The sequence below is a fragment of the Rousettus aegyptiacus genome, unplaced genomic scaffold (genome assembly GCF_014176215.1).
Source record: "Rousettus aegyptiacus isolate mRouAeg1 unplaced genomic scaffold, mRouAeg1.p scaffold_m13_p_13, whole genome shotgun sequence".
Classification (NCBI taxonomy): Eukaryota; Metazoa; Chordata; class Mammalia; order Chiroptera; family Pteropodidae; genus Rousettus; species Rousettus aegyptiacus.
Window position 1 is genome coordinate 7,567,185 of NW_023416288.1, and position 140,414 is coordinate 7,707,598.

The following is a 140,414-nucleotide window of genomic DNA, read 5'->3' on the forward strand; positions in this document are numbered from 1 at the left end:
CCAAGTTTAGCTGCAGCCTATGCCCTGCCCAGTGCCACCTGGCATGAAGCACCAAGCAATCTGCAGATGGTCACCACCCACGCTGGGCTTGGAAATGCCTCAAGAGGCCAAGCCACAACCTGAGATCAGCTGCTGCTAGCACCAAGCTTGAGGCTGCTCAGCAAGAAGTAGGGCACACCAACACTAGATGCTGCTTATTTAGATTTTGTGAACCTTTGAGAGATTTTAGGAAAGATCACAACATGAGCCAAGACAGGCCATTTATATGGAAAATCCAGTGGCAGAGGCTTGGGTGGGCCTGCAAGTTGGGAGGGGTAGGGTCTGGAGGAATAACCAAGGCAGGGCGACCACCGTTAGCTACATTGATGGAGACTCAGATATGGCAGCTAGGTAGGGGAGGCTCAATAAAGGAACAATGCCCTCTGCTAGAACTTCTGTTTGGAGGAAAGCTGTCCCTCCAGCCCTTGCCCTGAAGCTGGACAACTCAGTTCCTCCCTGTATTTCCCTGGCACCTTTTGAGCTGTTGCCTCAGAACTAAAGCTCAGAGCAAGTGAGTCCATCACCAAGTAAGTCCGCGTGTGGGCGCCTTAAGAGGAAAGTCTGCGACTCCCTCAGTCCTTCATCTCACTCAGTCACAATTCCACTGGTTTTTACAGCCAGATCTTATGCAGACTTCTTTTCTCAGTACTGGAATCCTTGGCTGGAAAGACTGTTGTAGGGCTGAGACCCCTTGTTCTTGGCAAGGATGGCTTTGTAGCCGAGATATCCCTCCCGATTTTCAACCACTGCATGCAAATGTGGGACCAGCCCATTTCTTGTTTGTTCCTCTTATCAGTGTCAAGGTGATCTCTTCTGTGTGTTCCCAGTTGAACTTCTGTTTATCTAGACTTCAAGTGACTCCCAATGATGTCTATTCTGTAGTTTAGTTGTAATTTTGATAAGGTCGTGAGAGGAGGCAAACACAGTGTTTACCAAATTTGCCATCTTGAATGAAAGTCTATGCATACTTTTAACTATTATAGTGGGTAGTCATAGAACTATTTGAATTTTGATAATACAAGTTTCTGGATATTGGAAGAATCTTTTTATATTTACTTAAAACTTTTGTTGTTGCTGTTGTTTTTGCTGTTTTATATTTATGATCCTAGTGTGAAAATTGAAAAACAGAGAAAACTCTTCATGTGTTTTGTGTTAGGCCAATCTGCATATATTCACATTACAGGCATATCGCTTCTTATTGCATTTTATTATTCGTCACAAGTACAGCATATTTTAAATGGAAAGCAAGACCCTCTACCAGCACAGAGATTATGACTCACTTTATTTCGATACTTTATTGTGGTGGTCTGGAACCAAACTTTCAATATCTCCAAGGCCATTAGTATCATTCAATGCTTTTAACCGCTTTGTTTTTATTTCTCTCTTTTTAATTTTTTCTGTTTAATTTTAAGTAGTATTTACAAATGTTTAAAAGATTAGACAATATAGAATCTCTAAAAAAGGGTACAATCTATGTCCTATTTCTGTTTACCCCCAGACCCATTTCTCTAAAATAAATAATTTTAACTGTCTCTAGTTTTATTACTTGTTATAGTTATATCCACAATTCCATATATAGTTAGCATAATGTGGTGGTTAAAGTATGGAGTCTGGTACTAGACTGGTGGGTTCAAATCCTCCCTTTCCCACTTACTAGTTGTATGACCTTGGGCTGAACCTTCTGTGTCTCCATTTTCTTATCTGTTAAAAAAAATGAAAGTATCAACTTTATAAATTGTAATACATTATAGTATTTTAAAACAGTATTTCGCAGGTAGAGTATTAGCTATTCTTAATTCCTCAAAATTTCTAAATACTATAATTATACCACTATTTTTTGAATCATTGATTTTAAATATTTTCTGTTGATCAGCTGAGATATAACTCGCATAAACTGTTTGTCTGGCTACTGTATTGCAGCCATTTTAGTATGTATTTTAGGCCATGATTTTCTTCTTATTATTTCATCTTTGAGTAATTTCTTATTCCTTTACTCTTTTCCAAATGTATTAGAATCTCCTGTAGACTGCAGGTTCTCCTTCCATTCATTTTATTAGGTTATACATTTATTATTATTTGCATGGAATTTGGAGGAAGATAATAAATAATATGAGCTTAGTTTGTCATATCGAAAAATTACACAGCTTCTTGAGTTTAAAAACTATATGTATTTTTTAAAGAAATCAAGAGTGACGTAGGAGAAAGCAAAATGACATGTACTTTTATGTGAATAGGGAAAATAGAAACTTCTGAAAAATTACTTTGAGTTACTTAATATTTCTGATGCTTAATTGCCTATCTGTAAAATAAAGTGGTCAAACAAGGTGACTTTTAAGTTTATTCCAATTTGAACATTTTATAATTATATCAGTTTTATTTTCCTTACAAATGTCTACTTTCTTTTGCACTGAAATATGCTGGCCTAATAAGTTTTGATAAATCATAATTTACACCTACTGCCTTTCCCTTTATATCCTCACTGTGTTCGTGCTGCACAGGAAATTGAAAGACAATATAGAAATATTCTGTCACCCTTCATTAATAAGCAAATTCTTTCAAAGTTAGTAATTAAAAAGAATGACTTTATAAGCTTTTATCTTAACTGTTATGGAAAACAACAATTTCACCAATACTACCATCTGTTGAGTCACTTCTATACCTCTCTAGCCTCCTATACTAGTCTCCTAACTGGTCCTGTTGCTTCCACTCTTTCTCCTACATTCTGCTGTTTTGAAATGTCTTCTTACAACACACATTAAAATAAAAACTCCTTCCATGAGCTATTAACCTTTCCTAATATCATCTGGCCTCCTCCAACTTCATTTTCTATCAATCTCTCTCCCTCTCTTACTCTAGTCGCACAATACTGGCTTTGGCATTTCAATCTCTGTTATCATACTTTTTGTTAAGTTCATGAAAAATTGTTGGAGGTTTAAGCTGTGATAAAGCCCCTAGAAGCTACTCTTGTCTCCTATTCACTGATTGTCATTGAAATGTCCACTGACAAAGTTTTCATGGTGCTCTAAGTTTTGGGACTCTGTTGCTTCTGGGTACAAAATACTTCCCTAGGATAAGCATGCAGCCATTGAGAGTCCACTACTTCCTCCAGTGTGTTGTAACAAAGCTGGAGGAAATCCTCTACTTGGACTTTTTCGGAGTCCTGCTCTTCCACCCTCTAACAAAATTACTACTTTTCCTTCTTCTCCATGGTGTCAAGCATAATCTTTTCAATGGGTGTGAACACTTAAAAAGTCCTAATGTGGAAATAACTTCAAGTGACTTCTATTTTCTACTCTATACAAATCTTTGTGGTAAAAACATTCAAATGGCATAACAATCTACTTAGAAACAAGGGAAGGATAAATGGAGATCAATCACAAGGATATAACTCAATAGTAGATAGTTACTTTCCCCTACTAGTAAATCTTTCTGTCCTGCAAAAAACATTTGTTTCCTATTCCTATGACCACACACCATCACCACAGTCACCATCTGTACCACCACCTGAAAGCTGAAACATGCACCTGTTATCCTGTATGGAGACGTTCCCCCCACATAGTTGTGACATGTGCACAACGTGCTTTTTGATAGCTCAGTAATTAGAAAGGTGAGCTTCAATGCCAGAATAATGTTTGACAACCCTTTTCACAAGTTCATTTTTCTTAATCTTTCTTTTCCCAGCACTAGCTCCATCTCACTCAGGGTTTCAGTCTTAGGTTGTAGGGCCCTGATTTTCCTCAATGGTATTTGTCCTAAATAAGAACAAGGCTGACCTAAAGGCAGTTATATAAAGTTTCTTAGCATTGATAATTAGTAGACTACTGAATCTTCTAGCAATACCATGTCATCTTCCTGATAATCTCTATTCCTTCTACCACGTCTACATTAAGATCTTTTGTTGATATTTTCCTAGATTAAACAAGTTTGGCATCTTTATGAGATAAAGACTTTTAAAGTTGAGAGAAGAATGGAAATTTATAGAGCGTAATCCTTTACAAGACTAAAGTGGTCTTATTTTGTAGTTTACATAAAAATTTCAGCTGCTCAGATTGACATGGCTTTAAGCATATTGTCTACATGTTACGTTTTTAGGTGGGTTATGGTTATTTCCCATAAGTAGTATTGCTATGCTTGAGAAAACTCTAGCAGTTGTTCTACAGGTGTTTCCTTTTTGAGCAGAGCAGTGCTCTCTTTCATTGCGGCCTTTCTCAACCAGCTTCCTCTTCTTAATCACACAACAAATTTCCAAAGGATAGTTCACCAGTGCCATTCTAGATGCATAGGAGAGAAATTCCTTTATTGCATACAATGGATAACTAAGGGCCTTATGACTTGATTCTCTAGCAGAACTCCTAGTGAGAAACACTGGAAGGGATCTGGTTTTCTCCTTTAAACCACAATATCTGTACATGTGCTCAGGGCCTCACATCAATACTGGATTCAGGGCCATGCCTTTGGGTTCTGAGTAAGGTCCCCCTACTTTGGCAGCCTGCTCTTAGGGAGCTTGAAGTATCCTATTCTTGTCTGACTTTCCATAAGCCTCCCGTGGCATTTAGAGATTTTTAACTGCCAAAGTGATAGGACCTAAGGATGGGATTATAGAGTCAGTTCCATCTGTGCTAACTCCCACTGCACAACTCCATGAGCTATCACTACCTGCTCCTATGCCTCTTTCGTCTTCTATTCCTTTTGCGGTGTGTCTTGCAATCTTAGTGAAAACCCTCGATTTCTGTTACCTTTCTTATCCTCTGTTTCTCCTTCTTAGAATCTAGAAATCTCCCCCATGATTATCACCCTTGAAATACTCCACGTTGTCCATATTTTCTCCAGGTCTTTATCACTATTTCGTCAATGAGCATTAGCTTTTACAAAAAATAATGAAAAGAGTTGGCTTTGAACAGCTTTTGTTTTAACTCATAAAAATAAACATTAGCAACAAAGAAATGTAAAAGACTTAGTACCTACTTGGAAGAGAGACGGGAAGAGATACAGAGAGAACAAACACAAATTAACATCCCAGTAAAACCTTTTGCCACAAAATTGAAACTTCATGTGGGCAAGGAAAGGAGCAAATGTCTTCTTTCCTGACCTGTGCACTTCCTGACCAGGCTGGGCGTGGGCCCAATGTCTCAGCTCCATGGGAACAGTGCAGAGTTGTAAATGTGTGTCTTGTGCCACCATGCCTGATGCCAAAGGGCAGTTATCAGAAAATCAGTCAACGTAATTAATAAGGTCAAGGTATTATATAGTGTGTCCGAGTCTAAAAATTAAAGCTAGTGCTCTTAAGAAAAGATTTTGGAGTTGAGGAACCAAGTTAAACAGAGGTCAGAAAATGGAGAGTGTGGTATAATGGAGGGGTGGGGGGAAAGAAAAATTCCAGAGATATAGGTTGTGGATAAAAAAATACTAAATAAAATAAATAAAATAAATCTAATCACCCTTGTTAATTATCTTGTTAATTATCTTGTAATCCAATCCTTACTTTATTTTTTCCCACTTTCATGTAAACTTTCTAATATTCCCTTCTTAATTCCAAACGTATATAAGAAACTGCAAAATCATCATTTTCCAGAGCATTTGACATCTTGCTTCCTGGCATTGTCATCAGTTTGGCTCAAATAAACTCTTATGAAAATTTCTCCTGTAGGTTTGGATGTTCTTACTTCAACAAGGTTAATTGTAAAAGCTAGTTTATACATATTTCCCAATTTGTCCCACTAACCCTAATAAAGGCAGCAATTCCCATTTTTCATTTTTTATTATAGGAAAATTAAAAAAAAAATCCCAATAAGAAGGGCCACTAAGCACTTGTAAGTTATTTTCATGGATTCAGAAAAGCAAGTGAGTTCATTAGGTTGGATGTTGGCCTTAGGCAGCAGGTGTATTGTATGGTTGTCCTTGAAAGTTAGGGCCCTCTGATAGGCCTCATGCTCATCTGAGATCCACAATCAGGGTGGATGGGTAGGTTGATGGAATAGGGAATTATAGCAGATATACTCAGTGCTGATGACATAATTTAGAGGTGAAATTGAGGATAAAAACCATTTAGATGTCAATGGAGGGATGAATTCCTAGATGGGACATATAAAAGAGTATAAAGGAGGTCTGACAGATAGGTATTTGTCTGTAAGCTTGCTGTCTCACGTGTAGGTCTAACACTAGCCCCTATAACCAAATGCCAGAAGAAACACTCATTAATACTTTACATTGTTTTCATTGCATTAAATCAAATGTTCTAAATGAGGTGGCCTATGTAAACACCTTCATCTCTGACACAAATAATATTCTTATATTAGGCTTAAGAATATATTAGGGGGTATACACAGAAGCTGCCCAAGGTCCAATTCGAAGAAAATAAGTTCGGGGACTTTGGTTCATTCAGTGTTTTTATGGTAAAGGATCTAATCCCTAGAAAGATTTATGAAGGCAAAGTCATGAACTCAATTATTTAAGCACCAGAGTGTCTTGGTAAAAGCAACATAAGTAGCAAGGCCTACTTCAGAGCCAATGTGCTCATGACCTCAAACATGAGACACTCCTGTGACCTGGAGGCATGAACCCAGTCTAGTGTTTTAGAAGAGGCTAGGCCTCTGGTGAGATAAGTGACCCTGCTCACAAATGCCAGAGAAACATGGGGTCTGAGAACCTAGGGGATCAATCTAGCCACAGTTAGTTCAAGGAGGATGGAGAATATCACTTGGAACCAAATAGTGCTGAAATGTCAATTTAAAAATAGGTTTGTCTTACACCAAACACAGCTGAGTTCCAGAGGGATTGTGATTTTACTTCTAATCAGAAAAACTTGACAGCAAAGAGAACACATGCACACACAAACACACACATACAGACAGTGGTAGTTATGCTTCTGATAATAAATTCCTTACAAAGTTGTTATTTTATCTTAATAGAAAGTCGATAACATTACTCTAAAACTAGAAACATCTTACTACAATACACATTTTCAGAGAATTGACAAGCAAAGCTTTTTGTATCTTTCATTTGGTAGGAATTGGTATTTGGAATTTTTAAATAAAGGCTCACCATCATCCTGAAGGAGGAACGGTATTATTCCTGTCATTACGTTCAGGTCAGCTCTTTTATAAAATCGGTTATTGTTTCAAAAGTTATGGTATTTGTATAACTTTTTAGGATATAGTTTATGTTGAGACTGTTCGAAGGGGTATTTCTTTTTGCTTTTATTGTTCTTTTTGTCTAATGTGAGGCATTATAAGAAGGTGTGACTCACACAATTCAGAAGTTTCCTAAAAATATGGATAACAGTGAAAAGTTTGAACAAGACATCTAAATTAATAAGTAGGAGATTGGAGGCTTTTTTAAAGGATATTAAAAAAAAAGAACTATTAATTTTGAAGCCCCAAATAAGTCCAATATACTGACATATGAAAAGTTTAAAAATAGGGTACTACAAAAGGAATGGCTCATATGAGATTTATTAAATAAAGAACCTGAAATTCAGAAGGTGAATTTAAGTTAGTTTGAATGTATTTCATTGCTTCTTCTGTTATATACTTTCAATGTCAAATATTATGTAATTCTATTGTGTGTTTTCTGTAATTACAACTAAGTTTGTTATTCAGTTGAGCTCCTAGAGGCCCTCTCTTTTCCAAGGAGTGACTTATGTATTAATAGCAATTTGAAGCACTGAAAACATTGTCTAATATGGTTTATTGCACATAATGACCACCAATGAATATTTGTTATAGGAAGACAATTGAGTTTAGTAATATTTATATTGAAAAAACAGAATGCAAATATGCTTGCTACTTTGCTATACTCTAATAACAATGCTTTAATGTGGAAAGGAATCTTCAGTTTTCTGGATTTCGTCCTATTTGCCCTTTTGGACTCATGTTGCTTCCTAAAAGAAGCCCTTCTTTGCTTTCTAAAATAGAGCTATTTTGATTTTTAGTATTCCCCGTGCACATATCTGTCCCTGCACTTGTCATGCTACCTTGCATTAGTGTTGTGCTGTTTCTATTCCTGCCTTCCTTATCAGACTGTGAACTTCTTATGGGCTGGGAATATATATTATACCTGTGCATCTTCCATGGCAGAAATACAGAATGTGCTAAATAATTATTTCTGGAATAAATGAATAAATGAAGATATTATCTATCTTTCTAGATGACTATAATTCCACGTCTTCACAAAAGAACAAATGTGCTGTATAGAAGTTAAAATACTCCACAAGATAAGGTCATTATTTCCAAATTTTAAGGTAGTTATTATCTATACAGGCCCTTAAATTTCTATCAAACAGCTTTTATAGAAAATACATTTATTTGTTGTAACTGTCTGAGGAGATAATTCATAAGGATCGAAAATTCTTAGAATGTATTTTTGACAATTTGCAGTTGTATTCACTTACCTCAGTTAACCACCTTTAATTTCAGTTTAAAAGCTAAGAATTGAGATGATGGTACAACATGATCTATAGACTTTGAAAGTGCCTCATAAAATAGTAAAGTTAAAGTCATTTATGATGGATTTAGGCAAGCAAAATAATAAACCTACAGATACAAACAAAATTATTTTCAAATTTTTCCAAATTAATAGCAAAACACTTCTGCCATCTGTGAAGAGCTTTAGATTTCTTAAAATAATCAGTTTCCACTAAAACAAAAAACATTCTGAAATGTGTGGGTCTTTGGATAGTATAGGTTAAAATCATTAAAATACAAGTGTTATTTAAAATCAAATTGTGACTTGGTCTCTTGTTTAACACACATTAAGTAGAATCAAATTTAAACTATACAAAATTAATTTTACCCCCTTCAAATCCAGAAGGCTTCTAGGAACTCAATTGAAATATATTATTGAAAACTGTGAGGCAAATATATAATTTTTACTTAATTTTACTAATGCCTGCTCCTGACTTGTCTCTATTTCCCATTTGCACAAAGCTTTAAAAAGTTGGCTAAATTTGGGCTTAGGTTGCTTAAGGTTTCAGATGTTAGACAATCCAAGAAAACCTGATGGCAGACATAGTGTAGAGTGGCATTTTGTCTTCTGCGTGCCTGTTTTCTTTCTCCAGGCTATAAGCTATAACCCTAGATCTGTAGACTTTTCTGCTTACATATCTTATAATCTCATCTTCTCCCCACACAGTGCTCTCTGACTGCTTTTGTTTGCCATCAATACCTGAGCTGAGTTTACATTCTATAAGTCCCCTTTACTATTTTGTGTTGAATTGAGCAGCATAGATTTTTTTTTTTTTTTTTTTTTTTTTTAGGCAAGGCAACCCTTGGTTGACTCCACAGATCGCAAGGACTTTGTCAGCTTACAATTCCTTATTTTTTTTATTTTCTTATGCCTACAGCACCTGGTCTTCCTAGGTGGTCTGCCATCCAAGTACTAACCAGGCCCGGCCAGATCAGATGGGATCGGGCTTGTTCAGGGTGACATGGCTGTAGATGTATAGTTCTAATTTAAAACATAGCTCTAGCTATGAAATAAAAAGAGCTCATTCTCCAATAAAAAAACAAGCCTTAAAATATTCATATCCTTAAGCCACATGATCAAGTTTTGCTTATCTTAGATATTAAGTAAGTGATATAAGCGTATGTTTTCAAAAGAAAAGACAAGTGAACATGATACAAGGGCTTTTGATCAGGAAGAAGAGAGAGGCAAAATCTAGAGCAGAGGAATTTCACAAGAATGGGAAGGGAGGCCAGGAAGTCAAAATAAAATTCCACTCACTTCAGGTTTTGCCAAGGGCTTTTTTCTTGCAAAGGTTCCCTTCTAGGTGTCACAGCTGACCTGAGCTGTGCTACTTGGCACTGCTTTGTTACAGGTACTAGACCATTCTATACTACACAATAGGGCTACAAGATTGGCAGGGCAAATAATTTTATTTTCATTTAACAGATAAGAAAACTGAGGCCAAGAGAACTTGTCCAAATGACTTTCCTGAGCTTCCTGGAGATGGTCATGACAGAGATGCTTGAAGAATCTTGGTCTCCTCATTATTCTTTGTAGATAATAACTACAATTTAGACTTTAGGGGTATGATTTAAATAAAATATTGTCATGTTTTTTTTTTTTTGTCTTGGATTCATTTCTTTTTCACTTCATCTATTGCAGTATTATCCTACTCCATTTTTCTCTGTCCTTTCTTCTATTTCCCAGGTACCTTTTGTACTTTGGCCTCTGGTATTGTATATGTTGCTTCACCATCTTAAATAAACTCTGATATCCCCAGCATAATTTCTGCAGTAAACATGTAGGCTGAGGTGCTAGGGAGGCAGGAGGCGTGCCAGCACATTACATAAGTGCCTTGGTCATGTAATCAGATACTGTGACAGAGGACAAAGTGAACAGAGGAGCCAAAGAAGTAAGACAGAGTAAAAGAGAAAAGGAGAAAACCACAGAATTACTTCCACAATGCACTAGAAGCAGAACAGGGTCTTAGGTTATTCTGTTACCATATTGTTTACTACCTATAATCATAAAGTTTACAGATAGAAAGAGGTTTAAACAAAATCCAGACTCCAATTATGAGAAAAGTTATTAGGCCACTTGGTTCGTAATCAAAAACAAAAAATAGATGTGTCCTTTGAAGCGCAGGAGCATGTGAGCTCCCTAGTGGACCTGGGATACACAAAGCTGTCGCCAAGGTCTGGTTCACTTATTGATATTGTTTGTACTTCCTTTTTCTCTGAAATTTGTTGCAGGTTTTGTTCCAAAGGATTATTGGAGAATTGGGAAAAGTCTTAGAATACACTTTTATGCAATCTTGTTTTAGACTTGCAATCTTTTAAACAAACACTCTTGTTTATTTTTTTTTAATTTTAAATTATTTTAAAAATTTGAAATGAAAGGAGTTTCACTGCATTTGCATTATTCCCATTTTAGGTACTATCGTTTTCTGCTCATATCAAATAATTGTTTTATAATATTTTTTGCATATTTTGCAAAAATGAGTAATCAATACACTCTAATTTTATATACAGCAAAGGTTAGAAAAATGGTTTTGTTAAGGGATCCTTGGGGAAGGCATTAATGTCTCCTACTATTCCTTATATAAAAGACTCAAGAAGTTATTTTTTCAAATCATCTTATTCATCTCCAGATGTTAGAAACTCAGTTTCATCAGGTACCTCTTCCCAAGATTTTCTAAGTAGCTTTAATATTAAGAGAGAGAGAGAGAGAGAGAGAGAGAGAGAGAGAGAGAGAGAGAGAGAGAGAGAGAGAGAGAGAGAGAAGAGAAAGAAAGAAATAACGAAAAGCCCCGAAGGAAGACGGAATGCCTAAGTCATTACACTTAAGACGGATCCTTACAATCCCTACCTCCTCGACCTCCGCCCCCCGCCCTCCCCTCCCTCCCCCGACCTCCCTCACCCCGCCCTACCGCCCCCTCACCGCCTCCACCCCCCCCGACAAGAAAAAAGAAAGAAATGTTCTGGGAGTGGGTGTATAGAGATTGATGTAGGAGAATTCAGGATATGAGCTCATTCTGTTTACTCACAGCTTGATTTCTCTATGGAGGAAATGTAGTCCCTTTTCATTTACAGGCTCTCCCAGGTGGAAGACAATTGTTATGAAGTCATTCTGCTTGCTCTTTCAGTCAAAGTTATTGGGCTTGACACAGATTTTCTTTAAGGCTGTGCAAATATTGGAGTTAGTAGGATGATTTTGGAGAAGATATAAGATGGAAGAAAGGCAGCACAGCTATGAAGGCAACGATTTGACATGCTATTTCTTGCAAGTCCTTAAAGAATCTTCAGTTGTGTGATCAACTCCCTCCAAACTGAATGGATATTAATTTCAAACTGACTTAATACTCATAAAGTAGTTGTAAAAAACAGAAAAAATATTGTTTATGAGGCAATGATAATTCTACTTCTTATTCTAAGTAAATAAACATTTATATTTTTATTTCTTATGCTCTTATAAACTAAGATATAACTCTGGAAGGCAGTGTAAAATGATACTTTCTTTAAGAATTCAAATCATAACTTTCATATTGTCTTTCTCGTAATAATTTTTATTTAAAAATTAATATTTTTTCTATACTAACATGAGCATGTTTGTTAAATATAATCAGGGAAATACTTAAAATGAAAAACATATATATTTATCATTTATTTCACCAACTAAATGTTACTGCTCTAAAAGTTTTTTGTATTCTTCCAATTAAGCCTGTGTCTTAGAGTTTAAGAGTGGCACTTAATGAAGATCAACTATTGTAAAGCATCAAAAATTAAGAAAATCATTGTTATTAATTAGAATTTGAAAGCAATGCTAGCAATAAAATAGTCATACTTATTAAATTCATCATGATAACTTAGTCCTCATTCATTTAGGCTTTGCCTTTTTGGATTCATTTTGTTTTCCTTTGGAGAGGTATTTTTTCGATGTTCTACATGCCTATTATTATAGCACATTATGACTACTATTCCTAGATATTATGCCAGCAAATATCTATAGAGCATAGTTTAAAAAGCTGAATTTAATATTAGCCTTTTTGTTCACCTCAGTTTCAAATTCGTATAGTGATAAGTCCAATGCCAAGTTTAGAATCCATATAACTCACAAAGGCCCAGGATTCTGATACTTCTTGTTCATAGTTGATAAATGAGGTCCTTGGCCTTTAGAAATATTATTTGAGGGAACTAAGTATTAGGAAATCATCCAGGTGACAGTGTTTGGAAAATATAGATCATAGTTGATTCATTGGGCATTCATTTCCCATTCAGAAATGTAGTTACAAAGGTGAAAACGGAAAGATCTGGTTACGGGGACAAGGAAGTTGTTACAGCGAAACAGAATGTTAACACTTGATGAGTAGCTACTCCAGCAGCAATGGTAAAGAATAATGTCTGGCTGACAAGTAGGATAGCTTCTTCCTCTAGTGGAATACCCACACTGTGGTGATCTTCACATGAGAGAATTAATGAGGCTTAAATGAGATGGTTAGTGTGTCAGTTTTCTGATTGCTAACTGTAAGGTGGGGTATGAACTGTACATTGAGGGAACATAAGCCCTACATTACTCAGAGACATAAACACAGTGTAGTCTGAAGACCAGGAGTTCGCAATGGAGTCATCCACTCATAGCTGTCGAACCTGAAGAGAGTCATTTAACTTTTCTTATCTGCTGTTCATGCAACTTGAGTTAGCACTATTAATTTACATTTACTTAGAATAAATTTCTCTATGCATAGATGTCAGCCAGTCTGGTTTTTACAGTCAAATTCATCAAAATAGTTTTTCTCAAAAGTCAGGCTTAATCCAGACAAGACGAACATAAGAATTCACAAAGAATGGATTGATATTGGAGAGTATTGTGAGATTCGAGAAGAAAGATAGTTTAACTTGATTTTAAAGCTAAACTTTAAAACTGCTTTTTCACTCAATAGTAAATCCTTGAACACGAGGAAGAGTCACTGTTCATGATTTTATTAGTAGAGAATCAGGATTCAATCAAATTACTGATTGATAATTGATTATTCCATTAAAGCATTGATGAATCCATGCACTCAAAAAAAAATTCTAGTTATAGTGATGACTACAAAGCCACAATCACTTGTCCCCAGGGAGAGTCACTGGTCACATACACCTTTTGTTGTTAGAGCTTCTTTGGTGCTCATTGGAATCTGTGAAGATTTGCTAATGTCATTGGGTAAGTAAGCTAAACTAGTTTACTCATAGACTCAGAAGTGACATGGCTCAAAAATGTAAAGTGGGTGGCTTTTGTCCTCAGAGTGTTACCAGCCTTTCTTTTAATTACTTGATCACTTTGGTAGCATCTCACTCTCTCAATTGTCCATTCTGATACCCAGAAACACGTTTCTTTGCACAGCTTGTTAAAATAATTTGTCCTATCATTTTCCCTCTACTTTCACCTGTAATGTTTAATATCTTTTGGTTTCTCTATACTTTAACCAATGATTTATAGAATAGTTTTTAAAATAAAAATATTCATAGTTTAAATTTAAATTGAACTTTAAAAGCACTCCTTATAGCTGGTAGTGTTTAGTTTTAATAAACCGAGTGTGTGACATTTGACAAGTAATATCAAACCTGTTTTTTTTTTATTTTTTATTTTTAAGCAGTTATATTTTGAATGGATTTTTAAAAGAAATCAAAACAGATAAATGTACCACTGCTTACAATAATAGATATGTCACTAGTTATATATTATTTTCTATTATGTATCACTTAACTGGATAAACAAAAATATCAACTATGTTATTCACTATGTTTCTTAGATATAACTTTTGCTCCATATGACCAAATAGAAAACAGGCACCATCAAAAGGCATTCAGGATTGTACTGATTACTATAAAAATCAGATTAATTGGGTACTATTAATTTATCATCCTTCTGTTGCATTTTACAAATGATAAAATTAAAATTTAGAGAGGTTAAGTGGCCCATGATCACTACGAGAATCAACACTCCTACTTAACAATAATCATGGATCTTCCGATTCAGAACTTTTTAAGTACTCCCATTATATGAAAAGCATATTTTTTCTCTGATAATAAAAGAAAAATAGCATTTTAAAATATATTCTGGGCTTTTTTTAGCTTTTTGAAAACAATCTATACAAGTTTTAAGTGAATCTCAACCAGATTGTCATTGAATTTTCAAATATATTGAATTGTTTAGTTCTGCATTTCATCTAAATCTCATTGCAAGTGGTTACATAATATTTTTGCTTGAAAAACTACAATATTTCTCAAGATTTAGAACCAGGATATTTACAGAGAAAAAAATAATAAGGCAGTATCTCTTTTCTTTAAGTAAGTGCTATATTTTAGGGATAAAGGCCAACTTTGAAGTTTCATCAAAATTATGATAAGCAATTATGTGTCACTAGGAAAAAGCACTCACTAAATTTTGTTTATTTTGTATTCATGCCAATTCATAACTCAGAAGAAATTGATTGGGTTTATTTCAATATAAAGTAACAATCTACTGACATACGTGCTACATATAAATAAATTCTAAAAATACTTTTAAATACTCAAATATCATTTTGTAAATACATTTTAACAGGTGATGAATGAATTAAAGAAGCCTGAATAGACTTTATTTTTAAAACCCAAGGTGTTAAACCCAGGCTAGTCAGTCAGGGCTCCATCTGAGTGTCAACTGAGGAAGAAGATTGCTTTTTCCAAGGTCTGAGACCTCACTGAAAACTTCCTGCTAAGAATACTAAGAAGCCCTACTTTTTGATGAAATGAGACTAAGCAAAGACCACAAAATGAAGCTGAGATCCATATCCCAGGTGAAGAACCTATGAACACCCAGTCCAATAATGAGGCTTGAGATGAAAATCAGAGAAATGCACAGAGCTAGCTGAGAGTTGGGAATGTCATCCACACAGACTGGAAATAAGCGAGTCTGAGCTTCATAGGCTGTCTGAGCAGAGCAAACAGAGTTCAGATGCCAGCTCTGCAGACTAATTTCTCACATATTCTGAATGGAAACCTATGTCAATAATTAAATAAAATGATTTAGGAAAATACTTTTTTCTTTCTGCTGGGCTTTTCTTTATCAATAATAATAATAATGCTCTCAATAAGAATCCCCCTTCCCAACCTCCCCATACACTACTCCCAAAAACACCAGGCTATTTAAATTGGAAGTAAAACAATTTCTTGGCATCTGCCTGTTGGCAGGTTCATGGCATAATGCATAACTTTTATACTTTCTGCAGTCCTCCTTCACTGAAAAATAAACATTAGACCCCACACTGGGTACATTGCCACTCCCCATGGCAGCTGTGGAAATATTTGAGGAAACATTAAAAAATATATATTTGCAAGTTCCATAGTCATAAAATATCTTAGAACAAAAAGTCACCCAAGGATAGTTTGCAAGGATCCAGGGTTAAAAATCATACTAGTGACTCACATCAAATCCAGTGCTGAATGAACAGTATAAAAATAATACATTAACAAAACTGGTGGGATGGGGGGAGGGGGAACTTTCATCATTCCTTGGCTAGGGTGGATCCATATAGTTTTCAGACCTTTGACTTTTGCTCAAATGATAACCTAGCTTGTCATGTATGCCTTGGCCTTTATATTTCATCTGACTTTTTTGGATAACAGACATTTAGTAAATCTGCAGCCTTTTCTTAAAATTTCCCATTTAACTTTGTGCACTTACAAATAGGATTTGGCATAGCTTACATTAAGTCAGAGAGATCACTGCTTCATTATGGCATTTTAACCATTAGCATGATAGTAGACAATGTCCTTTGAATACTGTGTATAATTTAGTCAATCTGCTGTATTTTTTTGTGTGTGTGCCTGAAAAAGCAAAAATAAAAAAAAAAAAAACTAAACACATAACTTAAAAAAGGCATATAAAAATGGATGCTAGTGGAGAGTAAGGGATTGGAAAGGTTTAAGACATTTGTAACATCAAGACAAAAGGTAATACAGGTATCTTTGAATATCATTCTAATGTTTTTTCTTACAATCCTGAGACATGTATAATTTTCAAGGAGAATAAGGAGAGTTGAAAATAGAAAAGCAGATGGAAAGTATGAGCCAAGGTAATACTGAGAATAAATTCCACCAACCTCTTTTGTCAATCTTTAATATCTCCCAAATCCCTACTGAATGAATATTTGTACAAGCATTCAGCTATTTGTGCTATATTTCTCCAGTTTTCTTTTATTTTTTCCCCATTCAAGAGTTATTTTCTACTTCTTCAGTTGGCAGAACTTCAGGTAAATTGAATGCCTATTTCAAGACCCTTACATACTGTACACATTTAAGGGTCTACAGGTCTTTTTTCACATTGTTCACTCCACCTAAAAGTCCTTTTCTTTTGTTTTCCACTTCTTCAAATCCTACTCATTTTCAAGGCTTTACATAATATCCTGCAATCTTTGCATTTCCTTATCTTTCTCTGAGGTCTCAAAGCAAATTTTTTGTGTATGACTAGTTTATAATTAGCTACCTTCTATTATAACTAGCAACATATCTATTATTGTAAGCAGTTTTCCCAACCACTAATATAGAATATTCTGGAATTAATGATATAAAGGTGGTACATTTATCTGTTTTGATTTCTTTTAAAAATCCATTCAAAATATAACTGCTTAAAAATAATAAAAAAAAAAACAGGTTCGATATTAGTTGTCAAATAATCACACATTCGGTTTATTAAAACTAAACACTACCAGCTATGAGGAGTGATTTTAAAGCTCAATTTAATTTTAAACTATGAATATTTTTATTTTAAGAACTATTTTATAAATCATTGGTTAAAAGTATAGAGAAACCAAAAGATATTAAAAACCACAGGTGAAAGTAGAGGGAAATAAAACTACATATATCTGCAAATTTGTATCAACATTATCTTTATCTGATTTGAAAATTCATTTAGTTAATTTCCATTCAATAAAGCAGAAAGAATTGTCTCTAGGAATTCAAAATCAATAATCAAAGAGAACATGTAGTCACATATATTTAATTTAATTTAATTTAATTTGTTTTGGGTTAGGTACAAAAACAAGTCACATCTAAATGGTGCTGTTGATCAACAAGTGTTTTCATAAAGTAGCCTGCAACCTTCTTTCTTATTCTATAATTAAAAAATTAAACCATAATATAAAAAAACAATGCGATCTATTTTAAAAGTGAAATATAAAAATTTGAGTATCAGTTAAAGAAGTTTTGTCTATATCTAATAACAGAAAAGATAAATTTCAGCTTACATTTCAACATATATTTGGTACTGTCTGTCAAGTTAGAAAAAAAAATTTTTGTGATGATAACTTTTAAGATTTAATTTCTTAGCAACTTTCAAATTTGCAATATAGTATTATTAACTATAAGCATCATACTGTATATAACATCCCCATGCTTTATTTGTTTTATATTTGGAAGTTTGTACCTCTTGATCCCCTTAACCCATTTTACCCCTTGCCCCAGCTCTCTGCCTCCCTGGCAACCACAGATCTGTTCTCTGTATCTATGAGTTTTGTTTATGTATTTAAGTATTCTACATATTAGTAAAATCATATGGTTATTTTCTTTCTCGGTTTGACTTATTTCATCTAGCATAATGTCCTTAAAGTCCATTCATGTTGTTGCATATAGCAAAATTTCATTTTTTTTATGGTTGAGTAGTATTATATTTTATAAATATACCACATCTTTTAAAAATTTTTCAATTACAGTTGGCATTAAATATTATTTTATGTTAGTATCGGGTGTCCAGGACAGTGGCATAGAGGCTTTTTAAAATACAGACCGCTGTAGAGATCCTCTTGCCCCCAAATCTAGTCCACAGCCTCTATAGGATCACAAATATCAGTAACAAGTACTAGCCCTACGAGTGGGTACGTGATTTTTAGCTAAAGTTTTGGAATAAAAGCTATGGGGTTTCTGTTTGTATCCGTCTGTATGTTTATGTATGTCTGCAAATGTATATTATGTATGTGTGATGTTTTTCTACCTCTAGAGAGTATTGCCAAAATTGATTTGTAAGAGCTAAGGTTTTGTGGGGTTTTTTTTATCATTTAATAAAATTACCGAAAATAATAAATGTGAAAGAAATGACTGTATATGACAAGTAGGTAAAAATAGAATGTGGGTTTTTTTAGATATCAAGGTATCAAGGATATGGTTTGTTTGTTTATTTATTTGTTTTTTGCTTGTTTGTTTTGGTCAAGGAAAAACAAAAGTAATATTTTTCCTAAAATAAAATGATTGTTCAAAAAAAAAAAAAAAAAAGATAGGACAACCCTGAATGGATATAGAAAATTGCAAAAGGTTTGTGAAAAAGAAATATTATGTAGTCAAGCTAAGGTCACAATGGATTTATTTAAGTTAAAAAGGAAAAAAAAGGGAGAATTTTAATATCAAAGGTACACTGGTGAAAATTTGCTTTCTTTCTGTTAAATTGACAGTTTTCCTACATTATCGGTCAGCTCTTAAAAAGAATTTAAAAACAAAGATTTTTCTTTGCCTTTAGTGTAATCTTCATAGAAAACAAAAATTCTATGTTTTGACTTTATCTGGTCTTTGATTACTTAAGATAAATGAGTCTTCTCTACTCATAGAAGTATGTAACTTCTTTACAACTATGTAACTTTTTGTATATGTTAAATTTCATGGGAAGAATTGTCAAATAAAAAGTGATGTTAAACTTTCTTTAGGGTGTATTTGTATGGAATTCCTAAAAATCTTGATATGTCTTGGTATAATGATATCAGTCATAATTTTAAAATGTATGTAACAAATATAACCAAATTTCCTTGTCATTTACATTCTAATGAACTCCCCTTAGCTCTTTAACCATGGTCATTTTTAAATCTGTAGTTATTTGCATGCACTTTTTGTTTTATTCTGAGGCTTTGGCCAGTGTTCCTGCAAAAGTACTTCATCTTCAAGTCATTCGTTTGACATGTACAGGTTTCTAATAATTAGCATCAATTTGCCTTCAGACGGGAGAGACAATAATGAATGAACCTTTCAAGTGCATCCCCAAGACTCCTTGGACAGCTCTACAATATGTCACAGGATTATAACCTATGACCTGTTCCTGTTCTCCTTTACGACATCAGTGAAATGAGCCCATTACACTAATGATATAAAGTTGACATGTGAAGACTTTCCTTGGCTGTAGGGTACTCTGCAGTCTTTGCTGGAACATATGAGAGGGAAACGATGAGCTTTGAACCCACAGAAAATTCAAGACTCAGGCAATACCATAAGGTTTTGAAAGTTGTTTGGTTGAGTAAAACGCATGTTGTCCAGAAACTATGTTTGATAAGTTGTAGTCTTTGTTGGGATTTTGGGATTTTAGAGGACTTTTATTTCCCACCTGACACAGTGCCTCCATCTTTTATGCCACTGGGTGAAAAAGAGCACATGTGAGACTGGGGATCACAGTGGTAAGCCACCTTTGAAAAGGCAAAAATACTAATGATGCCAATTAAAGCTCTGGGCAACTCCCAAGCAGAGCTAACATTTGCGTTAGACGTGTCTGTGAGTATGGGTCAGGCATTGGCAGAGACAACAGAAAGAGAGAGTGCCCCTAAAATTTTTATCCCAGCTCTGGAAGGGGGCAAAAACTTGATATACCCCATGCAGCAACAATTCTTAGAAATATACACAGTGTTCCTCCAAGTGAAGCCTCCCAGGAGGGAATGAACCTCAGCAGCCAGTGGGCTGAACTCAGAGAGGTTTGGTTGGTAATCTCTCAAGAGCCCTGGACATTCACCCTTTGCACTGTAAGTTAGACCGTTCTAAAGAATTAACTCTATGGCTTTCACAATGAGAAACCTAGGAATAGATGATTCATGAGTGGGCTCTATAGGGTCAGGATGTTCAGAGGGACATTTGGATTCACCTGCAAGAGTGAATCAATTCTCACTGTCTCCCACATCTTGGCTCATAAGCCACTGACACCCTGTGGCAATCAGGAAGCTGATGCCCTAGCTCAGGTACAAACTCTAGCAATTGACACCTTAGTAGATATAGCCGATTGGCTGCATAGAAAAAGTGGCCACCATAGTACCCAGGTAGAATGGCATGTTGCCAAGGATGCAGGATTGCCCTTGAAATATAGTGACTTGGTTAATTCAATAACAGCATGTCATGTGTGTTCTACATAATGCCCAGGCAACTGCCAAAGGAGTCTGGGGCCACCCACTGGAGTTCCTAGTTGGTGAGGGATTGGCAAATTGATTATATTGGTACCCTTTCCCTGACTAAATATGTCCTGATTTGTGTGGACACTGCATCTGGCCTAATCCAAGCTTTCTCTTGTTACTGTGAAAACCCTTGTTATGGCTGCCTGTATTAGGGGATTAGAGAAGCTGAGTACCATGTATGAATATCTTATCAACTAGATAGTGATTGGGGGGGGTCTCACTTCAAAGGTCATGATATGTAAGACTGAGCAAAAGAACATGGCATTAAATGGAAGTTTCATCTCCCCTACGACAAACAAACAGCAATTGGTAGAAAGGAAAAATAGAATATTAAAGCAGCATATTAGATTACTAACAAGTAAAACCACCTGGTCAGGTATGCTAAAGTACATACATTTGAATGATCAACCAGCAGGGCCTATTGCCCCATATGCCAGACCAGCGACCCCTGCTGAGGCACCCACTAGAATAACAGTGTGAAAGTCATGTAAAACAGTCATTTTTCCTACTCTCGCCACGGATCAACAGACTATGCTGCTGAGAACATTCCTGGGAAAAAAATTATGTACTGGAAATTACATAACCCATAGAGATGTGTGGGTTACTTTGTAACCCTGGGTGAGAGACAACTGCTTATTCTCCACTGAAATCTTATTGGCCTGTCGCAAACTGTATCTGTTGAAATGTACCATACTTGGAATGGGACATACTCCATTGAAAAAGGTGAGAAATGGGGGATCCTTGTCTGGCATATTCTGCCTCTAGTCCATGTCCTCAGACCTGACTGTTCTGCCTATGGCCAATATGTATGGTATGTATAAGTAGATCAAGTTTCTAAGCTGGCAAAAAAGTTTTCCACTAGTACCATCATGTGGCTACCATCTTTATTCCCTCCATTGACCTGGAAGGCATTATGGCACACATAGAAACCCTTACTAAATTCATGTAGCAAGCCTTGAATAACAGCCAACAAAGACTATCCTCATTAAACACTGAAATGTCTCTAATGAGAAAAGATGTCCACCAAAGTAGAATGGTCTTGGATATTACTACTGCCTCACAAAGAGGCACCTATGCCATTATCCAAGCAGAATGTTGTGTGTTCATATTTGATGAGTCTGTTAATATGTTTTATTAAATCACATGAAGACACAAGCAAATTCCCTGAGTGATCTGATCCCCAGCCTAGGGGACTCGATAAATCAATGGTTTGGATCATGGGGTTCTTGGTAGAAAATAATTGTCACTGATTTGGGGAATTATTGTCTAAACCTGTATTTTCACTCATATGTTCCTCTAATGCAGTCAGAAGCCTCCAAAGAGCTATCTCCATAACTCCATGCTGACTGCTCAGGGCACATTTCAAGAGAGAGGCATGTGAGATTCTAAGAGTTGGACACAAGGGGAGAAATGTTAGAGGAGGTCATTGAGAAGATGTGACCACTGGCTGACCCACAAGATGGACCTGGGCTCCATCCGCTCCTCCCAGTCTATGGAATGTGTATTTTTCTTGCCTTCTCTGCTCCCAGAAGCTGCCCCACAATACAGTCTTGAGATAAAAATGTGTTGATGCTATCTGGTTGCTATATGTGACTGGTAACCAAACCTAGATAAGGTCTTTAAATTACCTTTTAAGAATTGGTGAGTGGGTGCAGAAAACTATTCATCTTTCAACTTTCCAAACTTTGTAAGGAAGTTAGTTTCCTTGATCATTACAGCTACCACCTGCTAACCTGGAGTGATTTGTCTCTTTCTTTGGCCTTTTCCTGCTCTCAGCACATGGGGGCCAATTTCAGATTATACCTGGGAAGCTCCCAAGGAGGTTGCGAAATAAGAGACTTTCGTCTCATCTATCTTTTATTAAAATTGCATAAAATTTTAAAAAAGGAAAAATACATCTTTATAAAATTCTATCTAATGAATAATCAATAAATATATAAGAATTAATTTGATTAATTTGATTATATATTATTACTTAAGTATTTTTTACAAACTCAGAAAGATGTTTTTAATTTTCTCATGCCTAAATCTCAAGGTCACTAGCACCATTCTAGTTTATTATATTTAGTTAGAAAGAATTATGGATTGGACAAGAGATTGTAGAGGTCTTAGTTTTTTGTGTGCTTCCAAACTCTCACAAACATGCCTGAATGCTGTTATAAAAAGAGGAAATGTGCTTTAAGATATTTATTGTTAAATAATAAAATGTATCTATAGTGACAATGAAATTTTAGGATCAGAAGTTTTATCAGAATGAGAACATATGTCTTAAATTTATGCAGATTTCCTGACAAGAAACGTGAATTTGCATTGCATGATTCCTGCTTTAGAAACCCCTGATATAGGAATGTATTTGTTTCAAATAGAAAGCGTAACTCTAAATTGGTTTGTTGGATTAATAAGAAGTTAATTTTCAATATCCATGGCTAGCAGTATTTATATTACTATTTCTAATTCAAATTAAATAATCAGTATAAGATGGAAAAAACAAGCAGAATAATTTTAATACACAATATCTTGGAATTTAAAGAACACTAGTCTCCTGTTTAAAGACTAGGAAGCTGCAATAGTTGTGCCAGTTCCATGGTGGTAAGCAGCTGTTTATCTATCTGCTCTTCTAAATATAAATAGTAACAACTTAGATTGGACTCAATTTGGAATAGAAGCATGTATGTGTGGTAAACAGAATCCCATAATGGCCTCAAACATTCCTGCTCCTAGTATACACACCTCATATAATTCTCTGCTTCTTGAGTGGGACTGTGAATATAATTTTCACTCTAGTAATTAGGGTCAATTATATTGTGAAATTGAAGAAAGTCGATTAGTTAGGAGGCCTTGAAAGGGGACAGAGATTTCAAGTGTGAGATTCTCCTGCCAGTTTTTAAGAAGCTATCATGTTGTGAGAGGGTCACAAACAACTAACACCTAAGTGTAACCTCTAGGGGCTCAGGACAATCCCTTACCAAGAGCAAGCAAGGAAATAGGAAACTTCCTTCTACCACCACAAGGAACCCACCTTGACCAACACATGAGCTTAGAAGAAGACCCCACTCTTCAAATGAGAATGCAACCCAATAGGAACTTTGATTTCAGCCTTCTGAGGCCCTGAAAAGAAAATTCAGCCACTTCGTGCTCAGACTTATGGCATACAGAACTGTGAGTAAATAGGTTTGTATTGTCATTAAGTTTGTGGTAATTTGTTATGAAGCAGTAGAAAACTAGTACATTCATTGTGGCTTTGTTTTTGTTTCACTATTTCTATCAATTCCTGTATAAAGACAAATAATCCAAAAGCTTTTTCATGGACTATAGATGTTCTATTACCCACAGAAATTTTTTTCATGGAATTAAATTTTAACACTTAATCTTAAACATTTTACTTGAGCGCAAGTACAATAAATAAATAGATAAAAAATAGTTTACAACTAGTGAACAAATATTTGTTCAAGTAGTGAACAACTATTTTTGGTGTACAGTCTTTATTCTGGGTACTCTTCTAAGTAGTATGGAATATGGACTGAAGAAGACTGAAAATTCCCTGGCCTTGGGGAACTTACATTTTCATATAAAAGATAGATATCAAAGATTTTAAAAATACTTAACAAACAAATATGTGATCAAATCAGGTAGTATAATAAATGCAATAAAGTGGAGTTAGAAGATACGGTATGATAAGAGATTATTCTTTTAAATGCATTGGTCCATAGGGAGAGAAACTGAATGAAAAGAGGGAGCAGATACACCACAGAAATATCTGGGAGAAGAAGGTTTGAAGAAGAGAGAGTGGCTGGCAAAAGGTCTGGAGGTGGGATGCAGTTTGGCATATTCCAGGAAGGTCGGTATGGTTTGAGCATAATGCATGAAGTAGAACATAGTAAGAGATAATGATAGAGAAGTAGTAAACTGGCTAAACCATATTGGGACTTTCAGATTCTGATGTTTTAAAGATACTTTCAATTTCTGAACCTTTTGTTAGAACTCTTTGAAGACACTCTCCATTATAATATTTATGTCTTATAAAGATCTGCTTAATGAGATTAGCTTAGAGTTTGGTGTATAAAGAAATCAGATGTTCTCTGAATGACAACTACATTTTCTTTTACAATGAAAGCTTTGAAACACATCACGGTTTCTTTGTGGTCCTAGCTGCCAGGAAACACCAAGCTTGGGCTTGAACAAACTAACATTCCTCAGTTAAGGCTTTGGTGTAATCCATCTCTTCTTCTTTGCCATTATTTTCTTTGTTACTTGTTTTATGTCTTCATAATTTTATGCTGTTGTTTAAATACCTTTTGGAAATAGGTATATTTAAAAATATATATATCAATAAAACCACCACCGTTGCCAGAGATCTTTTTTTTAAAACTATGATTCATCTGAAATCCATTTATTAAATAATTGTTTAGTATCTAGGGTCTACTGATTAAATTAAATAAATAAGCCTTCAATTTTAACATAAAAGTTAAATATGCAAAAGATGGTAAAATAAGATTTAAAAGTACATGTAAGTAAGGCTTCATGCATAATACTCTGAGAGGCCAATGCAGAAAAAGTTTTTGCTACCTAAGCTGAATTGAAGAAGAAATTATAGAGAGAAGATTTAATTGAATCTTAAAGTAAGACCACTGTGATCTGTCGAACATGGTAATGCTTATTGTACACTAAACAATATTAAAGGGAGCCATTCACATTGTATATGTGATATTATATATGTAATATATATATTTATACATATATGTATATATATGATGACAATTTTCTTACAGAATGTATCAAAATGTCTTAACAAAGCGGTTTCATTCATTTGCATAAATTCACTAATGTGCTAATAGTAGCCCTATCAATAATTTCTAAACATGGAAGTATCCATTAATTTTGATTCAATTTAATGGGGATGAAGATTGAATATGTTATGATTTTTAAAGCTTTTTTTTTTTTTAAAACATACCATGTTAAGCATCACTGAATTTCCAGAGTAAAGAGTAACATTTAGGTAGATAAATGAAAATTATATTTTTTAAATTTATTTTTAATTATACTTGACATACAATATTATTTTAATTCAGGTGTACAGCATAGTGATTCAACATTTATATACATTAAAAGTGATCATCTAATAAGTCTAGTAACCATCTGTCACTGTACATAGTTTTTACAATATTATTGATTTTATTCTCTATGATGTACATTAGATCCCCATGATTGATTGATTGATGGATAGATTTTGATTTTGATTTTTCAATTAGATTTGACATTCAATATTATTTTATTAGTTTCAGGTGTACAACATAGTGGTAAGACATTTATATAGTTCACAAAGTGATCTCTCCTATTAGTCTAGTACCCACTCAGCACTATACATAGTTATTTTAATATTATTGACTATATTCCCTAACTGTACTTCACATCTCTGTGAATAGTTTGTAACTACCCATTTGTACTTCTTAATCCCTTTACCTTTTCACCCATTCCCCCAACCTGCCCCTAACATCACCAGTTTGTTCTCTGTATCTCTGAGTCTGTTTTTGTTTTGTTTGTTTGTGTATTTTGTTTTTGTATTCCACATACAAGTGAAATCACATGGTACTTTTCTTTCTCTGTCTGATTTTTTTCACTTAGCATAATACCTGCTAGGTTTCATCCATGTTGTTTCAAATGGTAAGATTTTATTATTTTTTATGGCTGAGTAATATTCCACCATATATATGTACCACCACTTCTTTATCAAAATGTCTATTGATGGCACTTAGGTTGCTTCCATATCTTGGCTGTTGTAAATAGCTTTGCAATGAACGTGGAGGAACATATATCTTTTCAAATTACTGTTTTAGTTTCCTTCAGATAAATACCTAGATATATAATTGCTGGGTCATAAGGTAGTTCTATTTTTAACTTTTTGAGGAACCTCTGGACTGTTTTCTATAGTGGCTGTACCAATTTGTAATGTCATCAACAGTGCACGAGAGTTCCTTCTCCACAGCCTTGCCAACACTTCTTTTTTCTTATTTTTCATTTTGGATATATATATATATATTTTCATTTAAAGTCTCATTAGTATCTTTTAATGCTAATGTAGTGATTATCAACTTCGTTAGCTTTTGATTGTTTGAGAAGCTATCTCTCCTTCAATTCTGAGTGATATCATTGCTGGGTAGTATATTCTTTGGTCGTAGATTTTCCCTCTCATCTCTTTGAATTTATCATGCCAGTCCTTCTTGCCTGCAAAATCAGCCTGTAGTCTTACTGAGGACCCCTTGTACATAAGTAGCTTTTTTTCTCTTGCTGTTTTTAGGATTCTCTCTTTATCTTTAGCATTTTAATTATGATACGTCTTGGTGTGGGTTTATCTGCTAGGGCCTCTGCACTTCCTGGATTTGGATGTTTGTTTCCTTTACCAGACTGGAAAAGTTTTCAGTAATTATTTCTGTCCCGTTATGGAAGGGAGGGAAGGGGAAGGGAAGGGAGGGAAGGGAATGGAAGGGAAGGAAGGGAAGGGAAGGGAAGGGAAGGGAAGGGAAGGGAACGGGAAGGGAAGGGAAGGGACGGGAAGGGAGATGAAGAGAATGGTGACAGACAGAGATAGAAGACGAAGAGGAAGCAGCAAGAGAAAAGAAAAAGAAAGAAAGAAAGCAAGACGAAGAGAGAGAGGAGCGGATGAAGCGGAGGGAGGAGGAGAAGAAGAAGAGGCCAACGACCAAAAGTACGACGACCTCCTCTAAGACGAGATCGAAGATAACTCCTCCTCCTCTCCTCCTCTCTCTTCTTCTCTTCTTCTTCTTCTTCTTCTTCTTCTTCTTCTTTCTCTCCGCTCCTTCTCTCTCTCTCTCTCTCTCTCTCTCTCTCTCTCTCTCTTTCTTTCTTAAGTGAAGCAACACTTGGTCGACCTCACAGATTGCAAGAAACTTGTAAGCTTACAATCCCTTATTTTTAAAAAATGTTTTATGCCTACAGCATCTGGTCTTCCTAGGTGGTCTCCCATCCAAGTACTAACCAGGTCTAATTCTGCATATTTCTTTAAGTAGGTTTTCAGTCTCTTTTTCTCTCTCTTCTCCTCCTAGGAATCCTAAGAGTCAAATGTTGATACTCTTGATAGTTTAAGAGGTCCCTTAAACTATCCTCACTTTAAAAATTTTTGTTTTCTGTTTCAATTGGGTGATTTTCACTACCTGTCTTCCAGCTTGCTGACTCCTTCTTTGTCATCTAAATCATTGTTGATTCCCTCTAGCATATTTTTTTTAGTTATTGTATTCTTCATTTCTGATTGATTCTTTTTTATATTTTCTACTTCTCTGTTGACGTTTTCACTGAGTCCATCTACTCTTCTCCTGAGTTCATTGAGCTCCTTTATAATCAGTGTTTTGAACTCTATATCTAGTAGATTGCTTGTCTCCATTTCATTGAGTTCTTTTTCTTGGGTTTTATCCTGTTCTTTCATTTGCAACATTTTCCTCTGTCTCCTCATTTTGGCTGTTTCTCTGTGTTTGTTTCTATAAATTAGGCAAAGCAGCAACCTCTCCTGGTCTTGTAAGGAATAGTCTTGTATAGGAGCTTTCCCTTTGCAGACTGTGTGTGCTATGTGTCTTTAGCAGCCAACTGGAATTGGTGTGAGTCAAAGGAAGTCTTGGAGCCACCTTGGCAGGCCAGTTGGAGCTGGAGCCAAAGTATGTAGGATCTGTCCCAGGGACAAGCTGTACCAGGACCCTGAGCTAAAGCCAAGGCAGGTAGAAGCCTCACTGTATGCCAGGGGCAGACTTTGTTGGAGCTGTGCTGGCAGTCTGCTGGAATAGTAGTTGGAGCTGGCTCAGGCCATGGGACATCCCAGGGTCAAGCCTCATTGGGTCACTTTGGAAGGCTAGATGAAGCTACTGTTGGAGCAGGCTTGGGCTGCAGGGAGTTCTGAGGACAAACTGTACTGAGGCCTAGAGTTGTAGTTGGAGCAGGCAAGGGCTACAGGGAGTCCTGGGGGCACGCTGCACTGGGACCAACTTGACAGGCCAGGTGGAGTGAGTGTGGTCTGCGAAAAGTCCCAGTGATAATCCACACTGAGGCCTGGGGACTAGAGCAGAAGTCAAAGTAGGTGTGAGTCCTGGGGATAAACTGAGCCAGGGACTAGAATGTACTTAGAGTGGGTGTGGGTGGTGGGAAGTCCTGGTGTCAATGCTCCTCCTGTGTAATGAGAAGGTAGGAAGAGGGAAACAGATGGCATTCTCTGGTGCCTCCTATAGTGAAGAATATTTTTGCAATTCTCCTCTCATTTGGCTTTAGAATTAGTAAGTGGATTTCCTTCCTGTATAGTCTTGGCACCCTTTAAACCACTATTTTTTGCCACTGCCCCAGGGTAGATGAGTCAGTACTTAACTTTGTTAAACTTCCATCTAAACTTATAAAATTATAAATATTATTTTTGGTTTCAGAGTTTCTAAAAAATTAAGTGGGATAATGCAGACACTAGTATAGTTTCACTAGGGTATAAATAATTCTCAAAATAGTAACTAAATTTACTATTAGGACAGAATTAGGGATAAAAAATAGTTTGAGAGATTAACTGTACAGAAGTACTAGATTAAATCCATAGAGTATCCACATGGCGATGGAAGAGAAGCTATAGGAAGAAAAGAGAAGGAATAGGAGTAGACTTTCGTAGATACCTACATTTTGAATGCATATATAGCAAGGAGAATCCAAAACTGGACAGAGAGCTAAGAAGGTGAATATCTAATCTTTACATGAAAAAAAATATGCAGAAATAGAAGAATCATATGTAAAGCATGATCTAAGGGTTGAAGGTCTTCATTCTGGAGCTTCATCAGAATCTTTTGCTCTACCTACTCAATCTTCTCATCTCTCTTAAAGAGAAGAACATAGAGCAATGCCTTAAACACCAGTTTGTAAAATTGTTCAACAAGAAAGTACATGAGAACTGTCTGATTATTAGCTGATTATTATATGGTAACATCAAAACAAAATTTATAAACAGAAAGTGCTACAACATGGAAGTAATAATTATAACAAACCAAAGCTCTGTGTTTGATTTAAAAACCAGTGGGACATCTGCTTAGCTGCTATCATAATTGGCTACCGGCCTGTTGTTTTGTTGTGCTGGAAGGACTTTAGGTCCTGTGGATATTATTTGCTCTAGGTCCAGGGGGACCCAAGTTCCCATTAGATTACAAACTCTGTACACATAGCCAGATTTGTGCAAGATTCTTACACAATTTCTCTAAGTCACTTTAAAATTTTTTCTTTTAGCATAGGATTAACTCAGTTTCCCGTAGCCCTTCCTCTGTGAAAATTACCTCTCTCCCTGGACTTCCAGTCTCTAAGGTGTCACTTGATGTGTCATGACTTTCCCTGCCATAGCCTTGTAAAAGCTACCTATGACAACTCAAACAAAAAAAGATATATTGATATTGTTGTGTAACTGTTCACTCCTGTTCACATTGTACTCAGTTCTACTCATTCATTCGTTTATACAATTTTTCATTCAAAAAATGTTGTTTTATCACCAGCTCTTTGCCAGTCTCTGAGCTAGAAGCATTCTCATGTGTTTGTTGAAGAATAAATGTTCATGTTAGGGTGTAGAATGATTTCCAGAATAGCTTCTATTTAAAGACTTCCTCATTTATTCTTCTTCCCTTTTCCTCATACGCCACCACCAACACCATCAAAATGTTTATTTTATCTTCTAAATATTTCTTAAATTCATGGGGTTTTTTTCATCTTTTCTGCATACATTTTAGGCCAAGCTACAATTAAAGTCAATAATAATTGTCTTACTGGTTTCTCTGCAGTTATTCTTACCTCTCTTCAATCCATTAGCCATGCTGCTATCAGAGAGTTTGCTTTATTAAATGTAATTTAGATCTAATCATGTAACTCTCTTGGTTAAAATTTTTCAGTACCTTCCCACTGTTCTTAAGATAAACTCCTACAAATCCCTATGACACTTGGCTCTTCCCAAACCCTTCTGCATCATCTCATCTTACTCAGCCCTGTCCTCTCTCATTCAGCCACATTGGCCTTCTGCTGCCTGTTTTTAATTACTTGAGTCTGCTAGGCTCCTTCCTATCTATGGCAGGCTCCTTACAGTCACTAGTTTTTGTTTTGTTGTGTTGTTGTTGTTGTTGTTGTTGTTGTTGTTTTACCATTGATTGCTTTTCTAATTCTTTACCACTTAAAACCTACTCATTTTTAGATATTCGTGTGTGTATATATATGACATATATATGTGTGTATATAATATGTACATTTGAATTAAATGGTAATTAAATAGCCAAAGTGAGTACTATCAAATATCTTATTGTTTAGTGAAGGATTCAGGCATTATTTAAGAAATCATAATGATTGTCATTAATTAAGACAAATTTGGATAGATTCTGAAGGAATGGTAAACTGTGATGAGGTAAGCCAAGAGGTCAGAGAGGTTTTCCTAATATATAGGTTTTCTTCTATAATATATATGTATGTACACACATAAATATACATAAAATATGTTATAGTACATATATACACACATATGTATATATGTAAATAAATGTATATTCTATATACACTCATATACCTATATGTACACACACATATTACATATACATATGTATGTATATGTATATTAGGGAAACTTCTCTGACCTTTCAGCTTATCTGATCACAATGAAACTTTCCTTCATTATTCATCCAGTTTATGATAATACATTATAATTTGTTAAATAATATTTGTCTCCCTTTGCTAAACAATAAGATATTTGAAAGCATAAACTTTGTGTTTTAGTTAGCATTTTTTTCTACAAGGAGTAGCACAATATCATATATGCAAATAGAATTTCAATGTATCTTGCTGTTGAATTAATAAATAATTAAATAATCACCTATAAATGATTACCATCCAAAAGGATGCTGCTTTACAGTTATAATAGTTTATGTAAATTCTTGATAAAGCTTTTACGACTAATGAAAATGACTTTGGGAGGAAAAAACAAGAATATGAAGTTTAGCAATACTTTCAGGTTCAGAGACTTAAGAGCTCTACTCCATTATGTTACTTTCAATAGTATAAATTTCTATCAATCCTCATTACTTTTGAATAATAAACATATAGCCAACGCTCTCCCCTAAAGCTAGTTTTGAGAGGAAATAGCAATGAAAGCTTTACATTAAGCTAATGATTAGGTTAAAGGCATTTCATACATGTATAGATTTGAGAAGGGCAAGTTAAGCAGAGAAGATAAATATAAAGTCTTTCTCACAGCTGTCCAGCAGGAAAATCTTTGTTATGAAGAATTTTTTTGAGTGAAATTATTTACTCCATGCTAAAATGGTATAGTAAACAGACAAACAAATAAAAATCCTTCATAAGAAGAGTGTGCTAATAGAATAAGTTAAAAATTAGTTCCAAAATGTCTTCGGATAATAATCCAAGCGCATTTTCCAAATATGTTTTTCCTAAAAACAAGTTAGAAGGTTAATGAAATATCTTGATGAATATTTTCATTGTTTTCAAGTGTGCACAGGGGTCTATGCCAAATTCTCCCAACAATGCCACAAACTATTCCTTCCCTTGTTTTGTTATGTTAAAGAGCCAGGAATTTAAAGACAATTTGCTGTTACCTCTTGTACAATGGACAAGATTATAATATAAGGGGCAAATTTTTTATTTAAAATTTGAATTCCTCTAAAGAGACTTTTTAAACCGTCATGTTATTTAAAGTCCTAACCATATTCAACATGACATACTTAAGAATGAAGTCAGTGCTGTTAATACTTGATGAAGTACAGTGGATGATGCTGGCTAAACGGAAAAGGAAGATATCTGAAAGGTATAGTATTCTGAAAGCATCAGAAAAAAACAGGATTTGGGGAGGTGCTGGGAAGGAGAAAAATATGAATACTGCTACTGCCATGATGTTAGTGATGCTTTGCATATATAAATTTAATTGCTTGTTCTGAGAAAACATTTTCACTCAGAAGTGGGAAATTCTGCATTAACAGCTGGCAATGGCTGCTATTAGCAGCAGGATTGTTTGTTCAAGTTAAATGCCTTCAAGTTATGGCACTCTTGTGCAACAAAAAACAAATGAGGTTTTGCTTTTATCTATTTAAAATTTTAGGTTCATAAACATTTAAAAGACAACCAGTTTGGGAGAGGGAAGTCCTGGGTTTAACTGAGATTCTGTGATGAAATGTTTTATTTTGAAGATAAATCCAGAAGAAAATTTCTGATTATTCTCTGGATGAAGGGGGTCAGAGATCTTGTCCTACTTAGCTACTCCAGAGCCAATGTCTTTTTTTAGTTCAATTCATCACTATTCTTCTCTCTCCCTCACCTCCCACAACTCATAAATCGATGCCCAGCAGGGAATGAACAATTTAATGATAATGAATATATAATTTATGGAAAATAAATTCAGAATTTCATATTTTTATTTATAAGACAATCTATATTTGAAGATGATGGTACTTAAAATATTGGAGACATGCTATGATATTTATTGTGATTCATAGAAAGTGTGTGTGGTCCTATGTTCACTGAATTTTTTGTCTTCTCATTACTTTGTTAAGACATTTTATTGAACAAATTTCTAGTTCAAGTAGTAGAAAAGCTTTTTAAATATACAAACTGCACATTTTTTTTTTTACATAATGAAAAGGGGTCACATTCAATCATAGTTGAGAATCTCCTTAACCACCTGATCTCACCTGCTGACTCCTTGCCCCACGGACATTCCTCTCATATGCCACTAATCCAACATCTGACTACTCAGCTTGGTATTATGGCTGATAGGTGGCCATGAGGTCTGGCCCTCCAAGCTCTGCTGTGTGCAACTCTGCTTGACAAACTGACAAAAACAAGTTGAAATATGTAAATATTTCAATAGATGAGAACTATCACTGGCTAGAGTTTTACCTTACAGATCTATCTTTTCCTTATGGTAAGGACATAATTCTTCTGGGGATTTCTTGGTGTCATAGCAATACTCCATAGGGATCATTTCTATGCTTTCCCTAACTTTGTTTAAAAAAAAAAATTAAAGCCTTGGAATTACTCATAGGATAGCTAATCTGATATAGATAAAGCATAGCTGAAACTCATTTTTAACCAGTATCTGCATTGTGAGATATGAAAGAAACATGCTTTCAGTTAATATTTATGGGTTAGACTCATACGAACCATTATTTGCCATGTGTCCATTGTCAACATTTAAACTTTTATTTTCAGTTTTATTTTCTATAAAATGAGACCTAAAAACATTAAATTGATTTGAATGGCTATTTTGGGATTAGAAAAAGAATGAGATTATATGATATCTACTTAGCAAAGTGCCAAGCATATAGATAGTATTCAATATATAGTACCTACTATTAAAATATTAAATGTATGAAATGAAGTTTTGCTAATTAAAAAAAAACAGTTATTCTCTTTTCTGAAATGATAGGTGCTACTGGTTACATATCAGTTTTATTTAGGAAATGGTAACTCCAAAATTGATCCTTCTGTAAAAGATAATATTAACTGCAACTGTTACTAAATTTGACTGCCAGGTTCTTGGGTCTCAGTGGCATGGAAATGAACACTGTGCCCAATTTGAAGTCCAGCAAGCAGAGCTTTATTGAGAGCTAGCTAATGCACTGGGGAACCAACCAAAAAAGGAGGATGGTTCCCCTAATATAAGTACTACTGAGTTTTTATGGCCTTATGGGATAGAGGGATTGAATTAACTATAATTGAGGGGAGGAATATTCATAAGTTTTCCTGGAATGAGGTGGGGTTTTCTGAGAGTTGAGTTGCCACCCTCTTTTTGGTCTTATGTGAGATGCTCCAGATTTGTCATGGCACTGGTTGATGTGTTATTTAGTATGGTAATGAGCTTAGCAATTTCCCATCTGTCAACTTTTCTCCTTCTGTAAATGCTTCTAAGAGTGGTCTGCATGGAACTGGTCTTGTGTCAGCCTTATCCTGTAAGAGGTTCCTATATATTGGTTTAATAAGTTTTGCTCAGTGCTTCGCAAGTCATAATAGCTTAGCAAGGCCTGTCTATGGAGAGTTAAATAAGTGTCCCATTTTTGTAATTTATGCTAGCTCAAAACTATTTAATACCTCAAAATCTCAGGAAGGCAGTATGACTTTTCTAGTTCCTCTGTTCACTGTTTTAATATACAATTAGAGATTCTTAATATATGAATCCCAGAAAGTGACTTATTTTTTGAAATCTTGCCATTATATATGTAGAGTAATAACTTTAATTGTAGGATCTGCTCAGGCTGAAGGTAGACCCTTAGTCATGTGTTTACCAACAGTACTAAGCAAAATTCAGTCTAAACCAAGTACATTATACAACTATATTAAAATATTAACTTAAACTAAGGCATCATGGCAATGCATAATACTTTTTGCCAATATTACTTGAGGCAAACAAAAAAAGGACCACTCAACTGAAACCATATAGCCGAAAAAAAAACACTAGAAAGTTTACCAAATAGATATTTACATTACAAGGACTCACCCACAAATGTTACCAAAAAAAAAAAAAAAAAAAATTGTTGACTAGATAATACTTAGTACTCACTATTATCTTTTATTTATACCTAATTAAGAAGAGAAAATTTGAATCTGTCTCAATATTATCACAACAAATGGTAATCATGGAGAGAAACAAATTGATGATTATTCATTGATTATTTGAATTCCCATGTTTCATAAGCATAGCAGCTATCTGTTAAGAGGCATAATAGGTTTTAACAGAAAAAGAATTCAGGTGTCCATTTTCCTCAACTGAGGCACAAAGAGAGATTTTTAGAGTTAATTTTAATTTCATTTGGCTCAGGTGTCAAGGATCTATATTTATCTTGTGTTAGGCATGTGGCCAAAGTGCTAGAAGTCTCAGGATGTCAATGGCTTTCAGATGTCAGGATAACCTTAAAGACAGATGAATAGTCAAAACCCCATGCCTCATTTCTGAGTTCTTAGCTGCTGTGCTGTGGAAATCATGTGTTTATTTGCTGTGTCTCTTCCTACAACAGTCTCTCTGAAGCCACTCTTAAGATCCTACATCTGGGCAAGCAAGATCTTCTAAAAGTTGGTGAGCTGAGTTATTTTTGTTAAGGCCTATGACTATAAATATCTTTGTAGTTGGTGGACTATTGCCCAGTAAACAATAATAATTATTATTTTTAACTATTTAGAAATATTCTCTCATATAATTATTACATCTTTTAACAGGTTTGTAAGCTTTTAACTGAATGGATGAAGAAATGACATTTAACAATGAAATTTAACATTTCCACTAGTTTCTAAATTCATCCTATGAAATTTCCATTTGCACATTTTCATGCCTTTTATTTAGGAGCATCAGAAAAACTTAATTATTTCAAAAAGTATAATTTTAATAGAAATTTTTATTCCTTCAGGTTCTTTAAATTGGTCTTCATGTACTAATCAAGACTGATTTTATACTTCATTTAAATTTGTTTGCTTTCTTATAAACTTTTAAAAATACTACTCTTTAAAAAAATGGTACTCTAAGAATCTGACCATTTTGACCTCTCTCTTCCAAACTGGAAAAACACTTTTGAAACGAGACTAGAAGTTGAATGACCTTTGTTCATGAGAGTATTAAAATGTTTTTTTGGCATGTTGTCAAGACTGACAAGCATATTTAAGAAATAATTGAAAAGGCCCAGTCCTCTTAACAAATTGACTAGTAGAAAGAAAGAAGAAAACAAAAATATTTCCATACAGAAACTTACTGATCATTAGTGATCATGGAAATTGAATTGACTGTGGGCACCCAGTATTTTAGTTTGAGGAAAGGGGATTTTGTTGCATAACAGAATTTTTATAACATGATGTGTTTCACAATATGCCTATTAAAGACCAGGAAACATTGCAAAGAATGATAGGGTAGTGACTTATGCAGAAAGAAAACTTAAGGATACACTTAGAGACAAAACTAAATGCTATTACAAGAAAAGCAGGTCCTTCCGACTCTGTAGCTATTCTACAAATCCTGGCAATAAATCGGACAGACTTCTTTACCTTTAAAGAAGGTTGCTTCCTTTTATTCTTTGAAAAATGGTTGCTTGGAGCCATGCCGAATTCTGGGGAAAGCATTCTGGGCAGATATTTATAATGTGCTAACTTGTTGTTCAATTCCTGTGAGAAAAATTCAGAACTCAGCTGGGTTCTGGATCAGATGAAGAGAAATAGGCAACCTGTCTTGTTCTCAGATATACCTGACTAATAAAAGTGGGATTTGTTGGGCACTATATGAGATTCCAGTAATCCTGACAAAGGGAAAGAGAAATATTTTCAAATGATGTACAACACAAACACCAATTATTTGGAATCAGAGCCTTTTGTAAAGGACAATGACAACTTTGCAGTGAACTGTTCTGAGAGTTTAAGAAAGCAAACACCTGAGAATAATAAAACAATTTTCACCTGGGAAAAAAGTAAGCTCTTAAACTCACAAGATCATCGTTAGGCAAAAAAAAAAAAAAAAAAAAAAAAAAAAGTTTAGAATGTTAATAAATCAGTAACAAAAAGCATACAAGACTAAAGAGTGGATAAGTTAAATGGAAGAATATATTTTTCTTAGAGCAAAGAAATATGCAATGAAATATTGCTGTTGATGTGACTATAGTGACTATGGCTAATTTTTCTTTAGCCATAAATTGCTGATTCAGATTAGTAATTAAGAAATTTAATATTCTTAGTATTTATAAACCAAGCTTCATTGTTAAAGTCTGTAAAAAAATTCACAAACTTTTTAAATAAAAAAGAAATGCTTTAAAATGAATGAAAAGGGGAAATGTTTTTTAATCTGTCACTTGTTTGTATGTTTTGTTTGCTTTTTTGGGTGGAAATTGTAAAATGTGTCACCACTTTACTACAATCTGAAAAGAATAATCTGGAATGAAGAGCAGGGAAGTACTAGAGGAGGAATGACTGTGTTTCCACATCAGGTTATGGGATTCCTAAAAAATGCCTAATCCAAAGTGATTTGCTCAACTCACAAACAATGAATTGTTCATCAGTAAAAAATAGTCTAAAACTAGCAAAAGTACATAGAGAATATGAAAAGAAATATAGTTTAGTAAATAATTAGACTGTTTTGTGTGTTGTATGTCAAAGTACAGAAATTTGCTAAACCATTGGAAGCTTTTTTCTTTTACAAAGTGTAATTACAGTGCCATTGCTTCGACAATGAGATTTCTAGTTATTTCTTTATGGAGAAGGGTAAAGTGAATTCTGTTTTGTGTCTTCTGACAAATTTAGCCTTGTGAAGAATAAACAGTACTCTTAAATAGGTGCTTGGTGGTACAATGTTAAATAGTTTAAGATGTTTTGAAATATACTCAGAGACCTTTGTCACACAAACCCTATGATCTGAAGAAGGAAATGACAGAATATTGGCAAGCGTTACGGAGGGGACAGAGCAGACAGCTTGGCTGCATTCACCAAGGACTCCAGAGTGTGCTCAAATAGAAAAGCATTGTTTGCCTTTCAGTGCTTGTGAAGTTTAAAAGTGGAATAAGGACACATTTTTTTTTGAGTATTAGTTTCATTTCTTAAGTAATGTTTTTTTCTCATTAAATCTTCCAAATATAAATCTTAAATTTCTCTCATTTTAATTTTTAGAAAATCAGAAAGGAAATTAATAGTCATGTCATAATTTTAAAAATTAAGAACACAAACTAATAGAAATTAATTCAAGGCTCATTTCATTCTATCCTGGGACTTCATTATTTTATTCTATTTGAAATGTAATGGATGCCTTTGTTAGGTGTCCATGAGTCTTATTCGGAAGTTTTAGAACTAAAGTAATAAAAGTTACTTTATTCAGTCTAGTGGTCCCATAGCTTTGAATCTAAACACTGTATATTTTAAGAGCAGGCATAGATTTTTAGTGGGATCTTTTCAACAAATACATTTAACAACGAACTGTAAAACAGCAAAAACCTGTTTTTTGATTGAATACATGATGGAATTACTATCTTTTAGAATTCATTATTCATTGACACATTTGTTAAAAAATATTTATAAGCACTTACTATGTGTCAGGCACTGTCCTATTATTAGAAACAATATTATGCTGAACATTTATAAGGATCCAGGAACTTTTTACAGGTGCTCTAAATTTTATTTATATGGAATGAAACCTTTTGATGAAAGTTTTTAAAAATCTGTTACCTTTGAAAATGATGAAGACATAGGTTGAATTTTGTGAACACTTTCCTCACCACTGTACACAAACAGACCCCTTAATGTATAATCTATCTCCTGAAGAAACTAGGCCAAGCAAGTGACTGTTATATTTATGGAAGGAAGATACTAGACAGATTTACTTTCCTTGCCCACTCTTAGCTTCTTGTCATTGCCCTTCCAAATGCATAATTTACTTTTAAAATGTGAAGTAACTAACATACAGTGTGTGGAACCCCTCCAAAATAAAATGACTTGACAGCAGTATATGCACTAAGCCTTAGGTTTGATAGCTTCCTAAATTTATTTCTTCTTGAACTATTATGTCGATTGGGGAATAAACACTAAATTTTAGCTTGGTTTTTTAAGGGAAACATCTCTGGTTTCTATGAACGCCTCTAGTTTCTATGAACCTCATTCTTTTAAGAGCATCTTGGTCAAGAGTTACATCTAAGCGGATCCATAGATGAGCAATTACCATGCTGGAGGACTCAAGCCGTGATAAGCACTATATGCAGTGAAAAGGACACTGCTTAGAGACTTTTGCTTTTACTTAAAGTTGGCACTTTCCACTGGGCTGATAACTCCATGAAGGCAAGAGTCATTTGCATTTTAGTATGAGCAATACCCAGTGCCTGACACATAGTAAACACTTAATAGGCAGATTTTATTCATTTATCCAAAATATTACATCCAAATCTTTTCTAACCAAAAATGTTCACCTTCCATTAAGAACTATGACTAAAATTTTAAGAAGCTTTGATCATTTAAATAATTTAAAAATCAATTTCTTCCACCTTCTATGCTTAGCCCTCTTTTTTAATACCCAAATTGATATATCTCTACCATAAAATAGTTGAACTTTGAAAAACACAGAGGTTAGGGGTACCCAGCTCCTGTGCAGTGGAAATTCACATGTAATTTTTGACTCCCTGAAATTAAATTTGTCCCTCAGTATTGGAGGGGGGTTGATTCCCAGGATCCTCAGGAATACCCAAATCCACAGATGCTCAAGACCCCTATATAAATTGGTGTAGATCAATGCATTTAGTTAGCCCAGTGGATTTCCAACTGCAGACTGAAAACAGTACAGGTATTCACATATAAGTGGACCTACACAGTTCAAACATGTGTTGCTCAAGAGTAAACTCTACATAGATCTGTGAAGTTTTTTGCATGAGAAATCCTCAGGTCAGCAGTTTTATGGAATGTCATCACCCCCTATACCATCCCTGCCCTTTCCAGCATGTCTTTTATTTTATTTTATTTTTTTTGATTAAATAAGGCAGATCATCTAGTAAATTAATTCTGAAATTTAATAGTGAAATATTCTATAATTCAATTTACATTATGTATGTAAACTCACAGACACTGATAATTTCTCAGTCAGCACATGAAGCTCAACCATTTCACATAATTCCACTGAAGTCTTAATCCTTTTCCCCAATCTGAATGCAAAAAACTTAGATGTGTTTGCTTCTGTGTACAGTCTCTTAGATATCTTCGCTGAATGTACCAAGTTTTGGGTAAATCTAGAGAAAAACTCTTAGCTCGGTCAGTTTCTTGCTGGGTCCAGTGGTCATCTTTGAAATATGCTAACCTTAACTCCAGGTGTGGGGTGTGATTCCTCCACTTCTCACTTCATGGGAAACCATAGCATGTAAAGTAGTCATCCTTTGCTAGCCTAGTCACACATGTCCCCAAGGTCTTCTCTTGGAGGGCAGAGGTGGTGGTTGGTCAGTGGTAGAAGTGCAATTATCATCTATTTTCTGCTTCCACCTCTTGGTCAGAGGCCCTTCTCAGGCTCATTGAGAGACTCTTGAAAGTTTCTTCACCTTTGGTCTTCCAAACTTCTCAGTATTGCATCCTTATACTGTAGGCCTATAATAATAGTTTGATAAAATTATACGTTTTAGCAGATGAAGTCAGGAAAAACAGGATTAGGCAAGGGGAAAAAAGTAAATTTTGTATTGAGAAACTGAAAGGAAGCGTACTATAATTATTCACACTATCTTCCCTACTCCATTAATATTCCTCTAGAGTGTTAAAGATGCCATTTTGTTTGCTTTCTAAACTCTCACATGAAGAACTTCTGTACATAGTAACAGCAAAAGCATTTCTTAAGCTGAAATGCTGTTGATAAATAAAAGGAATTGAAACAATCTGAAAGGTCTTTTGTGAAAAAGAAAACTACTTAATAATTATTTACCATGGCAAAGCAACAACTATGAAGCTTGGCTTTTTTTTTTTTTTTTCCCCTTGAGGTTTAAAGCTGAAGTCTCCTTTCAGCTAGTCTCCAAGGTTTATATTTGTTCACAGCAAAAGCTGTAAACATTAGAAATAGGAATAACTTCTTAAAACCAGGATCCATTAATTTTTACAAGTGAGGGTTCTTAGACCCACAGAAGTTAAGTGAGCTTTTAACTCCTTATCTAGCTGTTGGATAGTTATTCTCATTTCCTTTTCTGAAGTTTTTCTAGGCTTTCCTCCCTATCAAGATTCCACCTAAGGGATTTTATCCATTTTTATGACTTTGTCTATAATCTATATGAACAGATCCAAATCTACATCTCATGGCTAATCTCTTTTCAGAGCTTGAGACTCATATATCTATGTGCCTGCTGGTCAAGTTCTAGATGTGGATGCTCCACATCCTGAGTTGAAACTATCTGAACTCTTTCAACACATAAGCTTATCATTGTGTTCTGATTCATGATGTGTCTTTTATGTTTAAAATTAAATTGAAAACAACCCCAAGATAGGTGTGTCTCTTAGTATGCTTGAATCTATCATAGTGTTCAGTAGAATGTATGCACATACATGTACTCTGTAAAACTTCTTAAATAAATGGATGGGTTAAATAGTTATGATAGCTTTCATCTACAGGGTGCCTGCAAGGTACGCTGATAATAATTATGCAAAGTGCCTAGAATTTAATAAGAGGCATTATAAATTATTCATTGAGCCACACTTTCTATAGCCAGACTAAATAGGTCTGAAACTTGGATCTGACATTTCCCAGATCTGTGACCTTGGGCAAATAAGTTAACCTTTCTATGCCTCTGATTCCTTATCTATAAAAAAGGGATAATAAAATTATCTACTTCATAGAGTAATTGTTCAAAATAAGCAAGTCACTATATGTAAAATACTTAAACAAGTCCCTTCCACGTGCAAAATGCTATCAAAAGGTTAAGTAGTAGTATTTAATTTTCACAATAACTTTTAAATGGGTAGTGTTATTTTATTTATTCATTTATTCATTTATTCATTCATTTATTTATTTATTTATTTATTTATTTAAGAATGAGTGAACAGACTCAGAGAGATTAAGCAGGCCCAGGATCTTGAAGCTAGTTAGTGAAAATGCCAGCTAGAATTAACCCCATCCCACCCTCAAATCTAGCCCTATTGTTTTTCTCTATTTTTTTTTTAAATCTTGTTACTTCAGCCTGAAACAAAGAACTCATTTTTGATTTGTTTTTCCTTCTACCTAGCTAATTACTTAGCAAGGCTTAGCTATCATGCTACCTTCCAAAAATCTCCTCATCTCTACTATATAGTTCTAAAATCTTTCTCAATTTCTTTTACTCTAGTCATTGCCTTAATTCAGCCCATATAATTTCCTGCTTAGATTATTTCAAAAGACTTTCTCTGGCCTTTCCTTCAATCTATTCTCTGCATTGTGCTAGAACATCTTTCTCAACCTGAATTTTATCATGCACTTAAAATTCTTAAAATCCTTAAGTAGTTCTATATTGCTTTTCAAGATGAATTCTCGTAAAGAATTCCCCAGTAATCAGGCACAAACCTCAGTCTGGTATGTTATGCATTATATTAGGGCTTCATTATGTCACTTATGACCACCACTCCAGTGTCTTGTCTTATCTTTTCAAAACCCATAAATTATACCAAAGCCTTACCTATATATATATATATTTCTCCAGGTATATGTTTACTTATGAATCTATATTTCGGAAGAATGCTTTCACTTCCTTTACCCAGACCTGTATTCTATAACTCTCAAGTAACCTATCACTTCCTCCACCAGCTGTCCTCTAACAGCCTTCCCTAACCCAACATTTACTCTCCCCACCTGGATGTAGGTATCACAATGTATTATAATTTTTTTTTTTTAATGACTATCCTCCTGGACATGCTGTGAGCTACTTGAAGGGAAGTATTGGGGTTTTTGTTTTGTTGATTCTCTTATTTTATCTCAATTACAATTCCAGACTAAGAATGCTTCAGGAATTTGACTCTTGCAAGGGTTACAGACTAGTTAAACATTTGACAGTATTACTGAGGGAATAAAAACATAAATGAAAAACAAATTAATAATTTAAACTATAGCTTTAAAAGTAATCTGAAAAGTTCAAAAATGAGAGTTTGATTAGGGAAATGGTCCAGTATTAGACCAGTAAAAAATAATGGCAATAGACTGGAGCAAAAATTTGCATATTTTCCAGATTATGATCTGGTAGGGATGGGAGCCACATGAGAACTTGGATCATGTTGCAGGCATGAGCACTCAGGGATTGCTTGCTATTCAGGCAAAGGGTTGAGGGCAAGATAAGATTAGGGAAGGACATACACTAGGATGGATGAACCAAACTCATTGTCAAATCTAGTTTCAAATCTTTCTTTCTTTTGGAAAACAAGGACTGGCAAATGAATTCTTGAAACTAGGAGGTGAGAAGTATCTCAAAGCATTAAGTTCAGTTTTAACAGCTGTTTAAATCATCAGATTTAGCACACTAGTTCTCAAAAAATTGGTGTGCATGAGAACAACCAAAAATGCTTAACTCAGTTTCATGATGCCTGCTTTTAAGAAACATATTATCATTTTGTTGCTATAATTCCCATCTCCTCCTCCTTCATCATCACCACTCTCTTTTTCCTAATCTACATTCCTATTCCTACCTTGTATTTCTCACCTCACTGATAACCAATATTTTAATCTCTTCTAAATACAGAATTTGTATTAATCTCTTCTAAGAAGTTATTTCAAATTCACCTACTATTATCTTGATAGTCCTTTCCTGGGAGAGTCAGTAGTTTTCTAATTATGTTATTCTTATGTCCTCTTTCATAGTTATAAAAATAGTATATATCTTCAATGGAGTGGTCGAGACTTCTTTCCTTTAGTGAAATTTTGGTGATACAGACTTAAAATTCTCCTATAGCTTCTTCTGAAACAGGATTATAAAGCTCTTCAGTGTTTGATGGCCCTTCAGCTGTTGATGTGCCCTCCCTCCACCCTGGCATGCTCATCTTGGCATGCTCTTTTTTCCATATTTGATACAGCTGCTATGTCCTTAGAATCTTCATCACTACGGCATCTTCTAATTTTCCTTCCATTTAGTCTTTTCCAAAATTCTGAGGATTACACTACCAAATATGTCAGAGACACCTGATAACACTGCAATGAGAAGCCAACCTTTTTAGATGCCTTATCATTATCAATGTTCTTCAACCAAAGACTGCCAGGAACACACTTGTAGTTGAACAAGTTGAGTTATCTACTCATTGTAAAGAGGGGGAGGTATAGCATAGGGAACTAAGGGCGACTCAGTAAGGAGGTTTAGAAAGAATCTCTTACAGAATTTGGACTTTGGTTGTGTGATTTGGGAAGAGGGTTTAAGGAAGCAGAGCTTTACTTTGAACTGGATGTTGTTGGAAAGCAGGGCCGTTTTACAACGGGATGTTTTAATAAATTGTATCAAGGAAGAAGGAAGATGAGACAGGCTTCGGCTGCAATTGAAAAGAAGCAATGGTGACTCATATTAGCTAAGAAAAGGGGATATTTGGTATTTGTAGCTTAGCCAATGTTCATAATTGGTCTCCATTCAGACAGGATTTCAGAGCATCTCATTTTTTCTTGATCCATCATTATCACAAAGCCTTGCCTAAGTTGATGTTCGGTGAATTTGTTTATGTCCAACAAGAGACTGTGAAGGCCTGACAATGGTTGCCAGGCCGGTGTCCAGAAACAACAAGACCTAGCAGATAGCACCAGGCTAGATCCTGAATGTTAAGGAGTGTTTTCTCTTTTTAATCACAAAATTCTTTGTTATTTCAGTAATTAAACCCACAGCCATGAAATCCACTTTACACTGCTTTGGTAGTAAAATTCTAATAGAGTTTCTTTGTAATTTTCTTTATTAGCTCTGTGGTATGCTCAAAACGTTGAGTATTTTAATACAAAAATTTAATACAAAATTTAATTTCTCTTATGCTAGAATTCTATAATAAGAACTGCTAGAGGAGATCAATCTGTGTATAATAACTATTAAGTGCACAAATTATTTAGGGAATTAGCTTTTTTTGCACCTATGCCACAAAAACTAATTTGTTAAATAAATAAAAAATATTTAGAGATACAAAATATATGAAAAATATTTTTAATGTTACTTAGTGAAAGTAGTAAATTAAGAGCTCTTTCTGCTTACTAATAAAGAGTTTAATAATCAGAGATTATCAAGAATCTTAATTGGGAATTATCAAAAATTAATATGTTTCTGGAAATATGCATCTAAGTTGAATTTATATAAATGATTTATATAAATGTGGTTAAAAATATATATGCCAAACTTTCTACTTTGATATTTTATATGCCTCCTAAAATAAATGAGATAATCTTTTTCTTTTATATAATAGACTATCATTATCATAAGTTTTACTTAAAGAAAAGGACATCTAGTAAGTGATTCAAGTTTATGATTGAATAATATTCAATATTTCAGTATTGTATGAATTTAAAATGACTAGAGCTATCAAGAAATATTCCATGCTTATAATTTCCTTTGTAATTTGTTATTATAAATCAATAATGGAGTTGTTATAAAGTGGGAGGGGTGAGTGGAGAAGAAATAAGTTTAAGCTCAATTCCATAGTCACAAATGGAAAAAAATCTTTCTATAAAGTAATTTTCAAGACATTTAAAATATTGTTAAATATATCTCTTTCTTTGAGTTGTACATTTATGCTTCTTAAACATGAGCTGCCTAATAAATTAAAGGTTTCAGGTCAATATGTAAGATTTTCTTCATCTTTGAGTTTCTTTTATTGGCCTTAAAATATCATTAAAGCAACACAAAAGATAGAGTAATTTGTTTTCTACCTCTGCTTTATCATATTATTAATAAAGAGAAGCTATTTTGATTGAATTTCATAGAGTTATCCCTTTAGTTACCCTTGAGGATATAATCTAAATTTAAAAAGATGCCTTTTTTTTTTCATTTCTTAAGGTTTACTCATTTGCATGATCCTATTTTATTTTTCTTGTTTTCTAATAAAACGTGTAGTTCTGTATTATGTGAGCCAGGAACAATAATTTACTGAACAGGGAACTGAAACTGAGAAGTCAAAATTTTAGTTAAACATTTTAACTTTTAATTGAACAACAAGGCTTAAAATTTTTATATTACAGATGCCTGTCCTGGGCCTAGGCGATATGGTTTTATTCAAGTCTTTACAAACAAAAACAGAACTTTGGATCCTGAATTCTGAATGTTTCAATAGTTAAATTAAGACTGGCTTAATTCTTTGTTAACAATAATATAAGAGAAATAATACCAATAGTATCCATTAGTTACTTGGGAAATTCGTGTTTTTTGAAGTTCATTCTTTTCTATTTTATGCAAAGTCAAATTTGCATAATGTACCTTTAGATGTAACATGTATATTTTTTAATATTTCTGTCTGGAAGTTTGTTACAGATGAATATTTATTGCTACATTTTTGTGATGGCCAAAAGGAGCATTTTGTTTGCCCAGTTTAGTAGCAGATATCTATGTGAAATGGAAATAGAGCATTGGGTGCAATCAGTTTTCTTACCTGAAATATTCCTGCACTTGTATGTCTCTGAAAACTTTTACACATCACGAATACTTTTAAAATAGTTGTTGTATGACTTATACCAGAATAAAATGACAGCTTTCTCATTTTTCCTTACATAGAATCCTTGTTTCTCCAGAGCATATCAGCTATGTGGACAAACAGTGACGTCTGTTTTTAATTACGTAACCTCCCAGGTTATTGCTTAGAGAGTCTCCTTGCTTGTCACTGACTTTGGGTTTAGATTTTCTATCTCCTTTTATCCTATACCTCTTTAAACTGTCATAATACATTTATATTTTATACACTCTCTAGCCAAACAAGATAAATTATAAATATGTTCACCAAAAGGCAGGTTCATATAATCATTTTATTTATTGCTTCTTCCTGACAAGGTGCTTCTTTAACTGAACCTAGTTACTGACTCTAGACTAAGTACATCTGATCATCAGTGTCTCTTACTTACTGGTCTGTGGCCATTTGCTCCCACTCCTATCCCCTTCATCTCTCCTCCAACCCCATGACACTAAACTGCTGCCCTGAATCTGCACTACCTTGGGAGGCAAACCGCAGCCTGAACTATGAATTGGGGGAAGTGAAAAATTAGGAGATTAACTACTTCTTATATCACCTGAGTGCCATTGCTATCTGCTCTGCTATTTGTTAGCTTTATACTAGTCATTTCAACAAGGGCCAATAAAAAAGAAGTGCTAAGTCCCCTAGTTCTTTGGCCTCTAGTGTTTTGTCTCTGCTTTTACTGGAACTGTTGCTTCAGTCCTTATCCAGTTTTCTCCTTTATACTTCTCCATATTCGACCCCTGCTGTTATGCTCCAGAGTGTCATCAAAAAAGTTTAGCAAGAGTATTTCTCCCACTCATGACAATGACCCTTAGGGCTTGCTTCTCAATTCTTAATGATTCTATTGTGCTTACAGGATAAAGTTCAAGCTCCTTAGAATATCATGCAAGCAAGGTGTTTCAAAATCTGGCATTGGATATATTTGAATTCAAGTCCTACGCAAGAGTTCTGTGACCTTGAATACATTATGTAACATTTTAACATCTCAGTTTCCCCATCTATAACATGGGTGAAAAATTATCTTTTGGTTAAGATTTTAAAAGCTGTCCATGAAAAAAAAAAAAAAAACATTCAGCCTAAGAAAAAGTTTTGTAAGAGCCAAACTGAGAACAATTGCAAAGAAGAAAAATCTCACTAGATCGAGAAAATGCTCTGAAGAATGATAGTTTTACAGCTCATTTTATACATTAGAATCAAAGGAGGAGATGTAAGGGGGCTTGCATGAAATCCGTTGGTGATAGATTAGGGAGGCAGGTAAAAGCAAAGTGGGGGTGAAATCTCTGAGATTGAATAAAAAGCAAAATGGAGAAATATGTTTCTTTTACAGGTAGATATGGGATAGTCAACATGTATAGCAAATAGGGATGATATGTAGGTAACAAGATAATGTGGTCTCCTGCTCTGGTACCTGCAGTCGCACCTTCAGGGGGTCTGGAAAAGAGTGCTCTGAGACTTCAAAGGTATGTTATCTCAGGTGCACAAACAATAGACAATTTCAAAGTTAAAAATTGACCTTCGTCAGTGAAGCTACAGGCCTAAGATGCAACTACCCCCGTGATCTCTGGGATTGTAAGGCTCACCATAAGGGCCTCTTCTGAGCTTATCAAATTTAATATATGGTCTTTTTTTTTTTTTTTTCATCTGCAAAGCCAAACTGTATATGAACAATTTGGAACTGTATTTCCTCATCTGGAAAAGAAATTATTTCAGAATCAGGAGACATGAACTTGATCCTTGTTCTCTTACTATCTATGACATTAAGAAAGTAACTTTTAATGTTCTCTCCGCTTAACTATTAGAGGGCTAATCTACAGATAATCTACAAAGAATCTTCCAGTCTAAGTTTGCTTGATCATCTGACCGAATCTATGACTCTATTTTCTTTCTTTCTTTTTTTTTGTATATACAAATACATTAAAGTTTCCCACATATATTTTTAAAATTATTGACAAAGATAATTGCAACTTGGAAATGTGTTCTAGATTTACAGGGGAGGTGACTGGGAGCTGGTAAGCAGCTGGCTGTAATATCTTGGTCAAATTCCCAATAAAGATGTATATTTTTGTGTGTTGATTTTCTGATGTACAGAATTATATGGCAACTGTGCATAAAGACTTCCTTAAAAATTTTAGACTAAACAGGAATTATATCATAAAAATGGCAGTTATAGAAATTTCTAGCACCCATCCCCAAAACATCATTTTGAACAACTGTTCATGCATGAAAATACCTTCTAAAGATTTCAGGTGAGGGATTATAGTGCCTGGGTGAAGCAAGTATTATATTTTTGTAGAGATATTGACATTAATACAGTGGATGGCCTCAGTCCTTTCAGTAAAGAAGAAAATAAAGCCCTGTGTTGAGAAGATAGATTTCCAGGGAAATCTTTAAGAAAATGAAGAAGGTTCGGCAGAACCAAGAATAAAGGTAAAATTCAATAGATAGGGATAAAAGGTAAAGAATTCGGAAGCAGTTATTGAGCATAGCTCAATATAAATATAACCTTGTTTAAAAATATATTTGAATAGTAAATGAATGTTTGTTATTTGTAAAAGTCAAATAGTGCCTTTAAGAGAGAAAAAAAAAGCAATTATTCTACTTTCTCCTCTCATTACCATGCCTCTTTCCAGGACAAAATACTTTCACTATTTCTAGATAAGATACAGTTCTATTCCTTGATTTTTAAAAATTGTTTTGTTTCACACATTAGCTTTTCATTTCCTCCTGTGGAAGAAAATTATGTAGCTTTTATAGTGCCATGCACAATACCACTTCACCCATTCCACTCTACATCTGTACACACATACTTTTCCAATCAAATCCATATAGTTCTTTTTTATATGTTATTGACTGTTTACATTATTATTATAGATTTATTGAACAGCAGAGCCAAAAAGTATACAATGAGTGCTTTCTTTCTGGTGTAATTTATTTTTTCCTGGTGGTAATAATCGCCTCCTTAAGTCCTCTGTCCTCTTGATCCAATACCAAATGGTTTGTTTCCTAGATACGTGACATACTGGTTACCCTGAAACTTCCTTTCAACTTCTTCCTGGAAATTCCCTTTGTCTCAGTTGTCAGATCATCTATTTCCTCAATCCTCTGTCTTCTGATTTCTTGGTTTTCTTCCTCATTTTAGTGAAGTTCATATTCTGGGAGTTCCTTGAGCATCCTAAGAAGTATAAACTAGAAGTATAATTTGGAACCTTGCATATAATAAAATGTCTTTATCCTCATTCTTAAAAATAAATTGTTTGTATATAGAATAACAGTTGGAAATCATTTCCTCTCAGATCTTTTAAGAGATTGATCATTTGACTTCTAAATTCCCAGTGCTGCTATCAAAGTCTGCTGTCTTTCTAATCTGTGTGTAACATTACTCCTAAGTACACCAGAACCTTGTAAGATCTTCTGTTTATTCTTGATACTCTAAGACATTTGAAGACAGGTAGGTAGGCCACATCCTCCGGACCTTTTAATCCATTGTGCTATAACCGGGTGGCGGCTTGCACTCAGACTTATATTTTTCAATTCTGGAGAATATTCACATATTCTATTCTTATTTCCCCATTGTGTTTCTGGTTTTGTTTTCTCTGGAAATCCCATCATATGAATGTCAGATCTATTCTACTAATTTAGTGTTGCTCTAATGGCTTCTCTGTACCCCAGTGGTACTACTCTGATATTCCAACTGCTCTGCTAACTGTTATTTCTACTATTATCATTTAAATATGCTAAATGATTTCATAGTTTTCTGTTGCAGTATCTTCTCTTAGCTATTTGAAGACATTAATCACAAAAATATTTACCAATTCTTTAAATTTTGTCTTCCATGTCAGGGGTGTCCCTCAAATGTCCAGTGATTTTCCATTTATATTTAAAATCATGGCCAAATAAATACCATCTCATTCTAGAGCTACATTGTCCAATACAGTAGCCATTGGCCATAGGTGGCTATTGAAAACTTGAAATTGGGTTAGTCCAAATTAAGATGTGCTATAAGAGTAAAATAAAAAGTAGACTCCTAAGACTTTGTACTGAAAAAGTATAATATCTCACTGATAATTTTATATTGGTTGAAATTATAGTATTTATGGTATTGGGCTAAAGAATGTATAATATCAAATCTAATATTACTATGCTTTTAATGTAGCTACTAGATATTTTAAAAGTATATATAACATTAAGCTCGTGTTACACTTCTATTAGACGGCACTGCTCTAGAATGATCAGATAAGGTCCTGAAAAATTTCATTGCCTACCCTCCAACTCACCTCCACATAAAAGTAATAGGAACATGTCTTTTCTCTTGCTCCAGTCAGTTCTCCCAGAAGGAATCTGGTAGTTTCTTCCTGGCTAGAATTCTGAAAGTGGCAATGGAAAAGGAATCTATATGTGTATTTTCAGGTAAACTTATTTCAGCATGTATCTACCTCATGCCCTAGGCCGTTCCTACTTGTGCCAAAAGTTCTCTGGCTCAGTGTTTCCAAAAAGGAAAACTTCCACCTTTCGACAGGTAAGAAAGGAGAGCGGGCAGGCTGTTTAGAGTAGATGAGGGAAAGAGTTAAGGTTTAGGACTTCTAAAGATATTTAACCAAATTAGACCCTGCATTCCATGGCACCCCAAGCTACCAGTTCATGGTCCTATCTGAGATTATATAGCAGATTATTTTTGCTTTTTATTGTCTTTCTGCTCTAGACTTAGATGTTTAGAATCTGACACTTTAGGGTTGCTGAACAATCATCATAAGTGCATGTGCTTTCTAAATATGGACATGTTTCATATCCTCTTTTATTTAAATCTTTGGCCTAAACATCTGTGCTCATGGTCTTATAAATTCTACTACTTTTTTCAATGAGATTTCAGGTGCATGTAAAAATCTATTCAATCTGCTACATTTAAACAGAGGGCTCGAACATGATTTTAAACCTTAAAATTATCTTGTCATTCTCTTTAATGTTTTTGGCCAGATTATGTTCAGGCATTTAGATCTCCTATAAACTGTTCTACTTCCCTCCACCTGTAGATATGACCCTTTATGTCAAAACACACTTAGGTTGCTCACATGCCTCTTTTCAAGTGCACCAATTATAAATGCTTTATGTAATTATCTAATTTTATTTGCCAAGAATTCCACTGCCTTCTATTTATATTCAACCAATCTTCTTGGGAAGATTAAGGATCTAAGAGTTCTGTGTATATATTTTTAGGATTTCAGTACCTATTGACCTCTCTCTTAGCTAAGTTTCTATCATGTGTTTGTTTTCCATAATTAATAGTTTTTGTAATGTGACAAAATAGTAGTGTGAGGTATTAATCCATGTGATTTTGTCCCTCCCGCCCTTTTTACTCTCATTTTGGATTGCAAGACATGAAACTTCAAATTGAGGAAGGACGTTTATTGGAGACTAGGAACTGACATTATGTTACTATTCAGGTTACTAAAGATTTGGAAAATAGTTTCCATCAACTTGAAACAGTTGTTGTCAATACAATCTCAATATAGATAAGCTTGGATAGAAGTGAGAACAAAAGGGCTTAGATGCACATGAATCTCAGAGACTTAACTGTGATCAGCCCTGGCACAGACTCATCTCTGAAAGCAAGCCTTCTCCAGGCAAATGTGAAGATTTCAGAGCAGAGTTGTCACTCAGAGAGAACAAGCCTCAGAAAACATTGCATCAATCTCAGCAGCATAGCCGTGAAGTATCCTGGACTGTGTGTGGTGTTTAGATATTTTTGTTTAGAAGCAGGTTCATGGAATCCCTTGAACCCTAACACTGTGCTCAAAACCCCAGAAGGTTGTGGAAGTAAGTTTAGAAAAAGAGAGCCATCATCTGCAAAGTGATCATGGCCAGGACAAATAAAAGTCATTGTCACGAGTTTATAGAGGGTATGTTCCATGTTCTCATCTCTTTCTCTGAATGTAACACTTGCTCAGAAAAAATGTAATTGAGCTTTAACCTGAAATGACTGAGAAATGTCAAAATGGAAAGTTTCCTAAGAATGACTATATGAAATATGCTGGATCAGACAGAATAAAGGCTTGAAGTAAAAATAAAATTTTGAAAACCAATTTCATTTTTGTATTCCTGAGTTGGTGACTGTGAAACTCATTTTCATTTCAGGAATATTCAGTCATTCCCAAAGTTTCCAACTTTGATAGTTCTTTCTTGTACAAACAAATGAACAACACTTTCCAGGTTATTCTAAATTAGTTAATTTTATATTTCATAGTCCCTTTGTCAGAACAGACAATTCTGTTTCTTCAAGTGATGGAAACTTGCACTTGATTCTTCTTTTGAACATTGATTTGATTTTGAAGCTTTAACATGTAACATTTTCTTTCTTTAAAGAAATATATCCTTCTAGATGATAGGAGGTCCTGTTGCATCTCTATGGTCTCTATTTTGAGTGGACTACATATACATACATAGACGTATGTAATTTGAGCAAATAATTATGTTGTCAAGATGATATGACAGCCCAGTATTTTAAAATGGCTGCTTTGGAGTAAGCTAGGATTTTGGAAGCTAATAATTATGTTCTTCCATGAACTACTTTTATAGCAGTTATTCTGTTACTTGCAGACAAAAGTATTCCAATTGGTTCTTCCATAGTTCAACACTCTTTAACCTTAAGCAAATTATTTAATCTCTCAGTTTTTTTGCTTCTTAGTACTCTGCTAGTTTTGCCATTTAAAATATTGGGAAAATAATAATACTTATCTCAAATGGTTGTTATGAAGATTAATTTAAATAATTCACATAAAGTTCTTAGAATGATGTCTGACTTGTGGTAAGCACCCTCAACATTAGCCATTAGTATAACATGACACAAGTTGGGGTTTTCAAAAATTGTGATTCTGTTAAGATTATCTATTCATAAATTAAATACAAAGTAATATTACAAGGAATAAAAATGGTGACATGATTGTTTTAAAAGTCAATCAACACACAAAAAGACTATGTCCACTGCTCTCCTATCAGATTCTAGAAATAATCACAATGAATTTTAAAAGTACTTACCAGAAATAGTTTTGTTTGTACTTAGCCTGAGGAAGGATGGGTCATAAGATACCATTTAAGTGGTATTTGCAATTAGATTTAAATAATTATTTGCTCAGTCATCTCATTCTAGGGGGTTGTCCACATATCTGAACATTCATTTGCAGGTTTAAATGTTGAAGCTCAGTGAAGCTCAAGGGAAGAGGAATCTAGTCCCTGCCCCTAGGAACTTTGAGCATTACCTATTTGACAGAGGAGAGCGTGACACTGATTCTTATTAACTAATCCAGTTGAGCAATAGAGAAGAGAGAGAGAGACTCCAGGATAAACTGCCTGACAGAGGCAAGAGCCAAGGTTACACACGGAGTCTGCTGTCCTCATGTTGTTTCTGCATTTGGTAAGGTTAGTAGAGCTTGGAAATAAGTATGACCAGAAACTAATATGCTTGGGTGGCACTTGTAGAGTAGATTTTAAAACAAGTGACCTGGGATTATCATAAGACTTTTAAAGTGAAAAGAAAATCAGTACTTCTAAACAGCTAACTTCTATGACATAGTGCTACAGTATAATCTATCCATATTTAAAAAATGTTTTATAGTGAAAATAGAAGAACCGAGGAACTTTTATTTAAAAGTATTTTTCTTCTGGACTTTCTGATGGAAATAAATTCCCCCCCACCCCAGCCCGCCTGCATGTAATTTCTTTGAATAAGAATGCATTACTTAAGCTTCCATTTCATTGTGAATTAGTATTTATACAACCTCAGGTTTAGGTTTCATGTTTCTTTGGGCCTGAGTATGAATGTTTGCTTTCTTTAAACCTTAATATTCTCAGTAAGATGATATACTTTATCCATAGTAAGAAACATACAAACAAACTGTGATCTTTTTAAAATTTATATTATTCAATGCAGCAAAGAAATCTGTAGCTGTTATAAACATTTACCTTTTGATATATTTAGTCTAACTAGTTTTAGATTTAAAAATCATTAAAGTGTTTAAAAAGTTATATATACATATTTACTTTTAGTCCTCATTATTTTAAAATTGGTATGTTTTTATAATAGTCAACATATTTTCCTTCATTTTCTAAATTTAAATAAACTTTTATTTATAACAATACCACATAATGAAACAAAGATACTTGTAAAACATTCAATATTTTTAAAAATCTTTTTCAGTGTTAAGTAAAATTGTTGTGCTTTAAAGCAGAATTTTTAGTTCTTATGTGTGCTTCCTTTTATGAGCAAAGTTATAACTTTTGGCAGTTTAATATGAATTGCTATTCAAAGGTGAAACTACATTTTTTTCAAATAATTTATAATGAATATTTTCTGATCTTGCTGATTTTGACATTGCTCCAACTTTTTGTGTTTTCTTCCTTGAAATCACTGGTCTCTGGTAGAAATTGCTATATCTTTCTAAGGTTGGAGAAATATCCTCTGCCTTTACCCCTTCTCTGTGTTGTTGGCCAATACATGGTAATTGATCTCAGATTTCTGCATGAAGAAGAAGCTGAAATATCAGTTCATTTCTCTGTGAAGTTCGTCATCTCTCCTCCTAAAACATCCTCCCTCTGTAGGTCCTTCACTGCATCATAAATCTTTCATTATACCATCTATTGTACTATTTTATAATAATTTTTCTTTATGTCTCTCTAACCATCACTCTATGAAGCTAGGTTTTTATTTATTTTATTTTCATAATCTCTGGATCCAGAAGTATTTTGTACCAAAGAAGAATAGTTTATTAAATAATTGTGTAAATAAATGTGTTTTAACTGTAATCTGTATATAAAAGTAATGAAAATGATTCTAAAACACCAAACTAGCATAGCAAAATGCATCTAATGAGAGATTTATATTGACAAAAGTTTAAGGATTTAGACGTAAACAAGAAAATGCTTGTAATTCACCATATATCCTCATATCTTCCTATTAATCTTTGATATTACCTGTCAACTTGATGCATAAATTCAAGGTCACTTGTTACATACTAACTCTGGAAATCTTATAATTTATCTAATTTTCCTAATTTTCCTTGTGTCAGTTATGTCCTCTGTACTAAGGTGGTTAATAATAACTAATTCTAGAATTTTTTTCTCACTTAAATAATGACATGGAAGATTTTAGCATGACACCTGACCCATAGCATTATGTTAATAGGTATTTGTTCTCATCCTTATCTTTTCCTAGAATTTTTCAAGTCACACATGAGAGGGAAGCTCTAAAATATGTTAATACAATAGAAATATCTTACTTTTTAATGTAATAATTTAATTTTTTAATGTAATATTTAAAATAAAATAAAATTTGAAAAGTCTGAGCACTGGAACCAGAATAGTTTTTAAAAATTAACTTTAATAACAAGGCACAGTGTATGGGAATCAAAAATGGGTATAAATTATTCCAACTAGGAAATTAATATTAAATTGACTAGTATTGCTGAAGAAGAACAAAGAAATTTAATGACATACATTAAAAAAGTGAAGCAATACTTTAGTTCCCAGAACCTTGGAAAAGAAATGTGAAAAGAGGTAAGAGTTTGAAAAAATAGAAACATAAGGAGAAAAAGAAAGTAATATTCTAGTTGGTTTGTTTCTGTTTTTTAATAACCATTAGGTCAACATAGAACAAGAAGTTCTAGCTCCCTATATCTCTGAACTCTCATCTGTTAAATGATCAGATTTGCTGATTCCTAAGATTCCTTCAATTTCTGCAATATAAAAGTCATGAACAAAAGAGAAACAACGTATCATGCATAGAAGTAGGTGAAAAATCTTTGAACTAAGAGGCACGGCTATGTATATCTGAATAAATGCGGATGTCCTGTGAGCCTAAGAAACTTTGTGGTTTTCTACCTAGGATCTTTACGAGGGCATTGTCCTATGCATGTGAGCTACCTCTCTAGTGCGTGAGCTCCTCAAAAGTAGCTGTTACTAAATTATCCAAGCCAATTTGGGCACATACTGTTATTGAGATCTTAGTAAATATTGGTAACCTTCAATAAATAACAGTAGGACAGTTATAGATCTTCTCCCCAAAGCAAACATAGCAAACACCCTCTCTGATTGACTTCTGAGCAGTAAACAGGAACCCAGGCTTTCCAAGTGCTCCACGAAGTTGCCCCTCCCTATTCTTTTGTCATCGTAGTTCTTTCATGGAAGCTGCAACAGAGGCATACACTTAACATGCTGTAACTATGGAATTCAGCTAACCATCCACTCATAGTCAAGCAATCAGGAATGCCCCCAAATCAAGAGCTACACAAAGGGCTATTTCTGAACTGAGCCTTGGACAACTGGGCTTGGTGGGTATGGAGTTAGCCAGTAATATTTTTAACCAATTTATAAATCTCAAAACCATTAATTTCAGTAGCGAAAATCTCATTATTTTATTATGTAGATTTCTGGATTTTAGGAGATAAAGAGGACCGAGTTATAGATTTTGATTACATTCTAAGTAAACAGTTCTTGAGTGAATGTTCACCACTAGAGTAGCTGCCCACTATGAGAAGGCAGATTAAAAATACTCAATACTAACACATTATATTTTATATTTAGTATTTGAAATACATTACAGGAAACCCTACAGTAAAGATCATACTTTCTTCCTTTTTGCGGTAGAGTTCTGGACACACAGTGGCCACAGAATAAATATATCATCGAGTATGGGTGTGTATGAAGAGGCATGTCATTAACATTAATCCCCAAACAAGCATTGTTAAATGATACTTCTTTTAAATGATATTGCAAAGATTATATATATATATTTGTCTAATTTAGCATGCACTATAATGGCTTGATTTGTTTCTAGAGTGTATTTATTTTTGTTTTAATGTTTTTTCTTATGTGTTGCATATATAATAGTATAGCCACAAATATTGCTATTTTAATTCTGATATAGCAAAAGAATGTCAGAACTAGAGTAAATCTGAACTTGTTCATTTTGCATAGCCTTGCCCCATGTTGTTCTCATCTCCAGCTTCCCACAATGAGAATTTTTATCTATGCTTTGTTTCTTATCTTAAAGACCATTGTGCATGTTGTTATATGGTTCCTATGAGGACTGTAAAGTCCTATAACTAAGACACAGGATAAAAAAGTCAAGGGAATTGCTATGAGAAAATAAGTAGGGATATCCCTAGAGAAGGAGCTGCTTCTGTGTTCTTTTAAACATCACACAGTAATTGTTTTTTTTTTTTTTTTTTTTTTTTTTAAAGCAAGAACCAGAGTGAAGAGCAGCTCATTTTCAAACTGGAGAGCTTGGAAAACACTGGCTGCAGGATTTACTTTGATTTGGGAATCCCACTGCCTCTCTGCAGTGTCAATCAAAATTCCACAGTCATTCTTGGCTACTTGGAGGTGCAGTCGACTGATGTATAGCAGTGATTTGACCCAGCACTTGGGGCAAACAGAACCAGAATTATCAGTGTTAATCCCATTGTCTTCCAACCAGCATTAACATTGGTGGCCTTGCACTTTTTCATCGGACTTCTGACTGGTAATTACATCTGTGTAATCATTGTAACATTTTCTTGCCAAACAATGTTAAGACTCAAGACTAGAGCCTGCAGCCCTAAAATCTTTTACTTTGATATGATTTTTGCTTTGTTCTTGTCCAGTTTAATCTATACTTGTATTTTTCTCTTTTCTCAGGGTGTATATGAGATATTATAAACATTCAGATACCCTGTCCCAAGCGTTTGGATAAGAAGTTGTATCTAAAAGAATATGGAGTTGATCAGATATAGTAACTTTACTATGATCCGATCTGTAATAACTACAATAGTTAAATGATAAGACATTCAAAAATATTTGAAATTATCCAAACCCTCCAAAATGTATACCCTCATATACATGCAACAATAGAGGTATATCTTAATAGAACAACATATTAAAAGGGCAAATTGGTGCATAGCTATTTTTTTTATTCTTAAGAATGCATATGCTCAGGAAACTGTTAATATGTAGATGGTCATTTTTTACCTGAAGATGCAATTATAATAAATATCATTATGTAACTTTGGGATTCTCTTATATTAAGATTGTAAGGCAGAATTTTTCTCTTTTCAATCTTGGAGAAAGAAGAATCCTACCCTCCCCCACTTTTTATAGTCAACAGTAACCAGTAGAGATCACAGGCAGTTTCTACTGCTGGTGTTCCTGAAATGGCTCTAGTCAACAAGTGGCTACTGTGACCTGTTTAAGAGGTGACTTTGCAACTTTATTTTACCACCAGATTAGAGAACTCCTTCATCATACTGTATAGCTGACTTGGGTTCCTGAATCTTCAATGCAACAGCTAACGGGCTATAGGAAGTAACATTAAAAATTACTTATTAAGTGAAAGCCAGTTTTTAATTTCCAAATTATTCCTATGATGTTTACCTTGGTAAGAACTAGCTATATAGAATGATAATGGGAGCATAAAAGACCAGGTACTAGAAATAGGTAAAATATTACTGATTCCAGACAATCATTTTACTGGTTACATAGGGATGTTTCTATTAATTACATTTTATTTTGACCTGTGTGGTAATACAATATTCTGTAGGAACAAACAATATTTTTATGCCTTAAATTTATTTCATTGTGATTATCTTAAATTGTTGGAAACTGAGTCTTATGAATTAAAAGAGAGAGATTGGTTTGCCTCGGTGGATATTGTGTGAAGGTGGGGGGCTGAAGAAAGTGTTTAACATAGACAAGGAGAGAAAATGTTAATGTAATGTCATTCAAGAAATAATTCATAACATTACTTATACTTCAAACCTATATAATTTTATTTGAAATTTGGGTGGTTAATATAGTTATTTATGCCCTCTAAATGAGCCATAATTAAATATTTCAGTATAAGATCACAAACAATTACGGATTTACAATTATGTTACCTAAATGTAAATAATTAGAAAAAATTGAAATGACATGTTACATAGTAATGCTACTAAGATATATTTTTATATTAAAGACAAGGACTTTATGAATATCAGCATTATGTAAATGACTTTATCTTTAGAGAGCTGGATTATGTATTGCATCATGTTTATTCATTCAACAAATATTTGTCCAAAACATAGTAGGTACTGACCATTTTCTGTACCTAATTTTATCCACTTAGCACTTTGAGTAATCAATTACTTTCCCAGTATGAATATTTTTATTTAATAAAGTAAATGGATATCAAAAAAGGGAACATTTTGTAGGGGATCACTGCTCCAGGGGGTAATCAGGAAATCCTCCATTGAGTTTAGTAGCACAGGTTTTCATATTTCTCCCTAAAGGGTGAAGAAAGATCAGTGGACTCCTAAGTATCTGAAGTCTGTGAAATCTTAGGTTGCTTAGAAACTCAGTGACTGAGGGCTTGCTATGGCAACCCAATTTATCAGTGAATAGAAAACTCACTTACCTGGCATTATGCCAAATTTTCATATTCTGCTAGTAAGAATATTAAGATTAGCCTTTCTATCATATTAGTATTTTTATTATTTACACAAACCGATATTACAATTTGCCAAATTCTGAAAATAGTAATTTACAGTTTATAATAGAGAGAAAGTATGTGAAAATTAACCTTTAATTCACAATGTAATTTTAGTTACTTTAAATTTATTATGTCTTTTAGTTACTATCCTACTGTCTAAACTTACTTATATATATGTATATATGATTTGCATTAAATTAAAAGTATGAGAAAGTAAGACTAGTGTTATATATAATCTATGTGTTTATAAAAAGGTCCTGTAAATTTTGACTTCTATTAATAGTTCTAAATAAATCTATATATTTACCCATGTATGTACATGTAGTACATTTTAACAATATTTTCATTTTATATTAACCCCTTATTCTCATATAAATATAATAAATGTGTTATCATAATCCTTCTCTTTAAAATCGTATGCTTTAAGATGTAATATGACACACAAATGTATTAGACAATTAAATTATTTGAAAAGCTCATTTTTTCAATAATGGAAAAGACATTAGGGGATGTAATTTTATTCTCGGTCTGAGTATTTGCTCCCCGCAGGACATTGTCAATTTACCCTTTGTAATTTTGGACATATGTTCAGATTTTAATGACACTTTCTATTTTTTTTTACATATTCATGCTATAAATAAAGTAATTTTCTCTGCACCTTTTCATAGGTAGCCATTATATTTCTCTTATCTCTCTATTGATTCCAACTCTTGTATGTTTTTCACAGTTAAGAGCAGAGGTAGAGTCGGCAGCCTCTCCTGAGACAAGACTGCTACAAGGTTCTAGTTATTGTTCTTTACTCCTAGGTTTTGGCATTTATGCATTTTGTTTTGATATTTAAGTGTTCATCATATTAAAGTTTCTCTTGAGGGTAAAAGAATCAGTCTGACTCAGGTTTTCATGGCACAAGCATACCTTTGATGATAATTTCATTTTTCTTTACACTTTATTCATTTCTACAAAATTCTGCAATTACTCAATTTTTTTAATCCTCTAGTATGTCAATTCAGCTGACCAATGCCCATATTAATGATGATATGTCTCATCTCACAGATGGAAACACGTATAAAGACAGACCTTAAATTACTTTTCTCGAATTAACTGCCATCAGAACAGAAAAGCCAGTGCCCTGGTTCAAGACTCCAATGACTAGGCCACATTGGCATCTTCAACAAAAGTCTATTTTGTAGTCAGATAAAGGTCCACTGTTTATTAACAAAATAAATGAGCAGTCGAGAACAAATCCACTAAACAACCCAAAGGAGTCAAACTATTAGCAAGGGATCACACATGTTAGTCTATAAAGAGATAAGATAGTAGATTGGCATGTGAAAATCATATAGTAGATTATAATATTCAAGATACTTAGAAAGAATTTTTAATAGATAAAAATGAAAGAATTCAACCATTTACTAATGATCTCTTTAATATTTAATCATGTTTTGTGGTATGATTTTTAAAATAAATTTTAGAAATCTTTATTTTAATTGATGCATCCCTTCTTGGCAATGGACACAAACACAATTGATATATTAGATCATTTAAGATGTTTGGGAAAAGCTTATTTGTAGGAGCATGTCATTCATCCTTGTATATAGTTATTCAATAAATGTCTGGAATGAAAAAAGTGCTACAGTCCTTCGAAAAATATGTTTTAATGTGGAAGAATCAGGCTACTTGTTTAATACATTAAGATTTTTGCTTAGAGTAGATTACATCTGTTCCTTATTCCATTACATACCTAGTATCTACTAAATATGAAAAAATGCATATCTGGAAAATAACCAGTCCTTTTAAACTTAATATCAGATAACTTGGAAAATTAATGTTACCTTCTCTTCTAACAAAGTATGTGAAATACCTATTTCTCTTTTAAATCTATACTGTGATAGATTTAAAAGAACCTATCATATAGGTTCTTCAACATCTATTCAATGAATATTTGAACACTTATTATGTATTAGGCACTATTTTAAAATCTGAGATATAACAGTAAATACTACCAATACAATTTCCAGTGAATACATTATAGGGTGTTTTATTGTGACCTACTCCTTTGCAACTCGTGAATGAACAAATAAATGATAAATTGAGCTTTTTTGTAACATTTTCTATGAATAGGACCCTAAAGTGCTCTGGAGAGATATAGGTGAATAAAATATAGTCACAAGATATTTTATATGTGCTTAATATTGTATTAATATCTGTTTCATATAGTATAGAAAACCATATTGCAGGTACTCTTTTTTTCTTTTTTTAAAGAGGCCTACTGGTTAAGTAATATTTAATTATTACACTTAATGAACTGGAACTTGGTTAGATGTTTTAATTATTTAAAGTATATGTGACCTAAAACCCACATTTACATAGACTCTCAGGGTAACAGCTTCAGTGCTTTTAACTTAAACTAGCTGAATCAAAAGGAGATTATAGGGGCACACCTAATTGAAAACTCCAGAGTACAGTTGGACCAAACTACTGGCTCTTTTGTCATAATTTCTCTGCTCTTCCCTTTGTTTGGGCATTGGCTTAGACCCAGGTTGACTTTCCTTGAGGTTCTAAGATGGCTCCCAGAAGTACGAGAATGTTTTCTTGTTCTTATACGTAGAGGATGGGAATGGGGAAGAAATGACAGTAGGACGATTCTCATCAATGTTAAACAAAGGAGCATAAGTTTTTGTGAGGTCTAAGGAGAAGTGGATGTTTTTATAACATTCCCTATTTAATTAAATAAAATATGAATAAGAACATTGGCATTTTTAGAGGCAATGCCATGTTAATGCCATGTTAATGCATGTTTTATAAATCAGAATATGAAGTCAGCTTTTGAATCTTTCCTTCTGGACTCAATATTAAAGGCATCTCTGAAAGCAAAATCAGCTACTCATGGCTTCTAGAACATAAGCTGCTCCTCCCTACATAGGATGCACTAAAGATCTGAGAATATGAAGTTCTTGAATAAAGGTTACTATCTTTTATTCTTGGAAGTTATTAATCATATTGATGTATCTCTTTTGAGTTATCATTTAGTCAATCAAAATGGCTGAATTTAGTCAGATTTATTCATTACGTTTCATTTTTAACTAAAAATTGAAACCAATTTCTCCAAACATATCTTAATACTCATGAACTGGATTTTTCCAAACAGACATTTTCTATTCTCAGCATTAATTTTATTCACCTAGGATTGGATGAAGATTGTCTGAAAGTGATATATTCAATGGTAGAATATTTTATCATAGAAAGAACAGGTTTTCAAAGTAATTAATTTGCACCAAAGACTTTAAAACAAAATCACCATAGTATTTTTTACTAATCAAAATAACATGGAAGATAAGCCAAAGAAAACTCAGTAAATAGCACAAATTTAACTCACTCTTCATTTTTTGAGTTTCGTAGTTTGAAGAATTTAAATATTTCTACTCCGTAGAATTGTATGTATAAAGTTAAAAGAATAAGTGGCAGAATGAGTTAAGGTTTGAATAAAATATTTTTTAGTAAGATTTTGAAACCTATGATGGTGTATTGAACTGCCATTGGCAGCTGGATGTCTTTCAAAACAAGAAATATCTGTAAATATCTGTGGATAGTGTGAGCATATCCATAAAAGGAGTGAAGCACCAAAGGAACTCATGAATTCTACTGATTTAGGGATAACTGTGCTTTTATAAGTACAATGGCAATAAGTTAATTTGGATGCAATTCCAAATTTACATACCTAACTCATGTATTATTTTGAAAAAATGTTAGATAAAAATGAGTTAAATAAAAGTCAACTAAGACAGATAAGGAAAAATTAAAATAAGCTTGTGAAAGAGAACAGTCTATACTGAAGCTTATCACAAAAAAAAAAATATTTTGGGACATGCTTCTTTCTAAACTGGAAAATATTTAATGGTTTTTAATTTTGAGTTGCATGAAATGGTACAGTTTCCATGTTTTTATGGACTTATTTCACCTCCAAATTTTACTCACTGTAACTCTCTTTCCTCTAACCTATTGTGATTACCCAGTTTTCCCTGAGGAGTTATAGAAAATGAGAGGAAAAATAGGCCTAGCAACAATCTTGGCTTATGTCCAGAAAATATTTTTAGTTCTTAGAATACATGGAAGATGCTGCTTCAACCCTTATACATGCAGCTTGGGAAAACAATGATATTCTCAGCATATTCACTCTAAACAGGAAAGCACTGTGTTGTTAGCAAAAGGAGTACTCAGATAACATAAGCATCTCAATTCACATTTGTAAATTTATTCATGAACTGGAGATAATAAGGAGTAGGACAGTTTGTTACCTAAATACCACAGCTGAGAAACCTTGGGTCCCAAGAAAACAATTGTGTCCTAGCAGTCTCTCAGGATAGATGCACTAACCAAGCAGTGGAAAATGAACAGGACTAGCAGAGTCATTTAAGGGTGACATTCCACAGAAATTCAGATTTCATAACCTACTTTTGTTTACTTAATCACAACCTCAGAAAAAAAGAGAAGAATAACATTCAAGTATCTGAAAGGGGATGGTCACATAAACATGTTTTGAATCCTCAGTACTTGTTGGAGAACAATGAGGATGACAGACATTTGCATAAAGATAGGACTGATGCTACTTAAATCGACCTAGTTGAGTCAGAAGGAGGTAAGATTTCTTTCTACTTAACCACAAGGTAGATTCCTTCAAGTCCATTGTCAGTGCTTCCTAATGGAAAGCAAACTTTAATGCTTCTTCTAAAGTGTCAGGGCTAAATGAAGTTTAATAGGTTAAGCTAAACTTCTCTATAACTAAAAATTTGGGTGTGGTGATTCCAAAGGGAGGGTTTTACTCTTCTCTGACAAGTGGGATTTTCTTTCATTCAATCAGATTACCAGTTGTCACAGAGACACATGCAGGACAGTTGCTGTGTTTCAACATTTTATAATTATTCTCAATTTACATGATATCTCTTTTATGTTTATAGAATAGTAGTCTGCTCCTGTTTATTCTGTCTAGATTCTAATGTTTGCAATTTCCAAAATACACTCATGGAAATATGTAAAGAAAGCAATTTAAATGCTCCATAACAGTTCCAGGAAAACATTTGCTTTTGGAAGATTATAATATGGGGGATGTGGATATGTATTTGTGTGTATACAAAGTGGTGGGTATTTGTGTTTAGTTTTAACAATTGTATAAGGCTTTGTTCAACTGAAAAGATACATTTAGGGTATGATGTTCCCACTTTGAATCCTATAGATTCTTGGAAATCTTAAGAATATATTTCAAGTTCTTCCAAAGGGTGCATTGAGAAGTAGCACTCTAAAGCAAACCTGTTGGTCTCTTGGAACTGTTGACTCCAACCTTTTTGGCACCAGGAACAGGCGCTTCTATGAGAATCTAATTTCTGAAGATCTGAGGTGGAGCTGAGGTGGTGATGCTAGCATTGGGAGTGGCTGCAAACGCAGATGAAGATTCACTTGCTTGCCTGCCACTCACTTCCTGCTGTAGACTGATACCAGTCCATGGCCCAGGAGTTGGGGATCTCTGTCTTGGAAGACAGAAAACTCAGGCTTTTCCAAGACGAAACACTTTCTTTAAGCCCACTGAGAACCAACTTGGAAAATGATGGTTCGATTTTGTTGTAGGGTTTGATAGACTGTTTTATATTACTTTAAAACTTTTAGCAGAAGCTGGTGTGTCACTCAAAAATGCAGGGTTTGTGCCAACGTCTCTTTGAAGTGTCAGAAAGAAACAGGAAAAGAAAGGCATCAGAGATGTATTATTTCTTGTGTGGTGATTTTAAAAATAAATTGTTTTGCTTTTTAGAAACTACTTTTTATTTCAGCTATAAAAAGAAATCTAATTAAGTGTGCTTCCATGTCCCTAGACGTATGAGTGTGTCTGCACGTGTGCATATGTATATCTGTGCAGATGTATGTGTGTTTAACTCTTTCAGGAATTTGATGCCCAAGAGTTGAGTATCTTTAATCTTAAGGTAACCAATTGTCAGATAGCATAAATGTCAATATAATGTAGTTTTTCAAAGACAGACTTGACAATGTGGTTAGTATGTCTGTTTATTAAATGAAACAAAATCATTTTGTCTCATTATCCTTCTGGTTTTTTTTTTTTATATACATTCATTATGGTCTTTGACTTTCTCTAACCTTTCTCAAAAGTATTTTATTTATTTCATTTTTAAGACCCTACTTCAAGGACTATCTCTAGTCTAGATTATATTTCTCAACACTAAAATTTACTGTACCCTTGGTTCAATTTTCTATATTTCTGCCCTGAAAAATTTCAAATTAATTGATTGCACAATTTTTTTCAGTCTTTTTAAAATCTGGCATTTGCTAACTAATTGCTTGTTTTTATTATTGATTTTTTTTCTTACTGTTTTACCACACTATGTTTTGAGGCCTCGTTAATCTTTTACCAGAATATTTCTGCTTTCCCCCACCAATAATTCTCCATCTACTGTATGAGTATGAATTACCCTGATAACTATGCTGATCATAACATTTCCTTACATTTCTTAGTGTCATTTAAATGTTGACCTTTTCTCCCTCTCCTTAGAAAGTTAGGTCAGCTTTGCAAACTTCAAGTAAAGATTAGGTCTACTAACATTTTTAGATGGCCTATGGATATTACATATTGATCTGACCTCACTCAAATAAGGACTATCCACAGAAGTTCTCTCTCTTTAATCTCTCTTTTACACACATCTCCTGTCGTAGCTTCTATTAAACATATGAGTAAGTTTATGTTATATTTTTAATTTAGTATGTTTGCTTTCATTCAGTTTCAATTCATTAGACCACATGGTTTAAATCTAAACTTTAAATACCTTGCTATTTTTACTTGATCTTTAATAATGTCCTTGAAATATTCTTTTAAAGGTGATATTGGAAATCTCCATTTTAGACTCTCAGTCTTTCACTGGCATGACATTATACTGTTATGTCTCGTGCATTTGATATTCTTTTTTAAAAATTATGTTCATATATATTTATTTTTATCTCTATATGTAAAGCCCTCCTCATCATTCAAAGCAGATAGACTGTGCCATTAGTTTAGTACTTCTATAAATGAATGATGCAGCAATTGAAAAAAATAAATGTATGTTCATATGCACACACACACATAAAATCATGGATGTATATACATGTGCATTACTATGTATGTATGTATGTATGTATGTATGTATGTATGTATAAATTTCCATTGTTAGTTATCCCCAATAATAAAAGTGATAAAACAAATGTTATCTTATGGTTTTTACACTGATAACTAATATCTTGAGACAGTTTACAGGGCTTTAGAATGGATTTTATTTGTTTAATCTCAAAATAATTCTGTTAATTGTCACTTACAGACTATGTTAACTGTTCATTCCTTGTTTGTTGTGTTTAGATACTATTTTCCTCTCAATACAATATCAGGTTATTTAAAATTGTCATTCAATTTGTACAATGTTTTGAAAAGAATATGTAAAATTGGGTATCGATCAAGAATTTATTTTTTTATTTATTTTTTCAGAAAACAGGATAGGCTCTTTAGTCAGTCTATATGGGTTTTAATTCTTATTTTGGCAGAGTTAGTCATGTGCCCTCAGCTAGCTGTCTAAAAAGTGAAGTAAGGTGGTGTAATAAGTTAATGAACTCATACATATGAACTACCTAGTTGGACTACTGGCAAGTAGCAGGCTCCAATATGTGTTTATTCTGTTGTCATATCATCATCATAATTATGTCTTAATTTATCTATACAATCTAGAATTGCAATAGATATTATACTAAAATTCTTCTTTTCATTTGCCAAATTATAAAAAAAAATAATCGTTTAAAAATATTTACTATGTAGAACCTATATGCATACAGCTTTACATTTTTTAATTTAAAACTACAATCTGATTCAATTTTCAGCTTGAGGGTGTAGGTAAATTCCATAGTTACTAGCTTTGACAAAAAAGGAAACCAGGAATATGATTAATGTGTGTTGGCCAATTCATAATCGTATTACTGTTAATAAAACTGTGATCAGCACTAGGGCCACGTGATCCCTCTTCTAGAACTCTTGTAATACATCTATAATTTGCTTCTCAAACATGTTGCAATTTTTATGTTAGTCAACTTACTTTACTCTTCCTCTTTTACTTGGTAAGTGTGAAATTCCATGAATCAGCTTATCAAAAAGTACTATTATAAAAGATTTTTAAGAACCATACAAATGCCAGAAGAAATTTTATTATTTTTATATCTTTGAAGTGAAGAAAGCTTTCAAAGTATGATACAATACTTAAAAGAAAATTACAATGAAAGATAGCATAAAATTAAAAATTTTGATAATTTAAAATAGTTAAAATAAAAGTAAATATAGTTAATTTTTAAAAAAATTGTCAAATGTCAGAAGACTGGCCATGTTCTTACTAATTAACAAAGAAAAGACAAACAGACAAAAAGGAAAAGATGAACCAAAACATTATTACAAATATTTAACAATATACATGGCTAATACACTTAAGAAAATAGATTAAACTTCATTGAATTTAATATTTACCAGTTAAAAAAGGACTTGTTAATAAACTTAAAATTTTGTATAAACTGGCAGATAGGCTTCTTACACATTGTGTACACATATAAACAAAAATTTGTAAAACTCTCTCTACCAAAGAGCTTTTGATCCAGAACTTACACTTTCTGCTATTTACTGGTGTCCTAACACCAGTAAACAAAATTATGTATATATGATTTTTTTAAGCATGGCTTTTGTAAGATCAAAAACCAGAAACAACAAAAAACGTCCATTAAAAAAAAAAAAGACTGGTCCTTTAAAAGACAATAATACATCATTTGTTATGGAATTTTTTTTAATAATGAAAAAAAGAGTTGACGCTATCCATGATATGAAGATGTCTTCAAAGCACATAAGAAGAAGCAAGTTGCAGAAAGTGTGATTCAGTATATGTATTATCTCATGTACATATGTGTATAAGTTTAAAATTCATAAAATTTCTGGGGTAGGGAGAACATAGCTAATAGTTACTTCTGAGAAATAAAATTAGGGGTCTAAAGAGAAGTCTCGATTTAAATCTTTCTATAATTTTCAATATTTCTTGCTTGTCCATTTACTTTAATAAATTTCCTAAAATAAAAATTTTCTTAATAGACAATGATCACCATACAATTATTCATTAAATAAATACTATATGTCAGGCTCTGCACCAAGTCATTCATATTATCACTCCCAATCTTTACAATAATTCTAAAATGGAGAAATTTTAATTCACTTTCATATCAAATGCTCTTCATCCCAATCATACTATTGCATATTTATAGTATTTACAGCAGCCTAAAAACCTCAGATTTCTGGTCATTCTCGCTCTCTTCAAAATATTATTTTGGTTATGATAATTGTGGTGCAAGTTCATTCATTCAATCAGCTATGAGCCTGGTCATACTCTGGGAATTCAATAGTGAACTAAACAAGTAAGTGTCTCCCTCCTCGCAAAGCCAACATTCTAGCAGATGCAGAGACAGGACAAGAAAATAATGGAAGTATATGTCTCATGCTGCTCTATGTAATCAAAACGGAGGCATGATGGAAAGAGAAACACATTTGAGTGCCTAGTAATCAGGCCCCTGATTTAGTTCGTATTATGACCTTCTTACTTAGTTTTCTCTATTTTTTTCCGATTGAGAGAATAAAAGTATAAGCTAACTCTAGTATGCTGAAAATTTTATCCTTCATTCTACCAAATCTAGTGCTATAGTGGATTTATATAAGCAAAGTATATGCTCTCATGAAACGCATCTCTTTAAAATACCTTAGAAATGTAATCCTTTAAAAGAAGAAAACCTCAACATTCTTTACTTTAAAATGGGTGCAGCATTTTTCTCTCTTATCGTTAGGGTGTATATTTTGCTCACAATCTATGTGATTGCAGATTTTACTTGTGCGCTTTTTAGGTCTTTTGTGCTAAACTACTCAGGAACTGTTGTTTATGAGATTGAATACTTATCAACTGTTTCTGGGAATGCAAATTTGAGTCTTTGGACTGCTCATAGGAGTATGTGACGTTTTCCTTGACAGAGATAGTCAGAGGATTTGGACGGCGTTAAGCTATTGATTAAATAGTGATCAGTATCAACTTAGGCAACTATTCTGCAGATTTTTTTTCTGAAATATCTTTCTTTAATACTGTTCATATTTTCATTTTCATTTAATTTTTTAATACGTTTAAAATATGCTCTTTAAAAAAGATCCTATATGAACTCCTGTGTTGGTGAACTATTTCTGAATTGTCATACTGGTGTGTGTGTGTGTGTGTGTGTGTGTGTGTGTGTGTGTGACTTAAGCAGTTTAAATACAATAAAATTGATTTTTTTAATCAAAATATTTAATTAGCTTTTATGCTACCTTTTTACTAATACAATACAGAAAAAGGTCATTTTCGTAAAAAATAAATTATCTTTTTAAGTTACCTGAAATCTCTGTTATTTTTTTTTAATTGGAAAGCATAAATTAATGAGATTACACAAGCCCATTTCTACTTTATCCTAATTAAGTGGTCTGAAATTTGAAAAAAAAATCCCAATATACCTGAAGTGCTTTAAAATGTATTATTAATTTTTGAATTAATGTGTCAGTAATAATACCCTGGAAAAGGAAAGCAATGCTTGAGTTAAAAAGAGTGCGTTAGATTCCTTTCTCCAGTCATATCAAAAGATATTACTCATTTGTTAATAAAAGAACAGCAGGAACAAGTCAATGATAAGGACTGGTTTAAATAAGATGTAATAAATTAAGTATATAGCTGCCTGATATTATTACATTGCTTTATTTCAAGGTTGACTTGGAGGAATTTATTCAGATGCCCCATCTGTTAGATGACAGTTTAATCTTCTGAAGATTTTGATTTTGTCTGTGTGGTTCTGAAAATTTCTTTTTAAGAATGAATTCTTAATATTGAGGGTCTTTCTTTTCCCAAAGTGCAAGACCTTCTATATTTTTAGATTTAATAATAACAACTTTCCTTTAAAGTAACTTATGTATATACTCTTTGTATATTAAAAGATTGTCCCAAATAGAAATTTTATTTAAATGTTATTTAATAGTAGTATTTTGGCCGAAGAAATTTAAGAAAAATTTAATATTTTGGTTTTTGTAGGGGAATTTTGTCATGTTCATGAAGCTTTTATAAACCGAATAAAAAATAAACAGTTAAGAACTTCTAGTTAGAACAATAGGGTATTTCCTTTTTAAAAGTCTGTTTGTCATCATTGATGATTGATAGTTTCCAACTGTTTTCAAAGTTATTAGTCTCAGTGAACTTTAGATTAGTGTGTATAGAAAAGTGTGTTTTATTTAAATTTCATGAAATGAGTTTGCTAAGCTAAATTGTGACAGGGAAATGAGACTCCGATGAATATCCCCGATTAGTTTCCCGAACTTTCACACCCAGACTCAGTTCATTATTTGCATTAACAATTGTATAATAAAACAGAATATGTTAGAGGCAGCTCAGAAAGTCAGTTCCTTTTGTCTCCCTGACCTCTGACTTAACTTGGATGGGAAAAAGGCTTAAACAAACAAAAATAATACTGCTGAGTATTTCAGATATAGGCAATGGGTCCTCACCAGACTATAAAAATAGACACTTAAGAGCCATACCAGTAGTGTCATGTGTGTGTTCCTTTTTTTTTTTTTTTTTTAAATTCCTCTGGCAACAAACCACTCACAGGATTTGACGTCGTGTTCTTTTTTTTTTTTTAAGCATATTTAAACACACATTTTATGTAATGAGGATTTCAGTGTAGGGTTTTCCTGCAGAATACCATTTGGTTCCTACTAAGACCTGTCTGTTCAAATGTTGAAGCATTTGATTGAAAAATCCTTCTTAGCCTTTTTAAAGGTAAGTCATATGATTTTTTAAAATAAACAATATTTCTGTCTCTCAGATAATAAAAGATGACACTGCTATACAAACACTCTTAAGATGTTATATAACAACGACAAAAGCAGTAAATGTTTTTATGAAATGACTAGGCTTTAAAAATTAAGTTTGTGTTGTTTTCTAAGTTATCAATCTTCCTACATTTATGTTTAAGAAATATTAAAACCTTGTCCAATGATCAATGATATTTCATTTCTTGATGTTTAAAATCTTACATTTTTCTGTAAACATGTATTTGATAATATTTAAAATGGTTTTCAATCAGATTTCATTATTGTAAAACTATCATTGTATCCTTAGGCAGGATTTTAAAATTATGAATGGAAATCATCATAAATAAAAATCAATATAGTGAGAATAGTTGTTATAAGTGACTTCCCACTCATATCAATATGCTCTCTAGAATGTGGTTGTTAACTAATTATTACTTTACAGAGTCATTAACTTATTTATTTATTTTTGTCATTAGCTTATTTAATTTTCTATCTGAGTTGCACAATTTTTGGTGAACTTGACTTTGTCTACATGGTTAAATGCAATGTATGATTTGAATATTTTCTTTTTTTTTTTTAATGAACAAATATAATGCTACTGGGAATGGTAAATTATATTAATGCCAAATAATGATTCTATTTTTTATCACTGACCTAAGTATGAATTATATAAAATTTTGTAGCAGAATTAAAATAAACTAAAATTAATGTTTTAGGCTATTTAGGAATCATATTATAAATATCAGCAAATTATCTTATTGAATGATGATATCAAGTTTAAGTAAAGGATAAATCATTCTAAAGAACTGAAAAGTTTTAATTTAATTACAGTAAATTAATTTTTATATAACTGTAAATGGCATAAATTCTCTAGAGTAAATCCAAAATAGTTACTGGAATTGTCAAGTAAAATATTAAAAGATGTTGAAAAAATTTTTAATGTACTTTTAGTCCATTCTATGTGGTTTTAGTAATTTCTTATGACTCTAAAAGAAGCATTGCTTTTAATATTGGTCACAGAATAACCAAAGTAAAATTTTTTTAAAAAGTTTAGTTATATAGAGAATTCAGTGGTTCATTGAATTTTATGAGAGAAAAAAACATGATTTATTTACCAGAATCATTATTAAAATAAAACAGTAAATCAAATATACAGTAATCATATAGTAAGTTAACATGGGAGTAACCTCATAATTACAATTAGAGAGGTACTTTGAGTGAACTAAAAATTTTGGAATTTGTCTGAGAAGTGATAACTCCCACCCTTATTTTTTATGAAAAAGTTCAGCCATTTTTACTCAAATACATTTGGATCTTATGAATATTTTGTTCCTGAAGGAACTAATTCTGTAACTATTTTCTAATTTAATCATGTTTTAGCTCACTGGCCCAAGTCATTGCTAAAAGTTTCAAGTAGCATTGGTCTAATCTAGTAGCTACCTTTCCATTTACATGATTTTCTAAATTTCTGAGTATATATATATAAAAAAATCATTTTATTAGATTACATTATAATTTAAGTGTTTTGTAAATAATCATTTATATTTGTATAAACTATATACACTTACTAGGTTTTTTATAATATTGGTCTATATGAAATTACATTGTATGGTTGCTCAAAATATTTTATAATAACATTTCAAGATTACAACATTTGCTATGACAGGAATTTTTATACAATATCTCATTTGATTTTGATATTTGCAACCTTGTTTAATGTATAACATACTTATTTTAGAGAAAATTGAGTAACAGAGAAACTATAATATTAAGACCTAGAATTGAACTGCAATTATTCGCATCAAAGCCCAGAATTTTAACCATTGCAAATTGTAGAGTATCTTACTATTGATAGTAGAATTTGGGGTGGAAAAAAATAGGTGCAGTATTTCTGTCTGGGTTCAAAGATTAAGAATAGCTCTAGATAACCCCATTTAAACCCTGTAATCGAGTACTCCAAAAAGTATTCCAAAAGAGAGGCTTGTTTATAGAACATTTCTTAGTATAACATATGAAGTTCAATGTACTTGTTTTAATTTTTTAAGATTACACCAAAACAAGTTTTAAATTGAAATTTTTAAAGTATAATTTAATGACTATATTATTGTTTGATATTCTAAATGTCTATAATTTCTTTCTATTATATATTTACCTTGATATATTCTGACTGGTTGGAAATTCACACATAAATTAAAAATTAAATTTATTTTACAGAAGTTGCAGTAATTAGTGTTTTTTCTATATCTATCATTATTCTTTGCTTTCTAACTTTAGGTACTTTAAACAAGAAGTATATTATTACAGATATCAATGTCTTGTCAATTTCTTAAGAAGGACAATTAACAAAGAATAAAATTTAATACAAATTAGCAAGTGATATAAATTAGCTATTTTAATATGTAAGAGTTATATTATTAAGAAAACCAAGTGTGGAAGACACAAATTTTACCTGCTCTAAATACCTAAATTTGAAAGGAGATTGAGGACAAACTACATTCTTTTTTTCCTGACAATAAACATGAGTGGAAAAGCTGTTGAATAGAATGTGCTGTGTAGCCTGAGCTTTTATGTACTCAATGCATATCTTACTTACGCGTTTGGCCCTTCTTTGCCTCAGGTGAATAAAACTGATTGTAATTTTGTAGTACAAAGCCTAAGGTTAATATATAATTATAATAGCAATACTTAAGTACTCATGATGATATCAAGGTACTGAAGCATAATAAATGAACCCAAGTATGTCAAATATCTTGCCTGTTAGAGAGGGAAAAGAGTTGGAAACATCAAGTTAACAAAAGTAGTTCAACCAGAAAATTTGAAAAAGTAGATATATTTCATCAATCTGCGTGTGTGTGTGTGTCTGTGTGTGTGTGTGTGTGTGTGTGTGTCTGTCTGTCTGTCTGTCTTTCTATCTCTTTCAAGTATATCAGTCCATGTCTGATGTAATGTTACCTAACTACTTGTATCTTTGCTTAAATATCAATCAGGCTGGTGTTAGACTAATAACTGTCTAACCATGTAATTCTACAGAATAATTTACCTAATACTTCTATTTTCTGATGAACTCGATTCAACAGCAGTGGGAGTATACACTATTTCACTTGAGTTTTAATTTAAAGTAGACAGAGACTAGGTGGTCTCTAGGCATACCCATTACATGACATCTTTAGGCTTAGGGTCTATAGAAGTCATAATAATGGATTTTCAGGTTTAGAGAGGGAGAAGGAAAACATGTGCTATCTCCTAGGTCCTCCAGTGGACATTCTTGGGACTGTTTGCTCCTTGCAGAAACTCTTCTGTATAGTACACAAGGCTACTGAAAAAAAAGGATAAAGATAAGGATCAGATAGATTCACAACTACATTATGGCATAGAATCAGAAAAGGAGCAAAATATACATATACATATATTTGCATATACATATATACATATATGCATATCTATTTTAGTAACCATATAGTGTAATTTTAAAATCATTTCTATTCTATCTGTCAGATTTGCAAATGATATTGACATTGTATAATTTTTAGTGAATTTTATATAGGACATAAAATAACTTTTGAAAAAAGATAACTTAATCTTTGAGTTGAATTTTTTAATAGATTCATAATATTATATGAATAAAACTGAAATTTAACACTATGGTTTTCCTGTCCCAATTTTAAATGGGCTTGCAAAACCATAGAATCTACAGAGATTCTCCTAGAGCTTTCTGAAGGTCAGAAGGAGAGTGTCTGGTGGTAGTGGTGAGACCAAGCTAGAAATCAAGGTCTCTGGGTTCCTACTAGTGCTGTTATAGTTACTCTGTGTGTTGGTCTTCCATATAAGAATTCGAGTGAAGAACAGGTTAGGCTTCTGAGATTAAAAACTGATGATTTTGTCTTAGCAACTTATTTTACACATGAGAAAATTGAGATACAGAGAGAGTAAAAGGTTTAGCCGTGATCACCTGGCAAGAAAGTGGCAAATCAATTTTTGGTTTAATTTCTAACCTACTAATCTCAATTACTTCAGGTTGGATTCCTGTATTTTGATTGCTACCTTACTTTATAACTTCCAAATGAGAGTTGGGAGGAGGTGGTCTATGACATGGGTATTCAGCAAAATATTACTTAATAAGCTACCCCAAATATGATTATGTGCACATAGTATACAGGGCAACAGAATGATACTCTGTGGTTAGCAATTACTATGGTTGTTTAAAAGATTATGTTTCAAGAAAATTTTAAAGTGCTGTACAAGTATACATTCCAAGAAAATTCTTCTTGATAATATCCTGTCCTTATTATCAGCTTTAAGTAACTTGTTCCATTGCATTGTGATGACCTTGGCCAAAGCCATAGAAGGTAGCATGTTGCATGACGTTAGAAAGTGAGGAAAGCTATTCTTCATACTCCACCCCAGACAATTAAAAAGCCAACCCTGTTTGCTCAGTGAGGCACAGAATTTCACAGGAAAAAATAAACCACTTGCTTAGACTTATGTGTTTTTCTTTTATATTTGAAAATCATGTGACACTCATGACTATTCAAGCTTCTTAACCACCAAGACCTCAGCGTGAATGAACTTGTTACATCTTGATTTACATTGGATGTACAGGTAGAGGAAGTTCATGAAGGATAACAAAGAGTGAAAAATAAATAAAATTGCCATGGGAAAAAAATTTGTAACATTTATCTTTTCCATTTTCTTATTTTCTTACCATTACTTATTTAGTTATACAAGTAATATTCTTGAAAAACTAAATGGTTCTTCAAGTACAAAAAGTATTAAAATCATAAGATCATTGTTTGGCAGCAAAGTTGTGGAGAGAAAATCTGAAACCATATATAATTTTTTTAAATTACATTTACAATTTTGACAAAAATATTCTGTGCATGATTCTTTCTTGTCTGTAGCCTCCATTCTGTTGACATTTATATTTTACTTGGCTATGGGTATTTTGAAGTAGGGAATATTTGATTATAAGCTACAAAGCACATTTTGCCTGTTCATCAGTATCAAGTCAACCCATTTAAAAAATGCTGTTACAACCAAAATAGCTCAAATGCATGTAGTTTCCAATACAGGTCAAAAATAAGAAATTCTTATTAATTTTGTTAGAAGAGGATCCACTTATTTCACAAATTATTTTCTTCTATTCTTTATGAAATAACTTCAGTAAAAAAAAAATATAGCAGAAAATATTGACTATGTGAAATACATACTGGCACGAACTAGTTTATTTTAGTAGAATTGACATGAATCAATTGCCATGATAATATGAATAATATTGCAATTGAATATGTAAAAAAATATTTGAGACTAGTAATAAAACAATGCCTATTATTAAAACCAAGCATCCTTTACATTTATATTTTCTTCAAATTCTTTGTGCATTTAGTCTATCTAAAAGTTAATTATTAATAATAAAATTGACAGTAAAGTATATTTCCTTAAAATATTTCAGTGTTTTAATACTGTTTATAAGAAACAATTCAGGCATAAGCTCAGTATTCGTGAAAATGGGATTTTCTTTCGACAGTGATAATAATTTTGGTGATATTAGAGAGTATTCTAGTATTGATTTTCTGGTAATGTATCTTCCTAATTTATCCATTTAAAAAAAAAAACATATCTGACAAATGAGTAGAAGAATTTGTTCTTTCTGAGACTCATCAGATCACTTCCTATAAAATCCATATTTTGCCATAAAGTAGGTAAAGAAAACATCCATTACCATACTTGCTTATCACTTAGATAGAGAAGACATCAGTTTACCCACATTTCGTCGGTAAGGATGTGGATGGCTGTGTTTGGATGGAGAAGCCAGATAAGTGTCCCAGGCTGAGTAAAAGTAGGCAACGGTGTGAGAGCACAGTAAGCATGTTCTCCTGAGATAAGATTACAATAGGTTAATCATCCATAGGAAGAAAGTTTAAAAGAGAACTTTAAAGAACTGCTTTATGTGATAATATTTTTTATTTCTACCACTGGGAGGTTGTAAAAAGCACAAAAGGGGAGCACATAACCTAGAAAGTCAGTTTCTTAGAACAGCGAAAAAAAAAAAAAAGCATTTGTTTATTGATAACTGGCAAAATGACCTGTTTCCTATGTGTGTTTTCTTCATGCTTTGGTCTATTTGTATTGATATTTAAGCTTCTGTTTTATGATCTCTTTCTAATGATAGAACCATATTTCTTGGAAACCGCATTAATTGGACCTGAGATTTTGAAAGAAGCAAGTGCTGAACCTTAATTTCCCCCTGAACAAGAAAAATGGGCTGTGATCGAAACTGTGGGCTCATCGCTGGCGCTGTCATTGGTGCAGTTCTGGCTGTGTTTGGAGGTATTCTAATGCCAGTTGGGGACATGATTATTCAGAAGACAATAACAAAGGTATAAGTAGTCCAAAGGATATATCTTGTCATTCTAATTCGTTTCATCGTCTGTCCCATATTCATTTTGGGTACCTGTTTGATATTTCATGAAAGCTGGTGACTTTATGACTTCAGTATAAAAGTGACTGTGAACAATTGCAACTGTACTAATAGAGAAACATTAAAAGTTTAATGTTTATTTGATATGAATGCATCATTATCTTAAGTATGAATATCCAAATTCTGATAAAAGCTATTTAGAGTTATATAGAGTAATTGAAATGTTTATGTCTACAGAGTAAGCTGATATACTTTCGAATGAAAAATAGGTAAATATGTTTTGTGAGGGAACATGCATAAAAGTAGTTGTACTTTGGTAAATACTAAAAATAGTAAATGTGTATCAATATGCTATAGATTATAAATATATAAATACATATGATAAATAATCACTTAAACATGATCATGTTTAATAATAAAGCAGGAATTTTTGGTAAAAACTGTTAAACTATTTTTTATTTGGTAAACTGCTTTTTATATGTATAATAATATGATTGTCGTATAAATATTTCCTGTTTATAAAGCTTTATATTTGGCTCTTAGAAAATACTTTCAGAAATGTTATGTAAGACATATGCCGGTGTATATGCAACAAGTAGACTGTAGTCATAACTAAAATTAGAGTAATTCAGTTATACAAGTTTGCACAACAAACTAGAATTTCCCCCCCTGGTTCCTCTAATTACCTTCATACTTAACAACTTTAATTGATAGAGAAAAGCCTAGAACAAAGACAGATCTGCTGAAGTCCTAAACCAAGGATGGCAAATTCAAATAGCTTCAGAAATTTGGAGACAAGTTTTTTTTTGTTGTTTGCTTTTAAAGTGAAGCTGTGAAGAACAAGTCAAAATAAAGAACAGGGACTATTGTTAACCTGAGAGTGTGTGCCCTGCCCAAAGGCATGTGTATTTCTTTTTTTTAAAACATAATGCTTGCCAAGTAAAACATATCTGAGTGCTGGCCCCAGCTCTCAGACTAATTAGATGTCAGTGGCTCAGACAGAAGGTTAATAAGTATAGTGCACAACGGAGAACAACAAGAATTAAATCATAAAATGGGCTATGCCTACCAATTCATACTGAAATTTCTGTTACTGCCAATTCCCTATCTCCTTCATGCCTTTATCTATTTTTGACATCTTGCTCTTATCAGGAATATAAGTAAATACTATTTTATTTCACTGAAGTATTGACTTAATTGACAAATTAATATGAATAATTAATTTTAAATCTGGTTATTCATGATCAGAAGTTACTATTTTCTGATATTTCTTTAGCTAAAATTATAAACATTTTAAAGTTAAAAGAATTCAACTTACTATACCATTATAGCTGCTGTGTAAAAGATAGTATAATAGGACATTTTTTTAGGTACTAGATCCTATACTTACATTCTATATTTATTCAATAATAATATAGTCAATTCTATCTTTTCAATTGCTAAGGGACTGTAAATCTTCAGCCCCATGTTTAACTAAAAAAATATATAAATTGAATATTATCTCCTTCTTTAAATTCTCAGTTTTTTGATATTGTTTTTGATATGGTTTGATAGAAAGACGATGGTGAGATGGGACTTATCTAAGAGTATAAGATGTAACTGCCACTGCTTAAGACCCCATTGCTCTGTAAATTGTGCTTTCCTTCTGGATCCCCCTGTGGAGAGAGAGCAGAATCACAGAAACTATAACTTGTCTTTTAAGAAAGTCTCCAGAACAGAAATGTCACAATAATCTCCCACTGCACAGCATTTTAAACGTTTTTCTTTCTAATACATAATTGATGATCAGTAGCTAAATATAGGTCATCTATTTTTTTCTTCTTCATTCAACAATAGTAGTACATATAGACTGTTAGGCAGCATGCAAAGTACTAGCATCTATTTTAATTTTTTAATATGTATCCGTGTATTCATAATTGTTAGTCCTGAGAAAATAAAAATTTTGGCAATCAAAAATTTGCTTTCGAATAGAGACTAAGAATAAAATAAATTTTACATTTCAACAAACTTAAGATTTAACTGTTGAAAAGCATACTGTAAAAAATATAGAAACATGCAAGACTCTTAGAATTGAATTCTAACGTGTATAATTTGAAAAAATAAAAGCTATTTTGAAGAGGTATCTCTCAGAGTATTCTGTAACTTTAGGAAGAAGTGAGCTTTGCGTTGGATTTTCAAAACGTATAGAATTTTGAAAGCCCAAGAAGACTGTAGTAAAGGTATGAAAGGACTGATTGATACTATGAAAAAAGTTGTGAAAATGCAATTAAATGTTGTGAAGAGGAAAGATAGAATATAGAGGATGTACCAAAGCTATGAGATTAATGAGAAATGATTAAAAGATGACAACATGGGATAAAATTTAGGAAGCTTTGATCATGAGGCAGAAGACGATTTAATTAATGATATGATAGGCAATAGTAGTTCCTATATATTTTCGAGTAGGTGTGTAAAATGTAACAAAACCCGCCATTGGAGACTGATATCATCAAATGGTTAGCATTTATTTAGGGCTACCAAGAGCTTCATGTATCATATTTATGATAAAGTATAATAATCTTCATAAATATCTATGAGATGATACTATTATTTTATATATTTTATAATTACAAGGCATTATATCATCTTCCTAACTCACCCCACCAAAAGGAGGAGTAGTTAATTTCTAAACCTAGACAATCTGAAGGCCGAAAGTAGATAATACAGTCTGGTGCTTTATCTACAATGGAAAATATTGGGAAGTAAGCAGACCAAAAAGAAGAAAACAAGGAAAAACTATGTAGGAAATTGTCACTTTCAAGGAGAATTTATGACTCTCCTTTAGAAAGATTTTTGCACATTATACAACAAAAGACTCTCTGGTCTAGTGTGGTACAGTGAATAGAAAGAACTGATGGGTGATGCGATAATATAGCAGTTTGGATAGAGGGACTAAACTAGGAGAGTGGAGTATAAGCTTCAAAGTGTGCAATTGAGTTACTAATAGAGATGTATACCTTAAGAGAATAAAACGCAGAGGTTTTATAAATGGTTTGATATGAACATCAGTATGTATTTCAAAAGTCAGAGTTCAGATAGATTTTATCATTACTTTATTGATTACTGATAAAACTAAACAGTGTCTTTGCTTTCCAGAGTGTTTGTAAGTAGCCCAGACACTACATATATATACACATATATATATATATATACTATATATCGTATATACTATATATATACTATAAATATATGTATATATACACATATACATATATGTATATATACATACATATATACACACATATATATACATATATGTATATATACGTACATACATATATGTATACTATATATACATATGTGTATATATGTATATGTATATATGTATGTATACATATATATGTATGTATGTATATATATACATAGATGTATATATATTATTATATATATATATGATAAAATTTCACACTTTATTTCTAAGGGATGTTTTCTAGGGAGTTCATACATTTCATGGATTATAACTGAAAACTTTGTTACCGGTATTTGAGGCTATGGTTTCTAATAGGTTTGTGTGGAGTCAACAGGTCTATGCAATCTTTTTGGATAGACTAAAAGTCGATAGTAAAAGCTGCCACAAATGTGGAAACTATCAAAGCATTTTGAAAAAAGGTCAAAGATCCGCCACTATTTACACAAGATAATTTATCACTCAACTTTGTTAATATCATCTGATAAATGCATAGTGAGTATTGCATAACATAGGTAATTTAAGATGAATTTTAATTTAATTTCCCTATGATATTAACTATAGGACACCAAGAAGAGAATTAAACATTTTTTTTACCTTTTTTTAAAAAGACTAATGTTCAATTATATCATCTTTTAATTATATTATCCTTTTCTTCTCCCATTTTTGAAAAGAATGATCCTTTAATAGGATCATTCTTGTAAGAAATTCTTTCATATAAAGTAAATTGAAATAATAATTATATATTAAAATAACTAAAAAACCTTTTGAACCAATAGTCTGTATTTTAATAATGTAATTTATATCTATATTAAATTCATAACATTTGTTTATAGTTTTTTCAGATATGGTAAAATAGTTTGTATATTTTTTGTAGTATATAAAAAGCTCAAAATGCCTGAAGTATTAGTTGTTAAAGAAGGTAGAATTTTTATTTTAATAACTATATAAGAGAACATGAAACATCCAAAACAAATTTTAAATTAAAATAGCAGTAAAAAATGGATTAGACCCTAGAATTACTTGCATTTTTAACTACAATAGTAAAATCACTTTAAAACAATTTTTCAAGAAATAATGGGTAAACATATATAATTATCTTCCTCTCTCCCAATTTAATATCAACACAATCTACTTTTCATGCCAAATACAAAATCTCCCATTTTAGATTCTCACATAAATTCTTGGAGGCTAATTTCCTAGGTTTCAGAAACATATTAAATCCAATCTGTTTCACTAAATTTTATTGTGGGTTTTATTTCACTGATGACTTGATAATCTGGCACTAAAGCCATTTTAAAAATTTTTATTTTATTATTAGTTTCAAGTATACAGTACATTGGTTAGACAGTTATACAGTTTATGAAATGATTCCCCTGATTGCACTTTCTCATCTCTGGCTCTCCACCTTGCCATTACAAACGCTCACTGCATTCCCTATGCAGTGCTCCTCATCCCCGTGACCATCTATTGACTACTAATTTGTACTTTTTTAGTCCTTAATCCCTTTCTCCCAGTCCCCTAATACCCCTCCCCTCTGGACATCCCAGATTGTCTTCTATATTGGTAAGTCTGTTTTTGATTAGTTTGTTCTTTTTGTTCCTTAGATTCTGTATATAAGTGAAATTCTATGGTATTTATCTTTCTCTGTCTGACTTATTTTACTCAGCATAATAATCTCTAGGTCCATCCACGTCATTGAGAATGGTAGGATTTAATTTTCTTTAAGGGCTGAGTAATATTCATTTTCGTATGTGAACCATAATTTCTTTATCCAGTCATCTGTTGATGGGCATTTAGGTTGCTTCCATATCTTGGCTATTGTAAATTGTGCTGCCATGAATATTGGGATGCATAGATCTTTATGAATTATTGTTTTGGTTTTCTTTGGATTAATACCCATAAGTGCAATTGCTGGGTCAAACGGTATAACAATTTTTAATTTTTGAGAAACCTTCAGACGGTTTTCCATTGCGACTGTACCAATTGCAACCCCACCAACAGTATATGATTGTTCCCTTTTCTCCATATCCTCACCAACATTTGTTTTTTGATTTATTGATGATAGCCATTCTGACAGGTGTGAGGTAATATATCATTGTGGTTTTAGTTTGCATTTCTCTGATGATTTAGTGACCTTGAGCGCTTTTTCATATGTCTATTGGCCATCTGTATTTCTCCTTTGGAGAAATATCTATCTAGTTCTTCTGCCCATTTTTAAATTGGATTGTTTGCTTTTTTGTTGTTGTTGAGTTATATGAATTCTTCATATATTTTGAATATTAACCTCTTATCAGATGTATCATAAGTGAATATCTTCTCCCATTCAGTCGGTTGTCTTTTCACTTTGTTGATGGTTTCCTTTGCTGTGCAAAATTTTTTTAGTTTGATATAGTCCAATTTCTTTATTTTTTCTTTTGTTTTCCTTGCTAGAGGAGATATGTCCAAAAATAAATTATTAGTAGTAATATCAGAGAGATTACTACCTATGTTTTCTTCTAGAAGTTTTATGGTTTGGGGTCTTACATTTAAGTCTTTAATCCATTTTGAGTCTATTCTAGTATATGGTGTAAGAAGTTGGTCCAGTTTCTTTTTCTCGCATGTGTCTGTCCAATTTTCCCAACACCATTTATTGAAGAGATATCTTTACCCCAATTGCATATTTTTGTCTCCTTTATCATATATTAAGTGAGCATATAGGTCTGGATTTATTTCTCAGCTCTCTATTCTGTCCTATTGATCAATGTATCTGTTTTTATGCCAGTACCATGATGTTTTGATTACTGTAGTCCTATCATATAGTTTGATATTAGGTAGTGTGATACCTCTAGCTTTATTCTTCTTTTTCAATATTGTCATGGCTATTTATGGTCTTTATAGTTCCATATAAATTTTAGGATTATTTATTCTAAATCTCTGAAAAGTGCCATTGGTATTTTGATAGGGATTGCATTGAATCTAATATTGCCATTTTAATGATGTTGATTCTTCCTACCCATGAGTACGGTATATGCTTCCATTTATTTGTATCTTCTTCAATTTCTTTTTTCAATGACCTATAATTTTCTGAGAATAGGTCTTTTACCTCCTTGGTTAATTTGATTTCCAAGTATTTTAATTTTTTTGTTGTAATTATAATAGGATTGTTTTCTTAATTTCTCTTTCTGAAAGTTCATCATTGGTGTATAAAAATGCCACTGACTTGTGAATATTAATTTTGTACCTTGATACTTTACTGAATTCATTAATCAGTTCTAACAGTTTTCTGGTGGAATCTTTAGGGTTCTCTCTATATAGCATCATGTCATCTGCAATTAACAAGAGTTTTACTTCTTCCATTAAAATTCAGATACCTTTTATTTCTCTTCCTTGTCTTATTGCTGTGGCTAAGACTTCTGATACAATGTTGAACAGGAATAGTGAAAGTGGGCATCCTTGTATCGTTCCTTATCCTAAGGAAAACACTTTTAGCCTTTCCCCATTGAGTATGATGTTAGCTGTAGTTTTGCCATATATGGCCTTTATTATGTTGAGGTATGTTTCCTCTATTCCCACTTTGCTGAGAGTTTTTATTATAAATAGATGTTGGATTTCGTCGAATGTTTTTTCTGCATCAATTGATATGATCATATGATTTTTCTCCTTAGATTTGTTAATGTGGTGTATCATATCAATTGATCTGTGGCAATTGTACCAACCTTGTATCCCAGGAATAACTCCAACTTGATCATGGTGTATGATATTTTTAATGCATTGCTGAATTCGGTTTACTAATATTTATGTTGAAGATTTTTGCATTGATGTTCATAAGAGATATTGTTCTATAGTTCTTTTTTTGTAATATCTTTGTCTGCTTTTGTAATCAAGGTAATGGTGACATCATAAAAGAAGTTAGGGAGACTTCCTCTCTTAAATTTTTTTGGAATAATTTGAGAATATGTGTTAATTCTTCTTTGAATGATTGGTAAAATTTACCCATGAAGCCATCTGGTCCAGGACTTCTGTTTTTTAGGAGGTTTTTGATTACTGATTTCATTTAGTTGGCGGTAATTGGTCGGTTCAGGTTTTCTATTTCTTCCTGACTCAGTCTTGGGAGAGTGTATGTTTCTAGGAATGTACCCATTTCTTCCAGATTGTCCAATTTGTTGCCATATAATTGCTCATAGTATTTTCTTATGATACTTTGCATTTCTGTGGAGTCTGTAGTTATTTCTCCTCTTTCATTTCTGATTTTATTTATTTGAGTCCTCTTCTTTTTCTAGATGAGTACGGTTAAGGGTTTATCAGTTTTGTTTATCTTTTTGAAGAACCAACTCTTGGTTTCTAAAACCATTTATTGACTCTCAGCACCACTGTCACTAATATTCTAATTCGTTCTCTTACTCTTAGTGAATGTGTATGTGTGCACCCATATACACACACACACACATACATAATGCAAACAAAAATGAGAAATATTTTTGAATATGGGAAATTTGCTTGTAAATGGCCCTAAACAAAACAAATTGTAGTGGTAAGAAGGGAATATAAAGATTATTTTCTCTATATTTTTTTTAAGAAAGTTTTGATTTTACTGGAGTGAGAATAAATATAAAAGTAACTAAGTAGCAGAAAAAGAAGTGTCACATAATATTACATGAGTTATTGCCACATGACTGGTTTAAGTATTAAATAATTGAAATTAAGCAGTTAAGGCAATCTGGGAGTAAATAATATTAGCGTTCTCCCTCTAAAAAGGGGATAGAATTTATTTAGTAATAATAGTTAACATGTTTCTTGAATGCTTCCTATGTGTGAATACAGTTCTAAGTGCTCATATTTATTAATCTGATAACAAATTATAAGAATAAATATTTAATTAAACTATATTCAACTTATGTTGACTTTAAAAAATACTAATTTTGAATAATTCGACCTAATATTATTATTGTCCCCATTTTACAGATGAGGAAACTGAGGTATAAAGAAATTAAATAACCTGCTCAAGTTTAAATGGTTAGTATGTGACCAAACTGGGGATCAAACTCATATCATCTTAGATTCATTTTAAAACACTTTACTCTGTGCTCTGAGGGAAGAAGACAGGGGTAGGATAAGAGATTCTAAGTCAGAGATTAAAACCTGTTATACATGATTCTCTCTTAGTATTTCATAATATCCTTAAGAAATGGGACAATATACTTTATATATTTGTACCCTACATACTCTACACATTGGAAGATCTCAAGTGCATTTTAATAATTTCACTAAAGTGTCAGTCATATAGATGAGTACTGTTTCCCGCACCAGTAATAATCAAGTGAGCATGTGACGAGATAGAAAATATTACTGTCCCAAATATCTGCTTTCAAATTAATGTAACAGAATACAAGTTTCAAGGTCAAAGGCTTTCAAACCCAGCTGGAAACCATGCCATGCGAGAGTCATCAGGTTGGGATCCAGCTATTCCTAGGGCTGGATAGTCTATATACTTAAAGTCAGGAACAGATACTGATGTACACATCAGCCAAGTGAGAGGATTTTATATTACTTTTTCTGTGCACATATTTATTAGCTTTGTGCTTCAAATTCGTGAAAGATTTGCAAAATAGGCTTGATAGTCCAAATCCACTTTAAAGTCAAGGCCTTTTAAATTCACAAGGACTAAACTCTTTAGCTTATTTTAAAAGAGGAAGTTGTGTGAAATTTAGTCTTGGTACTCAAGCTATACAGTTTTCTAATATATGTAGTAATGTTAGGAAGAGAAGAAATGCATTCTTATTTAGACTGCTTCAATATTTTTCTCTTTGTGGCTGAACAAATCATGATGTTATGAAAATTACACAAGACTGTAGTGAAAATACCTGATTTATTATCTGCTACTATATTGTCATATATTACATTTCATCACAGTCCCTTTTCAATTCTATAAGTATTTATTGATTTCCTTTCATTAAGAACTGAAATAAAATATGTGCCTTGAGAAGTACATGATAGTTGATATTGCATTCATCCTTAAGGTTCTTAGAGTGAAAGAGTAAATGTGTATGTTTATGGGTTCATGTGTGTTTTCCCCTCATAATGTCTCTTGAAATGGGTAAGTTAATATAGTTTTCAACGTTTATGTAGATTTCAGCTTCAACACCCTCATTAAATACCTTTACATTTAGAAGAATAGCCATAATACTTCATCTATATGTAATTTTGTTTTAACATTGGGCTTATTAGTATGGAGATCAAATTTTTTGGGAAGAAATAAAAAGTTTTTAGAGAACAATTGGTTGTAAAAGTAATAGAGTCTACTATCACTTTAGTAACTTCTGTGTACCCAGTGTAAATGGATTGCAACAGCACAGGATTTTGTAATTGCATTTTAGATTGGAGCCCTGTTCTTCTCTAAGGAATTCTCTTATTCTCTGCTTTAAGCAATAAGTAAAGTTTCTTGAAGATATGAAATGCAATTTGACTTTTACCAACTAAGTACAGAGGTGACAGAAAGAAAAAAAAAGTAACAGCATGGTATAAGAGGACTAGTTTAAGGGTCAGAGGCTAGGGCTCTCATCGTGAGTCTCCTACTGTTTGCCTAGGTTATCTTTGGGCCAGCCACCTGGTTTCTCGAAGCCTCAGTCTGCTCTAGTAGAAAATGTGATAACAATGTTCACTATCCTTTCCTGATCCATCATTCTATGAATTGATACTTCTAGGTGAAGGTAGCAAATAGATCAGATTGTTCCAGTATTCATGGGTCTCTTTAGTCTCATTTTCTGTGAAATTGTTTTATTTCTCTTCCTCTAACACACTAAGGTAACTTGGAGCTTTCTGTCCTGGTTGGGCATTCTTCCCAAGGTACGTAATTAGAAATACTGCCTGCGACAGAGAGTGAAAGCCATGGAAGGAATCTGGGAGAACATCAATAACTCCTTTATTTTAGGGATAATAAAATTGTGAGCAGTTTGGTAACTTTCCATTCAGTCCAACAACTCCTAAAGCAAGGGAACAGATTTCTAATATAGGTTTTTCTGATTCTGTCATTGAAAAGATTACTACGGCAACTTCCTTATTTCATCCTTTTATTTAAAACATAGTAACCTAATTATAATGAAGTAGACTGTTATAATTTTTGGAAACATGTACTATTGGGTCGCTACAAGTATATATATAATATATATTTATATATATCTATAATATATATATTATAGATATACATAAATTAAGTTTATTGGGGTAACATTCGTTAATACAATTATATAATTTTCAGGTGTACATTATAAATTGACATCTATATATTCTATTGTGTGACTGCCACCCGAAGTCCAGTTTCCTTCAGCTACAATATATTTGATCCCCTTTACCCACTTCGCCCTCTCCCTTGCTCCCTATATTTGGCTCCCTTTACCTCGTCTACCTCTTCCCTCCTACCCTCTGGTAACCACCAGTCCATTGTCTATGTCCCTGAGTCTCTGTTTGTTTGTCCTGTTTATTTGTTGCTTTTAGGTTTATATCTCACATATAAGTGATATCATGTGATTTTCAACTTTTTCTGTCTGGCTTATTTCGCTTAGCATTATTATCTTGAGGTCCTAGTATATTGAGTTAAGGAAGCCATATTGAGCAGGATTTTAAAGGGGCCAAGGCATATTTATCTTTTTTATCTAGAAATGTTTGTTTTAATAATTTAATAAGCATTGAGTGATCATTCCCTGAAGTGCCCAACTTTTGAAGAAACGGAAAAAGCTTCCCATACCACTAGATTTTTCTCTCAGTTTTTCTATTTTGTCTCAGCAGTCCAACTCACAGAGGGCAGAAGAAAAATTAATGTTCTACCTGATAAGAATTCTTTATAACAGCTTTAATAAAATTCACTTAATAAATCATGTTACTAATTGTTCCAGTATTGCCATAAGGTCACTCTAAAGCTTTCCAGTAGTTGGCCTTAAGATCAACAGAAGTGTGTGCAGTATAATACACTGATTTTTGTTGTAAAAGGTTAACTAAGGAGGATGCTATAATAATTTGTCGAAACATTTCTGTTGCAAGTATCTGGGAACGTTATAAGGGTTTCAAGTACAAGGAACTTGCACATGGTCTTTTCATGGTTATAAACTCCCAGAAGTACCTATATTTACTCTAAAGAAATAACCCAAACTTGTTTTCTTTTTTATAGGAAGTTGTTCTTGAAGAAGGTACAACTGCCTTTAAAAATTGGGTTAAAACAGGCACAGCAGTTTACAGACAGTTTTGGATCTTTGATGTGCAAAATCCACAGGAAGTGATAATTAACAGCAGCACTATTAAAGTTAAGCAAAGAGGTCCTTACACGTACAGGTGAGTGAGGCCCCTCAAATAAGTGCACTCTTTCCTTGACCAAATATTTTGAAAAAGTTTCCACTTGACAAATGCTGTTGTATTATCTTGCCAATAATAGACATTGAAATATTTTGTTTCTGCCTATATAGAATCCTAATCTAAGGATATTATGATTATAAGAAATACAGAATTTATTATAAATTGACCAGCATTAAATACATTTAAGAAGTTACAAGTGTTTTATACTTGTGAGACATATTCTCAACAATTCTGATATATGCATGCTGAATAGAAAAAAAATCTATCAGAATTTTTAAAACTAAAATATTTTAAAATCATAAAATTGAATGTATATGTTACTGTAATGGTTCTCAAAGTGTGATACCTGGACTAGCAGCATTGGCATCACCTGGGAACTTGGTAGAAATGCAAATTCACAGACCCCACCCTAGACTAAATTAATCAGAGACTCTTGCATTGGAGCCCAGAAATAAGTTTTACAAACATTCTGGGTGATTACAATACACACTCAAATTTGAGAACCATAGCATTAAACCAATTTTATATAACTACAGCTACCTGCCAAAGATTTCTATTCAAACTAATTTCCAGGTCATACAAGTGTTTCTATTTATTCATTAGTTTCACTATTATATATTTTTCGGTAATGAGACTGGAAATGCTACACCTTTATCCTACATTCCCTAATAGTTTAACATACTTTTGAATAGAATGTTGGACTATTATAACTAGATAGAAATGATTAGCCAGAACTTTTCTTTTTGTAATTAAAAAAAAAACTGACACAAAGGGATATGATATGATTTGTTCATGTTTACATAGACTTAGGAACTGGTAACACCTAGATTTTTGTATACATTTTTTCCTATTTAAGTTATAAACTATGTCTTTTCTCCAACCATCAAAATAAAAAAAAGGGAGCGGTGGGGGTGTTGAGATGCTAAAAACACTAACCTTAACCATTTATTATATCTATATGGGAATATAATTATGTTCTGTATTATTTGTTATACAAATATGTGATTTTCCCTCAAGAATAATTACAACTATACATCATGATAAATTTTTACCACAAAGTATATTTTAATGATTTCTTTTAATTTATAGTTGTATAATCTGTTTTAGATAATCTATAATTATCTCCATGCATTAAAACTAATAGGTTTTTAGATTGATAACTTACATTGAAAAAATATAATGAAATAATGATAGTTGTGAGGGTAGTGCCTCTTGACATGGGACATGATTTATAAGCTGCAGAGGACCTTGGTGCCTGTTGTGTCCTACCAATTATCCCCAAGTCTCCTGTCTCTAGGTGTTTATCTATGACTATTCACAACTCTGGGTTTCACTGTTATTAAAAAAAAAAAAATCTTACTTTGGAAAATATTTTTATTTTTCATAGTCTTACACTTTTGTGTTACTATCAAAAACCTATATGAATATCTTGTTCCAAAAAAATGTTGTAGCTATGATGTATACATATGAAAATCTAAAATTCACATGTGACCTAAAGATTATCTCAGCATGATTGTTTAAAAATCATAACCTGACTGAACTGAATACATGTGAAGAAAGAGAATAGTTGTCAGCATTTGAAAACTTCATGTTTTCTATTTAATTTTGTGTTTGTGGGGAGGTTATGTTTTTACTTTCAGGATAGTACTTATAATGTGTGGAAACAGGTACATAATAGTAAGTCTAGTTCTAGTCCTGCTTTGATAGGTGATAGTTAATATATAGTTTATTCTTAGAGGCTTTAACCTTTATCTCTAAGGGATGATAGAAGGGTAAGTTAGATATATTTGATTTATTTGGACAGGCAGTAAAGGAAGAGTTGGAGCAGTTGAATTTGCAGCTAGTTTATAAACAGTAAACTCCTATTCATATAACAATGTTAAAATTCCTAGTTATATAACAATGTTATATAATGATGGATTTCTGATCAGGTAGGGGTTGACTCACGATATCACTAAAATTGAGTTATTAGTGTCTGCTAAGGATGCCTTAAATAGCGGGAAAACCACCTTTCAGAAAAAGTTAATAGCTTAAGTGTCTTCCATGTGTTGAGGTGAACCATCTTCCCCCCCATCAATTATCCTCTGAATCCAGTTAAAATTGGTAGTGAAGGAATAGCCTTTCTCAAGTAGAACCATAGGCTTATTGGGTCAATAGTTGCTCAAGTGACTTCTATGAAATTTTGATTAACAAGGTATGACATGGGTCAGAGAATAAATTTCCTGGATTGAGATCTTAATTACATATATTCTAACCCACACCATCTCTACAATCTCCTTGAAGACTTGGTAATTTCTTTAAAATATTCTCAAATCCAACATGACTTTTGTTGTTGTTGTTACTTCATTTTGGAAGAAATATAAAGAATGCAGTCTTGAGGAAAAATTTAAGGCAAATTTCTTCCTTTGACTTTATTAACCACCACTTTTCAAAACATGTATACATTCTAATTTTTAAACAAAAAAAATTGAGTGATTATGTTGTCTTTTTAAAAGTACATTCTAAAGATAGGCCTTGGTATAAAAGATTTTTCTCAATGAGTGCCATCTACTGGTACAATGTTGTAAGTACAATTTATGTAAGCTCTAGAAGTTAGGTCAGGTTTTTTTTGTTATTATTTCAATTATTTTGCATATACATAAATGTTCCTGAAAATTAAAGTATTTCAATTTTAAATATTAATAATGTATAATTGAATTTTAAAATAAAATTTCCTGAGAGAAAATAGTAATTGACTAATAATAGACTGTCGGGTGCTATTTCAGATTTTTGTAATTCTTTATGTGTCTTCAATACTCCAAGAAGAATAAATAATTAAACTTTGATGAAAGGATATTAAAAATAAAATATTTTTCTAGCTTACTTGGAATTCTCTTTTCACAAAACAAGCCATCAATTGATTTATTCATTCCAAAAAATACTTATTGAGAATTCACCATGCATCAGGCACTGCTTGGGGAACAAAATGCTCGTAATCCCTACCCTTCACAGATTTACATTTTTATCATATCTGAGCAAAAGGTGCTTTTTAAAAAATATTTAGTCTTATTTTTTTTTAGTCTTTATCTAAGTTGTCTATTTACCTCACATAGTAGACATTCAAATACATGATAGTGTAATGAATGAAGTATACTTCATCTCAATATCTTATACTCATAAAAGATTTTTCTTCATAACAATCACCCTTCTCCACATACCTAAAAAGTACAGCCCTGCCTTTTCCATATTTTCAATACTTTAATGAGAATTAAAGATAACTAATGTAATCTAACACCATGTTCTTTCTTATCTTACACAGAGCATACTACTTTCTGCACTATTTCACTTAACTAAACTTCTATTTGTAATTAGGACTACTTATGTGTCTTGACTGTTCCCCTCACCATGACCATCCCAGTCTGGTTTAGTATCTGTTCTTTGTTTTCCCATAGATTCTGTGTAAACTTCTATAACAATACATATTCTTCCCTGCTATGCAAATTTAAGACCCTCTTCTCTAATCTGCTAGAGACCAATCACTGGCTTCGTTATCAATTAAACCCAATTGTTTAACATAATATCTGACATATTCTCAAAAATTATTTGTTGCACAAATGAATGACATTTGAGACCTAATGTTCACTTGACATAATAATTTCGAATTGTATTTACTTCTGTATTTCAGAGTTCGTTTTCTAGCCAAGGAAAATATAACCCACGATCCTGAAACCAACACAGTCTCTTTTGTACAGCCCAGAGGTGCCATTTTTGAACCTTCACTATCAAGTGGAACAGAGAATGACACTTTCACTGTTCTCAATCTGGCTGTTGCTGTGCGTAGAAAAAATTATTTGTTTTGAAATACTTTAGAATCCAGTATAATTAATCTTGTGATTAGAATTATCATTAGATAGTATTTATTCTGTCATTTTTATAAAGATGTGTTGCTGTCTTGTTATTTTGAACAGAGTTATGGTCTTTAGGAAAGATGACAAAAACCATATAATAATCACTGAATTGAAAGACCATTTAAAGTGTATCATTAAACAAAATAGAACTTTGAATATCTTCTTGTGTCTGATGCTGAGGCAAAGAAATTTACTTATCTTAGTGTTAGACAAATTATATTTTTAGTTTTGGCAAGATTTAGCAGTAATTTTATTTCATAAATATATTTTTTAACTTTCCAATTACATTTTATTAGTTTTATTATATTAGTTTTGGGTGTATAATATAGTGTGACTAGGCATTCATTTATCTTATGAAGTGATTACTCCAATAACTCTAGTGACCATCTGATATCATATGTGGTTATTATAATATTATTGACGAGTATAGCATACTTCCTATGCTATACTTTATACCCCCGGGACTGTTTTTATAACCGGCAATTTGCACATCTTAATTCCTTCCCCCTTTTCACCCTTCCTTCGAACCCTCCTCCCATCTGACAACCATCAAAATGTTCTCTGTATTTATGAGGATTTTTCTATTGTTTATTTTGTATTTTCTATTCCATTTATAAGTGAAATCATATGGTGTTTGTCTTTCTCTTTCTGACCTATTTCACTTAGTGTTAATACCCCCTAGGTCCATTTATGTTGCTATGGATAACAAAACTTCATTCTTTTTTAATGGCTGAGCGATATCCCATTGTATATATGTACCACCTCTTATTTATCTATTTGTCTATTGATGAACACTTAGGTTGGTTCCATATCTCAGCTATTAAAATTATGCTGCAATGAACATATGGAAGGATATGTCTTTTCAAATTAGCATTTTGGGTTTCTTTAGATAAATACCCAGAAGTGGAATTGCTGGATCTTTGTCTCTTTATAGCCTATGTTTTAAAGCTTTTTTTTTTTTTAAATCCGATATAATTATTGCTATCTCAGTTTTTCTTTTCATTTCTATTGATATGAAATATATTTTTCTATCCCTTTACTTTCCCTATGCCGTGCTCCCCATCCCCGTGACCATCCATCAGCTACTAATTTGTACTTCTTTAACCCTTCACCCCATTCTCTCCGCCCCCCAAAGCTCCATTCCTTCTGTCCATCACCAAATTATCCACTGTATTTGTGAGTCTGTTTTTGATTAATATGTTCTTTTTATTCCTTAGATTCTGCATATAAGTGAAATCATATAGTGTTTATCTTTTTCTGACTTAAATACCTTCTAGGGCTATCAAAGAAATATCTTTTTCCATCCCTTTCCTTTAAGTCTGTGTATGTCTTTTATTCTGAAGTGAGTCTTTTATATTTTTCCTTCTTAAAGAAGTTTCTTTAACATTTCCTGTAATACTGGCTTGGTGGTGATAAATTCCTTTAGCTTATTTTTGTCTGGGAAGCTCTTTATCTGTTTTTCAACTCTAAATGATAGCTTTGCTAGATAAATTATTCTTGTTTGTAGACCCTGGGTCTTCATCCTGTCAAATAATTTTTGCCAAGCCCTTCTGTCTTGCATAGTTTCTTTTGAGAAATCAGCTGCCAGTCTTGTGGGTGTTCCCTTATAAGTAACTATTTGTTTTTTTCTTGCTGCTTTTAATATTCTTTCTTTGTATTTAAACTTTGGCATTTTAATTATGATGTGTCTTGGCATGGGCCTCTTTGGATTCCTGATTTTTAGAATTATATGAGCTCCCTGGGGTTTTACATCCATTTCCTTCACCAGGTTAGGGAAGTTTTCCATCATTATTTCTTCAAACAGCTGTTCAACATCTTGATTTTCTTCAGGTATGCTGATCAGACAGATATTTGGATCTTTAATAGTGTCCCATATGCACCTTAAATTATTTTTATAGTCATGGCATCTTATCTCTTGCCATTCCAACTGAATGTCCTTGGCCTTCCCATCCTCTAAACAGGGCATTTAATCCTTTCCTTTATTCGCTTTGTTTGCTCTATTGTTTATTTCATCTAACATACTTCTCATCTCAGATAATGTGTTTTTCATTTCAGACTGGTTCCCTTTTATAATTTCCATTTTCATTTTTATGCTTTTATCTCTTTGTTGAAGTTGTCACTAAATTTATCTACACTTTTCATAAGTTCATTAAGCATCTTTATAATCAATGTTTTGAACTCTGCATCTGTTAGATTGCTTGATTCCATTATATGTGGATCTCTGTTCTGTTCTCTCATATGGTTTCTGCTTCTTTGTCTTCCCATTTTGGCTTCCTTTCAATATCTGTTTCTATGTACTAAGCAAAGCTCCTAAGTCTCTAGACTAATTAGTATGGATTTGTGAAGTAGGTGTCCAGTGGCACAGTCCTGAGAGGGGTTCAGCTGCAGGCCAAATTTAGCCCAAGCCTCTGACCTTCTGGGACTACCTGTTAAGATTCAGCAGGCAATCTACAGATGCTGTACTTACAGTTGCCTCAAAAGGCCACGCCAGAATCTGAGGCCAGTTGCCTCCAGTGTGAGTCTAGGTGCTGCTCAGCAAGGAGCACTTGACTTGCTGAGGATATATCTGGTTGTGGCTTGGGTGTAGACGTGAGTTGCAGGAGGTGGGGTTTCAGGGAATCCTCTGGGCATAGCGACCTCTGTTATCAAGTTTGATGATGTCAGTGCTATGGTGACACTGTGTCCACTCAACAAGGAACAATGGATACTGCCGGCACTTCTGTACAGAGTGAGTCTCACCTTGACCTTCACTCTGACAACTCAGTGTTCCCTGTAAGTCCCTGGTGCCCCCTGTGCTCAGCCTAATCATCACTGGTGCTCAGAGCGAGTAGGTTCAATGCCGCAAAAATCCGCTCATGGACACAGCCTCTTTAAGAAGCTTCTGCTGCTGCTGTAGCCTCTAACTCTCTCAGCCACTCACCTTGTCCTACCTTCTGCCATTACAGGGTGCTTTCTTGTATTTCTCCCTAATTGTATGGCTTGTTCCTCTAGATCCCAGGCAATTTTTCCTTACTGCTGCTCTTTGTTTTCATCACAACTTTGATTTGGTCACCAGAGGAATGTACAGAGCTTCTGTCATCTACATCATTTTTTCCCTCTAATTTAAAACTTATTCCAGATAGATTCTCCCTAGTCAGACTCTATTAGGAAGAAGGCTTTGCATTCGCATACACCTCTCCTGCACCCCATCTAGGTCTGGGCATTCCTGCGGGAAGTCAGGTCTAATGCCAGCCGTGGGCCCGCGCCAGTTACCTGGACACATGCTCCCTATCATTTATGTTTTTAAATTATTTTTCTTCTTAAAGAAGTCCCTATAACATTTCTTGTAAGAGTGATTGGGTGGTGATGAACTCTTTTAGCTTTTTCTTGTCTGAAAGACAGTAATTTTACAGATACATTTTAAAAATTTTTATTAAATTTAATTCTAGTGTTTAGTCCTCTTATTTGTTAAATATGTGATACAGCAAATGGTGGGTGTCTTAAATGGTGATTTTTTTTTTGTAGGCTGCACCCTATCTCTATCCAAATGCATTTGTTCAAGTGTTACTCAATTCACTTATCAAAAAGTCAAAATCATCTTTGTTTCAAACGAGAACTGTGAAAGAACTATTGTGGGGCTATACAGATCCATTCTTGAGTTTGGTTCCATACACTATTCCTACTACAGTTGGTGCATTTTTTCCTGTGAGTACCAAATATGAATGTCAATATTCTTATACTTTAATTAGATAATTATAATGGTATAGAAAATTCATAATTTTATAATTTAGTGTGTTAACCCTATTTTGATTAGGGAATATGTATTCTAATTTTTAAAAGTTTCTCACATGGTTTCTGAACTTTCCTAGTTCAGATAATTTACTTATTTATGTTTAAATATTAAATTTAAAATTAAGAAGCTGAGTTCTAATCAGATTTCCATTCTTTGATAAATATACAATTTTTCTAAAATTAGGTTTTAAGCTAATAAAGCTTTGATCATTGTTTTTGTTTCGATTTTCCTTCTTGAAAAATTGAATTTAATATCATACCTTTAATTGTGTTAAATGTATTCATTCTATCATCCTCCTTCTCCGGACCTGTCACAAATTATTTTAACGTAAATTTAAAAGTTAGCCTAAATTTGCATTGAATGGTATTGATAAATTAGTGGTGTCCTATTTTAATGGAATTTGTAAGAACTTTTAGTGGTCCATAAATGTCATGAAATGATGGTTTGGAGATGAAGGAAAATGTGAACTTAGTGATATTATAATTAGTTATAGCTTAGTGTTTTGAATTATAATTGAACAAGCTCACTCTTGAATTGGGAGTTTGACTATGATTTGTCACAATAAGTGATATTAGTTATATTCTCCAGTGCATTATTGTTATTTTCCTTTTAGATTGTATTTACAATTGCAAGGTTATCTATCAATTAAGTGTCATGGAGAAAGCATTAAGGGAACAGAGATTTAGTTATTTTTAAACTCAGATACTTGTAACTCTTCTTGTAATTTCATATACCTGATTTTTGTTAACCAGTTATTAAAGATCATAACATTTAGAATACCTCCAGAAATCGGTCATTTTTCTCATAGGTTTTTTAATAGGAGTAGTAATCAAAATTGTTTTGCTTGCTTAATTATGACAAAGAGTACCAGAATCTGGATTATACCATTTTCTGATATTTGTTTTCTTCTTCTGATTCGGCATCTAGCACTTATTTATAGGCACTTTTTATATTCCATCTTTTTAACATGTTAAAGACCAATAATTTTATTGCATATATATTTTAAATTATATAAAATAATTATGACTAACCATTGAGAAATGCAAAAGTGAATTAATTACATATTTTATAACTTGGAAAATATAGGTTGCTCTAGAATTAATTTTTTTTGTACATATCTTTTTAGTACAATAATACCGCAGATGGAGTTTATACAGTTTTCAATGGAAAAGATGATGTAAGCAAAGTTGCCATAATTGACACTTATAAAGGTAAAAAGTAAGTATCAGGTAAAGTGTGTGGTGACTAGAGTACTTTTAGGTGGTATTCCTTTAACAACTAGGAAGGCACAGGACAGATACCAACCTATGGAGCAAACCTGCTTGTATCGCAGCCCTGAAAATGCCTCTTCGGACAGGTATTAATGATTTAGTTATAACAACTAGTCACACTAGTGCACAGCTGCTGAAAATCAGTGTCATTTTAGGGTTAGGTTTTCCTTTATCTACAGGTTCTCTTAATAAAGAAATGCAAAGGGACTATTTCCATTTCTGCTACATAACCAGCATTATGGTGCACCCATACAATTAGATAAACACAAATGAAAAGAAAAAAAATCTGTATATGGACTGATCCTCTAGCAGGCAGAAAAATATATTTTATTGGGTTTTAAAATGTTTTTACTGAGCATATCAAATAAAAATTGTTCATTCCACTGATATGACCTAATGTGTCTATAAAGATAAAAGCTTAATGACTCCATGTGAACACTTCCATAATTTTCACTTTCAAAATTTTCTCAAAATAATTTTCTATATTGATATCTGATATATTTATCAGTGTAAAAATGGAATCAGGATTTTATGTAGTTTTAAACTTATATATTAAACTTAAAAATAAAGAGCATGTCTCTTTTGAAGTAGTAATAGAATAAGACATGTCCATACAGCTCCAATTTCCTTTTTTTAGCTCCTGCTTAGTCCCCTGGAATATTAATACTTTATCTTATGTGTAAAGTAGGAAGAACCCTAATAAATATCAGAGGAGAAAGACTTTTCTTCTCAAAGTTAATAAATATGCTCTGAATAACTTATTTCCTGAAGAAAAAAAGAATAAAGTAATCAAAATAGAGATAGAATGTTTCTATTAATATAAGAAACCATTTTCTTACATTGAGTCCCTATCTAAAAATTGCACACAACAGTTAAAGTTAAATAGTCACTAGTGTAGTATTTTTATTTCTACAGAGTTTATAAGCACATATTTTTATAGAAAAGCCTAGTGAAGAAAAAAAAATACTTCTAAATGTTTATTTCAGGGGAAATCACATCACTATTTTTATAGTGAGGAACATGAAAATTTCCTCCATTTCGATATGTAGAGAGATTTGAGGAGAGTTGCTAAGTGCCACTAATTGGAGTAAACATTTTACTTCAGTTTAAGATTATGGTAAGGTTTATTTAACTGATCATGTCAACACTATGCAGGATTAACAGCTTAATCTGTTTTTAAAAAGAAGCATCAACTTGCATTGACAGCTCACTGGATATGTTAGGAGTAAAAAAATCTGTTTTTCCATCACCAAAAAGTGGCTGAGGATGCAAAGAAACTATTACAACTATGTTTTTTATTGATGAAAGACAGACAGATACACACACACACACACACACACACACACACACACACACACACATCTAATCTAGACAGCAGAGTATAAATTAAACTCTGTTGTACTTTAATGCCAGCTCATATAAGAGTTAAAAGGGCAGGAACATTCAAATTAATTATGTACATGTTTCCAATCTCCATTAATCAAATATCTGCTTTTCTTTCCTCTTCCCCACTCTCCGCTTCTCTCTCATACTGAGCTTACATCATTTACCCACTTAATATTTTCCTCCTATTTAGTCTGAACACTCAACATACTACCAAATAACTTATTTCTGCCATTGGAAAAAAATGTTTCCCTAAGTAGAGTTCTAAATTTCTGGTAGATGTTTTTCATTTTTTTTCCAGAACTGTGTCTATTCTAATTTATTTTTATTTAACAACATTTGGCAGTTTTTATTTTATAATCTGGTCACTTAATGGTATCAGGCACTTAATTTAATAAGATGAAAGCTTCAAAGAATATATAAATGGAAGGATTTAGAACATTTCTTAAACTTAGCATTTACCAGGTCTAATCTGTATAATTTAGGCAGAAGTATTGAGTCATAATAGACAAAATGAGAAGGGTACTCTTGAAATGATGATGTCTTTGTTCATTTTTTTTTATTATTATTTCTAAGGAATCTCAGCTATTGGTCAAGTTATTGTGACATGGTTAATGGTACAGGTAAGAGCATTTGTTTTGTAACAATAATCACAATGAATCCACCTTTCTCTCTCCCACAAATCCACCATCACACCTACAAGATTCTCGAAGGTGGAAAATGTGCATTGACCTGTCTTTCTATCCCCACAACATAACCCAGTTTTTATTCTTATGTAGTCTTAGTAAATATCTGTTCAATGTGATAGGATTTCTGAAGATTAACCATTGAGAATTATTAGCCTTTCCTGCATTACTAGGAGAAATCTTTGCTTTGTAAAAACTTTACTTAATGAGCTGTCTTCCTAGCAATAGAAGTGGTTAAAAAGCTTAGAAAAATTGTTACTATCCACATCTTTTGTAAATACTGTACAGATAATAATTTAAAATTGAGAAAATTAAAAAAGGTAATTGTAAAGGTAAATTATATTTCCAAGTGAGGTTTCAAGCTGAAGTAAAATTAGTAAAGTTGCAGGACAATGCCTTCTATTTTGCATGGTGGTCAGAATAAGAGAGAAAACAAAAAATATGGTTAGATATCTAACCATTAACAAGGTATGCAAAAATGGACATTCTGAATTAGAATTGGGAAAAACATAGTACTATAAACTTAGATTTAGAGTGTGGTTAGATCTGGCTTATTTTACTCCTTGAGGAAAAGCAAAGTATATGTACATATACCTATTAATTTAAGAATTAAGATTTTAAAGAACAATGGGAATCAAATACCATGAAGTAATTTAAATCAGAGGTGAGCTTTCAACAACAAAGTAGAGGAAGAAGAATAATGTTTACAAAGTTGATGAAGCAACACTGTAGAAAAACAATAAAGATAAAGAAAGTGAAATATAAGATTTTGCAAAAATTAAGGAATAAAAAGGAAACAAGGAACACCAAAACTATTATTGAGTTTGATGTTTTTATTTAATTTTGTTTTCACTCCATCATGGGAAAAAAAAATACAGGAAAAACACTGTTGGGTTTACTTTGTAGTGCTTTGAGCCACAGGGATGGATGAAGAGAAGAAAGGAAGAAATTCATTTCTAAAAAAAATTTCTGCAAATAAATTGTCAAGTGTTGCAATACTACTAACTCTAGTAATTGCATAAGCATGATACTTTAGTCCTTAGATACAGAACATAGGAACATAGATTGGACAGGGCAGGGAACTCTGACATAATCTTCGTGAAATCCTTGGTAACAACACTAGAGAAAAGAGACTAATGAAACACAAAATTTTCGATATGTTCTCATCATGATTTACAAATGCTTCTTCTAACTTCTCAATCAGTTCAAAAAGACATGATAATTGATGTAACCTTCAGAGATGTTTCAAACAATGAATTTTAAAATTTGCACCATTTCCTTTTCCTTTTATGGTTAAGATGTTGGAAAGACAGTTGTAGGCAATGCCCATTCAGGGACCTCCGAGGAGTTCAAACTACTCTTTAATATCCAATTCTCCAGTTGCCAGAATCACGTTCAGTAATCTGTTTCATTTCACTTATCATAAGAATATAAGTGAAAGGTAATAACATTACAAGGCTGGAGCACTTATCATAAAAATAACCTGAAATTCATAATTGAAGGATGGGTCTTACCCTTTTGAACAAAAACATTCAGTGGTGGCTCATTTTGGTGACAAACATTTAAGAAGCAATGGAGGAGTTATTTAGTTACTTCTTTACATATTCAATGTGTGCCATGGATCATAACCACAGCAGAAATTCAGTAAACTCAAAAAATGCCCTTTCAGTTTGATGGATGTGTTTTCAAACCATTTGCAAGGAATTTTGTTAAATGAGAGAAATTTAATAAATGATTAAAAAATATTAGTCATTAGTGCAAATATATGAATCACCATCAAAAGTAAGAATAATGCATACCTATAAGGAGTTCTGAAACATCATGGTAAGAAAAGTGCCACTCTATTATATGTTTAAATGACAATATTTTGAAAAAAAGGACAATATTTTGGCTATATTGGGTTAAATAAACATATCATTTTTTTTTTTTTAGATTTTTAAATGTGGTACTAGAGGATTTAAAATAACATACAATTTGCATTATTATTTCTATTGACAATGCTGGAATAGAGATTTCTAGGTTTTTCTAGGACACACATTACATCTAATCTCTTGCCACTGGCTTAATTTTAAACAGATGCAGCCTCATTTCCTCCTTTTGTTGAGAAGACACGGACACTACAATTCTTTTCCTCTGACATTTGCAGGTAAGACAAAAATACCAATGTATTTCTGTGAGTCAGAACTTTTTTCCCCAAGTAACCAAGTAATAAAACACGCACCAAGAAGCTCATACTTAGTAGTTATTTGAGAAAAATGAAATACACTCAGGGAAGTTTTTCTTGATTAAAAATAAATATAATGATACTCATAATGTATTTATTAACTCTTTAAAAAATTGAAGAATATAGAAAGATATTGTGCATAATGCAAATAATTTTCTTCTTGTGAACCATTTTTCCTTTTTTTAACTAAACTGGTGGTACGTTTAATAATGGCCAAATCTAGCCTCTAAGCCCAGTTTTTCTAAAGATGTCCAGAGAAGATAATGTCACTGTCACAGAACTATGCCAATTAATGTGCTCTACTGCTACTATGGCAACTTTTCAAATTGATAGGGCCTTAATAGATACCACACAAGCATTGAAGCTTGCACCAATATGTTTGAATCCTAGCCCGGTTCCTAAAGACTGTGTGATTGTGAGCAAGTATTTAATATCTCTACATCTTTTCCTTATCTGTAAAATTGAAGAAAGCAGTGTGTTTTCATATAGAGTTATCTGGGGATTGGAAGAAATATGTATGAGGGTAAATTTGGTCAAATATATGGTGACAGAAGGAGGTTTGACTTTGGGTGTTGAACACATAAGGCAATATACAGATGTTGTATTATTGAATTATACACTTGAAACTTATATAATTTTATTAACCAATGTCACCTCAATACATTTATTTTTTTTAAAAAGGTAAATTTTTTTTTCAGTCAAACAATAAAACTATTAGAATTGTAAAATAAAATATGCATTGAACCTCAGCACATTGCCTAGGTAATGGTGGACATGGTGGTAATGATGGAGTTGTATTGTGTCTGTGTATCTCTCTCGATCTCACTCTTGTTCTCTATATTTACATATCAAACCCTCACATGCACACACCCTGGCAAATAAGTGGCTTTTCTCTCCATGGCTATGTTTTGAAAGGCATTTTATTTTTATTTGAACTGGGAACAAATAAAGAATTTGAGAGTCATGTAAATGTTTAATCTATAGAGGAAATAAACTATGAAAAATGTACTTCATAAGCCAAAATTATTCTTACGAGTGTTTGAAAACAAAGGTAAGAATATCTCATACTCAGATATTGAATTCTGGTATGCTCTAAAAGTTTACAAGAACTTTTTTCCCAAAAATTAAACAAGAATCCTACTGAGAGTATATCAGATTTTTCTAAGTTAAAGAAAGAATATAAGTTTAAAACTAAGAAAAAAAACTAATCTCCAGAATGTAATTGTTTCCTGGAATGAAGCTCTTTCTTCTCTGTGTTTAGGTCAATCTATGCTGTATTTGGAGCCGAACGTGATCTGAAAGGAATTCCTGTGTATAGGTTTATTCTTCCACCTGAGGCCTTTGCATCTCCACTTCAAAATCCAGACAACCATTGTTTCTGTGTAGACAGAGAGGTCTCAAATAATTGTACATTTTATGGTGTGCTAGACATTAGCAAATGCAAAGCAGGTGAGTTTATATTCTCTATATTACAGTTTAGGACATAACTTGTAGTATTCTTTAAAATGTAACCTTTACCCAGGATCCCTTTCCACTAAACATTTAAAGTGAGAAAGCAAGAACAGAAAGTAAGGATGATGGTAGAAAATTTTGATTTTCATTTTGTGTTGTGTTCAAGGTCCCAACTATGTTTCAGTACTACAAAACTTAGTGATTGTTAGATAAAGTGATATTGCTATTTTCCTGTGTGACTTTGGAAAATGCCTATTTAGGCCCTATGCCCATTTTAAAATTTGGTTGTTTTTTCACTGTTTTTTTTTGTTTTGTTTTTGTTTTTGTTTGTTTGTTTTTTAGTGGTATGGGTTCCTTATATATTTTGGATAATAACTAGTCATTGGATATGTGGTCTGCAATTATTTTCTCCCATTCCTTAGGTACCCTTTTCATTTTTGATAGTTTACTTTGCTATGCAGAATCATTGTTCTCCTTTGAGATTTAGGGTAAAACAGAATAATTCCCAGAATGCTTTGAGCATCCCAACTATCCTTCTGCCATTTTTCTAGTTTTTTTCCCCCTTGAAAATAGTATGTTGCTGAAGCAATAAATGAGTTAAACAGAATTTAGGGTGTCTTATTTTGTTCACCTTCTTCATATTGGAATGAGTATGAAAAAAAAAAAAAGAAAAACCTCTTATAAATCCATAGATGTATTACTGCCTGAAACGTGAATATTTATGCATGAAAATGTGTTCAGCAGTTAAACTTTACATAATAAAAATTAACACTTAAGGAATAAACAATAGACACCAACTTACTAGGTTAATAGAATGATACAGAATTTTATATTTTATTATTATGTAATAGTGATCACATGTTATAATCATCTCTCATCCTCATCCCCCAAAATAAGTGTTAAAAATCAACTATGCATTTGTTTAATTTAAAATCTTTATTTTTAAGGATTTTTTTCTGAGTGGCATGTGCAATGAAGAAAATGATTTGTCTCTAATTATCTTCTTAAAACTTGTTTCTAGGAAAACCAGTGTTCATTTCACTTCCTCATTTTCTACATGCAAGTCCTGAAATTGCAGGAAATATTGAAGGCTTAAATCCAAATGAAGAAGAACATAGCACATACTTAGATGTTGAACCTGTAAGCAAATATATTCTTGATCCAACTTGTTTAATATTGTTTTTTAAAAGAACGAAGTTGAACGAAAAAATAATCTCCTTGTCAATCACATCGTTGATCACATTTATTGAACCATGATCTTGATATATTACTTTTATTTCACTGAAAATTGCATTGTTTTTTTCCTATTGCTTATGGAATATCAAGGTAATTAAATTTAAATTTTAAGCATATGGAATTTTATAAGCCTTTTCAATGGTTCATAGGTCAGGAGTGCCAACAATTGAAATAATTCTAATTGTCTTAAAACAATTTGATATAAATTACTAGTTTATGCTTATTTTATACATAATCATAAGTTTCGTTTATGTGGAGAGACACTATATATTATGAAGGACCAGAGGAGATTTTATGGGTGTATGTGAATTAGTGACAAGATCTATTATACTTAAGTGGCAAGAAAAATCTATAAAAATTCCTATAGCACAACAGTTTTAATTTTTAAATTATCTCAAAAAAATGAAACACCAGACTTTTAATAGTCATGTTTCAGTTTAAATAATGATACAGTTATATTATTAAACTGATAATACATGGATTCTGACTAAATTTATATTTGACCATGCATAGTTCAGGAATTAACTATATGAGCACTTATATTTTAGTACTATCATTGTTATTGTTGATTCCCTAAATTTTTCTGGTAAATATTACAAATCTAACTAAAACTTTGACATTATATTGGACAAAAATTATACAAGTGTGTGTATACATATGTATATGTATGTACACCCACATGCATGTATACATATAATGTAATTATTGAGTTAGGTATGTAATATATTTAATATGTCCCATTACAATTAATTATTTAATAAATTCCACAAATTTGAAGTAGAACAGTTTTACCTTAAGTTCTATATAACAATAAAAATTAAATTTGGATATTATGTTTTAAAAATAAGTTAGTAATTATTTTAGTTTATTCTGTTTTTAGATAACTGGATTCACTTTACAATTTGCAAAACGGCTGCAGATCAACATATTGGTCAAGCCATCGAAAAAAATTGAGTGAGTCTCTTGAAGAAAGTTATTGTTACATGAGTTTTAGTATTTTCTTGTAAGAATGTGAGTAAATCTATGAAAGTGGAAAGAATATAAAATTTCAACTTTCCCTTGGCTTAAATGTCATTAAATAATCATTAAATGCTTATAACTTTCAATTGCGATTTAGAATCATATCTGGTGTTCATTGCAATAATACTTGCACATATTTTGAAATGTTTTTAAGTATTTCATTGCATCTCATTTTACTTGCTCTCCAAATCTTTCTATGAAAACAGTTTTTAGAATTCAATTTTACTGAATAAAATTTGTTCAAAGGAAAAATCTGTGCTTAGAAAAAGTCAATCTAATTAGAAATCTGTGTTAGAAAGGTTTTTAGAGTAAAAGATATCTAAGAAACAGCCATATTAAAATTTAAATGACTCATTACAGAGAATAAATATCAAGGAACTTAACTGATTTGCAAGAGCAACTAATTTCTGGATATGTATTATATTATACTAGTAATTATTAAAATTTCTGTTATATATGTGTATTAGTATAAATTTTCATAATTTTTAAAATCTGTATTACAGGACATTAAAACGTCTGAATCGGAACTATATTGTGCCTGTTCTTTGGCTTAATGAGGTTGGTATTTTTATCTATTAGTCTTTAAAGCAGTAAACTTCTTTGTATATAAAAATGTTTTTGATGTTTCAAAACTAAATATGTATATGTAATATTTGAAGTTGTATGTTTCTATTGCCCATATAGATGAGTTTATATATTATTAGTTATAGTTACTTGAATGAACCAAATCACACAGAAATATCAAATTGATGTAACTTCGAGTGTTTTTCTTTTAGGAAGATACAGTACTTCCCATCATTTTAGATTATTTTCAAAATGCATCTTTTAAACCTTTTTGTTGTTGTTGTAGTCCTCGTGTTGAAGAGTCATGCCTACTTCTAAGTACAAATAATTCAAGACTTACTAATTTTAGTGCTAATAAAAGCCAACCAAGCTTATAAAAGCCAGATTAGAGTATGGGTAGGCAGTCTATCCTATTGCCTGACAAGATTTTTTTAGTGTAAACCATGGGACGAGTAGCCACAAAATTAGGAAATGCATTGTGAATGCATTGTATAAGCCTTTAGAGGAAGTGAAACTGTTGAACCTTATCATTTTCCTTTGCCAGTAGGAAACATCCTTTGGAAAATTGTGAAAGATTTCAGTAAGACAGCTCTAAAGATCAATGGAGCCTAGTATATTGAAGAGTGCTAGATAATATGACTAAAGGGAGAATTATATTTCATTCTGTATTCCATCTTGGCATTTATTGCCTTTTAACATGCAAATGGATTCCATTGGCTTGTCTTAGATATACAGATGACTATACAGGTGTTTGGAGAAAAGAGTGATGCATAAGTAGAGGGTTTTAAGTATTTTTCTCCATTGATCTACCCACATAATGCTAATTATTAACTTAATTACAGACCGGTACCATTGGTGATGAGAAAGCAGAAATGTTCAAAAATAAAGTGACTGGAAAAATAAACCTCCTTGGCCTGATAGAAATAGTCTTACTCAGTGTTGGTGTGGTGATGTTTGTTGCTTTTATGATTTCATACTGTGCATGCAGATCAAAGAAAACAAAATAAGTAAGTATATACCCAAAGTATATAGAATGCTTCAGTAATATTAGTTTACATATTACTTTTTTGCATGTTGTCAAAGAGGGGTTATAAATTAGGTTACAAATCTTTCTGGACATGTTAGCCAACTATCATTTGTAATGCTTCTTAAAGTTTCGAGGTGCTTAATGTAAATAAAGACATAAATGAAGATTGAATGAATAAGTAAATAAGGCCTATGAATATCAAGCAGATTATTACATCTTTTCTTCTGGGAGGAATGGGATAAAAGATATACTTGTCACCTTTGAAAAGTTAGCACATATATAGCTTTTGTGCAAAATTCTGTTTTCATTTCTTGATTATTTCTAGTTGATTTTAAAAATCAATATAATTAATATATCTGACTAGGAAAGGCTATGTAAAATAAAATATGGTGGATTTTGGGGAGATTGAAATTTATAAAATAAAATAAAATAAAATAAATAAGCTAGAAATTAATAAGAGAAGTAAAAGTGATACATAAAATATGCTATTACAAAATAAACATGAAATAAAATAAAATTTAAAATGAAGATAATATTAATATAAAAACAAGTTTGCTGTATGCAGACTTGCTGGCCATGTATTATCCAAAATCAGATTTGGACCATAGAGTTTTAGCAAAATCATAGAGGTGGTTTGGGACTCTCTGTTTTAGATATTAGTGCCTGAGTCCCCTTGTACATAAACAGAAATGAATGCCTGATCCATCTTCCCTAAATAGAAGCTTTTCTTTAATAATTATAAGTGCCATTGTTGTGACCCGTAGGGGAGAATTCTCTGCCTCCCTGATAGTTTTCATCAGCCATCCCTTCCCAGGCACCCCCCAAAAATCTAAATAAAGCAATATACTTATTTGAGAACCACAACTTCAAAACAAGTCTTCTTACTTTACTTCCAATCAGGCTGTTGGCCCTAAGCTGTCTGAGCAGAAATTATAGAGCTGCCACTGATAATTGTTGAGCTTTTATATGTACAAGATCATGCTAAATGTTTTATATATACGATCACATCTAATCCCTCATAGCTCTTTCCAAGAGCTAGGGATTCATCAATATCCATTCTATCTTCTGCAAATATTCCAGAAAATTATAACTTTTAATAGTGTAAAATTGTCCATTTTCAAAGTGTGAATCAGTCAAATTGATGATTATTTTTTAAAAGTGGAATTTTCAGACCACTATTTGTGTGTGTGTGTGTGTGTGTGTGTGTGTGTGTGTGTGTGTAAGAGAGACTGAGTGCTTATGTCTAGGAATATAACCCAGTCTTTGGTTCTAATAATTTCTGCCACAGTTTACTCACTGAAAAAACAATTCTGCATATAATCTATTTGGATAGAATATAGTCAAAATGCTAATATATTCACATTATATTAATTAAGGAAATATTGCATTACCTTAATACCTGTCATTAACCCAGTAATAAAACAAGTTATAATTAAACAAGCTTTCCAGAGTGTCTCTGTTGACAAATATATTAGTTTTGTTCATACACTTAAATGTTCTAGGGAAAAGTTACTGGCCTTTATAAAACTATATATATTTTTTTCTTTTCAAGTAGGGAAAAATGTGTCTTTATGGAATTCTTAATTTACTAGATTTAGAAGAGTCACAGGAAATGTAGATTTCTTTAAACAAGGCTTTGTTTTGAATATATTATAAAGATTTTGCTTTGGGGGAGATCTGTAAGTAATTGTAAAAACAAGAGATTATTGTAGAAAAGGGAATAAAATATAAGACTGTGGAGTTAAAGTATGATTTTATTCAATGGATAACAAAGCGAATAATCAAAAGTCCTTTTAAAGTAATATATACACCTTTAAATGGAAAATTATCTGAAGGGAGAGCAAAGAGTAGAAATGCTTCTCCAAAGCAGATTAATTACCTATCCCCCCCTTATCTGGCTATGTACAAGTTTGGAGAGTTGGGAAGCTTGCCTTTCTTGAATGGGTACATGTTTTCTCTTATCCATGAAGACCACTGGAGAAATTTTCTCTGCAGCTTGGCAAATTGGGCTGAATAATATAAAGTATGATATCTTAGATATATGGAATGTGAGTATTAGCCATTTTATTTTTCCACTGCTTTCTGATAAATAGTAACATTTCTTTTACTTTCCAGGCAGCAAATGAATCTTTACATTTATGTACCAGCAACATCAGGACCTTTGTTAATACCGACCTATGAAATGAAGATATGCTTTGTTTTTACAAAACACACCTAATCTTATAGTTGTAGAAATAGTGGCACTATTTTTTTTTTCCATTAAGCAGCAGCACATTTCTAAAGGATTATTAAGATGACATTTAAATCCATGTTTGAACAAGAAACCGGAACCTTTTAAAATTCATCATGGACATGACCGAATTGATTTCAGTTTCTACAGATCTGACTCAAGCATGAACCAATTATTTTGTTCCCTGTGACAAATTCAGCAAAGAAGTAGATATGCTAAACAAATTCTGGACCCTGAACTCTTACCTTTCTCATCAAGGGTAAACACTCCCACAGCATTTGCGCAGATGCAACTGACTTAGGACTCTCAGTAAATTTAATCAACCAGCTTGAAAGACATTTAACAATGGGAAAAAAATGATTAGCCTTTGAGTCATTTATTACACATTACTTAAGTTTCTCTCTCTATGGAATTCTTTGTACAGCAACAGCAGGCATTATACTTACATTCTTAGTTTATAACAATGTGTGCTTATATATGTATTACTGATTAAGCAAATGGACATCATTTTCTGCACATTTTGACTTTCTGTTTGAGGACTTTGCCGTTTTCTACATTCTACAGCTCTTCTGGAAATCTGAGTAGATTTTGATCTTTCTACTCATTTACTTACAACTTAATAGTTCACAACTTCAGAATGCTGTGCTAATATTAAAAGATGTAAATGAGAATAAAGAATTATTATATGAAAGATTATAAAGAATAGGATATGTGTTAATTGTTATTTGTTGTAATATTTCTTGCTTTCATAGTCACCTTAGAAAGACTGGTTTCAACCATTAAAAGATGTTCTTCCTTAAATTCCTGAACTTTGCCTAGTTCCTGTTGTGTTACAAAACATTTACCCTAATTTTACGACTGAAATATTTTATCTGAATCTGTGTTTCCTTCTGGAATATTCTGATTCAATTGTGACCCTTTATCCTAGGCTAATTTTTTGAACCAATTGGGGGAAAAGCAAAAAGATATTTGGTTTCATTCTTATAGCAGCACGACTTAAGTTCTAGACTGTGATAGATCTTTCCTTTTTATAAGGAGGCACATTAGTAGGTAACCTTGCTTTCTTTAGCAGGGGTTCACTTACTCCTGAGAGCACTAGCCCTCCTAAAAAGCTTTGCATAGACAGAGAAGATAAACCACATTCTGTCTTATGTTTTACACACAAAGGTTAATAAGACCATAGGAGTTTAGTAATTGGTTTGTTTGGATACTAAAATTAAGACTAACTTGGTATCCTCATGTTAGCAGCCAGGGTAAATACTGAAAACCCCAAACTAAGACACTATCAGTTTGGAAGAATCTTCAGAAAAATGAATGTACTCAAAGCATAGTGATTTGGTGTCTTTCTATTTAATTGGGAGAAGAAAGAAAAAGTATTTCTCTAAGATATTCACATGTGAGAATAGATTTTAGAAATCTTCTTATGACAAGAGAAAAATTTACTCTGTTTACATTAGGATATTTGTGGACATGTTGATCCAAGAGAATACAAAGTATATTTTTTAAATTCTTGAATTAAGTAGGTCTAAGCTATATAAAGTAGAAACTGTTCAAAAAAAAATGAGGAAATATCTACCTCCAGTAAGTTTTGTATATCCAATCAACAACTCAGATTTAAAAAATCTGTCATGGTATTTAGGTAACAAGAAAAAGATTTTTTTTTTTTACTTTTATTATTTGCTTTTTTAAGAAAAGATTTTGACGTATATACCTTTAGTATTATTTAACTCATACATTTATATTCTAATCTTTATCATTCCTCTCCATTTTTTCTCTAAATTTTATAAAATATGTACATGAGAAAAGTTAATCCATACACTAAAATAAGTATAATATAAATACCCAGTAGGAAAAACAATTCTTTAAAGAATGATACACTTGTGTACTGAGATAGGAATGGGGCACTTTTGGGAATGTATTTTGTGACTTGTAGTTTTGCCATAGAGAAAGCGTATGGTGTTCAGAGAGGGTAAATGTTTGAATATTTATAATTGTACGCGGATGAATTTGTACACTTTATTCCACAGAAAACCCACATCATTTGACAGAGGCACATTTTTGTTTCAAACTATGTTTAACCACCACAAAAACTATAATTGTTGTTCATAACTTAAGTTTGAAAATCTATAGCATGTGCAAAGGGGTCAACAGGTTACAGAGTCTGTGGCATCTGAAAATGGGTTAACGCTTATTATGGGCAGGTTCACGAAGAAGGACAATCTATATAGTTTTCAGTTCTCAAAAAAAGAAAAAGAAGTAAAGTGAGTATCATTTCAGGGAAAACAATGATTATGTCTGAAAATTCACTCCAAATGTGTATGATATTTGTGTTTGTATTTATATGTGTGCAACAATCTTTCAGTCTTTTAACCTGTTATCAATACCTGAGGTGCACAATATCTTTCCAGCTAGAGTTTGTTTTAAGTGTGTTCTGACAATTCAGTTTTTCTGGTTGAAGTCCAATGGATTTGCAACACTGTGGCTATTCTCTCTTCACCCATCTCTTCTGGCTTATCTATAATTCTCAATGAATTTTGAACTCTACATAATCACTGTTCATTTTGGGTTTTTTGCTCATACCAACAGAATAACCTATAATTGATTTTCCTGATTTATTTGCAGTGAGTTGAACCAATGAACTAAAATCAGTTGATGTTTTATATTTGTATCAAATACAGACTGGGATACTCTGCTTTTTCCTTTTGTGACTCAGAAATAGCTTCATTTTTCAGATATTTCTGAAAATATATGCATTTTATTGCGCTTCACACATATGGCATTTTATTTTGTATATATTTTTAATTCTTCAATTACAGTTGCCATTCAAAATTATATGTCTCAGGTATACAACAGTGATTAGACATTTACATAACTCATGCAATAATCATCCCAATAAACCTAGTATTCATCTGATACCATAATTATATTATTGACTATATTCCATATGCTACACTTTATATCGCATTATTATTTTTTAACTATCAATTTGTACTTTTTGATCCTTTTCCCTTTCGTACCAATCTACCCTACCCAATTCCCCTCCCATCTGGCAACCATCAAAATGTTCATAGAACTCTGTATAAGTTCATTTCTGTTTTGTTTGTTCATTTATTTAGTTCTATAGAGTCCACATACAAGTGAAATTATACGGTATTTGTCTCTCTCTGACTTTCACTACTCAGAACAATACCCTCTAAGTTCATCCATGTTGCTGCAGATGGTAAGCTTGTCAGGAGCCATTACAAGGTACTGAGGGTGTCACGTAGCTAGAAGCAGCTGCTAAATCTGCTTAAACAACGGTTTTAGGAAGAAGGATTTTAAGTTAAACATTACTGACCCTGGTGAGGAGATTTGCCTCCTAAAGAAATCCTTTCAAGATAATGGAATGATTTACAGCCTTGTAAGCAAGAATGTTCATGCCCTGAGAGAAGGATATTCATGATTTACGGGAACTAGGATGATGTAGTGTTTAGTAAACAGCGGCATGCCTAGAGCTAAGCTTCTCTCTCTGTGTTTAGGTATAAATAGGCTGGGCTAAATAAACTCGAGGCTGCAGCATTGACTGTATGCCCTCCCGAAGAACTTTCCTGTCTTCTTTTTTTTCCCTTAGGCTTCACCCCCTTCTTTCAGGTGCTGTTTGCTCTCTGCCGTCAGGCTCTGGCACAAGCTTTCATTTTTTATTTTTTATGGCCAAGTAATATTAGTGTGTGTGTGTGTGTGTGTGTGTGTGTACCACCTCTTTTTTATATATTCATCCATTAATGGACAAATTAATGGATTGCTCCTATATTTTGGTTATTGTAAATAATGCTGCAGTGAACATATAGATACATATGTTCCTTTAAAGTAGTTTGGGTTTCTTCAGATAAATACCCAGAAGTGGTATTACCAGGTTCTTCTTTGATTCTTTTTTATAGTTTATTTTGAAGTATATTTTGTCTGGCATAAGTATTGATATCCCAGCCTTTTTTCATCTCTATTTTTAAGAAATATCTTTCCATTTTTTTACTTTTAGTCTGTGTGTGTCTTTCAAACTGAAGTGAGTCTCTTGTAGGCAGCATATGTAAAGATCTTGCTTCCTTATCTATTCAACCACCTACCTGTTGATTGGAGTATTTAATACATTTACATTTAAATAATTATTGATAGAGTTGTAGTTATTGCCATTTTATTATATTTTTTAAATCTTTTTTCTTTTCTTAGAAAGGTCTCTACCATTTTTTATAATACTAGTTTGGTGGTGATGAATTTCTTTAACTTTTTCTTGTCTGGGAAGCTCTTTATCTGTCCTTTCATTCTAAATGATAGCTTTGCCGGGTAGAGTGATCTTGGTTGTAGGTTCTTACTTTTCATTACTGTGACTATTTTATGTCAGTCCCTTATGGCCTACAAAGTTTCTATTGAGAAATTGGCTGTCTTGTGGAAGCTCTCATGTAGGTAACTAACTGCTTTTGCTGCTTTTAAGATTTTCTTTTTGTCTTTAATCTTTGGCATTTTAATTATGATGTGTCTTGGTGTGGGCCTCTCTTGGTTCATCTTGTTTGGGACTTTCTGTGCTTCCAGGGCTTGTATGTCTATTTCCTTCACCAGATAAGGAAAGTTTTTAGTTATTATTTCTTCGAATAGGTTTCTAATTCTTTGTTCTCCCTCATCTCCTTCTGGTACCCATATGATGTAAATGTTTGTATATTTGATGTTGTCCCAGAGACCCCTTAAATGATCCTCATAATTTTAGATTCTTTTTTCTTATTGCTGTTCTAATTGAGTTTCTGCTGCTACCTTATCTTCTAAATCTCTGATTTGATCCTCTGCTACATTTAATCTACTGTTAATTCCCTCTAATGCATTCTTCATTTATGATTGGTTCTTTATGTTTCTATCTCTTTCTTAAAGTTCTCACTGAGTACATCTACGCTTCCCCTAAATTCGCTGAGTGTTTTTATAATCAGTGTTTTGAACTCTATGTCTGATGCATTGCTTGTCTCCATCTTGTTTATTTTTTTTTTTTCCTGGAGCTTTGCTCTATTCTTTCTTTTGGGACATGTTTCATTGTCTCCCCATTTTGACTACCTCTCTGTGTTTGTTTCTGTGTATTAAGTAGGGCTCCTATGGCTCCCAGTCTTAGCACAGTAGCCTTATATAGTAGGTGTCCTATGGGGTCCAGTGATGCAGTCTCCTTGGTCAAACGAGCTAGGTGTCAGGTGTATCCCTTTTATGGGTTATGTGTATGCACTCCTGTTGTAGTTGAGCCTTGGTTGCTGTTTGCACATCAGTGGGAAGGATTGACCCTCAGGCTAATTGGTTGTGAAGATTGGCTAGTGATGGGCTGACCCTATGAAGGAGGATTCACTTTAGCAGGGTTTTCGTACCTGCCCAGTCTGCCCTTTGGACGTGTCATCCTCAGATGTGGTCCTAGGTGGTGTTTCTGCTCAGTCTGAAATCAGCACCTGGGCCTACCAGGAGGCCCCACTGCAGGCTAAGTTCAGCCATGGCCCATACCCTACCTACCATACTCTACTTGGGGCTACCTGGCAAGAGTCACCAAGTGGTCCATAATTGGTCACCACTTGCATTGGGCTTGGAGGTTACTCAAGAGGTTCAGCTGGAAACCAAGGCCAGCTGCCACTCATGCCAGGCTTGGGGCTCCTCAGCAACAGGTGTGGGGGATGCCAAGGCCAGATGATACTTATTTAGGTTTTGTAAACTTTTGAGAGGTTAAGAAAGTCTCCAGCATGAGCCAAGACAGATTTGTATGGAAAAATGCTCTGGAAGTGGCTTGGATGGGCCTGCAAGTTGGGTGAGGCAGGGTCTCAGGGAAGTACCAGGGTTGGGGAGGGAGGATGACCAGAGTTAGCTATGCTGATGAAGAGTTAGATATGGCAGCTACCTAAGTCTGCATGTGGGGATAGGGGAGGGCTCAACAAAGAAACAACGGCTTCTGCTAGCACTTTTTCTGGCAGAAAGCTGCCCCTCCAGCTCTTGTCCTGAAGCCAGACGTTCAATTCCTCCCTGTATGTCCCTGGTGCCTTTCTAGTTGCTATTTTAGCACTAGAGCTCAGAGTAAGTGAGTCCATCAGTGAGTAAGTTTGCATGCAGACAAATCCCTTAAGAGGAATGTCTGTGATTCCAGCCATTCTCCCTTTCACTCAGCCACAGTCTTCACTGCTTTTCACAGCCTGAAGTTGAGGAGACTTCTCTTCCCACACTGGAACCCTGTGCTAGGGAACCCAGTGTGGGACTGAGACTCCTTGCTTCTCGACCACAGCCGAGGTATTCCTTCCAATTCTCAACTACCACACACAGCCCATTCCTTGTCTCTGCCCCTCCTACCAGTGTTGAGATAGCTTCTTCTGTATATCCTTAGTTGCAGGACTTCTATTCAGCTAGACATTAGCTGACACCCAATGATGGCTGTTCTGTAGTTTAGTAGTCATTTTAATTCGGTCGTGAGAGGAGATCAGCACAGCATTTCTTACTCTGCCATATTCTATCATATTCCATATTCTATCAATACTGACTTTAATTTTAAATGAACTAAATTCGAGGTGAGGTTGGAAACATGACAGAGTGAGAGATGTTTCCAGATCTCTCCCCTTAAAATAACAATAGCCGAACATCTAAAACTCAACAACAAAAAAACACCCAAACTGCACACCAGCACATCTGAGTGTGGGATCTGCACATAAGAGCTACCACAGGATTGAACCATGAGACTATTGAAGAAAACGACCAAATTCCTCTGATAATCCAGTGCAAAAAGACCTTGGGCTTAAATGTGGAACAAGTTGGTATTAGGTAGAATTAATCCCAATGAAAGGTTTCATTAGTTTCTGCTACAGATTAATTTATGCTTTAAACAAACATTTATTGGGCAGTCGGAAATAAAACCATGAACAAACAGATTGAAATCTTTGTCCTCAGGGAACTTAAATTCTAAAAGGGGAGACAAAAAAACAAATAAATAAGAAAAATAAAAACTAACTAACCAAATAAAGGAACTAAATTCTCCAATCAAAATATATAGAGTGGCTGAATGTGTATATTTAAAAAAAAAAAAAAAGACATCTATATAGTTCCTATAAGAGACTCATTTCAGATATAAGATCACATAGACTAAAAATAAAGGGATGAAAAAAGATATATTTTTTTTCAAATGGAAACCAAAAAAGAGCTAAGGTAGCAATACTTACATAAAAAATGAGTTTAAAACAAAGACTTTAATAAGAGACAAAAGAGGGCATTACATAATGATGAAAGAGTTGATCCAAGGACATAATATTTATAAATATTTATGCACCCAACACAGAAAAAGTTAAGTGTATAAAGTAAATATCAGAACTACAGGGAGAAATTGTCACCATTATAGTAACAGTAGGGGGTCTTTAATTTCCCATTTGCATCATGCAGACAGAAAATAAGGAAACATTGGTCATAAATGACAAGTTAGTCCAGATGGATTCAATAGTTGTATATAAAACAGTCCATCCAAAAGTAATAGGATACACTTTCAAGTGCACATGAACATTCTCCAGGATAAATTATACAGTGAGCTACAAAACAAGTTCTAATAAATTTAAGATTAAAATCATATAAAGCATCTTTTTAAATAATTTCATGAAACTAAAAATTAACTGTGAGAAGAAAATGGGAAAATTCACAAATATGTAGAGATTAAACAACATGTGACTGAACAATCAATTGGTCAGAGAAGAAAGCAAACAGAAAATCGAAAAATACCTTGAGACAAATGAAAATGGAAACACAAATCTCCAAAAATCTATGAGATGCAGCAAAAGCATTTCTAAGAGGGACTTTCAAAGTGATAAATGCCGACATCAAGAAACAAGAAAAATCTTAAATAAACAACCTACCTTTATACCTCAAGGAACTAGAAAATAAAGCCCAAAATTGATAGAAAATAACAAATACCATAGCTAAAATAAAGAAAACAGAGACTAAAAAGGCAATAGAAAAAAATCGATAAAACAGAGCTGAATCTTTGAAAAGATAAACAAAATTGACAAACCTTTAGCTAGACATCAGAAATGAAAGAGGAGATATTACAACTGATACTACAGAAATACAAAGGATCATAAGAGACTACTATGAACAAACACATGTCGCTGAATTTGACAACCTAGAAGAAATGAATAAATTCCTAGAAATATTAAACCTACTCATACTAAATCATGAAGAAATAGAAAATCTGAACAGACAAATTACTGGAAAGGAGATTGAATCAGTAATAAAAATCTCACCAAATAAAAGTCCAGAACCTGACGACTTCATTGCTGAATTCTACCAAGTATTCAAAGATCGATTACTGCCAATTCTTTTCAAACTCTTCCAAAAAATAGAAGGGAACACTCCAAACTCATTTTACAAGGCCAGTATTACACTGATATTAACACCAGACAAGGCTATCACAGTGAATAAAAACATAGACTAATAACCCTGATGAACAAATGCAAAAATCCTCAATAAGTAACAAAATATTAGCAAATTGAATTCAACAATATATTTAAAAGACTATACACCATAATCGAGTGAGATTTATTCCAGAGATGAAAGTTTAGTTCAACATCTACAAATCAACCCATGTGATACAGCACGTTAATAAAATGAATAAAAATTAAATGCTCATATCAATAGATACAGAAAAAGCACTTGACGAAACTCAATATCCATTTGTGATAAAAAGTCTCAACAAAGCGAGTATAGAGGGAACACACCTCAACATAATAAAGACCATATATAATAAACCCACAGCTAACATCATATAAATAGTGGAAAGCAGAAATATTTTCCTCTAAGATCAGAAAAAAGACAAGGACGGCCACTCTTACTACTTTTATTCAACACAGAATTAGAAGTCATAGCCAGAGCTTTCAGGCAACAAAAAGAAATAAAAGACATCCAAATAAAAAAGAAGTAAAACTGTCACTGTTTTCAGATGATATATTATGTATAAAAATCCTAAAGACTACACAAAAAAATGTTAGGATTAATGAAAAGTTGCAGAATACAAAATCATTATACAAAAATCTATTGCATTTCTACATACTAATAATAAACTATTAGAGAAATCAAGAAAATAATCCTATTACATTGCCATCAAAAAGAATAAAAAACCCCAAAATAAGTTTAACCAAAAAGGTTAAAGACTTGTATACTGAATACTATAAGACATTAATAAAATAAATTGAAGTTGACATGAATAAATGGAAAGATATTTCATGCTCATGGATAGAAAGAATTCATATTGAAAAATATTCATACTACCAAAGCCATCTACAGATTCAATGTAATCCTAATCAAAATTCCAATGGCACTTTTCACAGTAATACAGCAAACAGTCCTAAAATGTGTATGAAATCATGAAAGATCCTGGATAGCCAAAACAGTTTTGAGAAAGAAGAACAAACTGGAGGCATCATGCACCCAGATTATAAACTATATTACAAAGCTATAGTAATGAAAACTGTATGGTATTGTCATAAAAACAGACACATAGATCAATGGAAGAGAATAGAGAGCCCAGAAATAAGCCCATGCATTTATGGTCAATTAATTTATGACATAGGAGCTAAGACTATACAGTGGGGAAAGGATAGTCTCTTCAATATATTATGCTGGGAAAACTGGCCTGCTGCATCCAAAAGGATAAAACTGGACCACTATCCTATACTATACACAAAAATTAACTCAAATGAATTGAAGACTTGAAAGTAAGACTTGAAACCATAAAAGTTCTAGAAGAAAATAGGCAGTAAGCTTCTTGACATTAATCTAGGTGGTGATTTTTTGGATTTTACACAAAAAGAAAAGGGAGTAAAAGCAAAAAGGAGACTACATCAAACTAAAAAGCTTTTGTACAACAAAAGAAACCATCAACAAAATGAAAAAGAAACCTACTGAATAAGAAAATATTTGCAAGTCATATCTGATAATGGGTTAATTTACATAAATAACTATGTAATTCAATAGCAAAAAAAAAAAATCTAATGTAAAAATATGGGCAGAAGATCTGAATAGACATTTTCCAAAGAAGAAATTCAGTTGGCCAACAAGTACATGAAAAAATGCTCGACATTATTAATCATCAGGGAAATACGAATCAAAACCACAATGAGATAGCATCTCACACCTTTTAGAAGGGCTATTATCAAAAAGACAAGAAATAACAGGTGTTGGTGAGAATATGGGGAAAAGAGAACCCTTGTGCACTGTTGGTATTACTGTAAGATATTGTAGCCACTATGAAAAACAGTATAGTGGTTCTTCGGAAAATTAAAAATAGAACTGTATAATCGACAATTCCATTTCTTGATATTTATTTGAAGAAAAGGAAAACACCATGTGGAAGAGATATCTGTACATGCTGTGTTTATTGTGTCATTATTTACAATAGCTATAGAAGCAATCTAAGTGTCCTTATGAATGGATAAAAAAATGTGATACACACATGTACATACATACACTTACATACACTTATACGTACATACACATAATGGAATATTATTCAGCTATAAAAAAGAATGAAATCTTGCTATTTGCAACAACATGATGGACCTTGAGGGCATCATGCTAAGTTAAATAAGTCAGACAGAGGAAGATACTATATGATTTCACTTATATGTGGGATCAAAAAACAAAACAAACTAACCTCATAAACATAGAGAACAGATTGGCGGTTGTTAGAGGGATCAGGGTTTAGCCAAATGGGTGAGGAGAGTCAAAAGTTACCAACTTCCAGTTATAAAATAAATATGTCAGGGGGATATAATGTACAGGATAATGGTGACTATAGTTAATAATACTGTATTGCATACTTGAAAGTTGCTAAAAGAATAGATCTTCAAATTTCTCATAACAAGAAAAATAATTTTTATATACAGTAATGAATGTTAACTAGATTAATTTTGGTGATCATTTCATGATATATACAAATAGCAAATATTTATGTGGCATACCTGAAACTAATATAAAAGAAACCATCAACAAAATACATCAATTATACCTCAATTAGAAAAATAATATTAATCTATGCTAATAAAAGAAACAAATAACAAGGATAAATGAAACTGTGGAAGGAAGTAGCTAGTGAGACATGTTAGGTATAAAGTAAAGCATTTGTTGGAAACAGGAAGGGGAAAAATTACCAAGTATACATGAGTCATTAAACGTGTATAATGCCTTACGCTTATGTGAAGCATAAAAGTATCCCATTCGTCTCCTGTTGGTAACATGCAGAAAAAAAAAACAAGCACAAAAACCATGGCTGTCCCTCAGTGCTGGTTTTCTACAGCTGTGGCCATAATTACCTGTGTCTCTCTAATACAACAACACTAGATTTTGACACCAAGAACTTTTGTATTTTAGACTCCCTTGCTCAAATTCCAATTTTAGTCTTAATATCCTCACCATCGACAGGAAAGGCTGATGTAACAGAAAGAGCCACAGGACACATGAATAGTAAGTAACTCAGGATTAAGGAATAACGTGGCTTCCACCCTGTTTGCACCCTGTCCTGAGTTTGTAAACCTAGCCCATCTCTTTCTCCTAATTTCTCATTATATATTTTAAATTGATTAAGAAACTGTGTTATTCAATTAACCAAAGTTCTTTGAGATTTTCTAAGACCTCTGGGATAAGCCAAATAGTACTTGAAGGATATTATTGCATTGTGGTAATTTTCTACACAACACTGTAGTTTCTAACAACAACAAAAAAAGTGAACTTGTTTAGAGTAATTCAGCATACAAAAGAAGATAATCAACAGGCTTGCTAAATAAACAGGAAATTATAACTAACACGTGCAGTATAAGTCCAGATGGCAAATAAGTTTCTTTTAGCAACTATTAGATTATAGAGCCTGAAATTATTTGGTCGAGAAAGACTTGAACTGGTTTATAAAGACATAGGTTCAAGAAGAAAATGTTAAGAGAGAAAATCCCTGGATCTCTAGGGGAAGAGAGAGTCCCTAAAGGTAACTATGAAATGGGCAAGTCAATGTGTGGGTTAACCACCAATGCTGTTAAATGGGATAAACACTTATGGTAGACTAGTTTCACTCACTGTCATGTTTTAGAAATATTTACAAACAAAATTTCTCAAAGTTTAGTGTATATTAATAGCAACATTTGCTAAACATTAAAGCTACATGTTTGACTTGGTTTTGTAGACATACTGAATAAGATGTTTACCATTGATGAAATGTACTTAATGTATTGAAATGGGAATTAGCAAACTTACAGGCAGGACAGACTTGAGCTCTAATTGATTTTCTACAGCTGCCTGCCTTTGTGAGACTCATCAACTAAATATTTCTGTTCCTCTGTTTACTCATTGGCAAACAGTGACAACTACACCTGCTTTAAAGGCCTCAAAGAGCTAGTGTGAATATAAAATAAAATTTTACGTGATGATTTAAATTTTAAAATATTCTCTCCATATAAGTTATTTTTTATATAGACTCAATCTTTCTCTCGATGGGCATTTTTTTAAATCCTCTTTCCTATGACATATATGATATATATTAACCATATTTTAAAACATTCGAATTTCCACATAACTCTGGTCTTCTAATAACTCACTGACCCATAGGAATGATCTGAGTAAGGGTATGGAAGGAAGAGTTAGGTATAAAAATAGAGAAAGAATGTCAACAAAAAAATAGTAATTTTTTGTTATTAAGTCAAGCTTTAGTATAGTGACAAAGAATTTTATAGCTGAGAGGGTTTTAACCTCATGATAGAGGAGTAAATCGAAATTCAGGAAAAAAAAAGATAATTGTCTTAGGTCACATAACATATTAGTAGTCAAGAACTAGGTTGTATAAAACTTAGGACATAAAAATTACTAATTTGATAAAAAATAATCTGGGATGAAGCCCACTTGATCGTGGTGTATAATCTTTTTAATATGTTGCTGTATTTGGTTCATTAGTATCTTATTTAGGATTTTTGCATCTGTGTTTATGAGAGATATTGGTCTATAGTTTTCTTTTTTTTACTAGGTTTTGGTATCAGAGTAATATTGGCCACAAAAAGGTAAAGAGAGAATCATCTGAATGGGAAAATATATTTGTAAACAACACCTCCAATAAGGGCCTAATATCCAAAATATACAAAGAACTCATACAACTCAATAACAATAAAAAAAAAACAAATGACCCAATCAAAAAATGGGCAGAGGACCTGAAGAGACACTTCTCCTTAGAGGACATACAAATGTCCAACAAATACATGAAAAGATGCTCAACATTACTAGCTGTTAGGGAAATACAAATCAAAACAATAATGAGATACCATCTCACACCTGTTAGAATAGCTGTTATCAACAGGACAAGTAATAACAAATGTTGGAAAGAATGTGGATAAAAGGAAACCCTCATGTACTGCTCTTGGGACTGCAAATTGGTACAGCCACTACGGAAAGCAGTAAGGAGGTTCCTCAAAAAACTAAGAATTGATCCAGCAAGAATATGATCCAGCAATCCCTCTACTGAGTATTTACCTCAAAGACTTGAAAACCCATATCCAAAAAGATATTCATAGCAGCATTATTCATAGTGGCCAGGATATAGAAGCAACTGAAGTGCCCTATGATAGACGATTGGCTACAGAAGCTATGGTACATATACACAATGGAATATTAGCCATAAGAAGAGATGAAATACTGCCATTTGAGACAGCATAGATAGACCTTGAGATAACCATGTTAAGCAAAATAAGCCAGACAGAAAAAGTTGAAAATCACCTGATATCACTTATATGTGGGATATAAACCTCAAAGCAAGAAATGAGCAGGACAAACAAACAGAGACTCATGGACATGGAACATAGAGTAGTGGTTACCAGAGGACTATAGACTAGTGGTTACTAGTGTGGTAGGGTAGGAGGGGGAGGTAAACGGGGTAAAGGAGGTCAAATATAGGGTTTAGGGAGAGGGCAAAGTGGGTAAAGTGGGTCAAATATATGGTAGCTGAAAGAAATTGAACTTTGGGTGGTAAACACACAATAGAATACACAGATATCAAATGATAAGGTACACCTGAAAATTATATAATTATATTAACCAATGTTACCCCAATAATTTAAAATTACAGGATAAATAAACTATAGTTATTTGCATGGATGAGGTTGGTAAACCAAAAATGAGAATAAAATATAAATTGAGGTTACCAAAAAAATAATAATAAGAATAATAATCTGCACAAAATAGTCCTTTAAAAGTGTAGGGTAGTCTATGGCCATGCTACCCTGAATAAGTCCGATGCTCTCTGATCTCGGAAGCTAAGCAGGGTTGGAGCTGTTTAGTACTTGGATGGGAGACCACCTAGGAAGAACAGGTGCTATAGCCGTAAAACAAACAAACAAGTAAATAAATAAGTAAATAAATAAATAAATAACTAATAAGGGATTGTAAACTGACAAAGTCCTTGCAATCTATAAGGTCAACCAAGGGTTGCCTTGCCTAAAAATAAATAAATAAATAATAATAATAATAAAAAGTGTTGGGTAAGATCAAACCTGGTTAAATTTCAAACAAATAGATTGGATAACCAACTACAGCGAATTCCTTTATTTTTACATGTAGTTTATCAAAAGTCCACTAGATGGCAGACAAAACTTAATGTTCATAGCGGTTGTGCCGAGGAAGAAAAATGGACAAGCAACCTTATCGAACGAACGACTAGGCCTCTGCATAGTGTTAGACGTTTATATAACTTATGAAATGATCCCCCAAGAAGTCTAGTATCCACCTAGCACTATACATATTTATTATAATATTATCGTCTATATTCCTTATGCTGTAATTTATATCCCCGTTACCGTTTTGTTACTACCAATTTGTTCTTCCTAATTCCTTCTCACCCAGCCCCCTAACCTTCCTTCCAGCAGGCAACCATCAATTTGTTTCCTGTATCTATGAGTTTGTTTCTGTTTTGTCTGTTAATTTATTTTGATCTTTAGATTCCGCATATAAATGAGATCATAGGTATTTGCCTTTCTCTGTCTGATTTATTTCACTTAGCATAATACCCTCTAGGTCCATCCATATTGTCACAAATGGTAAGATTTCATTCTTTTCTATGGCTGAGTAATATTGTATATATGTACACCTCTATCTTTATCCAATTATCTATTGATTGACACTAGGTTGCTTCTATATCTCGGCTACTGTAAATATTGCTACAATGAATATTGGGATGCACATATCTTTTTGAGTTAATGTTTTGGATTTCTTTGTATAAATATCTAGAAGTGGAATTGCTAGGTTATAAGGTAGCTCTATTTTTTAATTTTTTAAGGAAATTCCATGTTTTTCACAGTGTCTTTACCAACTTGCAATCCCATCAATAGTGCACAAGGATTCTCTTTTTCCACGTCCTTGCCAATATTTGTTTGTTGATTTTTTTGATGACAGTTATTCTGACAGGTGTGAAGAGATATCTCATTGTGGTTTTAATATTGTATTTCTCTGATGATTAGTGATATTGAGCATCTTTTCATATGTCTATTAGCCATCTTCATGTGCTGTTTGGAAAAATAAATGTCTAACTACTATGCTGTATACCTGAAACTAATATAAAATACTGAATGCCAATTGTAATGAAAAACTTTTTTAAAAATTAAAAAGAAGAAGAGGTGAAAAAGAGCAAGAGGTTCAAATTTACAGTTATAAAATAAACAGACATAGTGATTTAATGTACAGAATAGAGAATATAGTCAATAATGTTATAATAATGTTGTACTATGTCAAATGGTTACCAGACTTATCATGGTGATCACTTCTTTAGGTGTAAAAATGTTGAATAACTATGGTGTACACCTGAAACTAATATTATTATACATTAGCTATATTTTATCAAAAAAATTTTAAAGAATTAAAAAAAAATACTGGGCTGACTTTGACATGTTTAGTCAATTTATTAATGTAATCTCTATCACTAATATGTAGAGATGTACTTCATATGAAACTCTAGTCTCGTATGAAACTCACTAGTTTAACACTGAACCAATGGCATGGCTATACATACAAAGTATTTGGTATAGCGGCAATAAAAAGAGGCTTGGGTCCTATCCCTAGTTTAAACACTAAATTAAAAACTTATATTGAGTAAGTTATCTAACTTTTTTGAATCTCATATTTTCATCCATAAATTACAATAATAAAGTACCATCTAAATTGGAGGGTTGTGGATTGTATGAAAACTTGCTTTGCTATAAAGCATTACACAAGTGTTGATTACTGTTATTAATTCCAAGCCTTTTCCCCCTCTTTTTTGACTAAGATTATGGGGCTGAGAACTTCACCTCAGGCTCCACTTAACTAATCCTCCCTCTCCCACCACTGTGGTAATCACCCTCAGAGCCCTCGGGCTTCAGGAATCATCAGTTTTCACTGATTCTGGATGGTGTCTGTAATTGGCTCCCAGATTTTTTTGGATATTTGCATGTTTCTCTATTCCAGGTAAAACATTCTACTGGTTCTACTACTGTGTATCACAAGGACTTTTGTTCCCTCCACGGGTTAAAGCTCTCACTTGGTTCTCATGAGAGAAAATAGGAAAATTCTTCAGTCACACCCCTAGAGTCACTCAATTTTCAAATCTATGGGACAGAAACCAGATAGTGTCATACTTGTCCCCTCACACCTCCCTTTGCTTTCTAGAATTCTTTCAATAGAAGTCTTGCTTCTCTCCCGATACTGTCAAAACTAGTAATTCAGACCTAGCAATAGACCCAACTCCCTCTATATTCCCAAGAGGGCATAGATTCATAATTCCAAACCATATCCCAACAATAAAGCTTGGTTTAAGATTCAAATGAATTACTACAGTCTGAGGTTACATGAAATGTGACTCAAAGCTCTAACTATAGCAGCAGCACTCGAAGACATACTATTCCATCAATGTGATAGAGGAATAGACTGTGACTTGTTAGATCTGTATCTGGTTAGCACAATAGGCTATAAAATATTCCCTAACAAAGGCTGTGACAAAGTCTTATTATTGGAGAGTGTGGTCCAAGTGCATTCACAGAGAGTGATCCAGCCACTCTATGCAGATATAATGGGAGTCTATGAACAATCTGTAAAAATTCTAAGTAATAAATGCAGAATTTCAAATAACAAAACATTTATCAGCCATGTACAAGCAGGTGTGTTCTATTATGAAATCTTTTCCTCTGTCCCTTTCTTAATAATTTTTACCATCAAACTTAAACTCCTGAACTGTTAATGTTATTATTAAGATATGCTTGTCCTCATTTGTGAAGGAGGTAAAGTTGATCCACTGTGATTTCTCTCGTAACACACCAATCCCAATTTTCAGTAGTGTCTCTATATTTAAGCTTTTCTTTTTTCCTACCCATTAGATCCTACCTCCCAGGCTTGGATTTACACTGAGTGATAGATACCTGATAAGTTCAGAGTAAGTCAAATACTCCTTCCAAAGCTTTTCACATTTTAAAAGAAGTAGAACAGAACAAATCAGGAAGAATGGTTGATACTTTAACTGATTTCTAAGGCCCCTTAGAAAATCCTTCCTGTGGTCTTCTATCATCTTTTATTGGTCTACATAAATTACATTTCTGTCCTTTGTTACTAGAGACAAATGACTAGACAGACTTGCAACCAACTGAAAGATTGTATTTGGAATGATTTGAATTGAAATGGGCTATATGAGTATGTAAAATAGACTTTAAATCACCCAGAAGCACATCTCAAAGATATAAGCAGTCAGCCTCCAGAACAAAAGCAAGTGGGGTATAAATAAAGGTCCATGTGACACCCAACTGGACACAGAGTCCCATGCAAATTAGCATATTTTATATAGAAAAAATACACAATGCTTTTACTTGAAAACTACTAAGTTGAAAGTGGCAAAGACAGATCATCCAAAATACGAGTGCTAATATATTATTAAGTAGCTTTTCATTTGAGTGACTCCAGAATAAGTGGAATTATTTACACAGACTGAGCAACATGAAGGAGAGAAGATAGTATGTGTGTGTGTGTATATGTGTGTGTGTGTGTGTGCACGCACAGAAATTAATAACCTTGTCTATTACAATGCTAATTATCAAGCTCAAGTTATGAAAATACTTTTGGCATATTAGTGAATATCTGTAGCAGAGTCTAAATTAGTGTAGAATAACTTCTAGTAAGTGCCAACCTTGGCATATTCTAATCATACCTCTTAAAGGTGTTGGATGGAGACTGAGGGGCAACTGTCATCCTGCCACATTTTGTTTAGGCACCTGTGACTTCACCTGCTAAACTCACAGAGAAAACAAGCCACTGCATCAGAAGTTTCTCATATTGATTTTTACCCACTGAAATGATTATTTTATGTCCTGCCATCTAAATTTCTTCATTTTCATATCAGAAGCAGTCTTTTTTCTTATTTAAGGCTAATTCTTCCACCTGAGTATATAAGTGTGCTATATATTTTCTATCTTTAAACTGAAACAAACAAAAGTCCCTTTGCTATTACAATGCCCTAGGTAAGTGGTCAAAACAACTGCTTTTCCTTACTAGGAAGGTTGCTTCCATCTACACCACTCTCCCCACCTCCTCTCTCCCAGTCTATTCTCAACCCAGTATTCAGAGTGTTCCTGTTCAAATGCTGATCTGTGTCACTCATCTGCCTAAAACCATCACTCAGAGTATAAGCCAAAGTTCATGAAAGACCCCAAGTGATAGGTCCACCATCTACCTTTAACTCTCTGGCCTTATCTTCTATTTCTCTCTCCCTTCATCAGTTGTGACTCACTAATGATCTTGTCCATCCTTGCACAACATGGTTTTTGTGTTTGCTGCTCCCTCGACCTGGAGGAATACCTTCATTCCCAAATATTTATATGGTTAGTTCCCTTACCCATTCAACTTTTTTTTTGTTTGTTTGTTTGTTTAAAAATAACCTTCTCATGGGGTCTCCCCTAATCACCCTATCTAAATTTGCATTCCACCTTTAGTCCCTTTATTCCTGCTCAGGAAATATATGATGAATGAAAGAAATGGCCATAGACTGTTGATAGTTAGAGTGGGGAGGAGTGGATAGATTCGAGCAATATGTAGGAGACAGAAATGTCAGGATAGGTGAATGACTGGATGACATGTTAGAGAGAATTGAGCTGTCAAAGGAGATTGGGAGGGGACAAACAAGAAAGCCAGGAGAGTGGACACATGATGGGAGATGAAAGATGAACTTTTCCTGAGGAGTAAAGGAATAGTCAGGAGTATTAAAGAAATTAAGGACTCAGAAACATTGTGTTGCATATAGTGGCATGAAGAACTCTATGAGAATATCTTTCATACAATTCTACAAAAGTTCTAAGATCACTCTTCCACCATGCTTCTCACCAAACAAATCTCCTTTTCTGTCTTCTGTTCTGACCAGCACACAAATATATAAATCCACGCATCATACACACAAATGCATTCAGACACTTCTTCAAGGGGTGCGGTGGCTTTAAAGCATATGCACAAATTTTTTGATATTTCTTCAATCAAGAGGTGGAGTCAAACTCTCCTCCCCTTCACTATGGGTTGGTTTTGCTGACCTAATAGAAGTCAGCAAAAGCGATGCTGCCAGGCCACTGAGGATGTCAAAAGGTGATGTAGCTTCTGCCTGGCTGTGACTCTTGTGACTATTGAAACATGTCCCTTTGGAACAGTGAGCCACCCTATAATAAAGCTGGCTACTCTGAAACCACCATGCTGAAGAGACCAGATGGAGAAAACACATAGAGATAGGGACATGCCTGTAGAGCCCCAATACTTTCTGTTCCCAGGTATTCAAGTCTTAGACCACTCCAACATGGGAACGAGGAAGCTTTTGAGATGACTCCAGCCACAAACACCATCTGACTATAACTACAATAGAAACGTTTTAAAATATTAATACTTATATAAAATTAGTTAATTAAATTAAAAACAATCTTAATATTAATTAGCCCAGTTACCATTGTAAAATACCATTGACTGAGTGGTTTAAACAACAGGAATTTCTTTTCTCACAGTCTGGAGACTGCCAGCATGGTTGGGTTCTAGTGAGAGCTCCCTTCTTGATTTGTAGATGGCTGCCTTCTTGGTGTATGCTCACATGATGGGGAGAGAGAGAGAAAAAGACAGAGCAAGGTCTCTGGTGTCTCCTCTTCTAAGGGCACTAATCCTAGCATGAGAGCTCAACCCTCATCACCTCATCTAACCCTAAGTAATTACCTCCCAAAGGCTCCATTTCCAAATACCATCACAATGAGTGTTAGAGCTTCAACATACAAATTTTGGGGGAACACAAACATTCAGGATATAACAGGAATCATGATCCGGAATGCTTACCTGAGGCTGGTCCACTCCGGAACTGTGAGGGAGGATAACAATAATAAATAATTGTGTTGTTTATGCTGATACATTAGGGGTGATCTAATACACAGAGATAGACAGCCAGAACACTGAATGGCTCCTATGTATCTTTCAGGCTTCTGCCAGTTATCTCCCCAGAGAAGAATTTTCTGTACTGCCCTTCCCCATTTTTCCTACCCAGGTATAAGGTATTCCTCTTATGTGTGCCCCGATATCCTTTATTTCACTTTAATATGGCATTTATCACAAATCAATACAATTGTCTGTGCCCTCTATGAAAGTCTCTGAAGGCAGAAAATATAGTAGTTATATAAAAAATGTTTGTTGAAAAGATTTAAACATTTAAAACCCATGCACTTATTATATCTCTGCGTACACTTGTGGTAAAGAGGAGTTAGACGCTGCATCAGATGTGAAGGGAGCAATATAATATTCCTAAAAGAAAACATTACTTTTATTCTCTATCTTCAGTCCCTAATGTGTGTGTGTGTGTGTGTGTGTGTGTGTGTGTGTGTACAAGGTTGTCTTATCTAAGCTCACCCACAGGTCTGGATGAATTTTCAGAAGGCACAGATCTAGAAGAGGATATCACCAGAGGTAGTGTGCTTGTTTTTGATATAGTTATATACAAATAATTAAATGGGGCTACAGATGGTGATTAACATTGCAAACATTAAACAGAAGAAAGATCCAAATGTACTCGATTATTCAAAGCATATTTATTGAATATCTGCTATGCATCTGGAACTATCTTATTTGTTATGGGAGAAATGAATTACAAAAAGTCTTCAAGGAAGTAATTATCTAATTAGTGAGATAAGACGTAAACTCAAAACAAATTTAATAATAGAGGAGGTAAATGGCTTATTTGAGCATATTAAGCTCTAACACAACACTACAGGAAATAATCTATGTAAATAAATGACCAACACTATGTTCGAAAGTATTTTTTCAATGTTGGCACATTTAAGATTTAGGAATATCAGCTATATACCAAGCAGAAACACAAGAAGAATTACATATATTTATACATTTTATTAATACAATTATAAGAATGAAGATAGCCCAAGTTAAGAACTCTCTATTGAATTTTTGAATTAGGAAAAAACAGAAGTGATCTCCTCTGGGAATTAACAACAAGCACTTTTCTTAAATTTTCTTTTCAACTTCATATTTAAAGGATATCCATAAATTTCTCCCTGCTGTTTTTAAGGCTTCGATATCAAAAGTTTTCTTGTGACCCATAGAAAAATGTTATACCAAATTTGATTCAGGGCATTAAGTAATATCTGAACATTTCTCACAATCTTCTCTCTGAAATTTATAAATCCCATTTCTAATAATCATTACTTATTCTTTTGCAGACTTTGAACCTCAACCTGATAATTTTTCTCAATAACAACTGCACTGTTTCTCATTTTATACATAATGAGAAGTCAATATAAAATCAAAATCACTAAAAAAAGTACTGGACACATAATGGAGAGATTAGAGATTAATTAGTTAACTTTTTCCTCTGTTCTCTGTATTAGTGAATGGCTCCATCACTTATTCAGCTGTAAACAAAATCAACTTAAGTAGCTTTCAATTCAGTGGGGATATAAATAAGTAAATAGGAAATTCTAATATCTTATAGTCAGTATTGTTGGCTGCTATATTCAGGGCAGGACAGAAGGCTTTGGAACAATCAGACTGAGAGATATGGAGGAAAAATGGCAATCATAATGGAATCCAATATTATAATTACCCAAGATAAATTATCACCAAGAGAAACTTGACCAGCAACTTGTCTGTTTCTGTGGATATGTCTAACTTAACTCTTTTTATTGAAATGGCTGCTTATAGTAGCAATTTGACTGAATAGAAAAAAGTACTTCATTCAAAATTATCAATCTGCTTGAATATAGTACAAAGATTTTTGGTACTTAAAGGAAAGAGAAAACTAATCTAATTTGAAGTGGAGTCGCATTATCTCAACTTCTTCAAAAACCTGAGAAGTTTCAGCTACTCTTGGTGGACACTCTGTATAATCAGATTCCAGCTATGCTTATATGAATGTCACTCCTTGACTTAAAACTTTTCTGATCTTTCGTAGGTCACTGGCATGGAGTAATTCACTAGAATTAATATATATATATATATATATATATATATATATATATATATATTTCACGTCTTTTGAGAAACAGAACACTATGATTTAGAGCATAGAGTATTGAGCCAGAATTCCTGGGTTCAAATCCCATCTCAGTCTCTTATTAGTTAATGTGACATTATGCAAATTAGTTATCCTTTCTGCCCTGTAGTTTCTTCATCTGTAAAATGAAGTTATTCTTAGAATCTCATTTATTAGATTTTTATGAATATTAAGTAAGTTAATATTTTAAAAGACTTAAAATGGTACTTAAATTTTAATATTGTGCACAGTGCCTAATAAGTGATAAATAACTACTTGTTATACAAAATGTACCATATCCAGGCTTAAGTCACATCCAAATTGAAGTTTCCTGAGGATAAACTCCTTGAGAGCAGAGTTTTTTTTTCACTTCATTATCACCATGTGTTGTCTGGCATGTTTGTCTACACATGGGACGTTCTTGATAAGAGTTTATTGATTTTAATTTTCTTCATAAGAACAAAAGTCTAAATAACTTTGGAGAATTAGAACCAGGAAGTGATCTAACTACATGTCAAAGATGACAATAAAATTGAAAGTATTACAAAAAGATGACAGCTTTAATAGCTGTGCCATATGCAAACAATGGTAATTTCAGGTCAGAGCTATAATTTTTATGCTAATAGCAAGCAGTTCCAAATGCTGAAAGTGTGACAAATACTGCTGTCATGTCTGTTATAAATTTTTATTTATTATTACCAAGCTGCTCTAGCCTACAATTGAATTCTCCTTGTGGCTAACTGTCCTCATGTATACATAATTGACTCAGCTTGGCTTCTCAGTGTCCCTGGAGGCACCCTTTGGCTCTCTGCTCACATACAGTCCTTCCATGGTGTATTCAACACATCACACTTCTCATTGTTAGGCACACCCACCTGGCCCCTTTCTCTTTCTGACTTACATGTGGTATTTCCAACTTCTTCATCATCTTCTTGAGTCACCACTCCCTTGTGGTCTTACATCTGGCCCAGGGACTTGGAAAATCAGGAGCCAGACCCAAAATTCCTGGATAGCTCTTATTGCCAATTGGGATTAACATTTGGGTCAGACTAACTATGCTTTCAGCTTCTATGAACTGAAGAGTGCAGTGAACCTAAGGGTATCTAGCATTTACAGCTGACCAAGTCTTAAATCCCCAAGCAACATTTAAGCCTTGTTTAGCACATAGCCAGGATTTAGAATTCCTAATTTTTATCCCTTATTCTCTTGTGCTAGGACACTCCTATTTTCTCATTATTCTAACTATTACACAATGGAGTTAATAATACTTAATGTAAGTTAAAGAACTTTATCTTGTCCAAGGATTAAAAAGCAAGGTAAAATAATTTTCAATCAATCTAGAACCATTCTAACTTGGCAAAGCCTATTTTACTTTAGACATGACTAACTTTTAAATGGTCAATAGCAATGTTCTTTAAAATATGATCTTGGGACGCTATTTTAAAAGAATGTTAATGATATTTTGTCAAAAAAAAAAAAAAAGAAAAAGAAATGAACAGCTGTGAGAATAACTGAGTAAAGCTGGATGGAGTGTATAAAATTTAACAGGTTGCTAACATTAATTTCTACTTGTAGTTTTTATCCAGATTAAAAGTAGAGCAATGTTAATCATCTTTGCAGCTGTATCCAGCACTTTAGCTAATTAGCATTATCTCTCATGAATCCATATAAAGAGGAAATTTGAAAAAGAAGCTAAGTCCAAGCAGGTGTAATATCCTTTAAAAAATAAGAATAAGAAACAGGTATTTTTCACCTAGTGATCAGATTTTATGTATCAGAATCAACTAGTACACCAAGGAATGTTGAAAGCACAAAATGAGACCCTGGTAAACTATCCTCTTCCAGAAAAGTAGCTGAAAATGATTTATCTTATGGAGCCACAAAAGGTGAAAAGTTTCTACTATCATTCTTGTGGTAAGGGGAGAAGAAGTTGAAGGAAGAATCTGCCCTTTTTGTCTCCCAGTGCTGTATTGTGTCTTGAAATAGAATATCAGGTTCTCTTATTTATATGTAAGAAGGCTTTGAATTTTTAGAAAAAAGTGTATCGATTAACCTCAGGTTTTAAAAGATGATTTTTGAGAGTATTCTGCTCATCTCATGTGCTTAAGGAACAGGTTTATCTTGAGTCCTGTAGGCACCACTGCTCAGGACCGGTGTCCTGGTACTAATGAGCTGCCCTGCTTTGACTAGCAGTGCTACTTAACAGTGTGCCTCAAAATGGCATCTACTGCTACAAATAGACAGGGGCATAAACAATTCCAGAAAGGCCATCAAACGTGAGGTCCAATTTTCTCCATCCAAATTTAGAGGGTATAATATCAAAGAGACAAGAACTGAAAGCTCTCAGACTCCACAGTCACTAATAGTGATTTTGTTGTCCAGACAATTGATGGAAGTAAGAATGTGAGTTCTACCAGCTGTAGTAATACACTAAATATTAATGTATTAAATATCTATTTTGACAGTCTTTTATATAATGCACATATGAATTAATATATCTATATCATATATTTAGCATATAGCTTATTATACACAATTTAGTATCTTTATTGTATATTTATGAGAAAACATTAAATAAAAATGTAAATTAGTACTGATAGCGCCGAGACAGTGTCATAGGTCATTTCTGAGTTTACTCTCTCTCATAAGGAAAACAACTAAAAACTATTAATGTACAAGACACCACTGAGAGAAACTTAGAACATGGGCTAAGGATCAAATATACCTCTGCACCACAGAGACCTTCACAGACCATATTAGAAGGGTTATAGGAGTGGCTACATCCTGACCATATGGCCTCTCCCCCACATCAGTGCTGCTCCACACTGTGAGGTCTCTCCCGAGCTTACGGTTCCTTCAATAGGAAAAGAGAGTCTAGGGTGAACAACCCTTAGCATTATGGGTCACTTCTTGGGAGGTCTCACTCCACCCTCACAAAAAGGGGACTGTGGGGAAATCTGTAGGACTTGACTACTGGGAATCTGATTGTGAAGAAGAAGTGGGACAGGAGCTTGTAACAACCAGCACTTGGATAATGGCAAACCAAGTTCATCTCTGAAGTGCTCAAGTTGTAGTCCCAATCAGCAGCTTCATTCATTTGTAGAGCCAAGATGGTAGCACAATCTGACTGGAAAACTTGATGGGTCCAAAATCTGCCTGATTTGGGTCCTCAAATAAAGAGCTCTTTGCCAATCCAGGAGTCTGATCTGACACTGACCAGCCAGGGGAGCTGAGTCATAGCCTAACTTGCTGCTGAATGTAGCTCCTGGTCCTTCTTAACCAGAAAGCTCAATTAGATGCACTTGGAAGCTGCACAGCCCAGCAATGATGGAGCGCATAATCTGGTGGGCAGAACTGATAATCTGCAGAGTAAAGCCAGTGTACCATTTTAGTCAGGGAATTGGGGAAGCATATTGGTTTGAGTCAAGACCACAAACAAAGGGCCTTAAGAACTTGAAGCTGGTTCTTCCACTCTGCCCAGGCAAAGAATATAACGTGCAGCTCCCCACATTGCTGAATACAGCCTTCAGTCCCTATGGCCAGGGAACCTAGCCAGAGAACATGGGAAGCTACATAGCCCATGTAACAGCCTTGCTTACAGAGGCACTTAAACAGAAAGCAATGTCTGGGGCTTTTCCATATAGAGAGAAAAACTGATAACCTGTCTGGCCAGGATATTGAGAGCATAGTTTTTGACTGATTCAGGTAGCCAAACAATAAGCTATACAAGCCTTGGAGCCCATTCTGCTGCCCTGCTAGGGCAGGGAAGCTAATTCATAACCTCATTTTAACAGCTGAGTGTAGTACCAAGTCGGACCGCCTAGGAAACCTAGGCAACTGCAGAGTCAATCCTATAGCTTCATTTGGAAAAGTTAGCAGTCCTATCCAACTGTTCTTAACCAGGAGAACCCCCACCTCAAACCTCAAAGCTTGGCCAGTGGCTTTATCCCAAAATATATCCTAATAGTAAGCCCCACCTGCTCAGGGATATTACCAGCAAACATATTCAGAAAACCAAGCTGTAAAATCTGGAGAAGCATATTGCTTACTCAAGTGCACAGATATACTAATGTAAGAAATCAAGGATTACAAAAGATCAGGTAAACATGAAACTACCAAAGGAAACTAATAAAGCTCCAATAACTGACCCTACAGAAATGGAGATCTTAGAACTGTTGAAAATTTAGAATGATCCTTCTAAAGAACTTTAGTAAACTACAAGGACACACAGACACACAATTAAAAATAAATTAGGAAAGCATTACATGAACAAAATGAGATGTTCAACAAAGAAATATAAACTGTTAAAAAATAAAAAAAAGAGGAGAAATCCTAAACCTGAAAAATACAATGACTAAACTGAATAATTAAATAGAAGCAAAAACAGATTCACCATGTAGAAGAAAGAAATCAGCACCCTTGAAGGCAAGACATTTGATATTAGCCAGTCAAAAAAGCTAAAGGAAAAAAGAATGAGAAAGAGTAAAGAAAGCCTACAGGATTTATGGAACACAATCAAAAGAAATATATCCATAATATGAGAAATACAGAAGAAGAAGGGAAAGAGAAAGGGAAGAAAGAGTATTTAAAGCAATAATGGCCGGAAACTTCCTAAACTGGGGCGGGAAATGGACATGCAGATCTATGAGTTTCACAGGATGCCAAATAAGTTGAACCTAAAGAGGGCCTCCGAAAACACATTGTAATTAAATTGCCAAAAGTCAAAGACAGAGAAAGAATTGCAAAAATAGCAAGAGAAAAGTTACATAGAAGGAAACCCCAGTAAGATATAGGTGACATTTCTCAACGGAAATTTTTCGGGCCAGGAGAAAATGAGATGACATATTCAAAATATTGTAAAATACATCAACAAAAAATTCTACTCTATACCGACAAAGCTGTCCTTCAGAAATCAAGAGAAAGATTTTCCTGAACAAACAAAAGTTGAGGGAGATCATCACCACTAGACCTGCCTTATAGAAAATGCTAAAGGGAATTCTCTACATGGAATGCTAATTACATTATAAAAACATAAGAGGATAACAAAAGTCATTGGTAATTGTAAATATATAGTTAATTGATGATACATTAATCACTTTCAATTCTTGTTTAAAAATTAAAAAACATAGTAAAAATTGCCATTACTACAGTAATCTGTTATTGGTTACACAATATAAAAAATAATTATGAGGGGGAGAAAAAGTGAAAATATAAAGTTTAGGAATGTTATCGAAGTTAGTTGTTATGGGTTTATAATAGGTTGTTATAATTTTAATATATTTTATGTAATTCTCCTGGCAACCATAGAGGAAAAACCTATAGCAAATACACAAAAGAACACTATAGAGTAATCAAAGCATGTTAATAACAAAAGACATCAAAATGCAAAGAAAGATAGCAGGATAAGAAACAAGGAATACTGGATCTACGAAACAGCCAGAAAGCTATTAATAAAATGGTAATAGTAAGTTCTAACCTATCAATAATTTCTTTACACATAAATGGATTAAATTCTCCAATCAAAAGGTATAGAATAGCTAGATAGATTTAAAAAAAAAAAAAGACCCAACAATATGCTGCATATAAGAAATCTACTTCGGCCTTAAAGACACACATAGACTGAGAGTGCAGGAATGGGAAAAAGATATTTCATGCAAGGTAATCAGAAAAAAAGAGCATGGATAGCTATATGTATAGCAGACAAAATAGACCTTAAGCTAAAAATGATAAAAAGAGACAAAGAAGGCCATTTTATAACGATAAAGAGGTCAATCGAGAAGATAAAACAGTTGTAAATAGTTATGAACCCAACATAAGAACACTCAACATATAAAGCACAGAATAACAGAGAAAAAAAGAAGAAATAAAGAGCAATACGATAACTGTTGGGGACTTTAATACCCCACTATTAATAATGGATAGATCATCCAGACAAATAAGTAAACAATGAATTTGAACAACACTGTAAATCACATGAACCTAACAGATATATAGAACATTCTATCCTACAACAGTAGAATATACATTCTCTTCAAGTACATATGATACATTTTGTAGGTTAGATAAAAAGTTAGGTCACAAAACAATTCTTAGTAAATTTAAGAACATTGAATCATATCAAGTATCTTCTCTTATCACAATAGTATAAAACTAGAAATCAATAACAGGAAGAATGTTTGAAAACTCATGAATACGTGCAAATTAAATAATACCTGAGCATCCAATGGATCAAAGAAGAAATTAAAGGAGAAATTAAAAGTGTCTTGAGACAAATGAAAATGGAAATGCAACATACCAAAACTTATAGGATACAGAAAAAAAAAAAACAGTTTTAAGAAGAAAGTTTATAGCATTAAATGATTACATTAATAAAGAAGATCTCAAATAAAAAGCCTAACTTTATGCCTCAAGGGACTAGAAAAAGAAGAACAAACTGAGCCAAAAGTTAACAGAAGGAATGAAATAATATCAGGGTAGAAATAAATTAAATCAATAATAGAAAAACTAGAAATGATGAATAAGACTAAGAATTACTTCTTTGAAAATTTAAACAAAATTGACAAACTTTTAGCTACACTAACCAAAGAAAAAAGATAGAAGACCCAAATCGATGGACATTGATTATAATGAAAATTATAAATTATAAATTATAAATGAATTATAAATTATAAGTGAAAAAGGGGACATTACAACCGATGCCACAGAAATGCAAAGGACCATAGCAGGCTACTATTAACGATTTGCCAACAACCTGGACAACCTAGAAGTTTTGGAACTATTCTTAGAAATATACAACCTACCAATATTGAACCAAAGAACTAGAAAATCTAAATAAACTAATTACTATTAAAGGAGTTGAATCAGTAATTTAAAATCTCCCAACAAAGAAAAGCCCATGACCAGACGGCTTCATTGG

The 140,414-nt window shown here is 33.1% G+C and overlaps 1 protein-coding gene, 1 long non-coding RNA gene and 1 pseudogene across 5 annotated transcripts; 2 read left to right on the plus strand and 1 right to left on the minus strand.

Moving 5' to 3' along the window:
• The first annotated feature begins 35,647 nt into the window (after positions 1-35,647).
• CD36 (CD36 molecule) lies at positions 35,648-111,747 on the plus strand. 4 transcript variants are annotated; one of them, XM_016159616.2, is made up of 16 exons: positions 35,648-35,768; positions 58,039-58,319; positions 72,053-72,190; positions 78,395-78,602; positions 90,013-90,173; positions 93,859-94,006; positions 97,586-97,765; positions 98,980-99,071; positions 101,084-101,130; positions 103,270-103,339; positions 104,679-104,866; positions 105,891-106,009; positions 106,986-107,059; positions 107,629-107,683; positions 108,532-108,696; positions 110,832-111,747. In XM_016159616.2, the coding sequence occupies exons 4-15, from the start codon at positions 78,483-78,485 to the stop codon at positions 108,694-108,696; spliced, it is 1,419 nt and encodes a 472-aa protein (XP_016015102.2). In that variant the 5' UTR covers positions 35,648-35,768; positions 58,039-58,319; positions 72,053-72,190; positions 78,395-78,482; the 3' UTR covers positions 110,832-111,747. The 4 variants fall into 4 exon arrangements, with proteins under 4 accessions (XP_016015102.2, XP_016015104.2, XP_016015101.2 ...); XM_016159615.2 differs by lacking the exon at positions 35,648-35,768 and adding an exon at positions 54,050-54,220; XM_016159617.2 differs by lacking the exon at positions 35,648-35,768 and adding an exon at positions 54,050-54,215.
• On the minus strand, positions 49,719-51,162 carry LOC107518172. The gene is made up of 2 exons (XR_001598766.2): positions 51,085-51,162; positions 49,719-49,982 (listed from the first exon to the last, which is right to left on the minus strand). It is a non-coding gene; the product is annotated as an uncharacterized LOC107518172 (long non-coding RNA).
• A 13,445-nt stretch (positions 111,748-125,192) lies between the features above and the next one.
• LOC118611230 lies at positions 125,193-125,311 on the plus strand (annotated as a pseudogene).
• Positions 125,312-140,414: the final 15,103 nt, after the last annotated feature.

Coding starts and splice junctions, on each gene's coding strand:
- CD36 (XM_016159616.2), top strand. CDS start 78,483: ATGGGCTGTGATCGAAACTGTGGGCTCATCGCTGGCGCTGTCATTGGT. Junction 90,174..93,858: donor AGAGGTCCTTACACGTACAG/GTGAGTGAGGCC, acceptor TCTGTATTTCAG/AGTTCGTTTTCTAGCCAAGG. Junction 104,867..105,890: donor CATTAGCAAATGCAAAGCAG/GTGAGTTTATAT, acceptor ACTTGTTTCTAG/GAAAACCAGTGTTCATTTCA.